Source organism: Dipteris shenzhenensis, chromosome 12 (genome assembly GCF_047967505.1).
Source record: "Dipteris shenzhenensis isolate YYH24624 ecotype China chromosome 12, Dip_SZ_1.0, whole genome shotgun sequence".
NCBI classification, from domain to species: Eukaryota; Viridiplantae; Streptophyta; class Polypodiopsida; order Gleicheniales; family Dipteridaceae; genus Dipteris; species Dipteris shenzhenensis.
In genome coordinates, this window is record NC_141607.1 from 56,091,053 (window position 1) to 56,214,877 (window position 123,825).

The window sequence follows — 123,825 nt, forward strand, 5'->3', positions numbered from 1 at the left end:
CCCAACTTATATGCTTAGGAAAATGCCTGCAAATACATTGTTACCATCGATAAGGCCTCCAACATATATATAAACCATTGAAATGTGATACAGATGAACTAGCATATAGGAACATAAGAGGAAGGCTACGAGAGTTGTAGAGGCAACATTAGAAGCGAAAGGGAGAGTGAAGCTTCAAGGAGGAAGCCCTCTAGGGAAAAAGGTAGCGAAGCAGTATGGTGAAGTAAAGCAAGAGGATGAAAAGGGAAGGAACCGCCATGCAAATGAGGCATGCACATAGTAGAGAAAATAGATAGGGCTAATGCAAATGAGGCATGTGCACAATTGAGCACATAGATAGTCAGACCATAGAGATAGGCTAGCCAAGCAAAGAATAAAGTGAGTTGGCAGTTAAGTTGAAGATGGCGGTGCCATGCAGTTGGGAACGTGGAGCGGTGGCTAGGTGTTAAGTAAGTTTGTGGTAAAATTTTAACGGGTGTTAGTTAAGCAAGGGGGTTAGCTAATTACTTATATATAAACATATATATATAAAGGGGGGCCGATAATTCCAAGTAAGAAGGACTAGGTTGAGGGGAAAATGTTGGGTTTTTGTAGAGGGATAGATTACACGAGAGTAGTACCTACAAATACAATTAAATTAAATTTATTATTCAATAAGTCAAGGATCATAACTAGAGGGGGTTAAAAGTGAGACAAAGAGAAAAATTGGGGGGGATGGCCCAATGTAGATAAGATTAATATTTAATTTAAATTTAAAAAACAGTAAAAATGAAATGAAGCAAGACCTACATGAAGGTGGTCAACTACCACTTAGGTAGTTAATAAAAAAGAGTGTGCGGTATGGGGATTAGGCTCTGGGTTTAAAGAGAGCCATAGAGGACTAGAATAAATGCTCAATAAATGAAAGCAAACAATGCATAAGGGAGGAAGGGAAATGAAATTTAAAAAAAACCATAATTAAAAAATAGATGAAAAACGAAACAAAGAGTGGGGAATGGGGGGAGGGGGGGGGATACAGATAAAAAAAGAAAGAGAGAATCTAATAAAATGGCCCATATCATGTCTTAATTAAATCCAAAATTATACAATAACATAAAAAAATAATATTACAAGTCAATAAATATATATACATATATTGTGTGTGTGTGTGTGTGTGTATCTATTAGGGGGGCGAGGTGGGGAGGTTTTGTAAGCTCACAAGTGTCAATATATTTGAGAGAATAAAAGTGTGTGTGTGTGTACCCTCCTCCCTCACCCAAGGGGACACCACAAGATGGGGCAAGACACCCATCAGGTGGTGTCCTGCCCCGCACCAAAAAGCTCCAAAGAGGAATCCTCTGTGTAAGTGTTTGTAAAGGGGATCATATCATAATTGTTCCCAAGTGGATAAGACACATAGTGGAATTTTCATAACTATCTGGAGACAATCACGCACTAGGCACCACGATTGCGTAGCTATGTCAATTCCAACAAAAAGTAAAATGTGGAAGGGATAAATTATTCCTGAAGTAAGGTCCTACAAGAACCTCATTCCTGCACAACCCGATAAGAGTTTAAAGAGAAATGTGGCATGTGCCATGTGGCTAACCCAACATGACACATGGTTAACCCGACCAAAGGTTAACAAGGTTTGGGTGTGTGTGTGTTTAAAAAAATAAAACCTTTTAACAACACGGCACATGATGCTCAAATAAGGGTGGATAATAAATTTTCCATTTCATGAGTGCACATAAAATATGTATACAATTGGTACAAAAATTGTTGAATCCGTCAGGTAGTCCAGGCTCCAAGGTCAGGTTCCACTTACCTGCCACCATCCAAGAAAAACTAGGTGTTAGAACATCATAGTCTCAATTGGGTAGACAGGTAATGCTTATATTCCCTGGCGTGTTATTGCTTTACCTAGGAACATAGACAATTGACTAGATTCACAAGTAAATTTTTGAAAATCCCATGCCATAAGTACAATAGGTGTCACAAATCTAGCATAAAAGGGATACCAAGGGGGGTAGTCCATACCCTTGTGGAAAAGAGAGAACTTTGTCTCTTAACAATTAGATTAATGATGACGATGGTGATGATGATGATGATAGGGGGTAATCCACATCTATAATTAGAGCTTAATTGGTAAAAAGATAAAAATAATGAACCATAAAAAATAATGATCCATAAAAAATAACATGCAAGTAGGAAAATAAACAAGGAACTCCTAAGGGAACAAGAATAGTGCTTAAGCCATGAAATAATTATTTAGACAATTAAAAAATTAATTGGTAGAAGTTTTAACATGCATGAATTTTTATAAAGCGCTTGAAATACAAAGGGCAATTTAAATCGGTAAAAGGAGAGAAAGCAATTGATAAAGAAATTTAGTCAATAAGGATATTTAACTGAATAAAGTACCTAATAAGGATAAAGCAATTAATTAAATATGAGAGATCATGGAAAGAAGAAATTAATTTATAAAAGCTAAAGCAATGGATAATCAATTATCTTACTAAACATGAATAGAATTAACTAGAATAAAACACTTAAAAGTTTGAAAGCAAAATTTTTCTTAAACAAACAAGATTCACTAAGGAGAACTTAAAGGTTAACTATCAAAAAAGCTTTTAATATATGTATCTAAGTAAATGTGAATAAATAAATAAAGCAAGATTAAATTAAATACACGTTATCTTGTATTTAAAAAGGGGGCCATTGACTAAATGGTTAAACCATGGTCAAGGGTTATTTTTAAAATTTTGTACCAATGGAGAATGAACAATTAACACACGATGCAATCATAAAAGCAATGAATTGTAATGAAAAAATATAAATTGACACCCAATAAACAAAAGAGCCAACGAAAGAAATGAACAAGCAAGAGACAAAGGGTTACCAATGAAACAAAAGTACTTAAATAAAAGTAACAAATATATATATATATGTGTGTGTGTGTGTGTGTAAATATATATGTATATGTATATGTATATGTATATATATATGTATATGTATATATATATATATATATATATATATGTACATATGTATATATATATGTATATGTATGTATATATGTATATATATATGTGTATATATATATGTATATCTATATATATATGTATGTATGTATATATATATGTATGTATGTATATATATGTATATATGTAGAAGAAAAGAGGGATGAAGAAAGCATATGCTTATGCTTATGCATGAACATATGAGCATATGCTCATGCATAAGCATAAGCATAAGAGCATAAGCATAGGCAAATGCATATGCTTATGAAAAGAAGAGAAAAGAGGATGAAAGAGAGGAAATAAGAGAGGAGAAAAGAAGAGAAAGGAAGAGGGGAAAAGAGAAGGAAAAAAGAGAGGGGAAAAGCATATGATGAGCATATGAGCATATGCCCATGCATAAGCATAAGCATATGAGCATAAGCATAGGCAAATGCATATGCTTATGAAAAGAAGAGAAAAGAGGATGAAAGAGAGGAAATAAGAGAGGGGAAAAGAAGAGAAGGAAGAGGAAGGAAAAGGGGAAAAGAGAATGAAAAAAGAGAGGGGAAAAGAGCATAAGCATAAGAGAAGGAAAAAGAAGAGGGGAAAATAAGAAAAGAGAGGAGGAAAGAAGAAAAGAGAGGCAAAAATAGAAAAAGAGAGAAAGCATATGCTTATGCTTATGCATGAGCATATGAGCATAAGCTCATGCATAAGCATAAGCTTATGAGAGAGATACATAGACAAATGAATATGCTTATGAATAGAAGAGAAAAGAGGATGAAAGAGAGGAAATAAGAGAGGGGAAAAGAAGAGAAAGAAGAGAAAGAAAGAGGGGAAAAGAGAAGGAAAAAAGAGAGGGGAAAAGAAGAAAAGAGAGGGAAAAAGAGAAAATGAGAGAAAGCATATGCTTATGCTTATGCATGACCATATGAGCATATGCTCATGCGCATAAGCATAAGCATAGGCAAATGCATATGCTTATGAAAAGAGGAGAAAAGAGGGTGAAAGAGAGGAAATAAGAGAGGGGGGAAAGAGGGAGGAAAAGAGGAAAAGAGGGAAAGAAGAGGGAATAAGAGAAGAGAGGGGAAGAAAGGGTTCCTACGCCCATCACTACAGCTAGCGTTTGAAGCACTAGCTGCAGGCCAATGCAAATAATGGAAATAACAAAAGGAAAAAAGAGGAAGCACTTTTTACCTGGAAAAATCCCGCTCGGTGTTTCTTGGAATGGCCCTACAAAAGAGAGGAAACATACCATTTTTTCAAATAACTAGTTAGAGGAAGGAGGAGTTTGGAGAAGAAACTTTCCAAAGGGATTGGATTGAGGGGACAAGCATAAGCCTACAAACAAGGAGAAAGCACAAAAGGAAGGGAAAGAGGAGGAAAAGAAATACCAAAAAGAGAAGAGGTGAGTCTTCTTTCTTTCACCAAATCTCATTTTTTGTCCTTAATCTCTGAAAATCAAGCATGAAAATTAGCACATAGGCTTAGCAATGCAAGGAGAAACATGCTTCAACACTCACAAAATAAAATCTCACAAAAAATGAACCTACATTACTTAAAGAGGCACACCTTCTTGAAAAACTTCCTTTCACACAAGTAGAGAGGGAGAAGGGTGGAGAGGGAGCACAAGTGTTGGGAGAGGGGCTTGGTAGGGGTGAGGAGTGTGGGGAATAGAGGAGGAAAGCGAGGTCACCGAATATAAGGTGGGAGGAGAGATTTTAGCTTTTTCTACAATAGAGTTGTGAAAGATAGCATCGTGTGTGGTTTCGAGTTTTAACTCCCAATGTCGCTATATAGAGACACTAGTTAGTCGCTATATAATGACACTTATACCCTAAAAGTGTTGCTATATAGCAACACTTATACCCTAAGTGTCACTATATACATATACCCTAAAAGCGTCATTATATAGCTGATGAAACAGGGCAAAGCATCGCTATATAGCGACGGTTCAGGGCACTTGATCTAAGAAGAGAGGGAAGGAGCTCATGGGTGGCTATTTTTTGAATCTTCATGGATTTCCTTGCATTTTGTGTTGTGATTTTAGAGGTGTGCAGATAGAAGGGACGAGTGGAAACTTGTCAGGTGATGTGCCAACGCTCGGGAGCATAGAGTGGCTTACGGAGAGGTTATATTGTCATTGCACTCATTGCAAGCGATAAGTATGACATCAACGCCATATTGTCATGTGCCATTTGAGGATATATGAGGAGGAGCCCAAACTAGTACCCACCGTTGGTGGTGCACGTGGTGATGTTAGATATGCTCAATGCCCCACCCTCATGGTAACCACCAGTGGTCTAAGGTGCTCAATTTGGAAGGCCCCCATATGAGGAGAAGCCATGTGTGAGCCCGGGACACTGGATGGATCCTGACTTGCATGTCAGATGAGGTCTATCAATGAGACCGTTGATGGTAGAAAGGTAATCTATGTGAGTCTAGCCTATGGGCTAGGCAGGGTAGGTAAGCTGGTAGCACAACAAGGCACATTGTCTTGATTGTGTGGGAGCCCCTTGCTCTCGCTGGGATCTGGGGGTATAGGGAATATTCCTTGAATATTCAGAACCATAAGAAACCCTCGACCCAACAAATTCGGGGAGAACGATACCTCCTAATGCCAACCTTCTACGAGCTTGGAAACGTAGGAATACAGATTCTCTGTGTGCCCTAGTTACAAGTACTACTGATAGTGTTTTGACCTTGATTTAGCATACATCTAAGGCATCTGTGGCCTGGAACATATTGAAGAATCAGTATGAGACGCGAAATCAGACAAGGATCTAGAACCTAGAGAATCAGCTCGTAGCTAAGAAGTTTAATGAAGGAGAGACATCAGAGGCGTTCATAACCTGAATCAAAAATCTGCATGACCATATGGCTAGTGCTGGGATACAAAAGACTAGCAAAGAGCTAGCTCGATGGTGTCTCCGGATATGTCCACCAAGGTTTGATGGACTGGTAACAACGATTAACACTCAGGTGAGAACCCAACCATTGACATTTGAGGAGTTCTTTGCTTTACTTTATGGAGGAGGAATTGAGGCTTAAAGCTCGAGATGGAGGTGGCAATGGGGATGCTGCGTTCTCTACCACTGCGAAAGGCAAAGGTGGTTCCTCCACCAAAGGTGAGTCCTCTACTAGTGGTGACAAAAAGAAGAAGGGCGGCAAGAAGAAGTTTCAGGGAGAATGCTTCTACTGCAAGAAGAAGGGCCATGTGATTGCAGATTGCCAGGTCAAGAAAGTAGATGAAAAGAATGGAACCTTGAAGAAGACAGATATGGGGAAAGAGACAGCTAACACAACAGAAGCAGAGTTGGATCTATTTCAGCCATTGAGGAAGAGTGTTCCTCAGTTCAAGAAGATTCAACCACTAATTCATGGGTGTTGGATAGTGGTGCCTCCCATCACATGACCTGCAAGAAGGGTCTATATTGTTCCATGCAGCCTCTACAGAAACCCATCACCATGACGGTTGGAAATAACACAAAATGCCCTGTTGAGGGTACAGGTACAGTTTCATTTTTTTCTATAAATGGAGATGTTAAGAAACTATCTAATGTGCTGTATGTTCCACAAATCAATAGAAATTTGCTATTAGTTGCTTCCATAACTGACCTTGACCATGAGGTGAGGTTCAACAAGATAGGAGCAAAAATTCTGGATAGTGCTGGCAATCTTGTTGGCATAGGAGTAAGGAGGAACAACTTGTATGAGCTAAGTGCTCTTATAGCCGCCGCTGGAGTGGGCACAAGCAGTATTTGGCACGATAGATTCGGCCACATTGGATTTGGCAGTGCTAAAGGAGATGAAGAAGCAAGGTATGGTTGCTTACTTACCTACAGTAGTCAAAATCAAAGAACCATGTGAAGCTTGCATGATGGGCAAGCAACAGAGAAAGGCATTCCCACAAGAAAGCAAGAATAGAGCAAATTCTCCTCTAGAGTTGGTGCATGTTGACTTGTGCAGTAAGATGCCTACACAGGCCTTAGGGGGATCTTCCCATTTTTTATTGATTGTCGACGACTATAGTAGCAAGATGTGGGTGTAATTTCTTCGCGAAAAGGCTCAAGCTTTTGGTAAATTGAAAGAATGGCTACAACTTGTTGAAAATGAAACAGGGAGAAAAGTGAAGAAAATTAGATCGGATAGTGGTAGTGAGTTTGTTTCTATAGAGTTTGGAGATTTTTGCAAGAGCAAAGGGATCAAGCGACAAACGACGACATCACATACGCCTCAGCAAAATTCTATTGTTGAATGCTGAATGCAGACCACCGTGGAGATGGGGAGGTGTATGTTGAAAGGTGCTAGGCTGCCAAACCACTTTTGAAAGGAGGCTTACAGCGGTAAGAAGCCATCTGTCTCCCACTTCAAAATGTTTGGGTGTGAATGCTATGCACATGTACCAAACAAAAAGAGAAACAAGCTACAAGCAAAAAGCACCAAATGTATCTTCTTAGGAGCTTCTTAGGCTATTGTGATGAGAAGAAAGCCTATAAGTTGTATGATGGAGAGGCAAAGAAGATCATAGCGAGCCGTGATGTGGTGTTCTAGGAGCAGCCACATGCAATGGAGGTAGAGAAGAGCTCTTCCACTTTATCATCAAGCAAAGAGGTAATTCACTATGAACCTATCCCCTCCCTATCCCAGAAGCTATAAAGGAGGAGGAAATATCAGATGATGAAGGTATAAGTCACCAACCTATTGTTACACCACCAGAAAAGCCATTGCTGCGACAGCTAAGGCAGCTCTATGACCATGATAACCAGATGCCTATGTCTATTGAGTAGCATGCAGATGGGCCAAGGTGGTCTCAGAGAATCAAGGAGAAAAGGAGGGCTTCTACTCACATAGTCAATATGGCCTTGATGGCTGAGATTATTACAGAAGTAAAGGAGCATGCGAGTTTGGAGGAAGTACTTGCAGACTGAGATTGGAAAAACGCTATATGCAAGTAGAATATGACATCACCATGAAGAATGAAACTTGGGAGCTGGTAGATCGACCACCTAAGAGAAGGGTTATTGGCACCAAGTGGGTTTAGAAGGCAAAGTACAAGGCCGATGGGACTTTGGAAAAGTACAAAGCTAGATTGGTTGCACAAGGGTTTTTGCAGGTTGAAGGGTTTGATTTTTAGGAATTTTTCGCTCCAAGTGCCAAAATGACCACTATTTGCACAATACTATCGGTGGCTACTCATAAAAAGTGGCCAGTTTATCAAATGGATGTTAAATCAACATTCTTGAATGGTGACCTCAAGGAGGAGGTGTACGTGGCTAATTGCACCCAATCAGATCTTCCAACAGAGATCTTCCAGCTAGTAGCTCTTCATCTAGTATATGTCTAGCTCGCCATCTAATTTCCACTGTGGGAGTGCACGGGTGGATGGAGCCATCATCTGTACTACATCAGTATTGAAGGAAAATTTTCTTCGTCTCCAGTTTACTGTGTACTCTCTATTCTTTGTTTAGTTTCCGTTCTATTGCACCATGTAATTTAACATGGTGATGGATCATCAGAAAGTCAATGCTATTTGAGTTCGTGATTAGAATTGCATGCGTACATGACATAAAACCTTGAGACAAGATCTTATATTTACACGAAACCTTGAGACATGGTGAGGAGGGTGGCAAGGGTGTGCATATACCTTCACACTTTGAGAAGGAGTATAGTCTCCCAAATGTGCCAGATGGATTCTATTTTTAGGGGCAATGTACACGTGATGTCCGAGTCTGAGGCCATGTACATGGCACCTTTGATAGAGGAGTTATAGATCTTATGGAGAGGAGTGCGGGTCTTTGATATTTCCAGAGCTCCTAGACATACCAATGACATTTCACTACTACACACGGGCTTTATTCCGACGGTTAAGCACCGACATTTAGCACGCGTGGGGCGCTAATCGTCAGTATGCAAAGCGGGCTTAAAAAATGTCGCTATATAGCGATACTTTTATAAACGTCGCTATATAGCGACACTTGCCAGAGTCGTTATATGGCGATGTTTTACAGAGTGTTTTTTTCCCCATACCGACCTTTAAAGATAGTTTTACCCAATGACAAATTTTTTTTCTTTTCATACATGTTTGATCCTTTGAAAGAATAAAAGTACAAGAGCATGTACATCAAGTTTGAAGCTCATATATTCATGTCCATGTTTGACACTTGGCTTCTCATCCTGAGCCAAGTCTAGTGCACCAAACAAGTCTATCTCCAACTCTATACTGAGTTGATCTCCTTTATCATCATCGTACTCTGGCATCATACATTCACCATAGACTTGATCATCTTCTTCAATAAAGTCAGGTGATTCTTGATGATCGTCATCTTCTTCCTCAATATCATGATCTCCATCTTCTTCCCGTATGATGTCATTATGCACATCTTCCTCTTGGCTCATATTGTGATCTTCATCTTCTTCTCTAAATCCATCTGGATCAATTGGATCTTGCATTGGTAGTGGCATCTCCATATCCACATCTCTATCTTTAAAAATTTGCTTACTTCATGGTGCAACTTGGATCACATACCACCATCTTGGATCAGAACGATCCGGATAAAAAACCACCTATATTGAAGATGGGTGCCAAATGCCATCAATTATATGAAACTATGCTTAAGTACATGTACCAATTGATATTTAAAAACAAAAGATTCAATTAATTAAATCATTAGTATGCACCTGCTCACAATACTCGAGAACACTTGCTCACAATACTCGGGAACAAAGACTGTCGTAAATAGTTCTAAACCATTTTACATCAAGAATGAAAATACTAAATCATCTGCAATCAATTTCATAGATTTTGTGTATGGTCCCACAATAATCCAACTGCAAGCTGGAGAGAAGATTGGTATCTGAAGCACTTGCTCGGCTATCTTGTGTGAAGTTAGCCACGACTCCACAATCATACGTGACTCTCTTTCAATTGATGTGTTCCACACAAAAATGTCATTGGTATGTCTAGGAGCTCTGGAAATATCAAACCCACACTCCTGTCCATAAGATCTGTAATTCTCTATCAAAGGTACCATGTACATGGCCTTAGACTCGAACATCACGTGCATTGCCCCTAAAAATAGAATCCATCATGTCCACCATACCCTCATTATTTGGCACATCTGGAAGACTATACTCCTTCTCAAAGTGTGAAGGTATACGCACATCACCCTTGCCACCCCCCTCATCTTGTCTCAAGGTTTCGTGTAAATATAAGATCTTGTCTCAAGATTTCGTGTCGTGTCCGCATGTCGTGTCCGCATGCAATATTAATCACGAACTCAAATAGCATTGACTTTTCAATGATCCATCGCCACATGCACCACCAACGGTGGGTATTGCTTTGGGCTCCTCCCCATACATCCTCAAGTGGCACATGACAATACGGCGTTGATGTCGTACTTCTCACTTGCAATGAGTGCAATGAGAATACAACCTCTCCATAAGCCATGCTCCTTCTCAAAGTGTGAAGGTATATGCACATAACCCTCGCCACCCTCCTCATCCTTTCTCAAGTTTCGTGTAAATATAAGATCTTGTCTCAACACTTCGTGTCATGTCCGTAGGCAATACTGATCACAAACTCAAATAGCATTGACTTTCTGATGATCCATCACCACGTGCACCACCAATGGTGGGTACTGGTTTGGGCTCCTCCCCATATATCCTCAAGTGGTGCATGACAATACGGTGTTGATGTCGTACTTCTCACTTGCAATGAGTGCAATGACAATACAACCTCTCCGTAAGCCACTCTGTGCTCCCGAGCATTAGTGCATCATCTGACAAGCTTCCACTCGTCCCTTCCATCTGCACACCTCCAAAATCACAACACAAAATGCAAGGAAATCCATTAATATCCAAAAAATAGCCACCCATGAGCTCTTCCCTCTCTTCTTAGATCAAGTGCCTTGTTTCGTCGCTATATAGCGACGCTTTTAGGGTATAAGTATATAGTGACACTTTTAGGGTATAAGTGTTGCTATATCGTGATCTTTAGGGTATAAGTGTCGCTATATAGTAGCCTTTAGGATATAAGTGTCGCTATATAGCGACACATACCCTAAAGGTTACTATATAGCGACACTTTTAGCGACCTTTAGGGTATAAGTGTCGCTATATAGCAACACTTATACCCTAAAGGTCTCTATATAGCGACACTTTTAGGGTATAAGTGTTGCTATATAACGACTAACTAGTGTCGCTATATAGCGACGCTGGGGGACTAAAACCCGAAACCCTGCACGACACCGTCTTTCACAACTCTATTGCAAGAAAAGCAAAATTCTCTCCTGCAACGTTATATTCGACGATCTCCCTTTCCTCCTCTAATCCCCACACTCCTCACCCCTACCAAGCCCTTCTCCCATTGACACTTGTGCTCCCTCTCCACCCTCCTCCCTCTCTACTTATGTGAAAGGAAGTTTTTCAAGGTGTGTCTCTTTAAGCAATGTAGTTTCATTTTTTGTGAGATTTCATTTTGTGAGTGTTGAAGCATGTTTCTCCTTGCATTGCTAAGCCTATGTGCTAATTTTCATGCTTGATTTTCAGAGATTAAGGACAAAAAACGAGATTTGCTCTTCTCTTTTTGGTATTTCTCTTTCTTCTCTTTTCCTTCCTTTCGGTGCTTTCTCCTTGTTTGTAGGCTTATGCTTGTCTCCTCAATCCAATCCCTTTGAAAAGTTTCTTCTCCAAACTCCTCCTTCCTCTAACTAGTTATTTGAAAAATGGTATGTTTTCTCTCTTTTGTAGGGCCAGTCCACGAAACACGCGAGACTTTTCCAGGTAAGAAAGTGCTTCCTCTTTTTTCCTTTTTTTATTTTCGTTATTTGCATTGGCTTGTAGCTAGCGCTTTAAGTGCTAGCTACAGTGATGGGCATAGGAACCCTTTCTTCCCCTCTCTTCTCTTGTTCCCTCTTGTTCCCCTCTTTTCCTCTTTTCCTCCCTCTTTCCCCCCTCTTTCCCTCCCTCTCTTATTTCCTCTTCTTCCTCTCTTTTCTTCTTTTCCTCTCTCTTTTTTCATTCTCTTTTCCCCTCTTCCTTCCTCTTCCTCCTCTTCTTTTCCCCTCTCTTATTTCCTCTCTTTCATCCTCTTTTCTCTTCTTTTCATAAGCATATGCATTTGCCTATGCTTATGCTTATGCATGAGCATATGCTCATATGCTCATATGCTTTTCCCCTCTCTTTTTTTCTTCTCTTTTTCCCTCTTCCTTATCTTCTTTTCCCCTCTCTTATTTCCTCTCTTTCATCATCTTTTCTCCTCTTTTCATAAGCATATGCATTTGCCTATGCTTATGCATGAGCATATGCTCATATGCTCATCCATAAGCATATGCATATGCTTTCTCTTTTTTCCTCTCTTTTCTTCTTTTCCCCTTTCTTTTTTCATTCTTTTTCCCCCTCTTCCTTCCTCTTCCTTCTCTTCTTTTCCCTTCTCTTATTTCCTTTCTTTCATCCTCTTTTCTCTTCTTTTCATAAGCATATGTATTTGCCTATGCTTATGCTCATATGCTTATGCTTATGGAGCATATGCTCATATGCTCATATGCTTTTCCCCTCTCTTTTTTCCTTCTCTTTCCTCATCTTCCTTTCTCTTCCTTCTCTTCGTTTCCCCTCTCTTATTTCCTCTCTTTCATCCTCTCTTCTATTCTTTTCATAAGCATATGCATTTGCCTATGCTTATGCTCATATGCTTATGCTTATTCATGAGAATATGCTCATATGCTCAGATGCTTTTCCCCTCTCTTTTTTCCTTCTCTTTTCCCCTCTTCCTTTCTCTTCTTTTTCCCTCTCTTATTTCCTCTCTTTCATTTTCTTTTCTCTTCTTTTCATAAGCATATGCTTTCTCTCTTTTTCTCTTTTTTCCCCTCTTTTCTTCTTTTCTCCTCTCTTTCGAAAGGGTAATTTGGTAACAAACAATGTTGTAGATCTTTAACATGTATATGCTTCTGACACTCGGCTCATTTGAGCGATTTTGTATCACCCTTTTCACAAAGCAAATTTTGTAACAAACAACATTCTTTTGAATTACTTTAAAAAGGACATTAGTGGGGCAAAACAGGGCTTGGTGTGGCCTCGGTGTGGCCCTGTTTAGCCCCACTAATGTCTTTTTAAGCTTTTGTTAATCGTCGCTATATAGTGACGTTTACCAGTGTCGCTATATAATGACATTTACTAGTGTCGCTATATAGCAACGTTTATTAGTGTCACTACATAGCGATGCTTATATAGCGATCATTCTTTTTTGATGCTAATAGCAACGTTTTTGCGCTCGTCAAAAAAAAACTTTAGTGTAAAAAAGGTCGGTATTTCCGTCAGAAAAGGGCTTGTGCCTTGAAGTGTTTAAAAATACAATCAATGAATTAAGTAAAAAATCAAATATGGTGACAAGATACTTACGAAATTTGCCTCCCACAACTCGATGCCTCCAGATCCAAAATGCAAAGATCCAAGGATCTCCATTTGGATGCGTCGTGCCTCCACATGTTGCCTGCTCTTCACGCCACCCTCTACTCATTTCTTTGCCTCCTTCCGGAAGCAAAAAACAAAGACATAAACTCTAGCATCGTTGCGTGTATGCATCGTTAACCAACCCATCAACAAACACGTGTATGCATCCGTCAAAAAACACGTGTATATCCACATGAAGAGACTATGCAGCAGACTACACGTAGAAATACACGCGCTGCTACACGCAACCTAGCAAAAAATGTTTCGAAAAAAACGGCCGACCACCAACAAACGTCCTTAAAACATCAGCCCAAACTGTCATTTTTGTATGCAAAAGTACACAAACAATTACTCAAAGCGCAGAGAAGAAAGAGGACAAAGGAGGGAGACAATTGCATGAGAAAAAGAGACATTTGCATAAAGAAAAGGAAGGAAAGAGACAAGACAAAGGACAAACTGACTCACCTCTAGAAGTGAGCCTTCTTTTTGGCCTTTGTGCTTAGGTTTCCTTCACGTGTATGTGCTCCTTCCACCCGTGTGATCCTCCTTGCACTTGCCTTTCATTGTCTATTGGAAGAGGGAAGATTTGGCGGCGACGAAGAAGAGGAAAGAAGTGAAAGTGAAAGGTATATGGGGTGGTTTTGTTTTAGGTTTGACACAAACCGTCGCAGGTAAAAGCGCATGTAACTTTGCGTGTACAAATAGCTGCGTGTATACACGCGCTTTCACATAGCGTAGCCGCATGCATACACACATTTTCACACAGTGTAGCCGCACTGATACATGTAATTTCACACAGTCTGAACGCGCCCATACACACGATACAGTCTTTTTGAACTTTAATTAATAAATTGATTATGATTTTATGTTTATTGTTTTGTATACAGGATGTAAACAACCTCCTCAAGCAGTTTTGGTGAGGATGAGACAATGCGTCACCATAATCACGATATGTGGTTGGCACAAAGAATCAAGTGTATGTGTAATCGATGTTAACGATGCATTGTACGAGCGCATCGAATTACCTTGAATCACATCTCCATGTATGGAGAATGGAATCAAAAAGGTTTAGAGGTGAGTGGATGTAAATTGATCGTATCCAAATGACTCATGGTGTCCAAATTAATGGAGTTGTAATATATATACTCTAATTGGAGGACGATGCAGTACCACACCCTAACATGGTGCCTTACGCTTGGCGTGAGCATGCGAAGAATCTACGAGATGATGCTAGAGCTTCGAGATTTATTGCCAGAGATGAGTCGGAAAGGGAAGACAATAACCCTGCACCCCATGAAGTCGTGGAAGAGGAAGTGTTCGATGATATGGTGCGGCATCTTTTTAGGGATGATCCCAAAGGTATGGATGATGATGATATGGAACAAGAGCATCTTTACAAGGCTTTGTTGACACTAGTATTTGAAGGGTGCACATTCTCTATTTTACGTGCTTCACTTGAACTACTAAATCTATAGACAATTTATGGATGGAGCAATACAAGTCTTGATGCATTATTGAAGTAAGCATTCTAATTTGAATTAGTGGTTAAGGGTTTCTCAATGAATAAAGCTCAATATGTTTTAATCGTTAATTGATGATATGGAATGTAGGCTATTATCAAACATGCTTCCAAAGGGGAATAGACTACCCACCTCAAGAGACATAGCGAGGCACTATGTGACATCTCTTGGAGGATTGGATTATGATCGCATACATGCATGCGTCAATGATTGCATTCTCTTTCGTGGGATGCATAAGGAGGCTCAACATTGTCCCACTTGTGGTGAAGCAAGGTATAGAAAAGATGTGAAGAGTTTTGATGTACCTCGTAAAGTCTTGTGACACTTTCCTATAATTCCTTGCAATAAACACATGTTCAAGTGCAAATCCATAGCTGAGCTCATGTCATGGCATTCCTCACATCGATCGGATGATGGCATGTGGAGAATTCCCATAGGCACTCCTGCTTGGAAGCATATTCAAGATGAGTGGCCTAGCTTTAAAACAGAGCCCAGAAACTTGAGACTTGGCCTAGGTATGAATGGAGTGAATCCATTTGGTTTCAAAAGTACCGCATACAGCGTGTGGCCAGTTGTATTCATGAATTACAACCTTCCACCATCAATGGCAATCAAGAAGGGACATCTTATGTTATCCCTTCTAATTCCAAGGAAACATAAAGTAAAGCACATGGATGTTTACCTCGAACTATTGATTGATGAGTTGGAGGAACTATGGAGAGGTGTTGCGGTGGTGGACGTTAGTAGGCCTCCCTCCTCTCGACACTTTGACTTGAAAGTAGTGTTGATGTGGACAATGCATGACTTTCCAAGATACAGTGATTGTTCTGGTAAGAATTCAAATCACCTTTGTACTCTAATGCTATTGGTTATATTAATTATAACTATTGACTTTATTATTCTAACTTCTATTTATATTTTAACAGGTTTGAAAACATCGGGTAAACATGTATGTCTGTTTGTGGCCCTTCGTTAGTACATGAGTATGTTGACGGTTTATGTAAGATCGTATTTGATAATCATCATCGATGTCTCCCATCAGATCATCCTAAATATGTTGCTAGTAAGAGTAACATTTCTCCACAAATTATACTTCGTGCAAAAGATTGAAAGCGCATTTGGGAGTCTACAAATGTTCTTTCTCCAGATGGCATGAATAAGTACAGTAATGTCTTTCAATCTTGTTTTGTGTAGTCTCTAATTGGATTAAAGATCACATAGAGCAATCTTGTTCGGCATCTCTTGTGTAGGTACTCCATTTTTTTTAGGCTACCATATTGGACCCATCGTAAGATCAAGCATCTTCTTGATCCCATGCACATCTTCAAGAATGTGGCATTTTGGAACATGTTACTGGTAAACGAGACAATGTCAGCGTACGGGAGGACTTGCATGTCACAAGACGGATGCATCAAGCTTGGCCACGAGAGGAGGATGGGCATGCTCGTCTTCTACATGCACCATGGATTATATCAAAATAGGAGGGGAAGTAGGTAAACCAGGCCATCACTACTTTGCGTACTCCCACTGGATGCATGAGATCATTCAAAGGAGCCTTCACAACCATTAAGAAAAGAGGTTGAGCAACTATACGGGTTGAAGTCCCATGATTGGCACAAGATGCTCCAAGTAAGTGTTTTCCAAGTCTTGTACATTGAAATTAAATTTTGTAATGCCATCAACCATATATACATGTGCTCTTATGTGTGCAGTTCATACTACCTACTAGCATCGACCATTGTGTAAACAAGAGTTTGAAAAAATGTATTTATAAGAATATGGGCGAGCTTGTGACGTATGTAAAACCCATGTCAAATCACCCGTCATTATACCTTGCACTTTGATTTGATAGTTTTCGAAATGAACGCACATGACGTATAACAAACTATTCATTTGTTTTTTAGATATGTTAGCTCCAAAGCAATTGATCCAGCCACGTTGGATGATGCGTGCATTATGGTAGTGGAGGTGGTTTGTTTGCTAGAGGAAACTTTTCTGCGAACCATTCTCACAAGCCAGCTACATCTCATTCTACATTTGGTGGACGAAATTGCTTTATGTGGCACTGTGCATGCACATTGGATGTTCTTTCTAGAGTGCTTCATGAAGACCTTAAAAGACTATGTGAGACAAAGTGCAAGGCCCGAAGGAAGCGTGGGCGAGGGTTGGTTGATACAAGAATCTCTTGTATATATTTCAGAATTTCTTAATCGTGGACAACTCTTTGCCGCGACTATGGAGCAATGAAGAGGACTTGAGGATGACCTATATTGTGCCTCAAGGAAAAGGACAGAGTAAAGTAATTGACAAAGCATTGATTTATGATCTCAATTTTACTTGCATCCTTAATAGTGATGTGATGAGTAGATGGGTTACAAGATATGAGGATGCAAAGACAAGAAGGCAAGCAGAAAGAGCTCTCTTTCCGAGGCAACATGGCTCTCGTAAGGCATACCCTAAGCATCTAGCAACACTTCCGAATGATATCCATGTTGATTGGCTGCATGAGGAAATGGGGAGAGTAGAGAGAGACGAGGGACTGCATATCACGATGGAAGAATGGGAGTATGCGTGAGGATGCATGTTAAAGGTACATAGAACTAATGTTTTATAATAGTTGTAAGTGATTTGCTTTTAATATTTAATATTCACATTGTTTACACAAATATTTCTTCTATTTTGGTTTAGTGCACTATGTTCAATGCTATATGGTGTGAAGGAAAGCATTTTCAAACACAAAGAATTGATGATAAGAGGAATACACAAGATTGTGGTGTCATTAGTAGCTTTGAGGGAGCCAATGGAAAAGTGGATGATTATTGTGGCACAATCCAAGACATATTTAGGCTTGACTTTCATCGATTCTTTGTGCATGTTTTGGATGTAAAATGGCAAATGAACGTGGTGGAAAAAGGGCCTAATGCAACGATAAAATGCCATGAAAGTGGCTATGTAACTATTGACTCTACAAAGTTTTGGCAAACAAAGAAAGATAGGCTCGTATTGCCACAACAATGTAAGCAAGTATGCAATATTTTTTAATCAATGTGTTTTATGTACATATATATCTAAGCTCATGTACCCCTTGAATTTTGATATGTTAATTAATTGCAATATGTATATTTGAGTAGGTTATTTATCAGCCAATGGTGCATGACACTAAATGGTGGTACGTCATTCCTGTTGCACCACATTCCAAAGTGATGTACAATCCATTCACTGATATGGAGCATATGGAGGATGTAGCAGGCCACAATGAAGATGATGTCGAACATGCCAATGAAGATGTTGTGATCGATAATCAAGAAATAAGAGATCCTCATGATAATGAGGATGAGCATGCCATTTTTCATGATCATGAGGATGACCCTACCATTGATGATGATGGTGATGTTGATGAGGATGATTGGGGCATCAGTACCATTATCAATGGACATAGTATCGATAGTGGAATAAATTTAATCATAGCCTTACAAATTGATCAAATGGATATTGATGTTGATCATTTGGCAAGGATGGATCTCATTGAAGATGAGATCGAATCCTAACCAATCCATCATTGTATCGTTCTAAATTGATGACAATTCTCTTGTATATGTTGTCTTTTAATTATCATCTCATGATTTGTTTTTGAATATAAATTGTTGTAAATGCATTTAGTGGGATTGTGTAATGATATACACTATAATGCACTATGAGATGGTTTAAAGAAGATGGTTTTTATTTTTTTTAAGGTATGGTATTTTTCTTAAAGAAGAGAGATTCTCTACTACTGCATGTAATGATGCATGTATATCTGCATCTATAACATTGTCAAGGTTTACGCATATATACATGCTTTGATACACGCCGTTTTAAAAGCAGATATACACGTGAATTTAGATGCCCATATACACACTCCCGATGCTATGATATACATGTGTGACCATACATGCGCCCGTAAGTTATCGCGTGTATACAACGTGTGTATGGTAGCATTGTCTAGTAGTGCCATGCCCTTATGGCCCTTATGCCCTATCCCCTATCTCCCTGTCTCTTATGTTTATGTCTAAGGTTATAAGATTTCATGCATATATAACCATGTTTATGCTATCTTATTCATGCTCTCTTATTCATGTGGTTTCATAGCATTTTTCCCTCATCATGAATCCAGGAAGCTCCTTGAATGCCCCAAACCCTTATGACTCATTCATGCAAAGCCTTTATAATATATTAGGCCATCCACCCACCCCACAGGAGCTCTGATTTCATGACACATGGGCACGACACCCCAGTGTTGACATCGACATTGCCTACACCAGCACCCACACCACCTTTGGGCACCCCTAGGGGGCGAGACAGGGGGAGATACACATATCCCCCTTTGCCCATACCATCCGCTAGTGCTAGAGGCAGACCCTTGGCTACTCCATCCCTAGTACCCTCCCCAACACCATCCACTCAGGCGAGTGGCATACCCTTAGCTGCTTCGCCCCCTTCCCCCTCCCCTCTCCCATCTGCCCGTGCCAGTGGTAGTTGTGACGACAGTGCTACTCACAGTTCGTCACGATGTACTAGTCAGGATAGCAGACGTACGTAGTGGAGGGGGAGGATCATCATGCGAGATGACATGTTTTGGTGCTAGTGGTGATAGCCCTTCGGACAACGAAGGGCGATAGGGGGAAGAAGGTGGGAATCTATTTTATGATCTTAAAGAGACAGGGGGCATCTTGGATGATGCTAGAGGCAAGGACATCATGTCCTATGTGCGCTTTGTAATTTATTCAAATTACAAAGATTGCTTTTTCCACTTTAAAGACCAGAGGGACATCCATGCCATGGATACCATCAGGACGATGCATCAAAGGTATCCGAATCATGTTGAGTACAAGTTTATAGACCAATGGGCAAAGACCAAGATAAAGGATATTCTTGCTAATAAGCGGTCTTTGCTCATGAGGTATGCAAGGGCCAAGAGGGAAAGAAAGGAGCAGGGGCAAGCTTTAAAGGGAAAACCAAATACCACGCATAAGCATGAGTGGAAAAAGGCATTGAAGGCCACGAGTGAGGATTCCAACAAGCAGCACAAGGAGGCATGATAGATCCAGATGGAGAAATATGGATCATCACATTTTGGATCTAGAGATGTTGTATCATGGGAGGTAGTCTAGTTTGCAAGTATCAATCTCTTATGCATATTGTGTTTATGTGATTTATATTTTAGGATGTTGTTACTTTGATCTAATAGTTGTGTAATTTGTTTCATCTTGTAGATTGGTATCATGGTGAGGTCTCCTACCTCTGCCGAGATAGGATATCGTCATTGGCAGAGTTAGCATGCTACCTGGTAGCGCTTCTACAAGGAGGGGCAGCTTACCTGGATGATTTAGAGATATTTCAAGTGGTTTTGTAAGTGGTTGCAACTTCTTAAAGAGCCTGCAAAACAAAGAAAAGGGACCAAAAAGGAGTGAGCAATGGAGCAAGGAGGAAAAGAGACTATCTAAAAAATATAAATTCTACCCTAAATCCTTTCTTTCATGCTTTCAAAAGAAGATTCAACAAAGAGAGGGAAGGAAAGGGAAGGGAAGGAGGGAAGGAGGAACAAAGAGATAGAAGGAGGGAACAAAGAGGGAAGGAAAGGGAAGGGAGGGAAGGAAGGAGGGAAGGAGGGAGGGAAAGACATAAGGGCATAAGGGAAATGGCATAAGGGCATAAGCCACCATGAGGGAAAGGGAAGGGAATGAGGCATAAGGGAAAGCTCATAAGGGCATGAGGCGAAGGGCATGCAAGAGGGAAAGCTCATAAGGGCATGAGGGGAAGGGCATGAAGGGAAGGGCATAAGGCATGAGGGAAATTGCATGAGGCATGGGTATGCATAAGGCCATACCCATGAGGCATAGGAAAGGGTCCCTGATGAGGTTTAGGGTATGGCATGAGGGAAAGGGAATGGTATATATGCATAAGGAATAGCTCATAAGGGATGAGCATAGAGCATCATAAGGGATAGAGCATGAGGGAAGGGGATAGAGCATATGGATAGGGATATGGATGAGGGATAGGGATAGGGATAGGCATAGGGATATGGATGAGGGATAGGGATAGGGATAGGGATAGGGATAGACATATAAGGATAGGCATATGGATAGGGATAGGGATAGACATATAAGGATAGGCATATGGATAGGGATAGGGATAGGGATAGGGATAGGGATAGGGATAGGGATAGACATATGGATAGGCATATGCATGAGCCATAGGGAAAAAACATCCCTAAATTACCACATCATCTACAATGAAAAACCCACATTGCAAAGGAGAAAGCAACTAAGCACTTTTCCATTTCAGAAAAATATGTTTGTTTCTTCTTCTTCAATTTTTGATTGCTCTTTTATGAAAGGAAGGGTGGGAGTTACATGAAGGAAGGGTGGAGTTGCATGAAAAACAAACAAGAATCGAAGGGAAAGCTAAAATAGACAATGTACAGGCAAGTAAAAGAGCATACCTTGATTGAATCTTGAAGATGGAAAGGGCAAGGAACTTGATGATGGAGGAGGCTACCTTCAACTTTAGAATTGGAGGAGAGGACGTTGGAAGGGAAGGAGTCGGGGAGGGGGTGAGGGTGGGGGAGGTATGGTAGATGAAGGAGAGGGTAGATGAAGGAGAGGGGAGTAGGAGGCAATGGTGAAGGCATGGAGAGGAGGTGAATGCAAAAATGGAATGGCAAACACAAAGAAGAAGTGGCGGCTTTCTTTACTATGTAAAAAAAATCATGCATCTATGAACGTGTCTATTAGCGCATCTAATACACAGAGTAGATGCGTTGATAGATGCGCATATAGACACTCCCATAAAAAACAATGTAGACTCGGTGTTAGACATGCCCATCATCTTTCGCGTCAATAAGCCACGTCTATGCATGCTTTGTATTGTAGTGTATATCTAAAAAAGAAAACAACTTTTGGTCTTTTGTGGCTTTAACTTTTTCATCATGAAAAGTATGGCACGTGGATAGTACCAACAAATGTCTATGAATCATTGTGCTTTTTTTTTTTGTATTGTTAACAGATTTCAAGGCTTCTAACAATGGGTATGCTTTTGATATGTTAGACAAATAGACTTGAGGTTGAAGAAGAATTTCAAGAAGAGAATGATGTCACTTTTGATCAGGTAGGCAAAATATATTGTATGTCATTATCCAAATAGAATATGACTTTTTCTCTTTACATAAGTCATGGAAAAACTATTTAACAAGTTTCAAAACTTTTATGTCAATTAATCTATTCTAAAATATGATTACATATGTTAAAAAATTGCTTATCTTTTCTCATTAAGTATGCTAGCGCATAAGATATTGTCAAATATTTTAACGTAACTAATTTTTTGTTGAGGATGATTAGATAGATTCATTTTCATGTGTCATAGGATTGATGATCCTTTTCAAATGTGTTCTAGTTTGTATGATGTTCTAAATGTTTAGTCTTTCTTAATTTCATTTTTATATAAGTTGAGTACAGAAGGGGTTGAACAAACATGATAGAGAGGATGGACAGAATGTATTATTTGGGAATGTGTTCATGTATATATGAATAAACTATTTGAAGCGTAATTGTTATTTTGTTTTTCATCAATAAGGTCATGAAAATGCATAAGAATTTTGAATATTGTTCTTTAAACTTAGCACATTTGAGGCTTTTAAAAATGGAGACAAATCCTTTTCTTCTTGAGAGAAGGTCATGGACTGGAGGGTGATGAGGAATTTCATGAAGACAACATGATTGCATTTGATCAAGTATGTACAATTGATTATATGAAATTATTGAGAAAGCTTATTACTTTTGGCCTTTATGTGCGTCATGATAGACTCTTTAAGACTATGTGAAGTTAAACTAGTTGAAAATGATTTTTCATAAAGTGTGCTTCTATAAATTCAATTGCATGTATTATCAAATTGATTATTATTTTCAAGAATTGTTCTACTATAGAAGATGACTTCCTTCGTGATAACTAGTTTGCTATCATATATGCTTAGATTTTTTTTTCTATGCATTATAAAATTGAAGGTCATTTCTCTAATTAATGTTCTAGTATAGAAGATGCCTTTGTGATAATTAGTTTGCTATCGTATATGCTTAGATTTATTTTTTTCTATGCGTTATAAAATTGAAGGTCATTTCTTGAATTAGTGTTCTACTATAAAAGATGCCTTTGTGATAATTATTTTGCTAGCATATACACTTAGATTTATTTTTTTGTATGCGTTATAAAATTGAAGGTCAATTCTCGAATTAGTGTTCTAGTATAGAAGATGCCTTTATGATAATTAGTTTGCTATCATATATGCTTAGATTTATTTTTTTATGTGTTATAAAATTGAAGGTCATTTCTTGAAGTGTTCTAGTATAGAAGACGCCTTTGTGATAATTAGTTTGCTATCATATATGCTTAGATTTTATTTTTTGTATGCTTTATAAAATTGAAGGTCATTTCTTGAATTAATGTTCTACTATAGAAGATGCCTTTGTGATAATTAGTTTGCTATCTTATATGCTTAGATTTATTTTTTGTATGTATTATAAAATTGGATATCGTTTTTAAAAGTGTTCTAGTGCATTTAATATGCCCTTAGTTTTTGCTTATTAAAATTTTCATTTCTCATGTCAAAGAAACGTAGAAGGGGCTAAATAAAGGATTGAGAGGATGAAAAGAGGAAAGGGGACACATAAGTCATAAGTAGATAGATAGAGGGGATGGCAAGTATTAGCTCTAAAGATGGATGGGTGGGGAAGTGAATTGATCTATGTAAGCATTTACTAAAATACTTGCTTCTTCATTCTTAGGATGCTTATGTTCAAGACATTAATAATGTGACTCAATTTCCTTCTTTTATAAATTTGTTATGTGAGACCACACAAGGCTATAAGACCGTTAGAGATCAAAATAATATGCAAAATATTTCTCATGAGGTAATTTATGCTTTCTTTCCTTATTATTAGGGCTATTTGTACTCATGTTATTTTTTAATCCTCTACTACCTTTGTTTATAGTTGTCTTAGATGATTTTATGTATTGTGGGTAGGATATGCAAGATAGGTTGGAGAGTCAAGGGCAAGTGAATGATCAAGCAAGTATACTTTCGAAAAAGGAGCTCAAGCATGAAGGCATGCATTCATCTCATACATCTACTAAAAATTTATTTCTTTTAAGGTTTTGGTGATAGATTTGTAAGATAAATTGTAATGTTTCTTACACTCATTCTACTTAAGGTATGTTTTTCATTAGTAAAATGCAAAGGTAATTTTTCATTAATGTTACTCTCTTTGAAATGTTCTATTCAAATTGTCAATGGTTTTGGCACAAATTGTTGGTTCTAAGAGTAGTTCTCTGTTTCTTCCTCAACGAGCCACACTAAGGTATGAGAGTTTTTAGGATATTGTAAATAAAGGGATTCTTAAATTAAAAATTTTCATGTTGAATTTTATGTGTAGTTATGTCCTTGCATTTTAGTGGATAGACCATCTTACAAACATACAATGCATCACTACAAGGGAACAAACCTGTAGGTGTGTATATAGACGGGATTTTGAAACTGGACTAAAAAGTGACGGGCGTGTCTAATGATGCATCTATATTTGCGACAAAAGGCCGGCATCTATAGGCATGTCTTATCTGTGTATTAGACACGAAAATAAATGCGACTTCAAATGCCATTATAAATGTGTTATTAGATGCGACTCCAGATGCTATTATGAATGCACACAAACAAACAACAAAAAAAGAGAAAAAATGCAAACTGTGCCACATGATGTGCACCTGTTTGTAAATAAAATATACATCTGATTATATAAAATACATGTTACTATATACTGCTATATAAGTTTAATGGCTAACATTCTTGAGACAAAGAAAGAAAATAGTACAAAATACTAGTTGCTTACAATTACAATTCCAAGTAGAGCATTGTACATGATTACAATTTCAGACATTGATACTCCGCAATATTAATTATGCATCACAAAGCATCCATTGATAGTTACATTGCTTGAGAAGTTGAATGCCACAAATCAAAGGAAGAATGTATATTAGTTTTGATTCAAAGAGATTTAGCTCAAGTATAAAAATAAGTAAAGCCACTTATTCTGTGGCTTTAAGTACAAAAAAGAGTGACTAAAGCCACATCCATATGACAGCTAACTAGCACTATTACTATGATCGGAGCTTCCCATGGCTTTAAGTACAAAAAAGAGTGACTAAAGTTACATCGATGTGGTAGCTAACTACTACTATGAGTGGAGCCGCCCTCCTCCTCATCAGTCCCGTCACCCTCATTTTCTTCTTCTTCATTGATCTCTCCCTCGTTGCTAGGTGCCTACAAATGAGATATACCATGCATCAAATTATTTGCAATCAACAAAAAATCCATTGCATTAACATTTATTTAGTAAATTTAGATACCTATTGATGCCGCGTCTACCTGGTGGCCCGAGTATATTGCTCCTCTAAAATCTGCCCCTCCTCATAGAAGCACTACCAAGTAGCTTTCCGACTCTGTTGACGACGATACCCTGGCTCGGCAGAAGTAGGATGCCTGCCCATGATCTCAATCTACAAGGTGAAACAACAACTATTAGAGCAAAGTAACAACCTCATAAAATATAAATCACATAAACACAAAATACATAAGTGACTGATACTTACAAACTTGATCTGCCTCCCACGACGCAACACCTCCAGATCCAAAATGAGATGATCCACACTGTTCCATCTGGATTTTTTGTGCCTCCTTATGCTTCTTGCTAGAATCCTCACCTACGGCCTTCAATGCCTTTTTCCACTCACCCTTATGCGCTGTACTTGGTTTTCCCTAAGGGGTTCCCCCCTCTCCTTTCTTGCTTGCTCAGCCCATGCATATCTCGTGAGCAAAGACCTCTTATTAGCAAGGATATCCTTGATCTTAGTCTTTGCCCATTTGTCTATAAAGTGGGCCTCAAAAGGATTCAGATGCCTTTGATGCAAAGTCCCAATGGTATCCTGGGCATAGCTTTCCCTCTGCTCTTTAAAATGAATAAAGCAATCTCTGTAATTCGAATGAATTACAGAGCGCATATAGGAGAAGGGGATAGGGGAAGGGAAAGGGGAAGGGGAAGGGTATAGGGGATGGAGCATGCATAAGGGAAGGAAAAGGGGATGCATAAAGAGAAGGGGCATGCATAAAGAGAAGGGGATAGGGGAAGGGGAAGGGAATAGAGCATGCATAAGGGGATAGGGGATAGAGCATACATAAGGGATAGGGGAAGGGGAAGGGGAAGGGTATAGGAGATAGAGCATGCATAAGGGAAGGGAAAGGGGATGCATAAAGATAAGGGGCATGCATAAAGAGAAGGGGATAGGGGAAGGGGAAGGGAATAGAGCATGAATAAGGGGATAGGGGATAGAGCATACATAAGGGAAAGAGAAGGGGATGGGGGATAGAGCATGCATAAGGGGAAGGGTAAGGATAGGGGATAGAGCATGCATAAGGGAAAGGGCATGCATAAAGAGAAGGGTATAAGGCTTAGGGGATGGGAATAACGCATTCATAAGGGGATAGGGGAGAGAGCATACATAAGGAGCATGCATAAGGAGTAGAGGAAGGGGATAGGGGATAGGGGATAGAGCATGCATAAGGGAAGGGGAAGGGGATAGGGGATAGGGGAAAAGAGGAAGGGGAAGGGGAAGGGGATAGAGGAAGGGGATAGGGGATAGACCATACATAAGAGAAGGGGATAGAGGATAGGGGATAGAGGATGGAGCATGCATAAGGGGATAGGGGATAGAGGATAGAGCATGCATAAGGGAAGGGGATAGGGGATAGAGCATGCATAAGGGAAAGGGCATGCAAAGAGAAGGGGATAGAGGATCGAGCATGCATAAGGGAAGGGGAAGGGGAAGGGGATAGGGGATGGACATGAATCAAGAGAGCATGCATAAGAGAGGTGAATGCATAAACAAAGGGAAACAATGTGCATAGGGCAAGGTTTAGGGCAGTAGGATTAACACTACAAAGCAACTAAACTACATCATTATTTTTACATACCAAACAAGCAAGCAACCGAAGCAAGCGAGCAAGCAATCCAAGCAAGCAACCCACATTGCATACAAGAAGTAAGTAAACACTCTTCTCATCTCATATTTTCCATAAAAATGAGTTTCTTCATCTTCTTCTTCATTTCATGCATATGAGGAGTGAAAAGAGCATGCAAGAATGGTTTGAAACTAAAAAAGAAACAATGTAGAAGCATGCAAAGGGAGGGGATAGAGAGCATACCTTGCATAAACGACCTTCAAGTTTGTCTTGGAGATGAAGAGGAGGTTGCAAGTGAGGGAACCTCCAAGACTTATTTGAAAGCCTTCAAGTCTTCAAGTCTTGGATGGGAGGAGAGGAGGCTGCAAGTGAGGGAGTGGGTGGGAGAAGGGGGTTAGGATGTATGAAGGAGGGGTTATGTGGTGGAGAAGCATCGAGGAAGAAGAAGAGAGAAAGCATGAGCCCAAGAGTAAACTTGAAAGGGAGGCATCACCATGGGCATTCTGCTTTTTGTTTTCGCTTTCTGTTTGGTGCATTTATAAGCGCGTCAATAAGCGTGTCTAATCTGTAGCTAGATGCATCCATAATTGCGTTTTTACATAGTGTAGATGCATCCATAACTGTGTTTTTACACAATGTAGATGTGCTTTTAAATGCGCTTATAGATGCGCTACAGAATTACATTCCTACAAGACTGCACTTTGATAGATTTTACACATTGATTCTTTTCTTTTATTTTTTGCACGATGTCTCATCTTCAACAAGCTCATCTAGTGAGGATGAAACCCTTTGTCTTCACAATCACGAGATATGGTTGCAGCAAAAAATCAAATGCAAATGCGATCGATGTCAAGGGAGGATGTATCGTAAATGTAGAATTACGTTGAATCACATGTCCATGTATGGCAAATGGGATCCAAACATATCCATAGTAAGTGTTGGACGTTAAAGTCAATTGAGATATCTTTAGATACATACCTTTCATGTTTCTTTTGTTTTTTATGTAGGATGCATTGCCACATCTGCATATGTTGCCATACACTCGTCGTGAGGAGGCAGGGGAGGGATTACACATTAACACTATTTGTTGTTTAGATATTCTATTTTTTTTCAACTGCCATATTGGACGGAGCTCAAGATCAACCACCTTCTTGATCCTGTGCATATCTTCAAGAATGTGGCATCTAGCATTTAGGAGCACTTGATTGGGACACACGATTTTGCTCGGGGGGTTCACTATGTATAAAGCCTCTATATCACTTGCGTTCAAGGCCTATTTGCAAAATCCCTTACTTGTAACTTTTTTCTTAATAAAATGTACGCTCTTCCTATACAAATCTATAAAATTTCCCCAAATTTACTTTAAATACTCCCTTATGTAAATCATATTTTGTAAAATTTAGAAATTAAAATTAACCTTCTGTTGAACTCACGTGATAGGGTTACATATGATGAGTGACCCCCCCAAGCAATTCTGTGAGTATAAGGGAGGATCTGTGCACCACAGGGAGGATGCGTGAAGCTTGGCCACGAGAGGGACCAAATGGGTGCATCATTTTACCCCATGCACCATGGACATTCACAAAGAATGAGGAGAAAGAGGTGAAGTGGGCTATCACTACATTTCATACACCCATTGGATGCATGAGGTGTTTAAAGGGGGCTTTCACAAAGAGTAAGAGAAGAGGTGTAGCTCGGGGGGGTCACTATGTATAAACCCTCTATATCACGTGCGTTCAAGGCCTATATTTAAAGTCCCTTATTTGTAAAAAATTTCATTAATAAAATGTACCCCTTTTCTATACAAATCTGTAAATTTTTTCCAAAACTATTTTAAATAGTCCCTTATGTATATTTATTTCTGTAAATTTTAGAAATTAAAAAAATCCTTCTGTTGAACTAACGTGATAGGGTTACATATGATGAGTGACCCCCCCGAGAGGTGTAGAGCAATTGTATGGCTTGAAATCTCATGATTGGCACAAGATGCTCCAAGCAAGTATGAATTTCAATATTTCTCTCTCTATCCAAATTCGAATTTCAGAAGCAACTAATCAATCATGTCTCTTATGTTCGGTTCATATTGCCTACTAGCATTTCTCATTATGCATCGAGGGGCACAAAGGAGTGTATTTACAAATTGGGCGAGCTTGTGAGGTACTTCACACTATAGAAGATGTAATGCATATCCATGGTTTGCTTAGTTTCCATATTGCTAATGTGGTGCATTTTTTCCTTTCCATATATGTGAGCTTAAAGAAAATAGATCCCATAACACTTGACAATGCTCGTGTTATGGCAGTGGAGGTGTTTTGTTTGGTGGAGGAGAACTTTCCACGTTCTATTCTCACAAGCCAGCTACATCTCATAGTGCATTTGGTGGATGAGATTGCTATGTGTGGGACAGTACATGCACGATGGATGTTCTTCCTTGAGCGCTTTATGAAGACCTTGAAGGACTTTGTGAGGCAAAATGCAAGGCCCGAGGGTAGCATGGCCGAGGGTTGGTTGGTATAAGAGTCACTTGTATATATTTATGAATTTCTTGTACATGTGGATAGCTCTCTCCCACAACTATGGAGAAATAAAGAGGACCTAAGGATAACCTCTATTACACCTCAAGGGAAAGGGCAGAGCAAAGTAATGGACATGGACATGCTTGATCAGAAACTTAACCTCTATTGTGTGCTTAATGGTGATGTGATGAGAAGATGGGTGACAAGATATGAAGAAGAAAAGGCAAGAAGAAAAGCAGAAAGAGCCTTCTTTCGTAGACAACATGGATCTTGTGCATCCTACCCTGGGCATGTAAGAGCACTTCCAAAGGATCTTCATATTGATTGGCTATATGAAGAAATGGAAAGAGCCGAGAGTGACGAGGGGATGTGTGTCATAGTGGAAGAATAGGAGTATGCTCGTGAATGCATGCAAAAGGTTGGTATTATATATATGTAATGTTTTACATGACTTAGTTGCTTTCAATGATAAGGATTGACTACTCAATTGGTTTTGTCTTCCTATAGTGTACTACATTCAATGCTATATGGTGTGAGGGCACACATTTTCGGACACAACGAATTGATGATAAGAGAAACACCCAAGATTGTGGCATCGTTGCTAGCTTTGAGGGAAACAATGGAGCCATGTATGATTATTGTGGCATAATCCAAGATATTATGAAGCTTGACTTTAGGAGCTTCTTTGTGTATGTTTTGGATGTCAAGTGGTTTAAGGACGTGGTGGAAAGAGGTCCTAATGCAATAATTAAATGTCATGCAAGTGGCTTTGTAACCATTGACTCCACCAAGTTTTGGGAAGGCAATAAGGGTACACTAGCACTACTATAACAATGTGAACAGGTACTCTCTACACACGTATAAAAATGCAAGTTCTATATTATGATAACTTCAAAGCAAGAAAGTTAACATATTGGTATAAATTTTTTTAATAGATTGTTTATCATCCAATGGTGGATAATAATAGATGGTGGCATGTCATCCCTATTTTGCCACGTTCCAAAGTTATGTATAGTACATTCACTAATATGGAGCATATGGAGGATGATGATAATGGAGGTGATGATGATCCTGAAACAAGAGAGGAGGATGATCATGCGGTAGGGGATATAGATATTCAGCCCATTATGCATGAGGACGAGCCTATCATTGACACTACAAAGCATAGGTCCGTTTTTCACGAAAATACCGATGCTTTTTACATTAAATTTTTTTTTTCACGGGCGCAAACGTCGTTATTAAAGTCGTTAAAAGCATCGAAAAAGAACCGTTGCTATAAAGCATCGCTATATAGCGACGCTGTCAAACGTCGCTATATAGTGACACTGATAATCATTGTTATATAGCGACACTGATAAACGGTGCTATATAGCGATGATTAAAAGAACTAAAAAAAAAGGATTAGTGGGGCTAAACAGGGCTTGCTATGGCCCTGTTTAGCCCCTCTAATCCTCTTTTTTTTTTGTAATTACAAAAAAAAGTTTTTAATAACAAAATTTCCCTTGCGAAAAGGGTGATACAAAATCGCTCAAATGAAATTATTGAGCAACAAAAGCATATACATGTCAAACATATACAACAGTGTTTGTTACAAAATTACCCTTTCGAAAGGGTGATACAAAATTGCTCAAATGAGCAGATATATAAAATGACATACATGGCGAAGAAAATGCAAACTGCTACTACTATCACTAGTACTACTACTCATTCAAATTGTCCTTGTCCTCATCTTGTTGGCCTGATCCTTGGTCCTTGTGAGCTACGCCTTCTTCTTGATCCTCGTCACGTGTGTCTGATCCCTGGCCCTGGTGATCGCTCACCTCTGATGATGGGACGCTTGAGCTTTCACCCTAAGAGTGAACCATATCAATTGAAAATTAGATTGGAACTTAAGAATAAAACAATTTAAAAAGTGAGATTACAAGTAGGAGTAGACTTATACCGTGCGAGCAACCATCTCAGCCCAATCGACCGTCGCTCCCATTGCCTCTTGCTCAATAAACCACGGCTTTGTTCCTATGCGAAATGCGTGTCGCGTCTTTGCATCTGTAGAAAGATGACCCATCGTAGCTTGCTGTGGATCTAATTTACGAGAGTTAGAGTTAGCTAAAGTGCATGTAATATGTAGTAAAACAAATAGAACAATACATTAAATGAGAAGAAGTAGACTTACCACGGTTGCCTCGAACGCCAACCGTCCGCCTGCACCAAAGTGCAAAGTACCTACGATGTCCATCCGTCTTCGCAGCCCTCCTCTGACCCTCAAACATTTCGGGATTATCCCTATTCTGGAAGAGGGAAAGGAAAGAGGGGAAAAGATTGAAAGAAAGAGAGAAGAAGAGGGAAAGAGAGAAGGTGAACAGGGAAAAAGAGACATATGCTCATGCTTATGCATGAGCATATGTCATGAGCATATGTCTACTTCTCTTATGCTCATGCATAAGCATAAGCATGAGCATATGCTCATGCTTATGCTTATGCATGAGCATAAGAGAAGGGGGAAAGAGAGAAGAAGAGGGAAACGAAAGAGGGAAAAAGAGGGAAAGAAAGAGAGAAGAAGAGGGAAAGGAAAGAGGGAAAAAAGAGGGAAAGAAAAGAGGGAAGAAGAAGGATTGAAAGAGGGAAGAAGAGGGAAAGAAAAGAGAGATTGAAAATGAGCATAAGAGGGAAAGAAATAGAGAAGAAGAGGGAAAGGAAACAGGAAAAAAGAGACATATGCTCATGCTTATGTATGAGCATATGTCTACTTCTCTTATGCTCATGCATAAGCATAAGCATAAGCATATGCTCATGCTTATGCTTATGCATGAGCATAAGAGAAGGGAGAAAGAGAGAAGAAGAGGGAAAGGAAAGAGGGAAAAAGAGGGAAAGAAAGAGAGAAGAAGAGGGAAAGGAAAGAGGGAAAAAGAGACATATGCTCATGCTTATGCATGAGCATATGTCTACTTCTCTTATGCTCATGCGTAAGCATAAGCATGAGCATATGCTCATACTTATGCTTATCCATGAGCATAAGAGAAGGGAGAAAGAGAGAAGAAGAGGGAAAGGAAAGAGGGAAAAAGAGGGAAAGAAAGAGAGAAGAAGAGGTCTTATGCTCATGCATAAGCATAAGCATGAGCATATGCTCATGCTTATGCATATGCATGAGCATAAGAGAAGGGAAAACGAGAGAAGAAGAGGGAAAGGAAAGAGGGAAAAAGAGGGAAAGAAAGAGAGAAGAAGAGGGAAAGGAAAGAGGGAAAAAGAGAGAAGAAGAGGGATTGAAAGAGAGAAGAAGAGGGATTGAAAGAGGGAAGAAGAAGGATTGAAAGAGGGAAAAAGAGGGAAAGAAAAGAGAGATTGAAAATGAGAAAGAGGGAAAGAAAGAGAGAAGAAGAGGGAAAGGAAAGAGGGAAAAAGAGAGAAGAAGAGGGATTGAAAGAGAGAAGAAGAGGGATTGAAAGAGGGAAGAAGAAGGATTGAAAGAGGGAAAGAAAAGAGAGATTGAAAATGAGAAAGAGGGAAAGAAAGAGAGAAGAAGAGGAAAAGGAAAGAGGGAAAAAGAGACATATGCCCATGCTTAAGCATGAGCATATGTCTACTTCTCTTATGCTCATGCATAAGCATAAGCATGAGCATATGCTCATGCTTATGCTTATGCATGAGCATAAGAGAAGGGAGAAAGAGAGAAGAAGAGGGAAAGGAAAGAGGAAAAAAGAGGGAAAGAAAGAGAGAAGAAGAGGGAAAGGAAAGAGGGAAAAAGAGACATATGCTCATGCTTATGCATGAGCATATGTCTACTTCTCTTATGCTCATGCATAAGCATAAGCATATGTCTACTTCTCTTATGCTCATGCATAAGCATAAGCATGAGCATATGCTCATGCTTATGCTTATGCATGAGCATAAGAGAAGGGAGAAAGAGAGAAGAAGAGGGAAAGGAAAGAGGGAAAAAGAGGGAAAGAAAGAGAGAAGAAGAGGGAAAAAGAGACAGATGCTCATGCTTAAGCATGAGCATATGTCTACTTCTCTTATGCTCATGCATAAGCATTCTTCTTCTCTCTTTCTCCCTTCTCTTATGCTCATGCATAAGCATTAGCATGAGCATATGCTCATGCTAATGCTTATGCATGAGCATAAGAGAAGGGAGAAAGAGAGAAGAAGAGGGAAAGGAAAGAGGGAAAAAGAGGGGAAGAAAGAGAGAAGAAGAGGGAAAGGAAATAGGGAAAAAGAGATGCATGAGCATATGTCTCCTTCTCTTATGCTCATGCATAAGCATAAGCATGAGCATATGCTCATGCTTATGCTAATGCATGAGCATAAGAGAAGGGAGAAAGAGAGAAGAAGAGGGAAAGGAAAGAGGGAAAAAGAGGGAAAGAAAGAGAGAAGAAGAGGGAAAGGAAAGAGGGAAAGAGAGAAAAGGAGGGAAAGGAAAGAGGGAGAAAGAGGAAAAGAGAGAAGAAGAGGGAAAGAAAGAGAGAAGAAGAGGGAAAGGAAAGAGGAAAAAAGAGGAGGAAAGAGACTGAAAGATTGAAGGAGAGAGGGTTCCTACGCCCATCACTGCAGCTAGCACTAGCTGCAGGCCAATGCAAATAACAAAAATAACAAATGGAAAAAAGAGGAAGCACTTACATGAAATAGTACATCCCGCTTGGTGTTGTGGACTGGCCCTACAAAAGAGAGGAAACATACCATTTTTCAAATAAGATGTTAGAGGAAGGAGGAGATTACAAAAGTAACTTCTTGAAAGGAGGAGATTAAGGAGACAAGGAGAAAGAGAAGGAAGAGAAATACAAAAAAGGGAAAGAAGAGGTGAGTCTTCTTTCTTTCTTGAAATCTCGTTTTTTGTTTCAATCCTTTGAAAACAAGCATGAAAACTAGTTTATAGATTTAGCAATACAAGGAGAAGCACTAAAAAAACTAAAGCTAACAACACTTATTTCATTAATTTTGGACTTGTCAATGTACAAATTCATTTTTACATATACTTTTGGACTAGTTTTCAGATAAAATTTAAGAAAAACCCAATCTTCAAAGCACATATAAAAACATAAAAACAAGCATTTTTTTATATATTTTTTAAGGACATGAAACTAAAATTATAAAATTTAACGCAGCCTACATAAGTTACATGAAAAAATAAGATTCGGTTGTTGTAAACTCTCTTAATATTTAATGGTGTTAATAAACACCTTCAAAAGTTAAGCCTGAGATTTTCAAGACTACATAAGTTACATGAAAAAATAAGATTCGGTTGTTGTAAACTCTCTTAATATTTAATGGTGTTAATAAACACCTTCAAAAGTTAAGCCTGAGATTTTCAAGACTACAGCCATTCAATTTGATGAATTTTCTATTTTCAAGTCCTTAGCCTAAATTCAACCCATTCAAGAGCTGAGCTCATCTCTTCCTCATCGATGTAGTTAAAATTATAGAAGAGAAGTAAGGATTGATGAATTTTCTCCTGCATAACACTTTGTTTGTTCCGAATGGCTAGCGCTTCCTCGGGGGAAAATCTTCCATAACGAGCCACACGCGAAGATATCTCACTTTGAAAGTCTATCAACTCTCTCCTATATGACTGCAATTTATCTATCAACTCTCTCCAATATGACTGCAATTTATCTATTTCAGTAGTAGCCATACTTATTTTTCTTTCCTCTTCCTTCTCTAAGCCCTTCTGACAAGCAAAGTCATCCTTCTCGTACTGGGTTAATGGAGCTGGATTTTGCTTTCTCTTCTCTCTCTTTCCTTGGTTCTCGGCAATCCATTCTTTGAGGCTGCTAATGGCTTGCTCGACAGAATCGATTACCTTAAAAAGATCCATAATGGCTGCAAGATGAAAGGAGTATGCTTGAGAAGAGGAGGTAAGGTTGCGGGCAAGATGGAAGGAGCAAGCTTGAGGAGAGGAGTAAGGTAAGAAGAGTAAAGTGGAAGAAGTGTGGAGAGGAGTAAGGTAAGAAGAGTAAAGTGGAAGAAGTTTTTGCTGCGGGTGAGATATAGAAGACGAACGAGGTGAGGAAGGTAACGAGAGTGAGGAAAGATATAGAAGACGAACGAGGCGAGGAAGGTAACGAGAGTGAGGAAGGTAACAAGAGGAGGTAAGGCAAGATGAAAGGAGTATGCTTGAGAAGAGAAGGCAAGGCTGCGGGCAAGATGGAAGGAGCAAGCTTAAGGAGAGGAGTAAGGTAAGAAGAGCAAAGTGGAAGAAGTGTCTGCTGCGGGTGAGAGATAGAAGATGAACGACTACTAGGGAATTTATAGAACTACAGATGCAAGACCGTAATGCGAGATGACTAGATGCAAGATCGTAATGCGAGACATTATAAAATAAAATGATGGGATGCAAGACCGTAATGGGAGACATTTGAGACATATAAGATAGTGATAGTACATTGAAATCTATAAAGTAAAATGATGGAACACAAGAATGATATAATTAATAGAATCTCATCATGAGATATTCTTTTAATATAATATAAGTTAGTAATTATTAGAATCTCATCATGAGATATTCTTTTAATATAATATAAGTTAGACTTGTTGTACATAATAAATGATAGATTTTGAGTACATTGAAATCTATAAAATAAAGTGATGGAACATAAGAATGATATAATTATTAGATTCTCATCATAAGATATTTATTGTACATAATAAATTAGACTTTCAAAAAAGTAAAACCTAATGTATTGTAATGAATAAATATAATAAAATATCCTAATGTATTGCAACATTTAACATAAGTTTAAAAAACACTATCATTAATCAATACAAACAAGATAAAAATCTTCAAGGACTCATGTTTCTTTCTACATGTTTTACAACTGAATAGAGTCTGATGAGTCCTCTTGAGGCTGTGATTCTCTAAGAGTACATTGAGTCTCTACTTGTGTGGATGGTGTACATTGAGATTCTACTTCTGGTGCAATCGGGATAGACTTAATCTCTTCCTCCTTTACAAGATGTGATGTTGTAGATGCACATTGAGTCTCCACTTCTTGTGTAGGAAGAATGCATTGAGTCTCTAATTCAAGTGTAGACTGTAATGCTTCTACTTGAGGCTGTGATACAGAAGGAGACTGAATTGTCTCTTCTTTTTCTTTGGCTCCCTTAGGTTCTTCATTGAGTCCATCATGTTGTTTCCCAATGGTAGCAGTTAGATAGTGAACAGTCTTAGCCACAAAATCTTGTAGCTCGAGCTTGGTATATGCTTCTATCGAGACATGTTCAAAAATTTCATTGAGATACAACATGAAGTTGTAGGCAATTCTCCACCCACTACTAAACATGTCTTTCTGCTCCACTGCGAGGCGTGTCTGGAAATTTGGTTGGTCTTGATGCTCCCTGATTTTCATAATCGCAGAAACTAACTTGTTTGCAGACCTATCCATCATGACATATGACAAAGTGAATTTGTGTAGTAAATAGTAAGATGCATGTTCATAATGATATGATAAAAGAACACTTACCTGAACACCCCGTGAAAGCCTGTAAATGAGTTGACAAACCAACAATGGTTGTCATCAAGATCCCATACTATCAGGCTCCAATGTGAACTACATCACCAATAAAGAGCGATAAGATTTATCACAATATTAAGTATTAATTGACACAATATTATAAATAAGAGAGTAAAAGAAAGATTGAGACCATACTTACTTGTCATAGTATGGCATAAAGACAAGTAGTATGCCATCCAAGTCTAAAGGTTGTAGAATTGAACAAACATCATCTACTGTCTTCTTGGTATCACTAAGTACAGCTGAAAGAAGAGAATCGAGCATACAGACGCGATTCTGTACTGATCTAGGAAAGTGAGATATAACCGTACTCTGCAGCAATAAATAAACAAATGTTAGAAGCAGATTGAATCAAATGATTGAAGTATCAAGCCAAGAGATGTTCATATCAAACCTGAGGATGGCCATCATGACTTTGTCATTAGCCTCTTTCAAAGGGTCGGAGAGGATTGTAACTTCCTCGCTACCAAAAGTCAAAACACGAGGTTGCTTGTTAATGATGACCCTAACCTTAGAAGAGCTCCCCATAAATTTTATAATTTTAGTTTCATGTCCTTAAAAAATATAAAAAAAAATGCTTGTTTTTATGTTTTTATATGTGCTTTGAAGATTGGGTTTTTCTTAAATTTTATCTGAAAACTAGTCCAAAAGTATATGTAAAAATGAATTTGTACATTGACAAGTCCAAAATTAATGAAATAAGTGTTTGCAGTAGACTAATGAAATAGGAAATGAAGTTCTAAAGGATATCGAAAATCCAAGCATGTGGCACGTGCAACCACTTGTGACATATACGGATGATATTTTTGAAAGAGTCCATTGACCGTCTAAGTAAGAAAAATGGCTATGTTTGAGCAAAGAATGTGAATAATCTCACCTTCATATGCATATACACTATAGCCATTCCAGGCTCTGCTCAACCTATATGGCATCTCTTCTATTAGAATAGATGAGATGATGTCCGTAGTAATAAGGTCAAGTGGTAGTTTCCAATGATCCTCTCTGACAAACCATCCCACTATATCTAACCCCTCATCATATCTATCCTGGAATGTTACGCAATGTACTCCAACAAAATGTTATGTTGGTGGTTCTTTAAAGGTGGTCTTTCTCAGTCGGCCCTTAAGTGAGAGGTGATCTATAGGAAGCACTGGTTCAGATGTAAACGCTCCATCAGGATCCTCACTAGAATTTGAATCCCGTAACTAGGCTGTATTACCTTGATCATTCAAAGGATCATCTAAATCACTTAAAGATTTAGATGATGCACACGATTCCTCATGGTCGGCTACGTCTTTCACTACAAGGCATAGGCCATTTTCCGACGGAAATACCGACGCTTTTTACATTAAATTTTTTTTTTTCACGGGCGCAAAGGTCGCTATAAAAGTCGTTAAAATCATCGGAAAAGGAGCGTCGCTATAAACCGTCGCTATATAGTGACGCTGTTAATCGTCGCTATATAGCGACGATGAAAACGTCGCTATATAGCGACTCTGTTAATCGTCGCTATATAGCGACACTGGTAAACGTCGCTATATAGCGACGATTAACAGAAGTAAAAAAAAAGGGTTAGTGGGGCTAAACAGGGCTTCCTTTTGGCCCTGTTTAGCCCCACTAATCCTTTTTTTTTTGTGTAATTACAAAAGAAAGTTTTTTATAACAAAATTTCCCTTGCTTGCAGGGTGATACAAAATTGTTCTTGTGAACGATGAGGAAGAAATGCATATACATATACAACTGTGTTTGTAACAAAATTACCCTGTGAAAGGGCGATACAAAATTGCTCTAACGAGCGAATATACAAAATGCTACTACTACTACTAATCCGAATCCGAATCCGAATCGTCTTGTTGGCCTGTTCCCTGGTCCTCGGCACCTGCATCTTCTCCCTCGTCCCCGACACCTGCGTCTTCTCCCTCGTCCCCGATACCTGCGTCTTCTTCCTCGTCCCCGGCACCTGCGTCCGATCCTTGCCCCTGTTGATCGCTCGTCTCTGATGATGGGACGCTTGAGCTTTGACCCTAAGAGTGAACCATATAAATCAAAAATTAGATTGGAACTTAAATTAAAAAGTGAGATTACAAGTAGGAGTAAACTTATACCGTGCGAGCAGCCACCTCAGCCCAATCGACTGTCGCTCCCATTGCCTCTTGCTCAATGAACCACGGCTTTGTTCCTATCCGAAATGCGTGCCGCGTCTCTGCATCCGTAGGAAGACGACCCATCGTAGCTTGTTGTGGATCCAATTTACGAGAGTTAGAGTTAGCTAAAGTGCATGTAATATGTAAGTAAAACAAATAGAACAATACATTAAATGGGAAGAAGTAGACTTACCACGATTGCCTCGAACGCATACCGTCCACCTGCACCAAAGTGCGAAGTACCTACGACGTCCAGCCGTCTCTTCGCAGCCCTCCTCTGACCCTCGAACATTTCGGGATGGTCCCTACGTTGCTTCTTGAAGTACTTCCAATCACCTTTGTCTGCCCAGCTGGGTTTAGCCAACCCCTTTGTAATGGAAGTACGCATGGTTGATCTGCGATGCTTTAGGACCAAACCCATGCGCTCGAGCATATAATTGTTATTAAACTCCACATTTGGCAGATTAGGATATCTTTGTTTTAACTCATCGATCACCGCCTGCTTCTTTTGGCCATCTTGATACCGCCAATCGATATTTATGCTGCTCTTGAAGTGATGACTCATCAACCGCCTCATGGCGGCCATCACTTTTTTGCCCTTTTTGTCTTCTATTATCTCTCCGGCAGATGTGATTTGATAGGAGAGATCCCCTGATGAGTAAGGGGGACTGATGGTAGCAGAGTCTGAAGGAGTGGAAGCTGCGCGACCGCTTCCGGATCGAGGAGTAGCTGTGGGAGTAGGGGAGGGAAAGGGACCTGACTGATACTGTGTCTCCAGACCAAGTGGAGACCTAAAGAAGCGTGAGTGTGCTGACTCGTCTACATCTCCTGAGTCAGCACAACATGAGCCGCCCATCCTACTCTTCCTTCCCTTGCCGGAGGCATGCGCAGGTGATGATCCCGCTGTCGAAGGGGCGCGAGGGGATGGCTGGGCAGTACGTCCACCCGTCGGTGTAGGGGAAGGAATTGCGGAGGTCCTCTGAGAGAGCAGAGAGAAGAATCTCGCTGCCTCCTCATCACTCATCTGCGCTACAAACTCGTCGGGAGTCCCGACAAAGCCATGCGCGGCTAGCAAAGGAGTCCCCTGAGGGGTAGTCGCAGTGCTACGTGGAAGAGGGGTCGGACCAGGGGTAGTCGCAGTGCTAGGACCGAGAGGAGATGGACCAGGGGTAGTCCTCGGGGCAGTCGCCTGAGAGGAATCTGTAAGAAAATAGTACGCAGCGGAAGATAACAACAAAACGCAAGTACACGATGGAAAGCTGGAGAGAATACAAAAATTCTGATATACCAAACTGCTGATACAACTGATGGTTGGCTGTCCACCCGTGCGCTCTACAGACAGAGCTTCGATGGTGATCTAGACAGATGCTGGACGGAGGACTATGAGCGTGAAGAACTGGTGATCTGATGATAGGGGGTGGCCACTTATATAGTGTAAGTGGTTGACGGTCGGCCCTGTAATAGGCAGTCGGCCTAATAGACAGTCGGCCTGGAAGACCACCGACCCTTCAGAAAACATGCCGTCGGGCAGATGAAGGATCGCGCATAGGTCATACCGTCGGGCCTGGGGCTACCGGCAGCCCTCGGACCCTGCCGCTGGGGGCTTTGCCCCCAGACCCCCACCGGGGGCCTGCGCCCCCCGGACCCCCTGCTATCGGGGGGGCTATCGCCCCCCCGAACCCCCCCTTTGTGCAGACGGGTATCTTCTCTTGGCTCCTAAGCCGTCTCATAACCATCTGGTCTACTCTAAGACCCCTTCCAGTGTCTAAACTGGGGATCCCTCCCAATATCTGATACCCATCATGGCTTCTCCTCATATGGGGGCCTTACAACATTGGGTACACAGAATATTGGTGGGTTACATGAGAGGTGGACATTTGAGCTAACTCTAACAGAATCAAAGTCCTCTGGAGCATATAGATCGTGAGCTCTCCTCCTGCGAGGCTGTCCGTACTCGTCCGATGAGCGACGTGATCCCATGTCTAACATAGACACAAACACGAAAACAGAAAACAAAAAACAAACATGAGCATTCTCATAGGCATAGGCATAGGCAAGAGGAAAGAAGAGGGAAAGCAAAGAGGGAAAGAAGAGGGAAAGAAGATGTTAAGGAAAGAAAAGAATGAGAATGAGGAAATAGAGAATGAGAGAAGGGGGAAATAGAGAAGGGGAAAGAGATGAGGGAATTCTCTTTTTCCGCATGAGCTTATGCTTATGCTCATGGGTGAGCATGAGCTTATGCTCATGTTTCCGCATATGCTCACGCAAAAGAGAAAGAGAAAGAGCTTATGCGGAAAAAGAGAAAGAGCTTATACGAAAACTCATTCTCTATTTCCGCATAAGCTCCTTCTCTTTTTCCGCATGAGCTTATGCTTATGCTCATGGGTGAGCATGAGCTTATGCTCATGTTTCCGCATATGCTCACGCAAAAGAGAAAGAGCAGGAGCTTATGCGGAAAGAGAGAAGGAGCTTATGCGGAAAGAGAGAAGGAGCTTATGCGGAAATAGAGAAGAAGCTCATGCTTATGCTCATGTGGAAAAAGAGAAGGAGCTTATGCAGAAAGAGAGAAGGAGCTTATGCGGAAAAAGAGAATGAGAGAAGGGGGAAATAGAGAAGGGGAAAGAGATGAGGGAATTCTCTTTTTCCGCATGAGCTTATGCTTATGCTCATGGGTGACCATGAGCTTATGCTCATGTTTCCGCATATGCTCACGCAAAAGAGAAAGAGAAAGAGCTTATGCGGAAAAAGAGAAAGAGCTTATACGAAAACTCATTCTCTATTTCCGCATAAGCTCCTTCTCTTTTTCCGCATGAGCTTATGCTTATGCTCATGGGTGAGCATGAGCTTATGCTCATGTTTCCGCATATGCTCACGCAAAAGAGAAAGAGCAGGAGCTTATGCGGAAAGAGAGAAGGAGCTTATGCGGAAAGAGAGAAGGAGCTTATGCGGAAATAGAGAAGAAGCTCATGCTTATGCTCATGTGGAAAAAGAGAAGGAGCTTATGCGGAAAGAGAGAAGGAGCTTATGCGGAAAAAGAGAATGAGAGAAGGGGGAAATAGAGAAGGGGAAAGAGATGAGGGAATTCTCTTTTTCCGCATGAGCTTATGCTTATGCTCATGGGTGAGCATGAGCTTATGCTCATGTTTCCGCATATGCTCACGCAAAAGAGAAAGAGAAAGAGCTTATGCGGAAAAAGAGAAAGAGCTTATACGAAAACTCATTCTCTATTTCCGCATAAGCTCCTTCTCTTTTTCCGCATGAGCTTATGCTTATGCTCATGGGTGAGCATGAGCTTATGCTCATGTTTCCGCATATGCTCACGCAAAAGAGAAAGAGCAGGAGCTTATGCGGAAAGAGAGAAGGAGCTTATGCGGAAAGAGAGAAGGAGCTTATGCGGAAATAGAGAAGAAGCTCATGCTTATGCTCATGTGGAAAAAGAGAAGGAGCTTATGCGGAAAGAGAGAAGGAGCTTATGCGGAAAAAGAGAATGAGAGAAGGGGGAAATAGAGAAGGGGAAAGAGATGAGGGAATTCTCTTTTTCCGCATGAGCTTATGCTTATGCTCATGGGTGAGCATGAGCTTATGCTCATGTTTCCGCATATGCTCACGCAAAAGAGAAAGAGAAAGAGCTTATGCGGAAAAAGAGAAAGAGCTTATGCGAAAACTCATTCTCTATTTCCGCATAAGCTCCTTCTCTTTTTCCGCAGGAGCTTATGCTTATGCTCATGGGTGAGCATGAGCTTATGCTCATGTTTCCGCATATGCTCACGCAAAAGAGAAAGAGCAGGAGCTTATGCGGAAAGAGAGAAGGCGCTTATGCGGAAAGAGAGAAGGAGTTATGCGGAAATAGAGAAGAAGCTCACGCTTATGCTCATGCGGAAAAAGAGAAGGAGCTTATGCGGAAAGAGAGAAGGAGCTTATGCGGAAAAAGAGAATGAGAGAAGCTTAAGCTTCTCTCATTCTCTATTTCCGCATAAGCTCATGCGGAAACTTACGCATAAGCTCATGCTCATGCATGAGCATAAGCATGAGCTTATGCTTATGCTTATGCATAAGCATAAGCATAAGCTCATGCTTATGGTCATGCGGAAATAGAGAAGGAGCTTATGCGGAAAGAGAGAAGGAGCTTATGCGAAAAAAGAGAATGAGAGAAGCATAAGCTTCTCTCATTCTCTATTTCCGCATAAGCTCATGCGGAAACTTGCGCATAAGCTAATGCTCATGCTTATGGTCATGCGGAAATAGAGAATGAGCTTATGCTCATGCGGAAAGGACAAGGAGCTTATGCGGAAAAAGAGAATGAGAGAAGCATAAGCTTCTCTCATTCTCTATTTCCGCATAAGCTCATGCGGAAACTTGCGCATAAGCTCATGCTCATGCATGAGCATAAGCATAAGCATAAGCTCATGCGGAAAGAGAGAATGAGCTTATGCTCATGCGGAAAAAGAGAAGGAGCTTATGCGGAAAGAGAGAAGGAGCTTATGCGGAAAAAGAGAATGAGAGAAGCATAAGCTTCTCTCATTCTCTATTTCAGCATAAGCTCATGCGGAAACTTGCGCATAAGCTCATGCTCATGCATGAGCTTATGCTTATGCTTATGCTGATGCTTATGCATAAGCATAAGCATAAGCTCATGCTTATGGTCATGCGGAAATAGAGAAGGAGCTTATGCGGAAAGAGAGAAGGAGCTTATGCGGAAAAAGAGAATGAGAGAAGCATAAGCTTCTCTCATTCTCTATTTCCGCATAAGCTCATGCGGAAACTTGCGCATAAGCTCATGCTCATGCATGAGCATAAGCATGAGTTTATGCTTATGCTTATGCTTATGCTTATGCATAAGCATAAGCATAAGCTCATGCTTATGGTCATGCGGAAATAGAGAAGGAGCTTATGCGGAAAGAGAGAAGGAGCTTATGCGGAAAAAGAGAATGAGAGAAGCATAAGCTTCTCTCATTCTCTATTTCCGCATAAGCTCATGCGGAAACTTACGCATAAGCTCATGCTCATGCATGAGCATAAGCATGAGCTTATGCTTATGCTTATGCATAAGCATAAGCATAAGCTCATGCTTATGCTCATGCGGAAATAGAGAAGGAGCTTATGCGGAAAGAGGGAAGGAGCTTATGCGGAAAAAGAGAATGAGAGAAGCTTATGCGGAAAAATCAAAATAGAGAATAAGGGGGAAAGGAAAGAGAGAAGGGAAAAGAGAGAGGGGGAAAGAGAGAAGGGGGAAAGAGAGAATAAGAGAAGAGGGAAAAAAGAGAAGGGGGAAAAATGAGAAAAAGAGAAGGGGGAAGAGAGGGTCCTACGCCCATCACTGCAGCTAGCGCTTAAGGCGCTAGCTGCAGGCCAATGCAAATAACAAAAAGCTTAAATGGAAAGAAGAGGAAGCACTTACCTGTAAAAGTATGTCCCGCTCGGTGTAGTGGACTGGGCCCACAAAAGAGAGAGTATGTCCCGCTCGGTGTAGTGGACTGGCCCTACAAAAGATAGAAAACAACCCATTTTTTCAAATAAGATGTTAGTGGAAAGAGGAGATCACAAAAGCAACTTCTTGAAAGGAGACAAGGAAAGAGAAGATTGAGGAGACAAGGAAAGGAGGAGATTGAGGAGAAGAGAAGGAAGAGAAGGAAGAGAAATACAGGAAGAAGAGATGAGTTTCTTTCTTTCTTTCTTGAAATTTCGTTTTTTGTTTGAATCCTTTCTAATCAAGCATGAAAACTAGTTTAAAACTTTAGCAATACAAGTAGAAACACTCACAAAACCAAAGCTAACAAACAAACAACCTACATTGTTGAAAGAAACTCACCTTTTGAAGAACTTTCTTTCTGGAAACCAAAGAGGGAAAAAGGAGAGAGAGGGTGCACAAGAGGTAGGAGAAGGGTGAGGAGTGGGAAATAGAGTAGGAGGTTGCTTGGAATAGATGGGAGGTCAGTGAAAATAGGTGGGAGGAGATTTTGGGGAGCTTACTTGAGAGATTAGGAAAGCTTTGAGCAAAACGCCGCGGGTTTCGGCGTTTCGGGTTTTAACCCACAGCGTCGCTATATAGCGACGCTTATTCGTCGCTATATAGCGACGTTTTTAATTTAAAGCGTCGCTATATAGCGACGCTTACTGTTTATTTTTTGGTGTGGCCTCTTGTGAAGCTCAAACATGCTATGCCTATAATTGTCAATATCTCCTCTTACTACATAGCCTTACTATATAGGATTTTCTGTTTCAATCCTTACTATATAGCGACGTCATTCTTTTTATATAGCCTCAAGAGAAGCTCAAATTAAACATGCTATGCTCATAATTGTGTACATCTCCTCTTCATGCTTATGTTTTGGTTTTATAAGTGTAGATGGAAGGGACGAGTGGAAGCTCATCCGATGATGCGCCAACGCCCGGGAGCACGAAGTGGCTTACGGAGAGGTTATATTGTCACTGCACTCATTGCAAGCGAGAAGTACGACATCAACATCGTATTATCATGCGCCACTTGCGGATGTATGGGGAGGAGCCGGAACCAGTACCCCCCGTTGGTGTTGCACATGTTGATGGATCATCGGTAAGTCAAAGCTATTTAAGTTCGCAATCTTATTGTATACCCGGAATTAGAAGATCTTCTATTTACACGAATGAGCTTATGACAGGATGATGAGGGTGACGAGGGTACACATATACCTTCTCACTTTCAACAAGACTATAGTCTCCCGGATGACGACGAGTGTATGGTCGACATGATGGATTCCATTTTTAGGGGCACTACATCCCACGTACACGTGATGTCAGAGTCTGAGGTGAAAATGCGAGAGTTGCAATCAACACAATTGTACGAGGGTGCCAGGATGTCTAAACTACGTGCTTGTCTCTCAATCTTGAATCTACAAGTACAGTATGGGTGGTCGGATACAAGTGTCTCGGCCTTAATGAGGTTAGCCCTTGCATTAATTTGATTGACTCATTATTTGGATATTGTTTGTTTTGAGAATCATCATTTGGATAGTGTCTTTGTCATAGGTTGCTCCAAAAGATGTTGCCTGCACCAAATACCATGCCCGCATCAAGAGATGAAGCGAAAAAGATGCTAACAATGGTGGGTATGGATTATGATACCATCCATGCTTGCCGTAATGATTGTATTCTCTTTCGTCGTGAGCATGGAGATTTGGCTAGTTGTCCAAAGTGTGGGGAACAACGATATAGAGATGACTTGCAGGGTGAGAGGATACCGGTAAAGGTCTTAAGACACTTTCCCATCATTGCAAGAATACAACACATGTTTCGATGCAAATCCATAGCATAGTTGATGACATGGCATGCATCTCATCGGTCCACTGATCACACATTGAGGATTCCCGCAGATTGTGCAGCTTGGAAGCACATAGATAATCAGTGGCCGGACTTTGCGAGAGAGCCACGCAACTTACATCTTGGGCTAGCCATGGACGGCGTGAATCCTTTCGGGTTACGCTCGACATCTTGGTCGACATGGCCCATAGTCGTGGTGAATTACAATATCCCACCATGGCTAACAATAAAAAAGGGACACCTCATGCTTGCACTACTTGTGCCAGGAAAGTACAAGGCAAAAAACATGGACGTGTACATGGCACCTTTGATAGAGGAGTTACAGATATTATGGAGAGGAGTGCAGGTCTTTGATATTTCCAGAGCTCCTAGGCATACCAATGATATTTTGGTCAGGGGTATCTTGATGTGGACCATGCATGACTACCCAGGATATGGAGAGTGCGCAGGTACGTGGTTATGTCTTTACATGTACAACGAGGGATTATGCTTTTTTTACTCTCTTTTGCACGCATGTCTTGTACTAACATATTCATGCACGCGTGCAGGACTTGTTACAAGTGGGTACCATGCTTGTCCTGTTTGTGGACCCGCTCTGAAATCGCTTGCACGCTACTCCAAACACATGAGGAAAAATGTTTATGAAGGTCATGCTCGATACCTTCCGCTCGACCATCTCGCACGTGGAGGTCAGCTTGATCCACCACCATCATATTTGAAAGCAAGTGATTGGATTCAAGCTTGGAGGGAGAATGGAGAGGAACCTCCTCCTGGTATGAAGAGGCTATCGATCTTTCACGAGCTTCCTTATTGGGGTCAGTTACAAATCTATCATCTCTTGGATCCCATGCATATCTTTAAGAATGTGGGGGCTACCATTTGGGCACACTTGGTTGGTTCCAAGGACTCGAGAGGAGTTCGAGAAGACTTGTGTGCTATGAATAGGATGTCTCGTTTGTGGCGCCAAGTGCATGCTTCAGGAAAAGTTATCCTCCCGAAAGCAACGTGGATCCTCTCTACGAGGGAGGAGGCAGCGATCAAGGCAGACATTGCCTCTTTTCAAACACCGACAGGGTACATGCGTTGCTTGAAAGGAGCATTTTCAAAGGACAATAAGCTTAGTGGCCTCAAGTCCCATGATTGACACAAGGTCTTACAGGTATTCTAAGTAGAATTAGTGTACCGATAATAGTGATGCATTAGCGTAATTATTATTATGTTATATTGTTGACATGATTTCATTGTTGCTTTGATAGTTCATCCTTCCAATTACAATAAAAGGGTGCTTACAAGAAGATGTTAGAAATGCTATATTCAAGATCTGTGGTATTGTGAGGTATGCTTACTATCAATTCGCATTATGTATTTTCTTCATGGACATGTGAAATAGGTGGATATCTCAAATATCTTACATATGCATGGACATGTGAAATAGGTGGATATCTCAAAAAGAGATCTCTATATCGAGCATCGAGAAGGCTAGGGTGGAATCCATCGAAGCCGTATGCTTGCCTGAGAAGCACTTTCCCTCAAGCATTATGACAACTCAAGTCCACTTGCTTGTGCACATAGTTGATGAGGTGGCTATAGCAGGTACCGTTCATAATCGATGGATGTTTTTTCTCGAGCGGTTTATGAAAACTTTAAAGGGGTTTGTAAGACAAAGAGCAAGACCAGAAGCAAGCATGGCAGAGGGATGGCTTGTGCAAGAGTCATTAGTATATATCACAGAGTTTCTTGCATCCACGGATCCTGATATGCCGCAAGCTTGGCACAACAAGGATGATGATCGCATCATTGGCGAGGTCCCCCAAGGAAAAGGGATTGAAAGAAAGATGAGCGAAGAGCAAATGGAGAAATTCAATAAGTTTTGTATCCTCAATAGCCCTGAGATGCAGAAGTGGATTGAGAGATATGAAGTGGCCAAACCAGAAAGAATAAATGCAAGGACGAGATTCAGAGTAATGTACAGGCGATCACAACCATATCCACGAGATCTGGCTCTTCTCCCTACTCACATGTCACTTGATTGGCTACAACTAGCTATACGTAAAGCCGAACGTGATGGAGAGACAATAAACGAGCGCGAGCGGGAGTTATCATCTGGATGTATGGTGCATGTAAGTTTCTTATCTCTTGACGTAATTAAGTAATTATTTGTGACAATATATGCTATAAAATAGGTGCATCTTCATTGTTTTAATGATGCTCTTTTACAGTACAAAAAGTACAGTGCATTATGGTCATATGGACGACATTTTCGCGTGGAACGCATCGATTCAAAGAGAGTCACGTATGATTGTGGAGTCATGGCTAACTTCACACAAGATAGCCGAGCAAGTGCTTCGGATACCAATCTTCTCTCCTCACAGTTGGATTATTGTGGAACCATACGCGACATCTATGAAATTGATTTCAGACGATTTACTATTTTCATTCTTGATGTAAAATGGTTTAGAACTACTTACAACGGTCCCCATGCAACTGTGAGAAAAGATAGTAGCGGTCTCTTTGCAATAGACTCCACCAAACATTGGACCGATGAAAGTGATACTTTTGTTCTTCCCGAGCACTGTGAGCAGGTGCATACTAATGATTTAATTAGTCGAAGCTTTCGTTTTTTAAGTCCATTGATATATATATAATTGACGACATTTGGCACGTGATTTTTTATCTTCAATATAGGTGGTTTTTCATCTGGATCGTTCTGATCCAAGATGGTGGTACGTGATCCAAGTTGCACCACGAAGTAAGCAGATTTTTGAAGATCGAGATGTGGATATGGAGATGCCACTACCAATGCCGGATCCAATTGATGAATCTAGCGAAGAAGATGTAGATCACCATATGAGGCAAGAGGAAGATGCGCATAATGACATCGCACGGGAGGAGGATGGAGATCACGATATTGACGAGGAAGACAACAATCGTCAAGATCAATCACCACACTTAAGCTTAATTGAAGAAGATGATCAAATACTTTTAGGTGAACGTACGATGCTAGAGTACGATGATGATATAGGAGATCAACTCGGTATAGAGTTGGAGATAGACTTGCTTGGCGCCTTAGACTTGGCTCAAGATGAAACAGTTGATGTAAATGCTCTTATTTAATTTGATTTTTCTCATCTCAAACTTGGACATGAATATATGAGCTTCAAAGGCTTGATGTACATGCTCTCATTTTTTAATTCTCTATGAGCTCAAACATGTATGAAAATTTAAAAAATTTTGTCATTGGAAGAAAATAATTTTTAAGGCTTAAGAAAAAAAAAAACCTCTCTGTAAAACGTCGCTATAATATAGTCTCAGTGTCGCTATATAGCGACCTTTAAAAGTCACTATATAGCGACATTTACTAACGTCGCTATATAGCGACCTTTTAAAGTCGCTATATAGCGACGTTAGTAAAAGTCGCTATATAGCGACGCTTAGCAAAAGTCGCTATATAGCGACGATTTACAACACCCGATTTTTATACCGACGATTAACGCTAAGCGGGCGCTAATCGTCGGTACGTAAACGTCGCAATAGGATGCGTGTGTAGTAGTGTTTGCCAATCTGCTCTTGGGAGTAATACTCCATTGACTTGGTCATGCTTGATCCAAAACACAATAATTCGGCTTTCAATGCGCACAATTACACACTACTAATCTACTTTACACTAGACACTAGTATTCTATTGCCAAACCAAGAAAAGTCTTTAAAAAGCTATTGCTACGATCATGATGTTTTCATGTATTTGAGGTTGCAAAGTAGTGTTTCAAGCGTGCCCCATTGACTCGTGTTGGTAATATTTCATTTCCGAGATTTGCCAACTGTATAGGGCCATTGTGAAAGACTTGTACAACCCAATAAGGACCCATCCAATGCATCTTAAGTTTTCCTGGATGCTTTTTGCATCTGCTATCATAAAGTAGTGCTAGGTCACCTTGTTTGAACGATTTCTTCTTATCTTTTAAGTGACGGTCGTACCATTTCTTATGACACTATTGAATCGCTTCCTGAGTTCAAAATGCCAATAGACAGACTTCATCCATCTCATTCAGCACCATCATCCATTCCTTCAACAGTTGTTCCATGGGTGTTTTTAATTGCGCTACAACTCTAAGAGATTGCAATTCTTACTTGATAGGGATAACTGCTTATTGACCATATACTAGCTTGAAAGGCGTAGCAATGGTTGTTACTTTATGAGCCATTCGGTATGCCCACAATGCAGAGTGTAACCTTTTGTCCCAGTCGATACGATGCGCATTACATGTTTTTGTGAGGATGTCACAAATGATTCTATTAACTCTCTCTACTTGCCCAATACTTTGTGGATGATAAGGGGTAGTCTTTCTATGCTTGATCTTGTATGTGTCCATAAGATGTTCAATTGCCTCATTGATGAAATGGGTTCCTTGGTTAGAAGCTAGTTTAATAGGACAATCAAATTGCACTATAATGTTTTCATAAAGAAATGCGGCGACGTTTTTAGCATCATATGTCTTGAACGCTCTAGCTTCTGCCCACTTGTTACATAGTCCACACCCACCAATATGTATTCACTACGTGCACCTTTGGGCTGATTAGACCAACAAAGTCAATACCCAGCTTCTCAAAAGGTCTCAATGGAATGATTGGTTGCAAGGCCATGTTATCTCTAGGCACTAGTTTTCCCATTTGTTGACAGGTGTCACATCGTTTCACAGATGCTTTGCAATCTTGAAAAATATGAGGCCACCAAAATCTAGCTTGCAACACCTTTCATCCCGTGCTCAAGCCAGTGAAGTGTCCACCACATGCTTCATCATGACAAATTTGTATAATGGAACGAACTTCATGAGGCATCACACATCTTTAAAGCACTTCATCCTGACATAACTTGTATAACATACCCCCAATTATTGTGAAAGATGATGCTGGAATGATTAACCCCTTAATTTGAGCTTTGTTAAGATATGTTGGCATTTCACTAGTAGATAGATACTCTACCACACCAAAGTACCACTCTAGCACCGCATCTATCGTAAACAACATCGCATCTGGAAATTCATCCTCTACACCATTATTGGATTCTTCATTGGAAATGCATGACATATGGTCAGCTGGCAAGTGAGATTTGCCTACTTTTAAAACAATTGGAAACCGAAATTCTTGTAGAAGCAATAGCCATCTTGTGATACATCCAATCAAACATGGCTTAAGTTTCAAATATTTCAAGGCTTGATAATCTACGTAGAAGACAAATGGGTTGGCAAGTAAATAGTGACGTCGGAACTTTTGTACTGCAAAAATTATACCCAAAGATTCTCGTTCAGTTGTGGTGTATTTCTTTTCTGCAGTTGAAAGTTATCGACTTGCATAATAGATCAGATGGTCAAAACATGTAGATTGTATCTCCATGTCCACAACCTTCATGCCTTCCACACAAGAACTTTTGAGGTCTGGCATCCCAAGCTTAGACCTCATCATCAAAACAAGCTCTAGCCATGAACTCATACCACAAAATCATGAACCTCCAAGCCACAACAACCCCAATGTTGTAAGTACCCTTAGACTTCCCACCGTTGGATACCCAAAGCGCTACTCAAGAGTCAAGGTTCCTACCAAGTTAACACCCATATCTGGGTCCCCAAACAGTCAAGGAAGCACATAACCTCATCATCGACAATGCTTACCAACACCCCCACTAGATGGGTATGGCAACCCAAGCACACCACCTCAATGTGCTCAACAAAAGTAGCAGCCACACAAGAACTTGTTGCCCAAGCCACCAAAGGGCCACATAGCATGACACAGTGGAGACCAAAATCATCGACCCCTCCTCTCGAGGCAGACCCACAAGAACCCATCTTTGTAATCATCCACTCCATTCCCTATGTGCCACTAATTCCACAACAAGAGGCCTATGAAGACAAATTAGCAAGTTAAGGCATTGCTGAATTCTGTGTGATCTGAGTCATGCATTATCTCCCATATAGTTAAGATTGGATGTTGTGTTGGCAGGTGGCAAATTTATGCATCTATCAAGTCCCTCCTTCGGAAAGCTCAAATCAATACTACTCTCCCAAGTAGAGAGTGCCCCTACTGCTTGATCCTCCCTCTGCTTCTTCACATATTGAATATCAATGAGAAAAATATTTTCAATCAAAACATGTGAAAAGGTTTGCAATAAAGCCTCTTTTGTCATCAGATGAAGTGAAAGAAGCATCTTTCTCTATAATTTTTGGCACTAACATTACATCTTCTTCTAGATGAAGACCATGGGTTCAGGTGTGTAAGCCATCTACACAACTGACATCATTGCTACCATTGTAAAAACGTCATGTCGAGGAAGGTTCATTGCAAATGTTTAGTATTTGGTCAAGATTAGCATGTGTGAACCTAAGAAGTAGACGATTTACTTAGAATTTATTGAGTATGATGTTGAGCATCAAGTATAAGCTTCAACTCGATGTCCAACATCATAAAATCTTGATCATGATGGTATCCATGAAGGAGATTATGCCATGTGGACTTCTCTGTAACAGAGGCTCCCCAAATCTAGGGGAAATTTTAGTTTTTTTTCAAAATACCCCAAAAAACGTCATTGGTGCTTCACAATAAAAAATTATCTTTGGCAGGCCTGCCCTGACCATGTCAATTTTCCTCCCATGGCAAACTATCCCCTAGCTAGAACTATGCTCACCTTTTCCATTTGGTTCAACCATTTGGCCCAAACATTAACTTCCTTACCAGCTCTCTTCCTAGTGTCTCTCTTCAATTACCACCAATGAATCCACTCAAGGGGAAGAACCACAAGAACCTAGCCCCTTGAATCCCAAGATCATGCTACATACATTAATGCCGAGAAGGAGAGCCCAGCCCTAGAGTCCTCTTATTATCAAGGCTATCCTCTCCTTGACATTCCGAGTCATGATGACAAGGCTACAACTTCAACCAATGATCATGTCAAAGAAGTCCAACTAGAAGCCACGATGCCCGTTTAACCACAAGAACCTTACCCATCAAGGGAAGAACACCACAAGAACTAGTGTGGTATGGTCAAAAGGAAGGACCCAACCCCCCTTCATACTCCCTTCCTTCATCAACACTCAAGTTCCATGTCACCGGCATCATTTTTTATGCCCACATTTGTCAATGCAACACCTAGCCGAAAATGATATATAGCATCATTTGGCCTAACCAAAATGAAGTCATTTACTTTCACATTATTACCAGACTAAATGCATCTCTTGGCTTGTCACATGAAGGGTCACAATAGTGGTCCTCTAGCTCTTCTAGTCCCACATTCTTAGCATCTTTGATTTATGTTTTAGCATCAATCAAGCTGTCTTTCCATTGACTCCTTGGCCAAAAGTCATGACTAAGTTTCTCACGTTGTAGTGTGGGCATTTCCATGCATGCAATCATTGTCTCCTAATATTGAATGAAAGGTTCTATCCAATTTGAGTATGAGTCCTTGGCTATGGAGTTAGTAAGATGATACTTCCAATATTCCAAATGCTTCTTAATTACCATTATTATGAGATCCTTGTCATTCAAATATGTGTATATAGTAAACAACTTCTAGAATTCCGAATGGTAACTTCACTCTATCTTTTGCCTCATGCTTCCACAATTGAATACCTTCCAATGGCTTCCATTGACCCAACTTTGTATGCATCATATATTGAAAGATTGGCTAGCCATCATGCATGAAAAATCAAAACTATAAGGGTTTTGAATGACCCACGAAGTATCACTTCACAAAAAAATTTTAATCAAGAACCTCTTGAATAAAAATGGAGATGGATAGGAGCTTTGGCATTCATTGAATGATTGCATTAAGTGAGGAAAAGTATATGCACAACTTGTCCTTAATTCCTATGAGAGTTTGCTAAATAATGCATCAATGTCCTCATGTGTCCCACCTTCAAGAACCCACTTTAGATCATTTAGAAGACTCCGCGTGCAACAAGCAAGGATAAAAATGCAAATAATTAGCTTTTTTTATTTCTAGAACTGCAATCATCTACCTATTAAAGTAGCACTCTACAAAGTTACTTGTACCCTTTGCCAAATGGAATTGTTGTTGAACTTATTGTGGCCTCAAAGTGTTATCTATTTATTTCTCCTTGCACATTTCCATCTTCATGCATATGGAAATCTAGTGCATCTCTTGACATCAAGGTTGAGAACTCTTGTTGCCTTGGGCTACTACCAATTTGCTTGTTAGAAATTTCACCGTACATGTGCTTGTCCAACCTCTCAAGATTTTGGAAAAAGAGTGCCGATGAGCAATAGTGAAATTGGGGTCATTCTTCCAATATTGTAGTAAGAATTTTCCATATGCCAATTGTCCATGACCATGTGTAAGCATCCCAAACAAAGATACTAGAAGTTGCATAACATGGTTCAACGTTTTTGGTATAGGTTGTAGTCTTGGTATGCAAGTTTTAATTTGATCCATCTTGTCATGAGTGATGCAAAGATTTTGCTTTGGGTCCATTTATGAAGACAACCTCCATTCATAATACAAGCTTCTATAAGACATTTGTTGCAAACTCTATGCTCTTTTCTTTAGAAGTAGCTTTTCCCTTTTACTTTCCACCTTTGTTCTTTCTAAGTACATTTTAAACATAGAACAAATGTCGCACTTTGAGAATGTGCTTGTTTTGGATAAATTAACTTGTTTAAAGACTGTGTTCCATAATCTGCCAAATGTTGACCTAGACAAAGGCTTCTCTTTAGGCCTCTCTAATGTTTTGTTGACTTCACACAAAATATCTACCTGCTTGTACATGGATGGGAGGACCATTTTTGGTTACGTTTGCCACTCACTATTGCGTGACTTTCCTAGAGTGCCAACTCCCTTTACTAAGAATACATGTTGAAATCTTGAGTATGAGATAAATTTAAAAATATTACATGAGTAAAAATTGGTAAAATTGACATGGTTCTATTCTACACTAAAAGAGCTTCAAATATGTCTTTAAACCTTGAAATTTGGATAACACATGAAAAACTTACAAGATTTTGAGAGGAGATTGGTTTTAATAATTTAGTGTATTTTTTGTTTTACCCCCCCTTCTCCAAAATACCCCACTCCTTGGGTCTCACACTTCATGAAAAGTATGTACAAATGTTAAAATGTTGCATATTTTTCAAGGTTTATTCCTTATCATCTGTGTGAGGGATGATCTATAATTTTCATATTTTTCCCTTGCATATTTATATTTTGAAAAAATCCATGCATATTTTTTATGGACCTTCTCCCCCCATACCCTAAATTTTGGATGACGGAAGTAACATAATACATATTGAGTTGGCGTCCCAGGTAGACTTTTGTGGGGCATCTTCTCTGCATTGTACTCAATAAATTGTTGAATCACTACTCTTGCAAGATTCAAAGGAGGCATTCAATTTCATATTATCTGCTTATTTCCATGCATAGATTTTCTCGCTCCATCATCAAATTTTTTCTTGTATAGAAAGTTTTCTTTGGAATCCCATGGATAAAATACCACGCTTTGGAATCAACATTTGTATTTTCAACAAAGAATGTCAATGCACTTGCATGGCCCTGAACCTTGTTAGATGTTTGCAAGTTTTTAGTAAATGTAATTAACACAATCCACAAAACACTGACCCCGATATTCTTTGTGAATCCTTGAGACCATTTCCCAATTAGCAACTTGACAACAACGTCCTTTACAGTAGTCAATACTCGAAACTCTTTGGATAGCCTTATATTTGGGCTTCATGGAAAACCTTGTTATAGTTTCTTCCCTCTCTTTTGGCTTCCTGTTTATCATCTTGTATGGCCTTTTTGTTCTAAGCCATGTGATCTTGTCCTCATGTAGAACATCATCAGCGATCAAATTCTTCAATATTATCCTCATTCTTAGAAGGATCCCCTAGCAGTAGCCTACTACCATCCCCAAATTAAGTTACTCAATTGGCCATTTTAGCAACTTCACCTAAAGACCATCGTCTATGCTCTTACCACTATCTCCCTCATGCATGACCATTTGAGAAGTTGCTATCCCAAAATGATCATCTCCCAACTCCTTAAAATGAATTGCCTCATACAGATGGACAAGAAGAATGTGACCCTCTCCTAGCTTTTTTAAAACTGTTCTAACCATAAGAATACTCTTCTCTCTTGTCAGTCTTCTCTACTTTGCATAGGCCACTCCCTTGATATCAAATTACAAGCATCTTCTTGTTGATATTTTGAGACAAAGAAACTTAAGAAAGGGTTAGCCATTAAAGTTAATATTGAACATAATAAGATTAAATCCAGTTAGAATATTGTGTTTCTCATGGTACTTGAGCTTTGTGAGTCCTCATCTTGAAAGTCCATCCATTATTTCATGTGTACAAGAGGTCACCTCTAGTAACGGTTGTGTTTCATTTGAGTGCCAACACACAATGATACCAAGAGCCTCTTGAACATGAGTTGCATCCATACTAGTCTTTGGAAGTAGAACATCTAATCCATGGTAGCAAAAATCAATAGATGTAGATACCACCCCATTCCCTAATATTGGAAAGTTGCAAGATTCATTTGAATCAATAGTGACAATTGTTCCTTTTGCTACCTTCAAGCCATCCTTCAAAAGGCCGAACTTCATTTTTGGCTCATATTGTGCTATTATTGCAACTATAAATATCAAGTTTTAAATCTCTCTCTCTCTCTCTCTCTCTCTCTCTCTCTCACACACACACACACACACACACACACAATATTCTTTTTTTTTGCATGTATGTGTGCCTCTTAATGTGTGCATGAAGGTCACATGATCCCTATGAATGATTTGTGATGTTTTGGTTGCATTATATCTCTTCCATGCCACTAGGTCTCAAATTGTCCCAAGGTCAATTAACTTGCAATGTTTTGGTTGCAATTGTCTTTCTCTCATGCCGCCAACTTGCAAATAAAGCTAAAGTTGCATTTTTTTTGTTGCAATTATGTTTGTGACATGCCACTTGGAGGGTGTATTTGCGGCCCCCTATCAACTCACCTTCCATTTTAAACGGTGTATTTGAGGTTGATCCAAGTTCAATATGGGTGTGTGTATCCTCGATTAATTCTATTAGCAATGGAGTGACCAGGATATTGAAGAAATCACACACATGTGATTACAATACCTTGAGTTTGTGTGAGGTAAACTCTTCAAAAGGGATGCAATTTTGACTTGGAGCAGTGGTATGTGCAAGGGATACTCCTCCAAATTCACCCAAATTTGATTTGAGTGTGTCTATGTTTGAGACGTCCTCTAAATCAAACAAAGTTTTATTTTCAGAGGTATACTTGTGCAACATTTCAATCGAACCAAGTTCCATTTGGGTGTGTGCATGTGTGGCAATACTCATGCAAATCGACCCAATTTCAATTCCATCTAAGGATAACCTAAGACACCCTCCTCTAAATGAACCCTATATTGTTTTGGATAGGAGTATGTGTGATACACCCTCTCTAAAATCAACCTAAGTTCACTATGGGAGTAAGGGACCATCAACCCAATCAAACCAACTTCAATTTGGGTGTGCCCATTTGCAAGGATTATGATAGCGTGATAACGTTAACGTTAACATGTTAATAACATCACATGATCACGTTGTTGGATTATGTTAATAACATTTGTATTAGTGTGTATTAGCACAGCCGGTAAGAAATTGACCGGCTCACTTGTAATTCAAATAGCCCACCGGCACTACTACACACAGATCCTATTGCGATGTTTAAGTATCGACGTTTAGTGCATGCAGGGCACTAATCATCAATATTGGAAGTGCGCCTCATCAAGTGTCGCTATATAGCGACTTTAGACAAATGTCGCTATATAGCGATGATTTTTAAAGTCGCTATATGGCGACTTTTATCAAAATTGTAAGTGTCGCTATATAGCGACACTGAGATACTTTTTTATAGCGACGTTTTATAGAGAGTTTTTTTTCTCATATCGACCTTAAAAGTTAGTTTTCTCTAATGGCAATTTTTTGTTAATTTTCATACATGTTTGATCTTTTGAGAGAATAAAAGTATGAGAGCATGTACATCAAGCCTTTGAAGCTCATATATTCATGTCCAAGTTTGAGATGAAAAAAATCAATGAAGAGCATTTACATCAACGGGAGCCAAGTCTAACGTGCTAAACAAGTCTATCTCTAACTCTATACCGAGTTGATCTCCTATATCATCATCGTACTCTAGCATCGTATGTTCACCTAAAAGTACTTGATCATCTTCTTCAATAAAGTGTGGTGATTCTTGATGATCGTTGTCTTCTTCCTCAATATCATGATCTCCATCTTCCTCCCGTGCAATGTCATTATGTGCATCTTCCTCTTGGCTCATATTGTGATCTTCATCTTCTTTGCTAGATTCATCTGGATCAATTGGATCCAGCATTCACTACAAGGCATAGGCCATTTTTCGACAAAAATACCGAGGCTTTTTACATTAAATTTTTTTTTTTCATGGGTGCAAATGTCGCTATAAGAGTCGCTAAAAGCGTCCGAAAAGAACCGTCACTATAAAGTGTCGCTATATAGCGACGATGACAAATGTCACTATATAGTGACACTATTAATTGTCGCTATATAGCGACAGTGGTAAACGTCGCTATATAGCGACGATTAACAGAACTTAAAAAAAAGGGTTAGTGGGGCTAAACAGGGCTTGCTATGGCCCTGTTTAGCCCCACTAATCCTTTTTTTTTAAATTTCCCTTGCGAAAAGGGTGATACAAAATCGCTCTTGTGAAATGATGAGCAACAAAAGCATATACATGTCGGACATATACAACATTATTTGTGACAAAATTACCCTTTCGAAAGGGCGATACAAAATTGCTCATACGAGCGGATATACAAAATGACATACAGGGCAAAGAAAATGCTACTACCACTACTACCACTACTACTCATCCGAATCCGAATTTTCCTCGTCTTGTTGGCCTGTTCCTTGGTCCTCGTCAGCTGTGTCTTCTCCCTCATCCTTGTCACGTGCGTTTGATCCTTGGCCCTGTTGATCACTCGCCTTCGATGATGGGACGCTTGAGCTTTGACCCTAAGAGTGAACCATATAAATCAAAAATTAGATTGGAACTTAAAGAATAAAACAAATGGCTTGAGTAGCTAACTCATCTGCCCTTTGATTTTCTTTTCTGTTTATATGAACAAACTTGCAAAAATCAAATTGACTACATAGTGCCATAGCCTTTTGATTAAGCTCCTTCAAATGAGGACTTCTTGTCTGGTAATGCCCTTGCATTTGCTTTATAATAAGCTGAGAATCTCCTCTTACTTCCAATTCTTTAACTTGACTTTGAAGACAACCCTCCAAACCAAGAATCAAAGCATTATACTCAGCTGCATTGTTAGTTGTGATACCTGGAAGCTCTTGTCCTCTTGCCCATACCTCTTGACCTTCAGGATTCATCAAGACTATCCCCCCGGCTCCTTGTTGGCATGAAGTAGGCTTGTTGGAGGCGGCTATGCAGTCCCGTTTGGCTGTTGGCAGCCCATTTGCAGGTCCGTCGATGGAGCAACTCGTTGAAGAGGGGCTACCGGCCATCGAAGGAGACTTGGATGTGGCTTTTGAGCCTTTCGAAGGCTCGTTGGCGTAGGTCGTTCGGTGATGGACGAAGGAGAGGCAGCCGTTGCACTGGAGAGCCCTTCTCAGTCATTTTGTCTTGGGCAAGGGCAAGCTCCAGCTTCGCCATTGCTTGCTTTGGTCTTCAGAGCAGCAGTAGCAGCCGCCATGGTGCAGCGCCTCACCTATCGTCGCCGGCACAGTTATGCCACCAAATCCAACCAGACCCGCGTCGTCAAAACTCTAGGCGGGAGGCTCGTTTTCCAGTACGCCAAAAAAAGCGCGCCAATGGCCCCAAGTGTGCCGTCATCGGAAAACATATCCAGGGGCTTGCTTAGCGTCGCCTTTGTTGCAGTTGGCTACGGAGCATGCGCATTGCCTTGCTTGTGTGCTTGCTTGCAAAGCATGCTAAAGAGGTCACGGGCATTCATTGGAGGCTGTTGGGAGCTTTGCAAGGCTCGTTGTCAGCCGTTTCTTAGCTACAGATCTTACTCCTCTCTCTTACACTCCCTAAAAGCTCTTAAAGATAGATTTCCTCTCGGAAATCTCAGGAACTCTCCCTCTCTCGCAAGAAGCTCTCAAAGAACTCACTAAGTCTCTCAACAAATCTATTGCAAAACAAAGAAGAATCTCAATGAACGGAAATTTCTATCATCAACGGAATGAAAGAATGCTCACTCAACGGAAGTTTCTCTCACGAAAGAGAAAACTCGATCTCAATCTCTATCTCACTCTCACAAGGTGGATGGCGCCTCAACGGAAGGCAAAACCATGCTCTGATACCATGACAAAATATGAAGAGGGGAGAGGAGAAGAGTGGAGATGAGGAGAGAGGGCACAGCTAGAGAGCACACCACAAATGACTAACTGTACTGACTAACTGTACACTAGAATTAGTTGAAAAAATAGAATATATACAAACCCTTTTAGGGTTAGGGTTAGGGGATCTAACCCTTTCCTTTATAGCACTCTATAAGGTTAGTGCTATGCACATATGATCACGTGATGGTGCTATGCACACATGATCACACGATGTTGAGCGTGAACTCTCAACAAACTTTGCTTTGTCTCTCTTGATATTTAGGCATTCATACTACATGATATCAATCTTGCAAATGGAGCAAGATCTTGAGTCTGATACTGCGCAAGGTAGTCAGCCCATGTCATCACAATGTTCTAGACCATTAGGGTCATTACCTAATCTCGGAACCACAACACAAAGCAAAAAAACCCTGGTCTTGAGTGGCAATTTGTTCATAATTTAAACGGTAAGTACAATAATTGGAAATGCAAATATTGTAGTATCCAAAAGGTTGGTGGAGCCCCACAAATCAGGGATCATTTCTTTGGTGCCAAAACAATAGGAAAATTGCACCTATCCAGACAGAGAAAGGCTTGCTAAGAAGTTAAGAGATGATATACTTACAGAAGATCGATCATCATAGAAAAGGTTGAGTGCGAGTTGGCTTAAGGACTAGTGTGAGTTATGTTATCACAGGAAGAGCATGTGATGATTTGTTAAGTGAGATGCATGTTGATGTAGACACAACAGACCTAGAAGCAGAGATTACTTTCAATACATCATATTTCATTAATTTTGGACTTTTTGTGTTGTTTTTGGACGAAGCCCAAAAATCCTTCCCAAATGAAAACTTTACTTTGTGAAAATTTCTCGACAGAGATTGGCACAATTCCATATGATCTCTGCACATGGGAGTTTAGGCTTCTCAATGACATTTCTTAGGGCCTAATAAGAGATTGGCACCACTGCCATTCTTCACTTGTACAAATGTTTACCCTACTATTCTAGGAGGGGTATTCCAGTGATCATAGGAGAGTGGTGTCCGATTCCAATCCACATGTGAGTTTGACGATCTCAGAGATTGACACAATTCCATATGATCTCTACACAACGAAGACAGTGATCACTACATAAAAGAATGCACATGTGAGTTTAGGATTCCTTGTGCACCACTGCCATTCTCCACTGGTGGCATTCTATAATGGCAAAACTGCCAATCCACATGAGTTTATGATTCCTTGTGCTTGCTTTCAGGTCATGGTATGAGATTGGCACCACTACCATTCTCCACTGTTGGCATTCTCCACAGAGATTAACACAATTCCATATGATCTCTACACAGTGGAGACAGTGACCACTACATAGAAGAATGCACATGTGAGTTTAGGCTTCTCAATGCCATTTCTTAGGGCCTAATAAGAGATTGGCACCACTACCATTCTCTTGTACAAATGTTTACCCTACTATTCTAGGAGGGGTATTCCAATGATCATAGGCGAGTGGTGTCTGATTCCAATCCACATGTGAGTCTGATGATCTCAGTATCATTATGTAGGTGCCACCATGAGTTTGGCATCACTGCCATTCTCCACTAGTGGTTGTCTAGACAAACTAAACCTATAGATTGACATTCCAAGGCCTAATAAGAGATTGACACAATTCCATATGATCTTTACACAGCGGAGATAGTGATCACTACATAGAAGAATGAGCATGTGAGTTTAGGCTTGTCAATGCCATTTCTTAGGGCCTAATAAGAGATTGGCACCACTGCCATTCTCCACTTGTACAAATGTTCACCCTACTATTCTAGGAGGGGTATTCCAATGATCATAGGAGAGTGGTGTCCGATTCCAATTCACATGTGAGTTTGATGAACTCAGAGATTAACACAATTCCATATGATCTCTACACAGCGGAGATAGTGATCTCTACATAGAAGAATGCACATGTGAGTTAAGGATTCCTTGTGCATGTTTGCAGGTCATGTTATGAGATTGGCACCACTACCATTCTCCACTGGTGGCATTCTCCACAATGATTGACACAATTCCATATGATCTCTACACAGCGGAGACAGTGATCACTACATAGAAGAATGAGCATGTGAGTTTAGGCTTCTCAATGCCATTTCCAATTCCCAATTCGGGAAAAACCCAATTCCCAGAATGGCAGTTTTGGAAGAAATTGTAGCTCCCCTCAATGAAAAAACAGGAGAAATATGTGAAAATAGACTAGATAGCCATTCATGAAGTGTGAAATATCAACTACATTCTCAAATAATAAATAGAATATCAGTGTCTAAACTACGTTATCATCAAAAAAATAATAAACTTTGAAACCCATTTGAGTTAGATTCATCTCGTGAGCCATAGTGATGTTCAAAAACACCTTCATAATAGCGAGTCTCTGGAATTTCCATTGATATTGAGACGCTTTTGTTGTGAGCATTCTCATTTGAAAATCTCCAAAATGCCGTTTAAAAAATGTAGAGTGTAATTAATAACCATGAGTATTGCAATGAAAATGCACAGGCTCTTTAACTTAGTAAGATATGCAGTTGATGGAAAATCAAGATATGTAGTTGAGGAGAATGAATGCAAGATATGTAGTTGATGGAAAATCAATGGGCAATGACAAGCATTTGATGTAATTTAGGTGGCAATGACAATCATTTATTGTGCACTTTCAATGTTTGGACTGACTAGCATTAAAAACAATAACTTTACATGTGATGTTGATTACTCATTGCAAAGTAAAAAAGTACACTTTAGGATGAAAACATAACTTGTTGATACACCATTGAAATCCCTGAAATAAATCATGATTCCAAAGAAACTCTCAATTTCTAGCCCCAAAGAGAATGGCACCGGAAAGAATGGCACGAGAGACACTCCTTCTAAATGCATTATGAATGTAGTTATGAACATGTTTGCATATTATTCACACACAACAATTACGCACCAATTTACATAGTTGGCAAGAAAGTAGTAATTCCCATAAGTAATGATTGTATAAAGATATACAATGTTGTTATTCAAAACTCATAGTCTGCAAATAGCTCCTCTCCTGCATGTGTATCATCTATGGATTCAATACAAATGTGACCATATTCTGCAATATCTATGTTCATCATGGGGTCATACCAAGGTGGAACATCAGGGGAAAATACATAACAAACATTTGGCTTTACATTGGTATTTATATTGCTGTTAATAAATCCTGCCACATTGCCATATTGAACATCACCAACAATATGCACCATATCCTTCATAGGGACAGTAGGGTCCTCTTGGATCGAGTACTTCTTTAGCCTTGGATGAACTCTACATAATTCCTTCCAGTCTCTGTAGGAGTACTTGTCACCTCCATAATGGAGAATAGTAGTCCCTCTCTTGATGGAGCCATGCACAAACAAGCCCAAGCCAGCTCCAGTAATGGTTGACTCATGCACCTCGAAAGCCACATTTTTTATCTAGAACACTTCGTTGATAGGGACAGGTAACTTTGGTGGTCCAAATGGATCTCGTTCTGGTATGTACCTACTCAAGCTTGATTTGAACGTATATCTATCTACATCACAAAAGACAAATTCAATTAGCTACAACAACAGTTATATATATTGAGATAAAATCAACACTTTGACATATGTACCTTCATGAAAAATACGCATTCTGTAGTCGGGTTATGTAGCCCTTAGCAATGTATTTCTTGATATAGCGACCTTTGTACCCTAGGTCTATAGCCAATTGAGAAACTTGCATAGCATTCATGCTAGAGAGTTGCGGAGCGTTCCTTAAAAGTCTTATTTGGGATGCATTGAGTTTAGGCACCTGGCCATCACCACCATGGGTTGCCCTACCACCTATATCCCTCTCTCTTAGTTGATCTGCAAGAGGAAGATTTCTTGTTTTATATTCCATTCTTGACCATGCATGATTTTCCTCCCTCCATTCATCAATTACTTTCTGGACAAGGTTAAAATCCTTATGCCCCTCAATTACTTTCTGGACAAGGTTGAAATCCTTATGCCCCTCCATCACAGGTAATTGTCCATACCGATTTGTCTCAATCATGATGCACACATCTTTAGTCTCATTGAGTTGTAGTAAGTACGACATCAACTCTCTCAGTAGAATATTATCATCCTTGTCTTGTACATCAAACGTTGAAGGAAATATGCAATTTGATGGAGGGCTAATGCAAGCCTTGTATGGGGAGTCATCAACAAGGATTATCCTTCTAGCATCACATCCAAATGCCTTTGAGATTTTTGCTAAGGGTTTGAACATTGCCTCAACACCAACCTTGTCAGGCCTATTTATCCTTGTCTTACTGTAAGTGTAGCATCCTTGCTGAGACCATATAACAAAGAAAGGGAGGCTCTCATTTGCATAATTTTGCAGCTTTCCTACCATATCAAGTACGTTATGCTCCATCGCAGTTGACCAGATACCTATATTAAATCTTTGTAGCAAGATTTTAAGAAATTCTATGCACCCAGGACGAACAACCATATAACTATTTTTGCCATGCATAATAGACGGATGTATTGGAGACTTGAATAGGCAGCGACTTAATAACAGGCCATTCAAGTCTAATATGATTGTTAATCGTGGCATATCCAAAGAAATTGTATGTGGATATAGATCCAAATTCTCCTTGAAGTTGCTGGCTTCTGACTCATCCAAATTGTCAGGTGCTATGATTTCATGCATGTTTGCAACAACAATAAGATTATCTAGTTTTGTCCCCAATGTTGAGACAGTACGTTCATCCATGTTCTCTTCTAAAAGTATAGGATTCGTGATATTCCTTGCAATTTTCTCCATTTTTGGGGTTATGTTTTTTTCTATACCTCCTGCATCCATCGCGTAATTGATAGCCCCCATAACTAGTGGTATGTTGTCCTCTACATTTGATGTCTCCACATCCTTCCATGCATCATTGGTCCCTGTGGAAGTTAAGGAATATAGAAATATTTTGATTCTTTAGAGTGTATTCAACAATGTCGAAGCACAAAAGCATATGAAACTAATAAATAACAATAAAGTATGAACATTATCCATCGTCGTTCACTGATTCCATTGCATTTTTGGGGAATGGCAAAAGTGCCAATCTCTCTAAAGGTCAATTGAGAATGCAAATAGTGCAACCTTTCTCTCTGAACTCATAGAGAGAATGGCAATAGTGCCATTCTTCTCTTGGGGTGGTGCTAGTGCCATTTTACATATAAGGTTATGGAGAATGCCACTAGTGCCTTTCTCTATACCCTCATTGGGAGGAGAGAATACTACTAGTGCCTCCCCCCATGTCCCAAAAGAAATGTACAATGCATGATCTGAAAGCATAGATACTGTATTACTTTGGTCCAATAGATTTGTAGAAAGCACCCAAATCAAAACTTTGGTAGCATAGTTAATATTATACAATTTTTAATCTCTGTAATGCTTTCAACTAACATAGATTCAAGAAAGGAACATAACAGTATTACCATTTCTACATAACCACAAAGAGAGAATGGCACATAACCACAAACAGTACTAGTGCCATTCTCCATATGAGGTCACATAAAATGTTAATAGTACCTCTTACGTATAACCCGACATAGGGAGAATGACACTAGTACCATTCCCCATGTCATTATGTCACACAATTTTATCATACCTAATGTTTAATATCTTTAATATGATGAGAGTATGTGCAATCGAAAAAATCCATAAAAGTCATATTATTTTGAAACTGAATACACAAGGCATAAATGAGTAGCTAAAGACCTTGCTCCAAATCTTCCAATGTAATCTTTGGGATAGCTTCAAGATCTGCTTCAGTTAAAGGTCGCAAGTCTTCAATGTGATGCTCACCCTCTTTAATTCCTTCATTGATAGGTGAATCAGCTCTATGTGTCTCAAGAGGCCTCTCAATGCTAGAACAAATCTTAATATGGGGATTATTTGATGCATGTGCCACACACATAGCCTCGACCTCTGTCGCCTGTTGGGATGTCTTCACCAGCGAGATCACTTTTCTTTTGCTTGACAATGCTTGTAATGCCACACATCCATTAGTAAAGACGTCAACAACAACTTCATGTTCCCTACTACAATAGCACCTGATGCACTCCTTGATGATGCCATGCTTCACAACCGCCTCTTTTCCATACTCATCGCCCTCATCAGAATAAAGAATATTGTCCTCAATTATTGTGTATGGCCTTGTGATTCCTAACATGTGCTCAAATCCATCAAACCCATCATGTGAGCTGACAAATGACAAAAAACAGAAGGTCTCAGACAAACCCTTTTGTGCACTATCCGATTCATGGATAACACCCACAAACCTTCTATGCCAAAATCGAGCCTCTATCATTGCTTCCTTGAGATTTACCATCTCTGTCATTGTCATAAATGATAGCAATACATACTGTGACGGAGTGGCAACGGTCTCCATCAAGCCACAGAGCAACTTCTTGAAGGTAGCCTTATCCCAACACATGCCTTTGGCAGATCCCTCTGAGGTGTCAAGCACACACAAGCTGATTGGAAGTTGTCCCTTGGAGTGACGTGTTAGAAAGCTCTCCCCCTCCATCTCCATGTTCACTTGAATAATTGTCCAAGGAAAACAAGACTGCGATGTAGACTTGTTACCCTCTATTGAACTAATCACCCAATCAACATAGATTGACGCGGCTTTTGGGAAATCAGGTGTGGACTTGCCAACTTGCAGCTTCTCTTTGACCCATGACTCACATGAACCCTTGAAGCTCTGATAAACAATTGAATCAATTTTGAAGTAAGTTGCCAGGGCATCCCATGTTTGATGTTGGGGCGAAGGGTGACGTGAGTTGAACTCCTTGATGAGCGCTTCTTTCAGGGCTCTATCATGCTTAATCTCCATTGCCCGTTGAGACATTTCAATGGAGTCCTTGTCTTTGCTTGACTTGACCAAGACTATTTCTTTAGACTCAATCTCTGCTTGAGGTGCACGTACATCTTCGTCTCCCAATCCTAGCAGACACCTCATATATGTTATTGTGGGATTTCGACCCTCAAGATCACCCTGCTTCACCAATGTCAAAATCCTAATCCATTGTTCGTAGATGTCATCATCGTATGTGACCATGTGTGTGTCCTTGGTAGCAAAGTTTGCGCCCATCGATACGCTTGCAACTCCTACAAAATTCTATATAAAAAAATCAAAACCATCTTAGACATTCTTCTAATCCAAATTATGTAATAGAGATAATAATGACACTAGTGCGATTCTCCCATTACCATGTCAAAAGCATGACTTGGTAACTGGAAGAATGGCACTAGTGCCATTCTCACATCAGGGAATTGACACTACTATCATTTCTTTTACAAAGCCATAAACATTCTTGAAATAAAAAATGCATACAAAACAAAGTTTATTACTTACATCCCAACTTTGTCGATCTTTATGCCCTTTGACAAGGCCTTGGGCTAGTTTCTTTGGTCGTCCGAATGCAATCCACTGTGCCCTTAGGTGTTGTAAGATATCGATATATGGTTGATTTTTCAAAACGGTCTGTGCCTCCATGTTGGCCATTGATGATATCTTACAACTTGCTTCAACTGGTGCATTGACAACAATTCTCGCCTTCCTCCGTGTATAGAAACCTTCTCGTTGATTGAAGGCTTCTCCATGTGCTTTAGTTATAAATATCCTTGCAGCATAAATCGAATGCTGCCCTGCGAGAATCCAATAATTATACTCCTTTAACTTTTCCACCTTTATCTCTTCCTTGCACATCGGAGTATTTGTGCCTATGTGGTAAGGCATAAGATATGCACATGTTGCAGGAGGTCGTGCATTCATTGCAAAACTCTTGACCAAGTCACTGACATAGCTGAGGGTCAATGTCCTGTACACATATTGGCTTGGTGCTCTAAAGCAATTCATCACTGGGATCAACACCTCAAACTCCAAACCAAATGGGAAGTACTCTACGTACTCCATCAAGCCTGTCATACTTGTGTCCTTCCTTTCCAATTTCTTTTGTAGTGCCTTAAAGTCAACATTTGGCTGGATTTTCTTATACAGGATGATAGTTGCTTCAGATGATTTCTCACCATGTCCTGTTATATGTGTCTCACCACTCCCCGTTGCATCACCTCCACTTCCAGTTCCATCAGTGACTATTCTCGTACCTCCCTGTTTTCCTCCTAAAGTTGTCTCTTTGTCTTTAGCATCCAGTTTATCCCCAATGCTTGTTTTTCCATCTGACCTTATTTCCTTCTCACCTGTTGTTTCCTCCTCACCGGTCTCTCTAGCCTTCTCTTTCAATGTGTTCTGAGACACTTGAGAGCTTGATCCAACAACATCACTTTTCTTGGTTCTTTTCGAAACTTTTCTACTCTTTTTTATATCTTGCTTTATCCCTTTTGTTACCAAATCAAAGCTTTCTAATATCTGTTGGTTGGTATAATTTTCTGGCTCATTAATCCAACCCCTAGATATCATCGTGTCCTCCCTAGTAGCATTCATCCTCGCATGATCAAAACAAGCAGGATCCAATTGATACACATTGCCTCCCAATGTATGAATTTTGAGACAAGGAACGTTGTCTTTCTCGGTATCCTCCATCTCTTGAACTTGTCCAACATCTTCAAAAGTTTTTCCTTAGATGTTCACAAAACAATGCACTTTATGAAGTTTTTGGAGTTCGTTATTGTATATATCCAAAAACCATCCTCTTCCAGAACTAACTCCATCATAAACTGACACCTCTCGAACCTTTCTCTTTCCCTTCCTAGCCATTCTTGCAATGTTCTGTTAACAAAAGAACCAAGGACACAATGAAATGTATAATAGAAAATCATAACTGTAGTAGGAAATATTACAACCACAATGCAACTTCTATTAACAAAATAACTAAGGCGAAGCAACTTATATATGCATTATGAAAAACTACACCAACACAGCAAGCAAATATACACAATATCAATCTCCACATAGATTGACACAATTCCATATGATCTCTACACAGCGGAGACAGTGAACACTACATAGAAGAATGCACATGTGAGTTTAGCATTCCTTGTGCATGTTTTCAGGTCATGGTATGAGATTGGAACCACTGCCATTCTCCACTGGTGGCATTCTCCACAGAGATTGACACAGGCTTCTCAATGCCATTTCTTAGGGCCTAATAAGAGATTGGCACCACTACCTCTCAATGCCATTTCTTAGGGCCAGCATGAGTTTGGCATCACTGCCATTCTCCGCTAGTGAATATCTAGCGAAACTAAACCTATAGATTGACATTCCACTAATTTTATTGGCCGGAGTAGGATAATGGCAAAAGTGCCAATGCACATGTGAGTTTAGGATTCCTTGTGCATGTTTTCAAGTCATGGTATGAGATTGGCACTGCTGCCATTCTCCACTGGTGGCATTCTCCACAGAGATTGACACAATTTTATATGATCTCTACACAGCGGAGACAGTGATCACTACATAGAAGAATGCACATTACCACTAGCGAAGAATGGCAGTGGGATAATGGCAAAAGTGCCAATGCACATGTGAGTTTAGGATTCCTTGTGCCAATGCACATGTGAGTTTAGGCTTCCCAATGCCATTTCTTAGGGCCTAATAAGAGATTGGCACCACTGCCATTCTCCACTTGTACAAATGTTTACCCTACTATTCTAAGTTTAGGCTTCATAATGCCATTATCTAGGGCCTAATAAGAGATTGGCACCACTGCCATTCTCCGCTTATACAAATGTTTACCCTATTATTCTGAGAGGGGTATTCCAAGGATCATAGGATAATGGTGCCCGATTCCAATCCACATGTGAGTTTGAGGATCTCAGTGTCATTATGTAGTTATCTGCATGAGATTGGCATCACTTCCATTCTCCACTGGTGGCAGTCTAAATAAACTAAACTTGTATATTGACATTCCACAAATTTCATTGGTTGTAGTAGTATAATTGCAAAAGTGCCAATGCACATGTGAGTTTAGGATTCCTTGTGCCATTTTTAAGGTCTTGGTATGCTACCATTCTCCACTAGTGGCATTCTCCACAGAGATTGACACAATTCCATATGATATCTACACAGCGGAGACAATGATCACTACATAGAAGAATGCACATGTGAGTTTGATGGTCTCAGTGTCATTATGTATTTGCCAGCATGAGATTGGCATCACTGCCATTCTCCACTAGTGGTAATCTAGACAAACTAAACCTGTAGGTTGACATTTCACTATAAATTTTATTGGCTGTAGTAGGATTATTTATTGGCTGTAGTGTGAGTTTGATGATCTCAGTGTCATGTAGTTGCAAGCATGAGATTGGCACCACTGCCATTCTCCACTAGTAGTAGTCTAGACAGACTCCACTTGTAGAAGAATGCACATGTGAGTCTGATGATCTCAGAGATTGACACAATTCCATATGATCTCTACACAACGAGACAGTGATCACTACATAGAAGAATGCACATGTGAGATTGGCACCACTGCCATTCTCCGCTAGTAGTAGTCTAGACAGACTCCACTTGTAGAAGAATCCACATGTGAGTCTGATGATCTCAGAGATTGACACAATTCCATATGGTCTCTACACAGCGGAGATAGTGATCACTACATAGAAGAATGCACATGTGAGTTTAGGATTCCTTGTGCATGTTTTCAGGTCATGGTATGAGATTGGCACCACTGCCATTCTCCACTGGTGGCATTCTCCACAGAGATTGACACAATTCCATATGATCTCTGCACAGCAGAGACAGTGATCACTACATAGAAGAATGCACATGTGAGTTTAGGCTTCTCAATGCCATTTCTTAGGGCCTAATAAGAGATTGGCACCACTGCCATTCTCCACTTGTACAAATGTTCACCCTACTATTCTAGGAGGGGTATTCCAGTGATCATAGGAGAGTGGTGTCCTATTCCATTCCACATGTGAATTTGATGATCTCAGTGTCATAGTGTAGTTGCAAGCATGAGATTGGCATCACTACCATTCTCCGCTAGTGGTAATCTAGACAAACTGAACCTATAGATTGACATTCCACTACATTGAAGGAAGCACATTACCACTAGCGGAGAATGGTAGGATAATGCGAAAAGTGTCAATGCACATGTGAGTTTAGGATTCCTTGTGCATGTTTTCAGGTCATGGTATGATATTGGCACCACTGCCATTCTCCACTGGTGGCATTCTCCACAGAGATTGGGACAAATCCATATGATCTCTACACAGTGGAGAGAGTGATCACTACATAGAAGAATGCACATTACCACTAGCGGAGAATGGTAGTAGGATAATGGCAAAAGTGCCAATGCACATGTGAGTTTAGGATTCCTTGTGCATGTTTTCAGGTCATGGTATGAGATTGGCACCACTGTCATTCTCCACTGGTGGCATTCTCCACAGAGATTGGCACAATTCCATATGATCTCTGCACATGTGAGTTTAGGCTTCTCATTGACATTTCTTAGGGCCTAATAAGAGATTGGCACCACTGCCATTCTTCACTTGTACAAATGTTTACCCTACTATACTAGGAGGGGTATTCCAGTGATCATAGGAGAGTGGACCGATTCCAATCCACATGTGAGTTTGATGAACTCAGAGATTGACACAATTCCATATGATCTCTACACAGCGGAGACAGTGATCTCTACATAGAAGAATGCACATGTGAGTTTAGGATTCCTTGTGCATGTTTGCAGGTCATGGTATGAGATTGGCACCAGTACCATTCTCCACTGTTGGCATTCTCCACAGAGATTAACACAATTCCATATGATCTCTACACAGCGGAGACAGTGACCACTACATAGAAGAATGCACATGTGAGTTTAGGCTTCTCAATGCCATTTCTTAGGGCCTAATAAGAGATTGGCACCACTACCATTCTCTTGTACAAATGTTTACCCTACTATTCTAGGAGGGGTATTCCAATGATCATAGAAGAGTGGTGTCCGATTCCAATCCACATGTGAGTCTGATGATCTCAGTATCATTATGTAGGTGCCACCATGAGTTTGGCATCACTGCCATTCTCCACTAGTGGTTGTCTAGACAAACTAAACCTATAGATTGACATTCCAAGGCCTAATAAGAGATTCACACAATTCCATATGATCTCTACACAGCGGAGACAGTGATCACTACATAGAAGAATGCACATGTGAGTTTAGGCTTCTCAATGCCATTTATTAGGGCCTAATAAGAGATTGGCACCACTGCCATTCTCCACTTGTACAAATGTCTACCCTACTATTCTAGGACAGCGGAGACAAGGATCACTACATAGAAGAATGCACATGTGAGTTTAGGCTTCTCAATGTCATTTCTTAGGGCCTAACAAGAGATTGGCACCACTGCCATTCTCCACTTGTACAAATGTTTACCCTACTATTCTAGGAGGGGTATTCCAGTGATCATAGAAGAGTGGTGTCCTATTCCATTCCACATGTGAGTGATGATGATCTCAGAGATTGACACAATTCCATATGGTCTCTACACAGCAGAGACAGTGATCACTACATAGAGGAATGCACATGTGAGTTTAGGATTCCTTGTGCATGTTTTCACGTCATGGTATGAGATTGGCACCACTGCCATTCTCCACTGGTGGCATTCTCCACAGAGATTGACACAATTCCATATGATCTCTGCACAGCGGAGACAGTGATCACTACATAGAAGAATGCACATGTGAGTTTAGGCTTCTCAATGCCATTTCTTAGGGCCTAATAAGAGATTGGCACCACTGCCATTCTCCACTTGTACAAATGTTCACCCTACTATTCTAGGAGGGGTATTCCAGTGATCATAGGAGAGTGGTGTCCTATTCCATTCCACATGTGAGTCATGATGATCTCAGAGATTGACACAATTCCATATGATCTCTACACAGCGGAGACAGTGATCACTCCATAGAAGAATGCACATGTGAGTTTAGGATTTCTTGTGCATGTTTTCAGGTCATGGTATGAGATTGGCACCACTGCCATTCTCCACTGGTGGCATTCTCCGCAGAGATTGACACAATTCCATATGATCTCTGCACATGTGAGTTTAGGCTTCTCAATGCCATTTCTTAGGGCCTAATAAGAGATTGGCACCACTGCCATTCTCCACTTGTACAAATGTTTAGCCTACTATTCTAGGAGGGGTATTCCAGTGATCATAGGAGAGTGGTGTCCTATTCCATTCCACATGTGAGTTTGATGATCTCAGTGTCATCATGTAGTTGCAAGCATGAGATTGGCACCACTGCCATTCTCCGCTAGTAGTAGTCTAGATAGACTGAACCTATAGATTGACATTCCACTAATTTTATTGGCTACAGTAGGATAATGGCAAAAGTGCCAATGCACATGTGAGTTTAGGAGTCCTTGTGCATGTTTTCAGGTCATGGTATGAGATTGGCACCACTACCATTCTCAACTGGTGGCATTCTCCAAAGAGATTGACACAATTCCATATGATCTCTACACAGCGGAGATAGTGATGACTACATAGAAGGATGCACATGTGATTTTAGGCTTCTCAATGCCATTTCTTAGGCCCTAATAAGAGATTGGCACCACTGCCATTCTCCACTTGCACAAATGTTTACCCTACTATTCTAGGAGGGGTATTCCAATCATCATAGGAGAGTGGTGTCCGATTCCAACCCACATGTGAGTCTGATGATCTCAGTGTCATTATGTAGGTGCCACCATGAGTTTGGCATCACTGCCATTTTCCACTAGTGGTTGTCTAGACAAACTAAACCTATAGATTGACATTCCACTACATAGAAGAATGCACATTACCACTAGCGGAGAATGGCAATAGGATAATGGCAAAAGTGCCAATGCACATGTGAGATTGGCACCACTGCCATTCTCCACTGGTGGCATTCTCCACATAGATTGACACAATTCCATGTGATCTCTGCACATGTGAATTTAGGCTTCTCAATGCCATTTCTTAGGGCCTAATAAGAGACTGGCACCACTGCCATTCTCCACTTGTACAAATGTTTACCCTACTATTCTAGGAGGGGTATTCCAGTGATCATAGGAGAGTGGTGTCCTATTCCATTCCACATGTGAGTTTGATGATCTCAGTGTCATAGTGTAGTTGCAAGCATGAGATTGGCATCACTGCCATTCTCCGCTAGTGGTAATCTAGACAAACTGAACCTATAGATTGACATTCCACTACATTGAAGGATGCACATTACCACTAGCAGAGAATGGCAGTAGGATAATGGCAAAAGTGCCAATGCACATGTGAGTTTAAGATTCCTTATGCATGTTTTCAGGGCATGGTATGAGATTGGCACCACTGCCATTCTCCACTGGTGGCATTCTCCACAGAGATTGGCACAAATCCATATGATCTCTACACAGCGGAGAGAGTGATCACTACATAGAAGAATGCACATTACCACTAGCGGAGAATGGCAGTAGGATAATGGCAAAAGTTCCAATGCACATGTGAGTTTAGGATTCCTTGTGCATGTTTTCAGGTCATGGTATGAGATTGGCACCACTGCCATTCTCCACTGGTAGCATTCTCCACAGAGATTGGCACAATTCCATATGATCTCTGAACAGCGGAGAGAGTGATCATTACATAGAAGAATGCACATTACCACTGGCGGAGAATGGCAATAGGATAATGGCAAAAGTGCCAATGCACATGTGAGTTTAGGATTCCTTGTGCATGTTTTCAGGTCATGGTATGAGATTGGCACCACTACCATTGTCCACTGGTGGCATTCTCCACAGAGATTGGCACAATTCCATATGATCTCTGCACATGTGAGTTTGATGGTCTCAGTGTCATTATGCATTTGCCAGCATGAGATTGGCATCACTGCCATTCTCCACTAGTGGTAATCTAGACAAACTAAACCTATAGGTTGACATTCCACTATATTTATTGGCTCTAGTAGGATTATTTATTGGCTGTAGTGTGAGTTTGATGATCTCATTGTCATTATGTAGTTGCCAGCATGAGATTGGCATCACTGCCATTCTCCATTAGTGGTAGTGCCAATGCACATGTGAGTTTAGGATTCCTTGTGCATGTGAGTTTAGGCTTCTCAATGACATTTCCAAAGCCAAAAAATTAGGACATTCCATTGGGACATTCCATTGGGAGAATGGCACTAGTGCCATTCTCCATTTTCCTATTCTCCAGTGCCATTCTCCCATTGCAATGTCCTAATATAAATTTCGGTTTTGAAATACAATTTCAAACAGAATAATTTGAATTTGAATTTAAATTTAATATTGGAGAGAATGGCATATGTGCCACTCTATATATCCAAATTCAAAAGGGAACAATGGCGAGAAGAGCACTGGTGCCACTCTCACGGACTTCTTATGAGGTCTTGGAGAATGGCACTGGTGCCATTCTCCATTTAAAATTAGAAATTTAATCTCTAAATTTGCCATTCAATCATGAAAATCAAAATTGAGATTGAAGTTTAACTTGAAATCAAAATTTGAAAACTAGAATTTAGGTTTTGAAATACAATTTCAAAAGAATAATTTCAATTTCAAATACAAATTGAAATTAAAATTATCAATATGAATTTGAATTTAAATTTAATATTGGAGAGAATGGCATAAGTGCCACTCTATATATCCAAAATTCAAAAGGGCACAATGGCGGGAAGACCTATATTTCAAATTTTGAATTATTTAGTAGTTTCAAATCAAGACCTTTTCTCTCATTTCAATTGATGCCTTTCCCTCATTCACTTTCTATTCATTCCAAAGCGGATTGGAGAGGAGTCTCAGAGTCTGAGAGTTTTACTCACCACAGCTCGCACGGAGATTCTTGAGGCAAGAAGGCTGAACTCCACCGGAGCTGCGAAGTTGATGGAGCTGGAAGGAAGCAATACAATTGACGCTCAATCAGTTCGGTAGCTTCCTCTTTAATTCACGGATTTTTTGCTTTCTTATACCCGTGACGGACTCAACCTGCTCGATGCATTTGATCCTAGACTCTTATGAAGTGCTGATTTTCTATTTTTTAAGGAACGAAGCGCTCCCTTGGATTCGCCATAGCCAATTCCTATATTTTATTAAGCTTTCCATAGTGAAATTCGCCATAGCCAACTCCCTGCCGTAGCCACTCCTATCTTAGAGTCTATGCACAGACTCTTGTGAGAGCCTTGAGAACATGGCAGTCTTGAGAAGAGCAAAGCGTACGTTAATTCCTATTACAAAAGCTTACGAAAGTTAAAGTTTTGAAAGCTTTCGTTAATCATCTCAGAAAGCTTAAGTTTTGAAAGCTTACGAAAATTTTGAAAGTTTTGAAAGCGTATGTTCACATCTTTGGAAGTGTGAATCCCTTCATTCTTTGGAAAAGTGAATCCTTCATGCTTCCATCTTTTGGAAAAGCGAATCCTTCATGCCTTTTTGGAAGTGTGAATCCCTTCGATCCTTGGAAAAGCAAAGAGAATGAATAAAAGCGAGCGGCGAATCCTTCATGCTTCGTTGGAAGAGCAAACCCCTTCAATCTTTGGAAAAGCAAAGAGTAGAGAGGCGAGCTTGAGTAGATGAGCGATAGGCAGGATGAATTAAAGCGAGCGGCGAAGCATGAACGAAGCAAGAGCGAATCCCTTCAATCTTTGGAAAAGCAAAGAGTGAGTTTGAGTAGATGAGCGATAGGCGGCGAGCTTGAGTATGAATTAAAGCTAGAGGCGAGCGACGAGTCGATGAAACGAAGGCATGCGATGACATGAAAAGCGAGCTGTGAGTAGATGAAATGAAAAGCGAGGGCGAGTCGAGCGGCGAGCAGCAAAAGGCAAGCTAAAGTTAGGAACTTGAAAAAGAAAAGGGAGGAAAGTGGTGCGAAAGTACAAGATGAGATAATGATGGGATCGAAAGCAGCACAGCATGCGAGGCAATCAACATAGGGCAACGAGATGAAAGAGAAGGTACTAGGGTTTTTTAATTTTTTACCTTCATTAGTTTAACCTTTTGCATTTCGTTAAAAACAAATTTAACACGTTTAATAAACCACACAAGGCTCTAGAAGCCTCTTGTAATAGGCTTTACAAGAACCACACAAGGCTCTAGAAGCCTCTTGTAATAGGCTTTACAAGAACTACAGTCTTTTCAAGAGCATAAGAATGTACTTCAATAACTACTTAGCTTGAAATAAGTTCTCATTGGAGTTTAGAATGCAAGCTTCAAGAGCAACACATAAAAATATAGTCAATGTTGTCTAGACATACTCATAGTGATGTAGAAGTCGTAGACTTTGTGCAAATTCACAAACCTCTGCCTCTCTCTCTCTCTCTCTCTCATAGAAGGGAATTCCACACACAAATCCTATCAAACATAAATTTCAAACAACAAGAAAATGAGTTCCTAGGGGGCTCCTACAATCAAGCTCTAGAGCTCTCAAATATAAATGGGAACTATACTACTCAAAGAAATGGTGAAGATGGGCAATGTTGTAGAGGGAGGGCTTTTGAGCGTAACAAAACCAAGGGCTTACAAGAGAGAGACACTATACTATAGGAGGGAGAAGAACACCATGGGCTGATATAAAGAAAGGGGTGAGAGAGAGGCATTCCAATGGAATGGATAGGGTTGAGTCTCTGCTTCCATTCAGCTACTTTGACTTATGTCATGGCAGCTTTGTTTCCTTCATCTCTATTGTCTTCTACAATTCTATCACCTTTGTAGTCGATGCATCTCGTCTTTGCTCACCACTCTGTGCACTATGTCTATAACCACTTAGGTGCTTGTATGAATACACGGCATCAAACATCGGTTTGTTAAGTGGCTTGAGAGCCTAAGAACATGACAATGGCACCCTTTGTAACACTTCGAAAACCCTTTTCCCATCTTGAAAATGTTTCAGTGGCAAGCTCTTGATGAGTGAAGTTGATTGTTTCATTTTCTAATACCACTACCTACTTTGTTTACTCCCACTGTATATTTCATGAAAGAGTGAATTCAATTGCAAATCAATTATTTTTCATCTACTCCTATATTAACTTCATAACTAAAAGTTAGGAATACTCAACATTAAAAATGGAGAATACATAATTAATAAAATACAAATATAGTAACCACACAAAAAACATACAGAGTATATATATTATCATATTTAAATATAATCAGATATATCAATGAAATTGGTGTATATTTCATCAAAGAGTGAATTCAATTGCAAATCAATTATTGGGACGAGTTTCATTGATAGATGGTGCCCATCAGCAAGACAAGAATGACTAGATTATAGTTCCCCATTGCCCATTGCCCAATCTCCCCTCCCCCCCTTCCCCTCCCCCCCCCACCCCCCCTTCCCCATTGGGAGAATGGCACTAGTGCCATTCTCCATTTTCCTATTACAAAACCAAAAAATTAGGACATTCCATTGGGACATTCCATTGGGAGAATGGCACTAGTGCCATTCTCCATTTTCCTATTCCTAGTGCCATTCTCCATTTTCTGATTACAATGGAGAATGGCACTAAACCTATAGATTGACATTCCAATAATTCCAATGGTGTAATGGCATTGGTGCCCTTCTACCTTTTGTGAAGCCAAAATTTTGAATTAGGACATTCCATTGGGAGAATGGCACTAGTGCCATTCTCCATTTTCCAATGGGAGAATGGCACTAGTGCCAGTCTCCATTTTCCTATTACAAAGCCAGAAAATTAGGACATTCCATTGGGAGAATGGCACTAGTGCCATTCTCCATTTTCCTATTCCTAGTGCCATTCTCCATTTTCCTATTACAAAGCCAAAATGTTAGGACATTCCATTGGGACATTCCATTGGGAGAATGGCACTAGTGCCATTCTCCATTATCCTATTCCTAGTGCCATTCTCCATTTTCATATTACAATGGAGAATGGCACTAAACCTATAGATTGACATTCCACTAATTCCAATGGGAGAATGGCATTGGTGCCCTTCTACCTTTGTGAAGCCAAAATTTTGAATTAGGACATTCCATTGGGAGAATGGCACTAGTGCCATTCTCCATTTTCCAATGGGAGAATGGCACTAGTGCCAGTCTCCATTTTCCTATTACAAAGCCAAAAAATTAGGACATTCCATTGGGACATTCCATTGGGAGAATTGCACTAGTGCCATTCTCCATTTTCCAATGGGAGAATGGCACTAGTGCCATTCTCCATTTTCCTATTCCTAGTGCCATTCTCCATTTTCCTATTACAAAGCCAAAATGTTAGGACATTCCATTGGGACATTCCATTGGGAGAATGGCACTAGTGCCATTCTCCATTTTCCTACTCTCCACTGCCATTCTCCCATTGCCAAATTCACATATAGAATGGCACTGGTGCCATTCTCCCCCCGCTACAAGGACAAGTTTGTTGGTCTTATGAAATCCTTTGGTTGTAGTTTGTTCATAATCAATTTCCTGTCATCATAATGAGAGGGGATGCCTACTATTAGATGCATGAATCAGGTCATGACGATGGTGAAAATAATTCATGCTTTAGAAAAAGTTTTATCAAATTGCTAAAATTTTTAGGGAAATAATTCATGCTTTCATGAAAATTTTGTATAGACTCATTCATGCTTTATAGAGATTTGCACCAATGCCATTCTTCCCCTCTAGAAGGACATGTTTGATGGTCTTATGAAATTCTTTGGTTGTAATTTGTTCATAATTAATTCTCCATAATCGTAATGACAGGGGATGGCTATCAGAAGCGGGGAGAAGGTCATGATGATGGTGGGGAATGAAGTGGTTGGAATTGGTGGAGTGTGTGCAATAGATCTAGAGGCCTACTGTAGTGGTGTGAAGATTGGGACAGAAAATGTATCGGTCATAGTGGAGAAGTCTATCAATAGTGAAATGCTCTTGCCATTTCCCACTATGGATGCAGTGCTTGTTGGTGAGGCAATTTGGAGCATTGTCAAGTGGCCTAAGGGCTCTCTAAAACATGTTGGTGATTCTTTAGATGATGCGGTAACTGAAGATGCTGCACCAAGTGAGCCTGAGCGACCTTATGTTGAGGCAATGCCAGTTTCTTCATTGGAAACTGACAATTTCATTCGTGAATCTTGGAAAGATAAAAAGGTTGTCTTATGGGATGAGAGCAAAACAAAGACCGTGGGGGAAGGTGTGATCTTATATGTTTTCTCGAGAGACTCTATAAACTTTGACCTATTGGGTAACGATTGCATTGGTGTGTGTATTGAAAAGAAAGAACAAATTAGAGGAAGTGACTCAGGGTTTTCTATGCAAGATGTCGGCTCTCTCAGCCTAGTAAAGTGGCCCATCAAGCAGATTACCTTACTTGAAGGAATCCCATTGCAACAATATGTGCCCATGGACCACGTTGCTGGTATAAATGAGTTGGTCAATGATCAAATGTTGAAAAGGGACGATCCCACATCAAAGAAAAGAAGGTACACTTTCATTAACAGGGTGCCTAGACAAAGAGAGCCTCCAACAGCAATGTACAAAATGTCACTAGATTCGGTGGAGTAGGTTTCTTGCATCGATTGTTGTGGGAGTAGGTGTTGCCAACATGCAGAGTGAGATCTCTTAATGAATCTAAGGAAGAACTTTTGGGGCAGCTCCTTGGAGTCTCGTACAAACTTTATATTATATGATGTGTTGTCAACGGCTTGGCATCATGACTACACAGGGAGGATATGCTACAACTTCAGGATAAACGGTCGGGATGTCTGTTGTAGAGCATGGTATGAGATGCATGGAATTCCAAGGACATCATTTTATCGATACAGGGAGCAATTTGAGAGTGGTGTGCAGCGATATGTGCATGGCAATTCAAGGATTGTGAGGAGGAGCAGGGAGCACATAGGTATGGGAAGGGCTCTCATTCAACACTTTGTGGATAATAGCACAAAGCATATGCCTCACAAGAGTAGAACCATGCAGGATGGTTCTAGAGAGACACAGCAAGTGATACCTGAAGTGTATAAGAAGATAGACGTCCTACGTGAGGTCAACACTTCACTTAATCAACGTGGTTATCAGAGCCTATCCACATCCACATTTGGCAGGATTTGGAAATCAGACTTAAAAAATGTAGCCCTTGCTAAGACGAGTGAATTCTCTAAATGTAGCTTATGCAGCCGGGGCAGCCACAAAAAGTCAAGATGAGCGCAATTCGCTGATGGAAGAGAGAAAGATGCACATGATACAGCAACAAAGTTGTAGGAACTTTTACTATGCATGGCGTAAGTACTCCGAGATGGATCCAAAAAAGTATGTATGCATAATCCATGATAAGATGGACCAAAAAAAGTATTTGCATATTATTAATATGACAATTTTCAAAAGCTGACCTTCACCAACAACTGCTTTGTTTCTAGTGGAACTCACTATGCATGGTGTTTGTTAACACCACCAACTGGTGTTTATTAACACCTCAAGTAAAATATACATGTTGTCCCTAGACGGTGTTTATTAACACCACCAAATACATGATTTTCAAACTCTGCCACAAATGCTTTGTTTCGATTTTTATATGCAATGAACTGTTTCACAACCAATGAAGTTTTTCATAATCATTGGAATTCCAAATATTAGCTTATTCAATATTGGTAAAATTCCCACAATCAATGGAAATTTTCCCAAATTTAATGAAGCCTTTCCCAATTTTAATGAAATCCACCCAATTTCGAAATTCCCAAAATGCAACTTTCGTCCCACTTTATCTAATACTGTGTTCATTGTCTTATTGCTCAATGTGATGGTCCCTTGCCATGTGCCATCTGCATTAACTCCCTATTGTCTTGGCAAGCCTTGACCCTTGGGTGACATCCAGTGCATATTTTGACTCTCATTTGACATAGGAGGTGATGACTCTGATTATAATTGTCTTGGATTGGCTCCTTGCCTGGTACCCAAATAAAATCCTTCAATGGACTTCAATACAAAGCTTTAATCATGGACTTTCTTCATTTGCGCTATCTCCTTCTACTTCCTCCATGGCGAGCATCCTTAAAAATTCGTGTATATGCAAAATAGTTTGCTGTGGTATTTTTATTTTTCCTTCTACCTCATATCCCATGCGCTTCTTTGATTTCTTTGCCCTTGAATGCCAAGACACTATGATTGTCTCCGTCGAAACTTGAGAGACCGCTTCATCATTTGGGACCCACTCCTTCATTATACAATTAGTATATAATGTGTTGTTATCCATATTCTCCTTCCTGCCCTTTGCCTCATACCATACCGCTATAAATGTTGTAGCTCTCCCTTGGTCATCTCTTTGCACATCAACTACTTTTGCAACCCAAAACTTCACATTCTCATATTCATCATCCGATGGCCAAACCACAACAAAACAATCGACCTCTATATCTACTTGTGGCATAAACTCTCTCTTCTTCGGTCCACAATATGGACGTGGGAGTAATGATACAAATTCATTTTCAAAGACTGGAGCTGGGCGCAAATCGTTATGAACATTTGGCCAAAACATATTGCATTCTTCCTTGACATCCTTTAAGCCTCGCATTCTCTCAAGGTCCTTTATTAAATTTCATGTCTTGTTAATTATAGTGGTAGTGTGTTCTCTCCACGTAGGCTTCGAATCAGGATATCTCCGGAGCATTTTCTCTTTGTATGTAATAAATGCTTTTAATCCTTCTATTTCACAATTAGACCTCTCATTAAATTCTTGTATAGGAGCCCATGTTGGATACCTTTCCTTGCTAGGAATTGAAGTTAAGAGACTGTAAGGTTCTTCAGGTTCCCATTTTGTATCATGAGAATACTGTTGCCATTGCATTACGGGTTTTTCATCTTTTAAAAAAAATGAAAGTAGTGTGGATTGGTATGACCTGTCAATGCATCACCACCCGTTTGTATGAAAGGTAGAATGAAGCTCTTCCAATCATACATTCTTTTGAGCCTCTCACATACTATACTTTCCTTACAACCACAAACTTGCCTGCCACATCTTCTTACCAAGTCATCTATTGTCTCCACATCCTTGCATTTAAGCTCCCTTGAGACTGTGCTAAAAACCTGATCGATATCCTCTTGTGTATGCCCAACATACAAAAATCCACATTCGACCTCATTGAAGATTCGATGAGCAACTAGCATGGAGCAGAATGCAAACATGAGTACATTCTTATTTTCTCGCCAGCAATTATCAGCTTGTATTCTCAAAGTCGGTGGTAGGCGAGCTTTTTCTGCATGTACATTGCGAATTGCCTTCATAATAGATGTTACAACTTGATTGCTATCATGTAGATGCAAGGAATCAATCCATATATCTGCAAAGAACTTAATTCCATGCACTAACACTCCACATAGATGTGTCTTTAGAAAGTTCTTTCCCTGTAATTTAGGTGGAGTGGCAACAAAACGAGGCAATGTTGTTGTATTCTGATCCATGCCATCTACAATAAGGCACATGTAGTCATCAGGATGCGAAATAGCTTGCTCCTTCCAAAATGCATATTTTTGTCTGGAATGTCGAATAAGGTCATGATGAGATTTTTGATTTTTTTTGTATAATTTATTTTGATTTGGACATGTTGCACTCTTAATCGCTCGCTTTAAATCATCACAGACATTGCACTTTGACATTTTTTGCCTCCTTGGGATTTTAACATATCCAAAGTTCTTCTTCCAAAGAGTATACAAAGTATGAGAAGAAGCTACGGCATCCCCTCTTTGCCTTTGCTTTTCTGCAATAGAGTCAAATACTTCGAGCTTTGTCAAGCCCATTGGAAGGTGCATTTCAGTGATCGCGTCACCGTTAGGGAGTTTGGTAGATATATGGGGTTGAGGTAAAGCATTTTCATGTATGAAGTCTTGCAAAATTGCTGCTGCCCTGACAATTGAGATTCTTGATTTGGACCTTCCTCTATTACCGTGAATGCTAAATTTGTTGCCGCCCTTTGCCTTGGTGACTAAATCCCAATATGTACCATGGGATAATCCAGTAATATTTGCGATATGTCTTATTGCGAATCCTTTTTCCATTTACGAGAGGTTTTACCTTTTGTCTTGAACTTAGCCTTTTATTGCCATTCTGAAGAAAGCAAGAGAGACTTGTGAGAAGGTATTCATTTCTTTCGCTTCCTCTTCTTTGCCACACGTGTCCTCTACATTCCCTGATGTCTGCAAGATCAATGAAGCGCATACATCTTCGCTTGCAACATAGATATCCCAATGCATTTAACATGTTCTCCTCCTTCATTACTCTCTTCCTCTTTGGTTGCTTTTGTGGATCTACCTGGATTCACTTTCTCTTCATGCATATGTATGACCGTTTTCGTTCCTCGTGCACGTTGTTATCTGTATTTATGCACTTCTTCTCCTCACATTTGTTTGTAACCAAGCATCCATGATTGGTCGTTGCATCCTTGTCCATATCACAATCAAAGTTAAATATTGAATAATCCTCTGTTGATCTCATCCTCGTTTTTAACATACTCTTAGGACCATTCAATGAATTCAATATTCTACGAGAGTATTGAGAAACTTGAAACTCTTCCACTCCTGAGAGAACATCACTCATTGGGACATCTTGCATGGCTTTCACAAATCCACAAGCTTGATTAACACCAGGTTTGTTAATATGCATGAACACATCCACACTTGACAAGACATCGCTATTGAAACCTTTGCCCTTCTCACTGTGCAAGAATTCATCCACCCCAGATAAGGCTTCGCTTCTAAAATCATTTTGTTTCTCGGAACCAATGAACTCATCCACTCCAGATAAGATGTCACTTCTATAATTGAGTATATTGAAATCATCCACATTTGAAGTGATAGGGCCTAGCACGTGGGCACGCTTTTTAGGTCCTTTGATATTGTAGTATACGTTGTCTTTATCATTGAAAACCACGTGCCTCTTTCTCATGTTTAAAAATTGCATGCTCCATCTCATATTCTTGCCTACCTCATAGTAGGGATCACATAAGGATGTTATGTTATCAACCATACCATCATCAGTGACTTTTAGAATCCTCATCTGTGCAAATGACCATTGCTCCACTTGTTCAAATCCCAATACTTCACCTTCTGCTACAGTCTTATTTGCAAATGATCTCATTTGTAAAATGTCCCCTATAGTAAAATCCAAGGTGGTGCACTTTGTATTCTTGATAATGTCTGTTGCATAAGTCTCATCTTTGTCCCATGCTATAAATGATTTGTTGGATGTATTGTAGGGCATAACATCTCCAAGTGTTTCCATATCTCCACATTTATACTTTAGCTCAACATGTGCGCTAAGAATCTTTGATACAGTAACTGCCACCTTATCTTCGTCAAGTCTTCGAAAGTGGCAAACTGAATTGGGATCACTATCATGGATTGTAGCAAATGCAACTACTTCTCTTTTGCTACATAAAATCACATCCATCCCTGGAACAAAATCTATAGCCATCTCCTTTGTGAGAGTCCTTCATAAGCAAGCTTCGTAAGCAAGCTGCAGTAGCAACAATTACATAAATATCAGTCTCTTTTTAATAATCTACTCATTTATTATAATTTCTAATTAGTACTTAATTTATTGGTGGGAGAAGTTATCCGATCAAGTACTCATCAGATGGACATGCCAAGTTATCCTTTGCATGGTCGATCGAGCATTAAATACTATTTTTGCTCTAGTGTCATGCACATCCGTAAAAAAACATGAGCCTACTAGGTATGTTATCCAATCAAGCACTAATGGGATGCGTGTGCCACTTTGCATGTAAGTCAATTCCACCTAGTTGAGGGTGTGTGCAAAGTATTGTGCCCATCGGATATGCTTTGCATTGTCCATCAAGCATAAAACACCGTTTTTGCCTTAGCGTCATGCACAGCCATGAAAAAACACGGTCCTAAGTGTGTTAATCAAACAAGTACTTATTGGATGGGGGCTCCACTTTTCACGCAAGTTCGTTTCAACTAGGTTGAGATGCGTGCAAAGTATTGTCACCATCGGATATGCTTTGCATGGTTGATCACGCATTATACACCATTTTTTCCCTAGTGATATGCACATCCGCAAAAAAACACCCCCTTAGGTGTGTTATCTGACCAAGTACTTATCCGATGGGTGTGCCTCTTTGAGAACATTTCAATACCACCTAGGTTGAGGTGTACGAAAAGTGTTGTGCCCATCGGATATGCTTTGCATGGTCCATCGAGCATTAAATACTATTTTTGCTCGTGTCATGCACATCCGTTAAAAAAACATGCTGCTAGGTGTGTTATCCGATCAAGTACTTATGCGATGGGAATGCCACTTTGCATGTAAGTCAATTCCACCTGGTTGAAGGTGTGTGCAAAGTATTGTGCCCATCGGATATGCTTTGCATTGTCGATCAAGCATAAAACACCGTTTTTGCCTTAGTGTCATGCACAACCATGAAAAAACACGGTTCCAGGTGTGTTATTCAAACTAGTACTTATCGGATGGGGGCTCTAGTTTGCACGCAAGTCCGTTTCAACTAGGTTGAGGTGTGTGCAAAGTATTGTCACCATCGGATATGCTTTGCATGGTCGATCACGCATTATACACCGTTTTTCCCTAGTGGTATGCACATTCGCAAAAAAACATTCCCTTAGGTATGTTATCTGACCAAGTACTTATCGGATGGGTATGCCTCTTTGAGAACATTTCAATACCACCTAGGTTGAGGTATAGGAAAAGTATTATGCCCATCGGATATGCTTTGCATGGTCGATCGAGCATTAAATACCATTTTTGCCTTAGTGTCATGCACATCCGTAAAAAAACACGCTGCTAGGTGTGTTATCCGATCAAGCACTTATGCGATGGGAATGCCACTTTGCATGTAAGTCAATTCCACCTATTTGAAGGTGTGTGCAAAGTATCGTGCCCATCAGATATGCTTTGCATTGTCAATCAAGCATAAAATATTATTTTTGCTTTAGTTACATGCACAACCATGAAAAAACACGGTCCTAAGTATGTTAATTAAACAAGTACTTATCGGATAGGGGCTCCACTTTGCCCACAAGTCTGTTTCAACTAGGTTGAGGTGTGCGCAAAGTATTGTCACCATCGGATATGCTTTGCATGGTAGATCAAGCATAAAACACCGTTTTTGCCTTAGTGTCATGCACAACCATGAAAAAACACGGTCCTAGGTGTGTTATTCAAACTAGTACTTATCGGATGGGGGCTCTAGTTTGCACGCAAGTCCGTTTCAACTAGGTTGAGATGAGTGCAAAGTATTATCACCATCGCATATGCTTTGCATGGTCGATCACACATTATACACCATTTTTTCCCTAGTGATATGCACATCCGCAAAAAAACACGCCCTTAGGTATGTTATCTGACCAAGTACTTATCGGATGGGTGTGCCTCTTTGACAACATTTTAATACCACCTAGGTTGGGGTATAGGAAAAGTATTATGCCCATCGGAGATGCTTTGCATGGTCGATCGAGCATTAAATACCATTTTTGCCTTAGTGTCATGCACATCCGTAAAAAAACACGCTGCTAAGTGTGTTATCCAATCGAGTACTTATACGATGGGAATGGCACTTTGCATGTAAGTCAATTCCACCTGGTTGAAGGTGTGTGCAAAGTATTGTGTCCATCGGATATGCTTCGCATTGTCGATCAACCATAGAACACCATTTTTGCCTTTGTGTCATGCACAACCATATAAAAACACGGCCGTAGCTATGTTATTCAAATAAGTACTTATCAGATGGGGGCTCCACTTTGCACGCAAGTCCGTTTCAACTAAGTTGAGGTGCGTGCAAAGTATTGTCACCATCGGATATGCTTTGCATGGTCGATCACGCATTATACACCATTTTTTCCCTAGTGATATGGACATCCGCAAAGAACACGCCATTAGGTGTGTTATCTGACCAAGTACTTATCGGATGGGTGTGCCTCATTGAGAACATCTCAATACCACCTAGGTTGACACGTATGAAAAGTGCTGTGCCCATCGGATATGCTTTGCATGGTCAATCACGCATTATACACCAATTTTTCCCTAGTGGTATGCACATGAGCAAAAAAACACGCCCTTAGGTATGTTATCTGACCAAGTGCCGGATGGGTGTGCCTCTTCGAGAACATTTCAATACCACCTAGGTTGATGTGTACGAAAAGTATTGTGCCCATCGGATATGCTTTGCATAATCAATCGAGCATTAAATACTATTTTTGCTCTAGTGTCATGCACATCCGTAAAAAAACACGCTGCTAGGTGTGTTATCTGATCAAGAACTTATGCGATGGGCATGCCACTTTGCATGTAAGTCAATTCCACCTAGTTTAAGGTGTGTGCAAAGTATTGTGCCCATCGGCGGATATGCTTTGCATTGTCGATCAAGCATAACACACCGTTTTTGCCTTAGTGTCATGCACAACCATATAAAAACACGGCCATAGGAGTGTTATTCAAATAAGTACTTATCAAATGGGGGCTCCACTTTGCACGCAAGTCCGTTTCAACTACATTGAGGTGCGTGCAAAGTATTGTCACCATCGGATATGATTTGCATGGTCGATCACGCATTATACACCATTTTTTCCCTAATGATATGCACATCCGCAAAAAAACACGCCATTAGGTGTGTTATCTGACCAAGTACTTATCGGATGGGTGTGCCTCATTGAGAACATTTCAATACCACCTAGGTTGAGGCGTACGAAAAGTTTTGTGCCCATCGGATATCCTTTGCATGGTCGATCGAGCATTGAATACTATTTTTGCTCTAGTGTCATGCACATCCGTAAAAAAACACTCTGCTAGGTATGTTATCCGATCAAGCACTTATGGGATGGACGTGCCACTTTGCATGTAAGTTGATTCCACCTAGTTGAAGGTGTGTGCAAGGTATTGTGCCCATCATATATGCTTTGCATTGTTGATCAAGCATAAAATACCGTTTTTGCCTTAGTGTCATGCACAACCATGAAAAAACACGGTCCCAGGTGTGTTATTCAAACTAGTACTTATCGGATGAGGGCTCCAGTTTGCACCCAAGTCCGTTGCAACTAGGTTGAGGTGTGTGCAAAGTATTGTCACCATCGGATATGATTTGCACGGTCGATCACGCATTATACACCGTTTTTCCCCTAGTGGTATGCACATCCGCAAAAAAACACGCCCTTAGGTATGTTATCTGACCAAGTACTTATCGGATGAGTAAGCCTCTTTGACAACATTTTAATACCACCTAGGTTGAGGTATAGGAAAAGTATTATGCCCATCGGATATGCTTTGCATGGTCGATTGAGCATTAAATACCATTTTTGCCTTAGTGCCATGCACATACGTAAAGAAACACACTGCTAGGGGTGTTATCCGATCAAGCACTTATGCGATGGAAATGCCACTTTGCATGTAAGTCAATTCCACCTAGTTGAAGGTGTGTGCAAAGTATAGTGCCCTTCAGATATGCTTTGCATGGTCGATCGAGCATTAAATACCATTTTTGCCTTAGTGCCATGCACATCCGTAAAAAAACACACTGCTAGGTGTGTTATCTGATCAAGCACTTATGCGATGGGCGTGCCACTTTGCATGTAAGTCAATTCCACCTAGTTGAAGGTGTGTGCAAAGTATTGTGCCCATCGGATATGCTTTTCATTGTCGATCAAGCATAACACACCGTTTTTGCCTTAGTGTCATGCACAACCATACAAAAACACGGCCATAGGTCTGTTATTCAAATAAGTACTTATCAGATGGGGGCTCCAATTTGCACGCAAGTCTCTTTCAACTACGTTGAGGTGCGTGCAAAGTATTGTCACCATCGGATATGATTTGCATGGTCGATCACACATTATATACCATTTTTTCCCTAATGATATGCACATCCGCAAAAAAACACGCCATTAGGTGTGTTATCTGACCAAGTACTTATCGGATGGGTGTGCCTCATTGAGAACATTTCAATACCACCTAGGTTGAGGTGTACGAAAAGTTTTGTGCCCATCGGATATCCTTTGCATGGTCGATCGAGCATTAAATACTATTTTTGCTCTAGTGTCAAACACGCTGCTAGGTATGTTATCCGATCAAGCACTTATGGGATGGGCGTGCCACTTTGCATGTAAGTCGATTCCACCTATTTGAAGGTGTGTGCAAAGTATTGTGCCCATCGGATATGCTTTGCATTGTCGATCAAGCATAAAACACCGTTTTTGCCTTAGTGTCATGCACAACTATGAAAAAACACGGTCCTAGGTGTGTTATTCAAACTAGTACTTATCGGACGAGGGATCCAGTTTGCACGCAAGTCTGTTTCAACTAGGTTGAGGTGAGTGCAAAGTATTGTCACCATCGGATATGCTTTGCATGGTCGATCACGCATTATACACCATTTTTTCCCTAGTGATATGCACATCCGCAAAAAAACACGCCCTTAGGTATGGTATCTGACCAAGTACTTATCGGATGGGTGTGCCCCTTTGAGAAAATTTCAGTACCACCTAGGTTGAGTTGTACGAAAAGTGTTGTGCCCATCGGATATCCTTTGCATGGTCGATCGAGCATTAAATACTATTTTTGCCTTAGTTCCATGCACATCCGTAAAAAAACATGCTGCTAGGTGTGTTATCCGATCAAGCACTTATGCGATGGGAATGCCACTTTGCATGTAAGTCAATTCCACCTAGTTGAAGGTGTGTGCAAAGTATCGTGCCCATCGAATATGCTTTGCATGGTCGATCGCGCATTAAATACCATTTTTACCTTAGTGCCATGCACATCCGTAAAAAAACACGCTGCTAGGTGTGTTATCTGATCAAGCACTTATGCGATGGGCATGCCACTTTGCATGTAAGTCAATTCCACCTAGTTGAAGGTGTGTGCAAAGTATTATGCCCATCGGATATGCTTTGCATTGTCGATCAAGCATAACACACCGTTTTTGCCTTAGTGTCATGCACAACCATATAAAAACACGGCCATAGGTGTGTTATTCAAATAAGTACTTATCAGATGGGGGCTCCACTTTGTACGCAAGTCCGTTTCAACTACATTGAGGTGCGTGCAAAGTATTGTCACCATCGCATATGATTTGCATGGTCGATCATGCATTATACACCATTTTTTCCCTAATGATATGCACATCCGCAAAAAAACACACCATTAGGTGTGTTATCTGACCAAGTACTTATCGGATGGGTGTGCCTCATTGAGAACATTTCAATACCACCTAGGTTGAGGCGTACGAAAAGTTGTGTGCCCATCTCATATCCTTTGCATGGTCGATCGAGCATTAAATACTATTTTTGCTCTAGTGTCATGCACATCCGTAAAAAAACATGAGCCTACTAGGTATGTTATCCAATCAAGTGCTAATGGGATGCGTGTGCCACTTTGCATGTAAGTCAATTCCACCTAGTTGAGGGTGTGTGCAAAGTATTGTGCCCATCGGATATGCTTTGCATTGTCCATCAAGCATAAAACACCGTTTTCCCTTAGCGTCATGCACAGCCATGAAAAAACACGGTCCTAAGTGTGTTAATCAAACAAGTACTTATTGGATGGGGGCTCCACTTTTCACGCAAGTTCGTTTCAACTAGGTTGAGATGCGTGCAAAGTATTGTCACCATCGGATATGCTTTGCATGGTTGATCACGCATTATACACCATTTTTCCCTAGTGATATGCACATCTGCAAAAAAACACCCCCTTAGGTGTGTTATCTGACCAAGTACTTATCCGATGGGTGTGCCTCTTTGAGAACATTTCAATACCACCTAGGTTGAGGTGTACGAAAAGTGTTGTGCCCATCGGATATGCTTTGCATGGTCCATCGAGCATTAAATACTATTTTTGCTCGTGTCATGCACATCCGTTAAAAAAACATGCTGCTAGGTGTGTTATCCGATCAAGTACTTATGCGATGGGAATGCCACTTTGCATGTAAGTCAATTCCACCTGGTTGAAGGTGTGTGCAAAGTATTGTGCCCATCGGATATGCTTTGCATTGTCGATCAAGCATAAAACACCGTTTTTGCCTTAGTGTCATGCACAACCATGAAAAAACACGGTTCTAGGTGTGTTATTCAAACTAGTACTTATCGGATGGGGGCTCTAGTTTGCACACAAGTCCGTTTCAACTAGGTTGAGATGTGTGCAAAGTATTGTCACCATCGGATATGCTTCGCATGGTCGATCACGCATTATACACCATTTTTTCCCTAATGATATGCACATCCGTAAAAAAACACGCCCTTAGGTGTGTTATCTGACCAAGTACTTATCGGATGGGTGTGCCTCTTTAAGAACATTTCAATACCACCTAGATTGAGGTGTACGAAAAGTGTTGTGCCCATCAAATATCCTTTGCATGGTCGATCAAGCATTAAATACTATTTTTGCTCTAGTGTCATGCACATCTGTAAAAAAACACGGTGCTAGGTATGTTATCCGATCAAGCACTTATGGGATGGTAGTGCCACTTTGCATGTAAGTTGATTCTACCTAGTTGAAGGTGTGTGCAAATTATTATGCCCATCGGATATTCTTTGCATTGTCGATCAAGCATAAAACATAGTTTTTGCCTTAGTGTCATGCACAACCATGAAAAAACACGGTCCTAGGTTTGTTATTCAAACAAGTACTTATCGGATGGGGGCTCCAATACTTTGCACGCAAGTCCGTTTCAACTAGGTTGATATGCGTGCAAAGTATTGGCACCATCGGATATGCTTTGCATGGTCGATCACGCATTATACACCATTTTTTCCCTAGTGATATGCACATCCACAAAAAAACACGCCCTTAGGTGTGTTATCTGACCAAGTACTTATCGGATCGGTGTGCCTCTTTGAGAACATTTCAATACCACCTAGGTTGAGGTGTACGAAAAGTGTTGTGCCCATCCGATATCCTTTGCATGGTCGATCGAGCATTAAATACTATTTTTGCTCTAGTGTCATGCACATCTGTAAAAAAACACGCTGCTAGGTATGTTATCCGATCAATCACTTATGGGATGGGCATGCCACTTTGTATGTAAGTCAATTCCACCTAGTTGAAGGTGTGTGCAAAGTATTGTGCTCATCGGATATGCTTTGCATTGTCGATCAAGCATAAAACAACGTTTTTGCGTTAGTGTCATGCACAACCATGAAAAAAGACGGTCCTAGCTGTGTTATTCAAACAAGTACTTATCAGATGGGGGCTCCAGTTTGCATGCAAGACCGTTTCAACTACATTGCAGGGCGTGCAAAGTATTGTCATTTCAATACCACCTAGGTTGAGGTGTACGAAAAGTGTTGTGCCCATCGGATATCCTTTGCATGGTCGATCGAGCATTAAATACTATTTTTGCTCTAGTGTCATGCACATCCATAAAAAAACACGCTGCTAGGTATGTTATCCAATCAAGCACTTATGGAATGGGCGTGCCACTTTGCATGTAAGTCTATTCTACCTAGTTGAAGGTGTGTGCAAAGTATTGTGCCCATCGGATATGCTTTGCATTGTCGATCAAGCATAAAACACCGTTTTTGCCTTCGTGTCATGCACAACCATGAAAAAACACGGTCCTAGGTGTGTTATTCAAACAAGTACTTATCGGATGGGGGCTCTAGTTTGCACGCACGTCCGTTTCAACTAGGTTGAGATGTGTACAAAGTATTGTCACCATCGGATATGCTTTGCATGGTTGATCACGCATTATACACCATTTTTTCCCTAGTGATATGCACATCCGCAAAAAAACACGCCCTTAGGTGTGTTATCTGACCAAGTACTTATCGGATGGGTGTGCCTCTTTAAGAACATTTCAATACCACCTAGGTTGAGGTGTACGAAAAGTGTTGTGCCCATCAGATATCCTTTGGATGGTCGATCGAGCATTAAATACTATTTTTGCTCTAGTGTCATGCACATCTGTAAAAAAACACGGTGCTAGGTATGTTATCCGATCAAGCACTTATGGGATGGTCGTGCCACTTTTCATGTAAGTTGATTCTACCTAGTTGAAGGTGTGTGCAAAGTATTATGCCCATCGGATATGCTTTGCATTGTCGATCAAGCATAAAACATAGTTTTTGCCTTAGTGTCATGCACAACCATGAAAAAACACGGTCCTAGGTTTGTTATTCAAACAAGTACTTATCGGATGGGGGCTCCAGTTTGTACGCAAGTCCGTTTCAACTAGGTTGATATGCGTGCAAAGTATTGTCACCATCGGATATGATTTGCATGGTCGATCGATCATTTAATACTATTTTTGCTCTTGTGTCCGTAAAAAAACACGCTGCTAGATATGTTATTCGATCAAGCACTTATGGGATGGGCGTGCCACTTTGCATGTAAGTCGATTCCACCTAGTTGAAGGTGTGTGCAAAGTATTGTGCCGATTGGATATGCTTTGCATTGTCGAACAAGCTTTAAATACTGTTTTGGCCTTAGTGTCATGCACAATCGTCAAAAAACGCAGTCCTAGATGTGTTATTCGACTAAGTACTTATGGGATGGGCATGCCACTTTGCATGTAAGTCAATAATACTTAGGTTGAGATGTGTGCAAAGTAGTGTGATGATCGCATATGCGTTGCATTGTCGATTAAGCATAAATCAGTGTTTTTGCCTTAGTGTCATGGACAACAACTAATAAAAAACATGGTTCTAGGTGTGATATTCTAAAAAGTACTTATTGAATGGGCGTTCCACTTTGCATGGAATACCATACCACCGCTTTTGAGGCACGTGCAAATTATTGTGCCCATCGGATATGCTTTACATGGTAGATTGAGTATTAAATACCATTTTTTGCCTTGGTGTCATGTACAACGGTCAAAAAACACGATCGTAGGTGTATTTTTCAAACAAGTACTTATCGGATGGGGATGCCACTTTGCACACAAGTCAATACTGCCTAGGTTGAGAAACGTGTAAAGTCTTGTATCCATTAGATATGCTTTGCATAGGCGATCTCACATGATACACCATTTTGTTCCTAGTGTTATGCACAATCGTCATAAAATACGTTTGGAGGTGTGTTATCCGAACAAGTACTTATGAGATGGGTGCATCACTTTGTATACAAGTCAATAAGACCTAGGTTGAGTCGTGTACAAAGTTTTGTGCCCATCGGAGAAATGTAGATGCGATAATATTAGAAAATTCTCGGTATGTGTATGTGTGTGTGTGGCAAACAATTTTGATACAAAGTAAACACCTAGTACACAAATTATGCACTTCATACCTTGAGTAAATAAGCTTGTTGATGAGGATAAATATGCCCTTGAATAAAAGCACAGTTGTTGTATGACCACAATAGGATTGCTTTGACACCTGTGATTTTGCCCATATGTAAGTTTGCAAATAGTATAAAAAATCATATAATAATATATTAATAGTTTGCAAATGTGTATAGCAAGTGAGTAATGGGAAGTGGAAGTGGGAATGAGGAGGGAGGAGTGGAATGGGAGAGGGAAGTAATAAGGGTGTATGATAATAAGTATAAAAAATAGTATAATAATATATTAATAGTTTTCGAATGGCAAGTGAGTAATGGGAAGTGGAAGTGAGAGTGGGGAGGGAAGAATGGAATGGGAGAGGGGAAGGTAATAGGGGAGTAGGATAATAAGGGAGTGAAATGAGTGAGGGAGTTAATAGGGGATGAAAAAGAGGAGGGTGAGATGGGGAAATATGGGATTTTGGGAAATGGGAGGAGTATGGGACGTGGTGGAAATGTGGGATGGAAGTGGTGGCAATGGGGAGGAAGAAGAAATGGATGGATGGGGGGAGGGCTAATGGAAGATTGGGATGAGGGATGGGGGTCCAATGGGAGAGGGGGAGTAATGGGAGCCAATGGGAGAGGGGATAAATGAAAAGCCAATAGGAGAGAGGGGAGGAATGGAAAGCCAATAGGAGAGGAGGAGGAAAACCTAATTTTTCTTATATATAATCTTCCTTCTTCATTCATTCTCCCCTCATTTCATTCACTGAAGCAAGAAAGCAAGGACGATCACGAGAGCAAGGAAGGAAGAGCAAGAAAGCAAGAAAGAGCAAACTTACAAACTTTTTCCAGGTACTTGCAAATTTTTTTGATTAATTTTTTTTCTAGATTTTTTTTTAAATTTTGAAGAGAGAGGAACTAGAGAGAGAAAGGTTCAGGGGAGGAGAAGAAGAGGATGGAGGGACTGGAGGGAAGGCAGGAGGAAGGGAGGGAGAGGGTGGGGCTGAGTAGAGGGAGGAAAGGAGGAGGGAGGGGGGGGGAAGGGGGAGACTGGGTCTCCCATGGAGGGGGGAAGGGTGGAGGGGGAAGGGGGGGCTGGCGGCATGGAGAGGGGGAAGGAGGGGGAGAGGGAAGGGGGCGGGAGGGGCTGGCAGCGCTCGCGGGGGCGGGGAGGGGGGTGGGTGGGGGGGAAGGGGGTGGAGGGCTGAGAGGGGGGCGGTTGGCGACCGCGGCCGCCAGCTCGGGGGCGGGGAGGGGGTGGGTGGGGAGGAAGGGGGTGGGAGGGGCTGAGAGGGGAGGGGGGCTGGCGGCCACGGCCGCCAGCTCGGGGGCGGGGAGGGGCTTCGGTGGGAGGGGTAAAGGGGGTGGGAGGGGCTGAGAGGAGGGGGGCTGGCGGCCACGGTCTCCAGCTCGGGGGCGGGGAGGGGGGTGGGTGGGGGGGAAGGGGGTGGGAGGGGCTGAGAGGGGGGGGCTGGCGGCCGCGGCCGCCAGCTCAGGGGCGGGGAGGGGGTTGGGTGGGGGGGAAGGGGTGAAGGGGATGGGAGGGGTTGAGAGGAGGGGGGGGCTGGCGGCTGCGGCCGCCAACCCGGGGGAAGGGGGGGTGGGAAAGGGGGGAGGGTTGGGGGGGTCGTGAAGGGGGGTGGGAGGGCTGAGAGGGCGGGAAGGGGGTGGGAGGGGTTGAGAGGAGGGGGGGCTGGCGGCCGCGCCGCCAACCCGGGGGAAGCAGGGGTGGGGAAGAGGAGGGGAGTGCTGGGGGGCTGGGGGGTCACGAAGGGGGGGTGGGGAAGAGGGGGGGGAGGGCTGAAAGGGGGGGGGTTGGCGGCCGCCAGCCCGGGGGAAGGGGGGAGGGGGGGCGAGAGGGGGTGAAGGGGGGGAGGGGGGTGCGAGGGGGGGTGCGAGAGGGTTTAGGGTTTAGGGGTTAGGGTTTAGGGTCTAGGGTTTAGGGTCTAGGGTTTAGGGTTCCCTTATAGCCGCAATCTCCAATCAGTTTCTTCCTACTTTCATGGATGATCGCGCCCAGGCAGCAAATGAATTTTCTGCTCTCAAGCTATGTGATCTTTTTCAGTTGGAAGCCTACAATGCACATGTGCAACAGCTGGTTTATAGAGCTGGCATTTTTTCTGACACTGCAGCAAAGCGTCATTACCTGTACAGCTTACCGCACCGACTTGGAGAAGCAGTCATCTGGAGTAGAATCATATTCGGGTGGAGCTTTGACATATTGGAGGTCAACTGGGGAAGAACACTGTCTGACAATCTGACAAGAAGGAGGGGTGACAAGAAGGAGGGGTGACAAGAAGGAAAGACGTAGATCTGAAAAGAGAAAACTAAACGGAGTAAGAGCGAGAACCCATGATGATGCCGAGGGGTAAGGAGAAGACGAAATCGGGAGACGAAGCGTGAATGAAACAGATGTAGACAGGGAAGTCGGTAGGAGGAGAGGTGTGTAACAACGGGGAAGACCAATCGAAGCCAAAGAACAGGACGTAAGACGGTGGAATAGTCATGAAGGAAAACTGAAAATAGGAAACTGAGAACAAGGGAGTTTGGAGCAAGGAGGCTCGAAAGATGGATATATTGCAAAAAAAAGCTGAGGATACAAGAAGCTCTCGGAGGCAGACTCTGCCTACAAATGAGCCAAGGGTGCTCTTATATAGGAAAAGGCAAAGTGGGGGGATGAGCTGTAATCCACTATGAGCTGTCATGAGAGGAGGGTGAGTTGTAATCCACCCTGAGCTGTCATCCATTTGTTTGTACAATGAAAAGATATGGAAAAGACATAAAGGTGAAGGTCTTACTCAAATATGAGCAGTGTCTAGTCACTTTATGAATTTTATTTAATTTTGTACAAGTGTTATGGTGAAGGTCTTATCCAATTGAGGACAGTGTCTAATCACCATGACCGAGACATAGGACTTCTGGTTGTTCAGTATCAAGTGGAAGTAGTAATCCGCCATTGTGAGTGTCCCAATAAGGTGCTCCTTCACGGGAGAGCATGTCTGGGAGCACATTTGAGGAGCCTTTTTTCCATTCTACTTTGAAATCATACATGGTAAAGAATTCTTGCCAGCGAGCTAAGCGTCCTCTGCCGATCTGTTTATCAATTCGCCGGGTACAGAACGTCTTGAAGTTCTGGTTGTCGGTGCGGATGAGGAATTCTTTATTTAAGATAAAGAGTTCTAGCTTTTGAATTGCTCTTTTGACTGCTAGAATCTCTTTCTCAATTGAATGGTAATTGAGCTCAGCACCTTGGAAAGTTCCTGACCGATAGGCACATACAACTTCTTCAGTGGGTGTCTTTTCAAGTAAGACTGCTCCCCAGAAATGGTCAGATGCATCTGTTTCAATTATTAGCTGTGCTGTGGCTGATGGAATGGTGAGAGATGGTAACTGTTGAACCTTTTCTTTGATGTGTTGCACCGCTTCTGTTTGGGGTGGGCCCCATGTCGGACCATCTTTTCTGAGACAGAGTTGGAGAAGATGCCGATCTTTGGCCAACTGTTTATAAAAAGGGGATATATAATTTAGACAACCCAGGAACCTTTGGAGTTGAGTTCGGTCCCTGATTTCATCTGGAAATGCAAGAAGGGCCTTCAAGACATGTTGCTGCATTTGAATATTACCCTTGTGGATGTGGACTCCTAAGAACTCAATCGTTTCTTGGACAAGGGTGACTTTTTTGGCAGAAAGGGCCAACCCTTTGGATTTGATGAGATCATACACAATTTGGAGATGGCGGAGATGCGAATGGACATCCTTGCTGTACACTAGTATGTCATCAATATAAACTAGACAAAAAGAGTGATGCTGACTGAATATGGAATCCATGAACTTCTGAAATTCTACAGGAGCGGCTTTGAGACCGAAAGGCAGTACATTCCATTGATAGAATCCCTGAGGAACTACAAATCCTGTCTTGTGACGATCATTAGGATTAAGACCCACTTGCCAGAATCCTGCCTTGAGGTCGAACTTCGAGAAGATTGTAGCACCGGAAATTTTTTGCATAAGATATTCTTTGTTGGGAATGGGATAAGAAACGGACAAAAGACATTTATTTAGTGGCTTGTAATTTATGACAAGGCGCTTCTTACCCCTCTTTTGCTCGGAGTGTTTATTTACATAGAATGCCGCTGCTGCCCACTCAGAGCGGGATGGTTCAATGAGACCCATATCCAGGAGTTCTTGGATTTCCTGATTGCACAATTGTCGGTCGGCTTGGGTGAACCCATATGGGCTTTCTTTGAACGGTTTGGAGTTTTCCCGAAGAGGGAGGTCGACTTGATGTTGGAACACTTTCTTGAAAGCCGTAGGTGAGTCACTATTGCAATCACGAATGAACTTCTGTTGCATATCCTGCAGTGCTGACATCATATGAAGAGTATGAATAGTTCGGCGGAGCTGCTTACTATTTTCTACCTGGAGGAGGCCGTTGATATAGTCGTCGAGCTCAGCTCCTTGAAGGGGTTGTTGAGCATCTTGAGGGCTAAATGACTCGGCAAGATTTGGAGAGGCATCTAGAGTAGAATCATATTCGGGTGGAGCTTTGACATATTGGAGGTCAACTGGGGAAGAACACTGTCTGACAATCTCTAGGTCCTCTTCAAATGGCTTGAGGACACGTTTGAGAGATTCCCTTGCAGGAATATGTACCAGGACATTATTTATGGTAAGGACCATCTCTTTGGTAGAAAATCCGAATGGGAGATGTTGGTTGAGAAAAGCATTACCAATAACCAGATCTACCCCTTGGGATTCCAACTGATAGAAACTGATAGTGGTGGAATGCCCAGCCAGAGTGACAGGGATTTCTGATGCATACCTCTTGCATGCAATAAGCCCGCCACCCATTGTCGAACCACGCATCTGATCATGGGTCTCAAGTTGTTGCCAATAAGAAACAGGAAGAGCCAGGTATTTGCAGATGTTGAATCCAGACCCTGTGTCGACTAAAGCAACCAAATTATAAGGCGGTACCCCTGGGGGCTTGAGCTGAACTTTTACCAACCAATTTTTCATAGGATTTCAGACTGCTGGTGCTGGCGACGAAAAGAAATCTTGAAGAGATAACACATTTGGAACTGGTTCAGTATAGAGCTTGCACTGAGTCAAATGTTCACCAACCTTACGATCCAATGAGTTGATGGAATTTTGAAGCTTGGCACAATTGTCAGTGATCGTTTTTAGGTGGATTCGAAGCCCATCAATGCTGATGCCAAGGCTCTCAAATTGGTCAAATCAGGGGGTTCGTTGAGGAGATTGGATCAGAGGAGCAGGGGCAAAGAAAGTGGTGACTGGAGATTTCCAGAAAGGGGGAGGAAGGAAGTTAGGGGAGGAGTCATGTACACTGTGGAGAGGCCAAAAAACCGAAGGTCCGGAATAGAGATCTGCTGAAGGCAATCTTCTACTTGGAGAAGGAGTAAAGGAAGAATCAGAAAGATCTTCGGTCGTATGTAAATCAAAAGATGAAAATTTTTGATGAGAAAACCCAGGATGTCGGCCGCGACCTCGACTGTGACCATGGGAATTGCTTCGACCGAAAACTGGAGAAAAAACCTCTGGGAGAGGAGGTTCTTCTGGGGGCTCTCCATCAGAACTTCCTGAGGAGATTTCAATATCAACACGGAAAGGTTGTCGTCGGTGAGGAAGATTCATCAGGCTATATACATTGGGGTCATCTTTGGATGTTGGAGAAGCATGTATCTAGCAATGGAGACATTCTGGAGTATCTGATTCAGAACATTCTAGAAGAGACTCATCAGACTCACCATGGGAAATAACTTCCCATTGTTCGGGGTGTGCTACCATTACGAAGAAACCTTTCAGTTGTTTTTGCTGTGGATTGCGGGGCTTCTCCTGACAGTCACGAGCAAAATGGCCTTTCTTGCCACAGATAAAACATCCTGTGGATTTGTTTTGTTGGAAAGAGCGGCGGCGAAGAAAACGTTGAGGCCTTCTAAAGTAGCGACGATGCCATCGGAGCCTTCAAATTTTTGGAAAGTTTGAGGTTCCACATGAACATTTAGAAGGGCGAGATTTTGATGAATGGGATCGTCGAGGAGTACTACCATACTTAGAACTTGGAGGGCAAAAATTCTGGTGACCCACAAACTGTTCACATATGGCCGGTGAAACAATACCAACCTTTTTAAGCTTGCGCCGGAGAGTGTATTCTGTACATTGTCGCCGGATATATACTTGGACCATCTGGAATAGGTTGGCAAAAGTATAATCTGCGACTGTCTTGTGGATTTCAGTCGGTTGATTATCAATGTTGACAATCTTCGTCTGCGCTTCGATGACCGCCATGACTGCTTCTCCAAGTCGGTGCGGTAAGCTGTACAGGTAATGACGCTTTGCTGCAGTGTCAAAAAAAATGCCAGCTCTATAAACCAGCTGTTGCACATGTGCATTGTAGGCTTCCAACTGAAAAAGATCACATAGCTTGAGAGCAGAAAATTCATTTGCTGCCTGGGCGCGATCATCCATGAAAGTAGGAAGAAACTGATTGGAGATTGCGGCTATAAGGGAATCCGGGGCATTCGGTTGATTGTTGGCATCCGCACTTACAAAGATTTGCTCTTTGGATTCATCTGATAAGAACTCCCACCAATTAGCAATAACACCGGTGAAACCTTTGGTGGTTTCAACTGCTGCGTCTCTTGGATTCCATCTATAGATAACACTTATTTCATTAATTTTGGACTCATATGTCTACTTTTGGACTATTCCTTAAAATCCTTCCCAACTGAAAAGTTTACTTTATGAAACTGTCATTTGAGAATCAAAAGTTTACTTTCTGGCACTATCATTTTCACATAAGACATTTCAAAATATCTCTCTACAATGTTGTACAAATAATGCAAAAACTACTATTAAATCCTAAATTTGTATTTTTTGTTTATAAGAATCATATTCTTAAAATAAAAAATCCGAGTTATTAGTTTAAATCCATGAAAAACCATGCTATTGAGGATTCACAACATTTTAAAAATGTATACATAAGAGACCTGTAAGACTCTTTTTACTTTCAATGCAGAAAACTATAACACTCTTGAATATTCAAGAAATTAAAAGGTTTATATACACATGAGACATGATGGAAGCCTCTTTTGTACTCCAAAAAATAGCAATAGCTATGCTTGCAATTTTACATTATCATGTCATAAGTTTTACAACAAATATTGCTCTGGATGAGTCTTTGTACAAAGGATCTCCTGTGGCCTTTTCAATAATTTAATTTTTCCTTTACAATGAGTTTAGTACAAATGGGCGATCCAAACATTTGCTTGTTTGAATGTCCTTTTCTATCATGATCACAGAAATGAGCGATCCAAACATTTGCTTGTTCAGAATGTCCTTTTTGTCGTCACTTGTCGCTTGGGTGCCATCTTCATTCACTCTCATCTGACAACCACCACCACCTTCACTCTTTCTCAATATTTGAATGGTGTTATCATGGGCATTCTTCATTTGCGCTATCTCCTTCTACTTCCTCCCGGGCGAGCATCTTTGTGAACTCTGTAATGTGCGTAATAATTGATTGCGGTAATTTTATTTTGTCTTCTACATCATACCCCATGTGCTTCTTTGTTTTCTTTGACCTTGATTTCCAGGATACTATGACTGTCTTTATGGAAAGTCTTGAAATTGCTTCATGGTTTGGGACCCATTCCTTTTTCAAACAACTACTATACAATGTACTGTTATCTTGGTTCTCCTTCCTGCCCCTTGGCTCATACCATACCGCTGTAAATGTTGTAGCTCTCCCCCGGTCATCCATGCTCACGTCAACTACTTTCGCAACCCAAAACTTCACGTTCTCATGTTCATCATCCGATGGTCGAACTGCAACAAAACAATGGACATCTATGTCTATTTGTGGCATAAACTCTCTCTTCTTGGGTCCACAATATGGACGTGGGAGCAACGATTCAAACTCATTTTCAAAGAGACCACATGCTGGACGCAAGTCATTACCAACATTTGGCCAAAATAAAGGCCGTTCTGCCTTAATATCATCTTCTCGCATTTTTGCAAGGTCCTTTATCAATTGGTAGGTCTTGCTAATTACAACAGTAGTGTGTTCCTTCCAAGAGGGCTTCCAATCAGGAAATCTCCGGAGCATTTCCTCTTTGTATGCAATAAAAGCTTTTAAGCCTTCTATTTCACCTTTGGATTTCTCGCTAAATTCTTTTATAGGAGCCCATGTTGGATGCATTTCTTTGCTCGGGATTGAAGTTAAGAGAGAGTAAGGTTCTTCAGGTTCCCATTTTGTATCAAGAGAATAGTGTTGCCATTGCATCACTGGTTTTTCATCCTTTAAGAAAAATCGAAAATAGTGTGGAGCGCTATGACCAATCAGGGCATCACCACCTTTTTGTATGAAAGGTAGAATAAAGCTCTTCCAATCATACATCCTCTCAACCATTGAGCATATTGTTCCTTCCTTACGGCCACCAACTTGCCTCCCACATTTTCTTATCAAGTCATCCATTGTCTCCATGTCCTTGTGTTTTAGTTCTCTTGAAACTGTGCTAAATACCTGATCGATATCCTCATGTGTGTGCCCAACCAACAAAAACCCAACTTCAATCTCATTGAAGATTCTATGAGCGATTAGCATTGAGCAAAATGCAAAGAAGAGTACATTCTTATTCTCTCGTCCGCAATTGTCTGCTTGTATTCTCAAAGTTGCTGGTAGGCGACCTTTTTTTGCATGTACATTGTGAATTGCCTTCATAACGGATGTTACAACTTGATTGCTATCATGTAGATGCAAGGAATCAATCCATATGTCTGCAAAAAACTTAAATCCGTGCACTAACACTCCACATAGATGTGTCTTTAAAAAGTATTTGCCTTGTAGCTTAGGTGGAGTGTTAACGAATCGAGGTAATGTTGTTGTATTTTGATCCATACCATCTACAATAATGCACATGTACTCATTTGGGTGAGAAATAGCTTGCTCCTTCCAAAATGCATATTTTATTCTAGAATGTCGAACAAGTCCATGATGAAATTCTCTCTTTCTTTTGTAAGCTTCTTTTTGTTCTGGAGATGTTGCACTCTCAAGTGCTCGCTTTAGATCATCACAGTCGTTGCACTTTGACATTTTTTGCCTGTGCGGGACCAGCTCGTAGCGGTTGGTCAGAAGGTGGACACGAGTCAATTAGCATTGGTCACACTCCACAAGTTGCCACGCAGTTTCAAAAGTTTTGTGACTACGGTCACTGCGGGTCAACGGACTAAGCCAATCACCTTTGAGGAGCTTGGTCCACTCCTGCTTCAGGAGGAGGCTCGAGAGAAACTCTTTACGCAAACCGACGAAAAGGCATTGGTTGCCAAAGACAAGCCTGGAAAAGGCAAGCCAAAGGATTCCAAGAAATCAGAGGACGCTGAACGTAAGAAGAAAATGAAGTGCTTTTACTGTGAAAAGCTTGGTCACTCCACCAAAGAATGCCGGAAGAAGAACGCGGATCAAAAGCGGAAAAGAGAAGTCAAGAACAAAGAAGAGCCTAAGAGTGATTCTGCCAATGTGACGACTGGACAGTTATTTTTACTCAGTGAACATTGTTCAGCATATGCAGTTAGTGAAGGTAAAGAGGGTTGGTATGTTGACAGCGGTGCTTCCAAGCACATGTCCAACAGAAGGACTTGGTTCAAAACCATGGAAAGTACACACCCGGATTCCAAAGTTTCTGTCGGGGATAGCCGGACATGTCCTGTGAAGGGCATCGGTAGCATTCCTTTCATTACCACGGCGGGTGAGGAGAAGGATATCTCTAGAGTACTTTATGTACTCGACCTTTGCAAGAATTTACTGTCTGTAAGTCAGATGGACAAAAACAACATGGCAGTTCTCTTTCAAGATGGCAAGGTCACCGTGACATCCAAAGGAAATGGGCAGATGGTGGCTCAAGGTGTTGAAGAGAATGGACTGTACCGTCTCAGTGCAATGTTGGTTCATGAAGATAACGGAAAGTCCAAACTTTGGCATGAGCACTTCGGTCACGTTAGCTATGGAATCTTGGCTGAAATGTCAAAGTCGAAGATGGTGGATGGACTTCCACCAATTACAGGCAAGGATGATGTATGTAGGGCTTGTCTAGAGGGCAAGCAGCACAGGGATAAGTTCCCACAAGAGGCTTCGTTTCGGGCCAGCAAACCACTTGAGTTGGTTCACGCCGACATTTGTGGTCCAATGTCTACAACATCGTGGGCAGGATCCAGGTAAATTCCCTTCTCTTTGTGGATGATTTCAGTAGAATGACCTGGGTATATTGTTTGGCTAAAAAGTCCAAGGCTTTTGAGAAATTCAAAGACTGGAAGGCTAGAGTTGAAAAGGAGACAGGATAGGATGTCAAGACATTCCGCACAGACAGGGGGGGAGAATTCACCTCAAGTGAGTTCAACACATTTTGTCGCAAGCATGGGATCAAGCGACAACTCACCACGGCACATACTTCTTAGCAAAACGAGGTAGCCGAGAGGAAGCATAGAACCACCACAGAGACAGGGCTTGCTATGCTCCGAGGGAGGAATCTTTCTAAAGCCTATTGGAGTGAAGCTATCAATACAACCATACACATTCTCAACCGGACCAAGACAAAGGCCGTCAAGGACAAGACTCCATATGAGGCATTTTATGGTAAGAAGCCCTCTATCACTCATCTTCGCATTTTTGGTTCTAACGCATGGGTGCATGTGCACAAGGAAGACAGGACCAAGCTTGATTCCCGGAGCAGACAATGTATCTTTGTTGGGTATAGTGAAGAATCCAAGGCCTACCGCCTCTTCGACCCAGTAAAGAAGCAAATACTCATCAGTCGGGATGTTGTCTTTGCGGAAAAGGAACCTGAACCCCAGGAGGAGCCTCAGATTGAGGAGGAGGAGATTGTTCAACCCCCGATCCCACCCCGTCCCAGGTTGACCATCCAAGAGGTGACCAAATCAGAAGCTGATGTTCCACAAGATACTCAGGAAGAGCAGGGTGTTCCAAAAGAAGTTCATGTTCCTCCTCCCACAGAGAAGCAGAAAAGGTTGCCCCAATGGTACCTACAGACATTGGAAGAGTCTCGGGTCACCGCATTACCTGAGAGTAGCAGTTCCGGATTGCGACGGTCTCAACGTCTTCAAAAGGCCCCATCCGTGAATTTTGCTTTGGTGGCTCAGCTTGATGAGCCAAGGACCTTTGAGGAGGCGAAGGACAATCCAGAATGGCAGGCTGCCATGCAGGCAGAGATGGATGCTATCCTGAAGAACAATACATGGGACTTAGTGGCCAGGCCCCTGCGACGGAAAGTCATCGGCACTAAGTGGGTATACAAACTTAAATACAAATCCGATGGCAACTTGGATAAGTATAAAGCAAGGTTAGTAGTGAAAGGTTTTGCTCAAACTGAAGGCATGGATTTTGATGAAACTTTTGCTCCCACAGCCCGCATGGTTACTATCCAGACAGTGATTGCCCTTGCTGCCCAATTCCAGTGGCCTATTTTTCAAATGCATGTGAAGTCCGCATTCCTTAATGGAACCCTGGAGGAGGAGGTATACGTGGAGCAGCCACCGGGCTTTCGAGATCCAGTGTCCCCATTAAAGGTCTGCAGGTTGAAGAAGGCGTTATACGGGCTGAAACAAGCCCCCAGAGCTTGGTACCAAAGGATTGATATATTCTTTCAGAAGATAGGGCTCAGTCGAAGTCCTTCTGAGGCAACCCTTTACTTGTTCATTGAGAAGGGATTGTAACTGGTACTCATCCTCTATGTTGATGATCTTATCTTGACAAGTGATCATGTCAAGAAGATTTCACAGGTCAAGGAGCTACTCATGTCTGAGTTTGAGATGACTGACCTTGGGTTATTACATTACTTCCTTGGGATTGAAGTAAAGCAGGCCAAAGACAGGATCTTCATTTCACAGGAGAAATATTGCAAAGAAATTCTGAAGATATTTCAGATGGAGGATTGCAGAATAGCATTAACTCCCATGGAGGTCGGGCTCAAGCTAAGTGTTCACTACACATCTCAGCCGGTTGATAACTCCGTTGTATCGACGATTGGTAGGAAGTTTGCTTTACCTTACCAATACTCGCCCTGATATTTGTTATGCAGTTGGGCTATTATGCCAGTTCTCTGCTTCTCCCAGGAAGAGTCATTGGGATGCAGGTTTACGAGTGCTGAGGTATCTGAAGGGTAGTTGCACCTATGGGATCACCTACACCAAAGGCATCGAACTAGGCGGGTTCTGTGACAGTGATTGGGCAGGTGATGCGGACACCAGAAGATCGACGACAGGATATTGTTTCTTACTTGCATCTAGTGCCATCTCTTGGCTAAGTAAGAAGCAACCCACAGTGGCCCTTTCATCTACAGAGGCAGAGTACAGAGCCGCGTGTACAGCAGCTTGTGAGACACTGTGGTTGAGGTGGATTCTGGAGGACATGGACGTGTGTCAGGAGGATGCGACAGTGCTGATGTGCGACAATCAGAGTTGCATAGCTATTGCCAAGAATCCAGTGTACCATGCACGGACCAAACACATCGAAGTTCATTACCATTTTGTTCGAGAGCTCATCATCGACGACGTGATCGAGCTTATCTACTGCCCGACCGTCGACAACTTGTCCGACCTCTTCACGAAGGCACTCCCTCGATAATAGATGGAGCACCTCATCAAACGCATGGGGATTGGCCCACAGTTGTGACATTGAGGGGGGGTGTTAGAGACTCACTGTGCCCACCTGTGAGCCCCCGTTTTGTGGGGACAAGGGGCAGTGAGAGGAAGGAGGGATGGGAAAGAGAGACCCAGGCAAACATCATTGGCAACCAGCACACAGGCTGGTTGCTGTCTGCAAACAGCAGAGAATTGGGGGGGGCCCTTCGCCTCCCTAGAAGCATAAACAGTCCTATGGACTGGCTGCACAGGGCACCCTTTTATAGGGGCCTGTGGCAGGGCCAGTCGGCCCAACCAGGGCCACCGACCAGGGCCGACCCTGGTCGGATTTCCAGACTGTTCTGGTCAGCCACCAGTCAGGGGACCAACCCTGCTGGTCGGCCAGACCAGAAGGCCTGAGCAGTGCCTATAAAAGGCCCACACTTCTCTCCATTCCAGCATCCAGTGCAGGACAGAAAGCCTCAGTCATAGGCTGTGCTGTGCACTCAGATCTGGTCTCTTCTGACAGAGAGAGTTCCTTCAGTTCTCCTCAGCACTTGGCTGAATTTTGTATTGCTCCCCTGGAGCCAGTTTTCTGCCTACCATCCGGTGGATTAATATATTCTCTCTCTGTCTAAGTTTTCTCTAAGTGAGTGTTTATTGCATCTGTGATCAGTTATCTGAGTTGAGTGTTGCAAGAGCGGGAGAGATCTTGGCTGGAGGTTTGAGTGATTCATTCCCTCTGTTTTCTAACACCCCTTCCATTCCTCACAATAATCATCTTAACGGAAGGCCTACTTCAATGACGTTGAATGAGAGAATATATTATGGATTCATCTCAAATTCATGTTTTCATATTGTGTTGTGCACTAACACAAAGAATGCTAAAAAAGCAAGGGTTTGGAAACCCTAAGTTTGTATATATTCATCTTTTCAACTATATAGCATACAGTTTAGTCATTTGTGGTGTGCTCTCCAGCTGTGCCCTCTCTCCTGATCCCCACTCTTCTCCTCTATTATTCAATGCTTTTCCTCAAGAGCCAAAAAAGCTTGTTTTTCCAGCATTTCCTCCCTATTCTTGCAGAAGGCAAAAATCTGCATCAACCCTATTCTTGCAGAAGGCAAAAATCTGCATCAACCCTATCTTCCTGACCCAAGCCCAAGTCCACCCTGCTGTTCTGTCAAAAAACAGAGACCAAATTTCTGTTATGGAATGATTTTGACCGATATCGACTCCAACAAACAACAGCAAAGCCTCCCTTTTGCCTAACTTGATCCTTCCAAATCTTGGAGGTCGATGAAATCGTCATGAGCAAACAGAAATTCTGTCCATCCCTTCAATCTACGAAATCGCTACTGAGCAAACCAGCCTACAGGAGAAGGCTCTTAACTCCTCACGTATTCCTAGCCAAATCCCATCAACCATAACCTACATTCACCAATTGATAGGACACATTGTTGCTCCACAACAGGGCGTGTACCATTTGTTCATGGAATCGCTATGTTTTCCTGCTTAAGTTAGTCCCAAAATAGGGGGACACCACTTCTACATGGAACTACCCATGTTTCTTGACCAAGCTGCCTCCCATCACCCTTCTTCACGAATCAAGTCCTGACTCCTACCCACGATTGTAAATTTTGGAAGTCCAAAGCAATAACCACAAGCATACTGTACATCACAACTCCCGCATATCTCGTGTTGGTTCCATGTGTCATTGGGCTCCTTTGATACCACTGTCAAATCCCGTCTAGATCTAATATACCTTTGTAAGACTAGAATATATCCAATCATACAAATTTAGATTTTTTGTTGTTCTAAAGTCCAAAAATCTACACAAAGAATAAAAAGAGAAAATGAAAGAGAATTAAAAAAAGGTAACAAAAACTTTTTTGAAAAACAGAAGGAAGACATACTTAGCAAGCAAAGCAACACTTATGTCGTCATCAGTACCCAAGCATAAGCAGCTATACTGTCAAATCCCATCCCTATCTAACCCTCATCACATCCGTAGTAGTTATTACCAACAAACATCTATGGGGCAGGCAAACTCACCTCCCAACCACCCCCGAACAAACTCCAACTCCATCCACAGGCTATGCTAAATTCCTTGGCGTCCCATATCACCAAAGCCCGTCCAGCAGGAACCCACAGCACAGCATCCTGCATCTGCCATGTTGTTAGAAAACAGAAGGAAAGAATCACTCTAACCTCCAGCCAAGACCTCTCCCACTCTAGCAACACTCAACTCAGATAACTGATCACATATACAATACTCACTCAGAGAAAACTTAGACAGAGAGAGAATATATTCATCCACCGGATGGTGGGTAGAAAACTGGCTCCAGGAGAGCAATACAAAACTCAGCCAAGTGCTGAGACAAACTGCAGAAATTCTCTCTGTCAGAAAATGCCAAGTCTGAGTGCACAGCACAGCCCAAATCAGAGGCTTTCTGTCCTGCACTGGATGGCTGAAATGAAGGGAAGTGAGGGCCTTTTATAGGCACTGCGCAGGCCTGTTGGTCTGACCGACCAGCAGGGTCGGTTCCCTGACTGGGGACCGACCAGGTCTGTCAGTAAAACCCAGGGTCGGCCCTGGTCGGTGGCCCTGGTTGGACCGACTGGTCCTGCAACAGGGCCCTATAAAAGGGCGCCCTGTGCAGCCAGTCATTTGCCTCTAGGTAGGCATGGAGCCCCCCCAGAATGCTGCTGTTTGCTGAGTCTCTCTTTTTCCATCCCATCTTACCCTCACTGCCCCTTGTCCCCACAAAACGGGGGCTCACAGGTGGGAACAGTGAGTTTCTAACACCCCCCCTCAATGTCACAACTGTGGGCCAATCCCCATGCGTTTGATGAGGTGCTCCATCTGTTCTCGAGGGAGTGCCTTCGTGAAAAGGTCGGACAAATTGTCGGCGGTCGGGCAGTAGATAAGCTCGATCACGTCGTCGATGATGAGCTCTCGAACAAAATGATAATGAACTTCGATGTGTTTGGTCCGCGCATGGTACACTGGATTCTTTGCAATAGCTATGCAACTCTGATTGTCGCACATCAGCACTGTCGCATCCTCCTGACACACATCCATGTCCTCCAGAATCCACCGCAACCACAATGTCTCACAAGCGGCTGTACACGCGGCTCTGTACTCTGCCTCTGTAGATGAAAGGGATACTGTGGGTTGCTTCTTACTTAGCCAAGAGATGGCTCCAGATGCAAGTAAGAAACAATATCCTGTCGTCGACCTTCTGGTGTCCACGTCACCTGCCCAATCACTGTCACAGAACCCGCCTAGTTCAATGCCTTTGGTGTAGCTGATCCCAAAGGTGCAAGTATCCTTCAAATACCTCAGCACACGTAAACCTGCATTCCAATGATTCTTCCTGGGAGAAGCAGAAAACTGACATAATAATCCAACTGCATAGCAAATATCCGGGCGCGTATTGGTAAGATAAAGCAAACTTCCTACCAATCGTCGATATAAAAGAGTATCAACCAGCTGAGATGTGTCGTGAACACTTAGCTTCAGCCCGACCTCCATGGGAGTTAAAGCTGTTCTACAATCCTCCATCTGAAATCTCTTCAGAATCTCTCTGCAGTATTTCTCCTGAGAAATGAAAATCTTGTCTTTAGCCTGCTTTACTTCAATCCCAAGGAAGTAATGTAATAATCCAAGGTCAGTCATCTCAAACTCAGACATGAGTAGCTCCTTGACCTGTGAAATCTTCTTGACATGATCACCTGTCAAGATAAGATCATCAACATAGAGAATGAGTACCAATCGCAATCCCTTCTCAATGAACAAGTAAAGGTTTGCCTCAGAAGGACTCCGACTGAGCCCAATCTTCTGAAAGAATATATCAATCCTTTGGTACCAAGCTCTGGGGGCCTGTTTCAGCCCGTATAACGCCTTCTTCAACCTGCAGACCTTTAATGGGGACACTGGATCCTGAAAGCCTGGTGGCTGCTCCACATATACCTCCTCCTCCAGGGTTCCATTAAGGAATGCGGACTTCACATCCATTTGAAAAATAGGCCACTGGAAATGGGCAGCAAGGGCAATCACTGTCCGGATAGTAACCATGCGGGCTGTGGGAGCAAAAGTTTCATCAAAATCCATGCCTTCAGTCTGAGCAAAACCTTTCACAACCAACCTGGCTTTATACTTATCCAAGCTGCCGTCAGATTTGTATTTGAGTTTGTATACCCACTTAGTGCCAATGACTTTCCGTCGAAGGGGCCTGGCCACTAAGTCCCATGTATGATTCTTTAGAATAGCATCCATCTCTGCCTGCATGGCAGCCTGCCATTCGGGATTGTCTTTCGCCTCCGCGAAAGTTCTTGGCTCAACAATCTGAGCCACCAAAGCAACATTCACGGATGGGGGCTTTTGAAGACGTTGAGACCGCCGACGCAATCCGGAACTGCTACTCTCAGGTAAAGAGGTGACACGAGACTCTTCCAATGTCCGGAGGTACCATTGGGGCAACTTTTTCTGCTTCTCTGTGGGAGGAGGAACGGGAACCTCTGCGGGATCATCCTGCTCTTCCTGTGTATCGGGTGGAATATCAGCTTTTGATTGGATAACCTCTTGAATGGTCAATCTGGGACGGGGTGGGATCGGGGGTTGAACAATCTCCTCCTCAATCTGAGGCTCCTCCTGGGGTTCAGGTTCTTTTTCCGCGAAGACAACATCACGACTGATGAGTATTTGCTTCTTTACTGGATCGAAGAGGCGGTAGGCCTTGGATTCTTCACTATACCCAACAAAGATACATGGTCTGCTTCGGGAATCAAGCTTGGTCCTATCTTCCTTGGGCACATGCACCCACGTGTTAGAACCAAAAATGCGGAGACGAGAAATAGAGGGCTTCTTACCATAAAATGCCTCATATGGAGTCTTGTCCTTGACGGCCTTTGTCTTGGTCCGGTTGAGAATGTGTACCGCTGTATTGATAGCTTCACTCCAATAGGCTTTAGAAAGATTTCTCCCTCGGAGCATAGCAAGCCCTGTCTCAGTGGTGGTTCTATGCTTTCTCTCGGCTACCCCGTTTTGCTGAGAAGTATGTGCCGTGGTGAGTTGTCGCTTGATCCCATGCTTGCGACAAAATGTATTAAACTCACTTGAGGTGAATTCTCCCCCCCTGTCTGTGCGAAATGTCTTGACATCTTCCCCTGTCTCCTTTTCAACTCTAGCTTTCCAGTCTTTGAATTTCTCAAAAGCCTGAGACTTTTTAGCCAAACAATATACCCAAGTCATTCTACTAAAATCATCCACAAAGAGAAGGGAATTTACCTGGATCCTGCCCATGATGCAGTAGACATTGGACCACAAATGTCGGCGTGAACCAACTCAAGTGGTTTGCTGGCCCGAAACGAAGCTTCTTGTGGGAACTTATCCCTGTGTTGCTTGCCTTCAAGACAAGCCCTACAGACATCATCCTTGCCTGTAATTGGTGGAAGTCCATTCATCATTTTTGACTTTGACATTTCAGCCAAGATTCCATAGCTGACATGACCGAAGCGCTCATGCCAAAGTTTGGACTTTCCGTGATCATCATGAACCAACATTGCACTGAGACGGTACAGTCCATTCTCTTCAACACCCTGTGCTACCACTTGCCCACTCCCTTTGGATGTCACGGTGACCTTGCCATCTTGGAAAAGAACTGCCATGTTGTTTTTGTCCATCTGACTTACAGATAGTAAATTCTTGCAAAGGTCGGGTACATAAAGTACTCCAGAGATATCCTTCTCCTCACCCGCCGTGGTAATGAAAGGAATGCTACCTATGCCCTTCACAGGACATGTCCGGCTATCCCCAACAGAAACTTTGGAATCCGGGTGTGTACTGTCCATGGTTTTGAACCACGTCCTTCTGTTGGACATGTGCTTAGAAGCACCACTGTCAACATACCAACCTTCTTTTCCTTCACTAACTGCATAAGCTGAACAATGTTCACTGAGTAAGAATAACTGACCAGTTGTCACATTGGCAGAATCACTCTTAGGCTCTTCTTTGTTTTTGGCTTCTCTTTTCCGCTTTTGATCTGCCTTCTTCTTCCGGCATTCTTTGGCAGAGTGGCCAAGCTTTTCACAGTAAAAGCACTTCATTTTCTTCTTACGTTCAGCGTCCTCTGATTTCTTGGAATCCTTTGTTGACTTGCCTTTGCCAGGCTTGTCTTTGGCAACCAATGCCTTTTCGTCGTTTTGCATAAAGAGTTTCTCTCGGGCCTCCTCCTGAAGTAGGAGTGGACAAAGCTCCTCAAAGTTGATTGGCTTTGTCCGTTGACCCGCAGTGACCGTAGTCACAAAACTTTTGAAACTCCGTGGCAATTTGTGGAGTGTGAGTAATGCTAATTGACTCGAGTCCACTTTCTGACCAACCGCTGCGAGCTGGTCCCGCACAACTTTCACCTTTGTCAGATGATCATGAACACTGTCACCCTCATTCATATCAAGGTTATAAAGCTGATGCTGCAATGTGATGATACGAGCTGTATTATCGGTTTCATACAACTCCTTCAGTATGGTCCACGCCTCTGAAAACGTTTCTGCCAACTGAATATGAGGAATAACAGAATCTGCTGTCGTGCCTATAAGCATTGCTAAGGCCTGAGCATCCCTCTCCTCCCATGCACAGAGTTCATCTGCATCTGCTTCAGCTAGAACTTCACCTCTCTTGTCCACAATATCCTCCGGCTTTTCTTCAGTACCATTGACAATCTTCCACAACTTCCGTGCCAACAGATGGCTTCGGATCTTGACTTTCCATATTGGAAAGTTTGTACCATCAAGCTTTCCAGCTTCACCAAAATTAGGGATAAATGAAGAAGGAAGATGACTGGAGAAGGAGGAAGGACGAGCAATGGATGTAGAGGCTTCTGATCGCTGATCCATCTCGGTGAATAGCTACAGAACTTGAAAAAAAACTGAAACAGAAATAAATGAACTGACCTTCTGTACTGAACTGAGCTGAAAACAGAGTTTCCTTACAGCCAAGGAACTCCTTCCTTCAGAGAGTGATATTGATGAGGAAGAGTCGGGAGCCTATGGCTCTGATACCATGTTAGAAAACAGAAGGAAAGATCTAACCTCCAGCCAAGACCTCTCCCACTCTAGCAACACTCAACTCAGATAACTGATCACAGATACAATACTCACTCAGAGAAAACTTAGACAGAGAGAGAATATATTCATCCACCGGATGGTGGGCAGAAAACTGGCTCCAGGAGAGCAATACAAAACTCAGCCAAGTGCTGAGACAAACTGCAGAAATTCTCTCTGTCAGAAAATGCCAAGTCTGAGTGCACAGCACAGCCCAAATCAGAGGCTTTCTGTCCTGCACTGGATGGCTGAAATGAAGGGAAGTGAGGGCCTTTTATAGGCACTGCCCAGGCCTGTTGGTCTGACCGACCAGCAGGGTCGGTTCCTTGACTGGGGACCGACCAGGTCTGTCAGTAAAACCGACCAGGGTCGGCCCTGGTCGGTGGCCCTGGTTGGACCGACTGGTCCTGCAACAGGGCCCTATAAAAGGGCGCCCTGTGCAGCCAGTCATTTGCCTCTAGGTAGGCATGGAGCCCCCCCAGAATGCTGCTGTTTGCTGAGTCTCTCTTTTTCCATCCCATCTTACCCTCACTGCCCCTTGTCCCCACAAAACGGGGGCTCACAGGTGGGAACAGTGAGTTTCTAACACATGTATGTAGGAGCGATCCAAGCCCGGCCACTCTTATATAGAAGGGCATCCCACCACAAATAGCATACTCAGCTAGATAAAGCTGACTGGCCCTAGTTATTAATCTTAATCTCATGGTCCCCTAACCCTGCTAGATTAAGTACACTAATCCAGAAATTAGCATTCCCGGTACATAACATAAGCATTGATAAGGGCAGCACTACAGGTTTTACACCTTTCCAAGAAGGGGCAAAAGGGTGGGTATAGTATGTTCACACTTATTTAGAACAACTACGATGAAGGTATATTATTTGTGCTGGGAAAACAAGTTTTGTCCTTGAAAGGGTCTTAGTCAATCAGATCCAAAATACCAAAACATTCAACCACGTGCGGTACAAAACTGAAAAGGTTTCGATTTGACAATTCGTGTAGCTTTCCAGTACAATTATCAGACGGAGGACGAAACTTCAGGTCGTTTCAGAAACGAACGTTAGCGGAAAATGGACATGTAACGGCAAGTTTATTTCTCTCTGTAAATATCGGCCTCTGTAATCGGAGAACGTTGTGTCGAACATAGCTTACTTTCTCGTAAGACTCATCAAGAATGATGGCACCGGTCACAGGCACCCTGACTTTGTACAGAGTAAAATCTTTGTAGATACCGTCGATGTGCGCAATGTAAGGCCGAAGTGCCGAGCAGCTTTGGAACACTTTTCAGAATTAAGGTAGACGAACAGCACTTATTTTGAGTAGCTTCAAGAGATGCAAGGATACTCTTGTCCTCATAAAACCAATGAGCCTGCTCGAATATTTGAGTAGGGACTAAAGCGATGCAAGGATACTCAAGGACTTGAACTCGCGAAGGCTGAGAGATTTTAAGGATGGGAATTGCTCCCTCGTGTTGTCCTCGTAAAACCAATGAGCCTGCTCGATTAGAAATAATATTCTTTCAAAAGATTGCAGCTCTTCGTCGGGTGCATTCAATACGAATCGGCTGCACGATCCAGCAGGGAGTGCATTCCATCAGAGACGTCCACATGCAACATTAGAATCCTGCATATATCAAGCTTACCAAAATTTTCTGATAGTACGATCCTCAAATTCTACATGGATATCCCAACAAGAGAAACCTCTCGAAGCCATCAAGAACAGCTCGCAAATTTTTCCAGTATCGGGACGAATGCGAACAATGAGTGAATTCCAAGCAAATTCCAAGGCGAGATTTACCTGCAAAGGTCGTCGAGAAGCTCCTGAGAGGGCTTCATGGTTCGTGGAGGAGGCCCGCTTCCGGTCCGCATCAGGATTCCCGCCATGCTCCCAAACACAATAACCTTCCAAACACAATAAAGGTTATGTAGCTCTTTTCAGCACTCATTACCCAGCTCTGGCTGGCGCACTTTGATGTTTCCATATTCTCATTATTTATTTTCCCTCTCCATGCTTTTCATTTCTTGTGCCAATACTCAAACATCACAACTCGTGAGCACTCCCTTAGGTTCTACCATATGCAAACGAATGTCAAGGTGAATGGATGATGCAACCACTTGCAAATGCAAAGAGATTCCCCAATGAATGCCATTCACCTTGTTACAAAAGTGTTAGTATAGCACTGCCTGGAAGGCAGTGCTAACAAAACAAAAATAGAGAAAGTGTTGCAGATTGTCGTTGCGTTTAAGGTCTTAGAGGTAGGATTCACAAACAGGCGCAGATATCCTAGCAAAAAGGATATCCGCCACGAATAGCATGCTGCCATTTCAATTGTCCACCCTCAAATGGTTTCACAAATGGGCGCAGACATGCTTATGTGACATCCCAATAATGTTTGGGTAGAGGATTTTTCTTGGGCGGCAGTCCAAGGCCGCCCTAGAAAAAATGGAGGCGAGAGAAGCTGTGTTGCCGCATGATTTTAGGATGGCAACAAAGGTAACACTATTTGGTAACAGACCTTGCTCTTGCAGTTGTGCATACACTCTAAAAGCCTATTCGTTCTCTTCTCGCTCAACATATGCCATGATCATGGTATTCCATGTTACCACGTCACGGTGAGGCAATTCAACAAAGACACACTCTAAATCCTCCATGCTCCCATATTTTGCATATATATCCCCACTAAGGTGGTTCCCACAAATACATCCAGGTCAAAGCCACTTTTTACTACTTGGGTGAGGATGGCTCTACCTTGTGTCAGGCACCCTACTTTTGTAGAATTAATCTCAGTTTGCTTCCCCTATTCCAATGAAGCCAAGCTACTGCAAGCCTTAAGAGCACCAACAAAAGTACAGTCATCCGGCTCTACACCCCTTTGGAGCATCTGTGCATATAACTCAAAAGCCCCCAAATAGTCTTCTTGCTCAGCATACCCCATGATCATAGTATTCCACGTAACCACATCATGGTTAGGCAATTCATTGAAGGCCCCTCGTGCATCCCCCATGCTCCCACACTTTGCATACATATCCACTAAGGTTGTACCGACAAATATATATGAATCCAAGCCATGCTTTACTAGTTGGGAATGGATGGTTCTATCGTTTGCTAGGCACCCTACCTTCATAAATTTCTAATCTACTAGCCTCCCTAATTCAATTGTTGTTGGGCTACTACAAGCCTTCAATGTACCAACAAAGTGAGCATCTGGTTGGACACCTTGCTTATACAAATCTAGAGCTTGTGTGCTATTTTCTTGCTCGGCATACCCCAGGATCATGGTACTCCATGTAACCACATCACGATGAGGCAATCCATCAAAGATACAACCTGTGCAATGCAAACAAGGAACATGAGGATAGAAGGCTTACAACATATCGATTTATGGTGTGATGGAAGCATTTACCCAAAATGTCCAATCAGAAAGTCTACTTCTCCATTTTCCAATCCGACAACACTCTTGAAGTTTAGGTAAGTCAAAACATCGAGCGACTACGTTCAAGCGAGCCCAAAGTTCGAGCGATGCTTATGAGAAACTTTGTCTAAACCTGTAGGAGCAATAAATTTTTACTAAAAATGGTTGAATCTACATGACACTATTATAGATTGTTTTTAATTATTTTTTGTATGATTCTTGGCAACTTACAAAGATTAAACTTACTATAGGATAACTCATAAATCCATGCAAGTCAGCAATCATTCAATGAATACCAAAGGGAAAATTCTTGGCAACATACAAAGAGAAACCTATTATTCGATAAATAATAAATACATGCAAGCTAGCAATCATTCAATAGATGCAAAAGGGGAAATGCTGCAATGTCTACACCTCGAGGCAATCACTCAGAATTATGTAAGGTAGCACGTGAGTTGAAGGGGTTTCTTTATTTTATGGAGTCACATACATGGCAACAATAGTCCTACCGATGATATAGAAGCTCCTCCTAGCAAAATCCCTCACAAACAACTATTTGTAGCTCATCGATTTTTATGCTACCGACATGATTTGATCCATTTTGTACACAAAATGATCACATGAATAAAATGTTTAAACTATGGAACTAATAAATTATTGATCACCTTATGACCATGATGATGCTAACTAAATATGGATCACCTTCATATGTCCTTGACCATGTATACACCTCTAGGATGGAGGGAGGAAACCAAGGACCCAAACTCTATATGAGAAAAATCCATGGTCATAATTAAATATAGAGTTTGATAAGGTCCGGCTCTCATGAAACAAAGATAAGTATAAACTTTCTAAATATCTAGAATTTTGAATTTTTAACATGATGAATGTATTCATTCATATCATTCCGATCATTTTGACTACAAACATGACCATATTTGGAGTTCGATTGACTAAGTTATGGTCCAAATAAAATTGGTAAGAGGAGCCTCCCAAGAGGCCACGATATCGTGGCCTCTAGGGAGAATCCTCCTCCCATTATTTATTTGCCTTGAAAATGAAAATTGCACAAGAAAAACATATACTTTGACCCCTTTCTCCACCCCTCCATCGTTGACCCTTGAAAAACATTGCCAAATATTTTCAAAAATTGTTGTTTGTCTATAAGACAATTGATTGCTCACAATATCATGGGTAGGACAACAACGGTAAAAGTAAGCAATGCATGCTACTTTTTGAACATAAAACATCACACTAGAATGTCAAAATTTATGAAATGCCTCACTCGAACCGTCGCCTCGCTCGAACGTAGTCGCTCGAATTCTAGTAATCCTCCTGAAGTTTGTAGGTGATGGCAATAAGGGCTTACTTGGATATGTCAAAACTCAATCTGTTGCTGTGGAAATATACAAAGGCCTATACCAACAAGATATGGAAATGAAATTGCAACAAATAGAAAAAATTTATAAATTGAAAGAGTAGCTACGGAAAGAAATTGAAGAACACATGAAGACAAAGGTGATGTTGAGGAAATCCAGAACAAAAGCCACACCCTTAAGACATAAACTCAAAAATAGGAAAATTCACAACCTTGCGGATTTGAATACTGGTAGTGGAGGATGCAAGTGTAGAGTTCAGGAAGCAAGGTCAGTCTTCTTTTGCTTTTGCGATTTTGAATGCAACACAAAGACAATGATTACTTGAAGATAACAGCAATTGAGCTTAGAAAAATCTTTTGTTTGCACTTGTTGTAGGAAAATTCTAGAGCCTCTAAAAGAAAATGTTGATTGTAATGCCCCTCCAGTGAAACAAATCAAAGGTTTACTGTCAAGTACAATTGTGAAAAGTATGCTAGAGGAGAAAAAATTTAAAACTTAATCAAAACAAAGTGTTGTGCAATAGCTCTAGATAGAAACTTATATTGATGTGAATGTAAGAAAGGGCACTCGATGAGAGAGGAGTGAGCAGGAAAGGTTACACTTTCATTTTCAATGCATTATCAAACAACAACCTTGAAAGATCAAAGGATAAAATGTGTGCTCTTGCTGCCGAAGTCTATAGATGTGTGGAAGTTAAGAGGCCTTCTCAACCAACAAGTAGATGATTATGTTGGAAATTGTATGCATATTGAAGGAGTATATGAAAGTGACAAGGGGACCATTGTGTAAAACACTTTTAACAACATCTTCAACACATGCAAAGGAGAATGGTTGAGTTTTATGGTATGACATTTGAAGAGTGCTAGGGGCTTCTGAAATTTGTTATAAAGCTGAACGAATGTGAAATTGTCAAGGAGAAAAAGATTAAACGAGTGACCACCATCACTGTAATGAACAAAGCTCTTGATCCCTCAATTACATTAACAACAAACTTTGAACACTTTAGTGTGCAATCCGAAAAGCGCATTTGGTGGCTAGCTGCATTTGAGGTAAGCACAAACTTGGATAGAAAGTGGTTTTCTTAGAAGTATAATGCATTTATTAATGTGTGATTCTTTAATTGCATTTTCAATGGTAGGTTAAGATAGAGGACCACCAAACTCTTGATTAGGTATTCCAACACATAGAAATACCTATAATTATTAAAGATCAAGTTCAACGAGGGTATCTGCATATTGATAGCAAAGGTGATTTCTAGGTTGATTGACATATGGTAGGTGACCTAAGAGTAGGTTGATTGGCATATGGTAGGTGACCTGAAGACCCTCAAGTGTATGTTCAACATAAGCAAAGGAGGTAATTCAAAATCTCCATGCCTTTACTACAAGGAGCTAGCATATGTCATGGATCCCAAATAGTGGAGGGAAGTCCCTAACAGAGATAAGATTGACCCAAATTTCAAAGGTGTTCTTGATATTGCTTTGTGTAATGTACATATATGTACATTACACGCTTTATGTCGGATAATTGAAAAGCTAGTATTTTTGTACATTGGTTTTGCCTGGAAGCTTCTTCCTAAAAAGCGTAGGAAGGAGACACTTAAAGTAATTGAGAAAGTATTGTCGGACATTGGTCTCCATGGAGGAGATGTTCATATTAAAACATATCTCAAAAAATCAAAAAATGGAATGGAAGTGCCCATCAAGACATCTATTGGTGGATTGAAAGGTAGAAGATTTTTATCACAAACACAAAGCAAAAGAAAACCAAGGAGTGTGTGTGAGGAGCGAGTTTTTTTTGGAAACCCACTAATTTTTGTTCCACTTATTCAAGTTATTCCACTCTCTCTCTCTCTCTCTCATGTCAACCCTTTATCCCCTTCTATGTCTTACTCTGTCACTTTTCTCTCTACCCCCTCTCTCATGAGTGCATTGCAATGCCTCTCTCTCTCTCTCTCTCTCTCTCTCTCTCTCTCTCTTTGCCTGCATGAAGCAGAGAACGATCCTTGACACTTTGTTGTACCATTTTGTTGTGGAATTGAGTTGTGTTTTTTAGTTTCTTTTTCTTTCTTCTTTGTATTATGTTTTTTATTTTCAAAGTGCAAAATGGGTTGTGCAATGATGGCCACTATGACCTTACTTTTCAACACTACATTGGAGGCCTCTCATTTATGTTACAACACAATTGATTAGGGGACAACAAATCATTAACAGGAACAAATCATTTACCTAAGAAGAGGAAATCACTGCACTCAAGTCCGTGCTACTCACATATTTTTGATAGTGCACAAATATATAGAAACCAAATTTATTTCTCGATACATAATTGGGCCAGGAACTATGTTCCACAAAATGAATGAAAAAATAGATTGGCTACATAATTGGGGTTGTGGGAAATGTTCTCCTACTACCAAATATGAGTTGCAAATTGTCCTCTGTTAGCATGGGTTGGTGTATGAACATGTTCACATTGGCATCTATCCCAAACACACGGAGGTAGACACAATATAGGTCCTCTCATGCGAGGAATGCCTTCCCTTATGTCACTCAATCCCCCATAAAATCATGACAACTGCATGATGGGTTCTTGGCGATGTCCACATTGTAGATCCCCCCCGTTACTCTAGAGTTCTCAGTCTCTATCTTGAAAACCTTATGTTTTAGGGCTTTCAAGACTGTGGCCTTTCACCATAGCTTCTAGACCACGGGCAGCCACGGGCAGAGTCGATCCTTTTGGCTGCAGCTTGGAAGACACTTGGTCGATATCTTGGTGCAACTCATTTGCATCAACCTCAAGTGGCACCTTTTGGAGAACAAATCTTGCCATCTCCAGGGATTTTATCTCATCCATTGTCAAATTAGTTCCACGAGCCACTGGCCATACCTGGGGAACTCTAGCTGGGAAATGCTTAATAGAGGAGCATATACTCCATGTGATCCATAGCTTCCTTGGCTCTCTTGTCTTGCTCGCGCCAAGGTTTCAAAATATCCTTGGTGAAGTGTGTGCTCATCAACCTTCTCATGTAGTTCATAACCTTCATCCCTTGGGTATCCTCTATAACTTCATGAAGGTCATTCACGAGGTAGTAGAGGTCCTCTTGGGGCAATGTATCAAACCCATGAGACACATGCGTTGCTTGAGGGGAGAATTTACAAAGGATAATGATCTTAGTGGCCTCAAGTCCCATGATTGGTATAAGGTCTTACAGGTATTCTACTTGTTAGCTTCAATGCATAGTAGAACTAAGATTGTGATGCTTTCATGTAACTATGATTTTGATACATTGTTATAGCTCCTTTTTTGGTTGGTTAGTTTATCC

General features: G+C 41.2%; 1 protein-coding gene and 2 pseudogenes across 1 annotated transcript; all 3 read left to right on the forward strand.

Annotated features, from left to right (window-relative positions):
- Nucleotides 1–14,318: 14,318 nt before the first annotated feature.
- LOC147896435 (uncharacterized) lies at nucleotides 14,319–15,926 on the forward strand (annotated as a pseudogene).
- A 1,146-nt stretch (nucleotides 15,927–17,072) lies between these two features.
- On the forward strand, nucleotides 17,073–18,498 carry LOC147896436 (uncharacterized). The gene is made up of 3 exons (XM_087382288.1): nucleotides 17,073–17,540; nucleotides 17,639–17,974; nucleotides 18,082–18,498. The coding sequence occupies exons 1-3, from the start codon at nucleotides 17,532–17,534 to the stop codon at nucleotides 18,496–18,498; spliced, it is 762 nt and encodes a 253-aa protein (XP_087238414.1). The 5' UTR covers nucleotides 17,073–17,531.
- Nucleotides 18,499–19,767: 1,269 nt separating this feature from the next.
- On the forward strand, nucleotides 19,768–60,499 carry LOC147896437 (uncharacterized; annotated as a pseudogene).
- The last annotated feature ends 63,326 nt before the right edge of the window (nucleotides 60,500–123,825 follow it).

Bases quoted from the DNA above. Each gene is read 5' to 3' on its own strand.
- LOC147896436 (XM_087382288.1), top strand. The intron at 17,975-18,081 runs GTATGCAATATT...ATATTTGAGTAG, and splicing joins TGCCACAACAATGTAAGCAA to GTTATTTATCAGCCAATGGT.